Raw genomic sequence first — 144,179 nt, 5'->3', positions numbered from 1 at the left:
CTTTTATATGTCAATAACTTTTTAGATATAGGTACCAAAATATAAATTACTTTAATTTTACTCGTTTTTAATCAACTTAATTTTACAAAATTAAGATCATTTAAAATTAAGTCTGGGAACACTCGCCCAAATACATCCACTAACAAAAATGGAAAAATAGTAAACTTATAAAAATGTTATTACTATGGGTACCTTATTACTTAAAATAAATAACTAAATTCATCTTAAGAAGATATAATGTCCATCAAATTTTAAAAATTATCATGTAAATTTTTTAAAATATATTTTTAATTGGTTAAATTATTTTTTTTATTAGAAAATGCCAAAGACTAATTTACCTGATGAATTACATATTTTTAAAACTTATGTAATAGTTTTAAAATTTTAAATAGTAATATATATTTCCTATTCTAAGATAAAAAAAATTTAAATAAAGAAATTATTTTAATTGTTTTTCTACGATAAATATATATTTAGTGTCAAATTTTATTTTTTATATTTTATTCGTGAAAACTATCATAAGTTAATATCGTTCCTCATAATTCCTGTAATAAATGCAGAAAATATGAGCAAAGGTTACTAACATGCTAATTTCCTTTTCTGTGAAGGGTGATCCAAACCTAATGGAGAGAGGGAGTATCTCGGGTTGGGCCTTTGCTTCCTGCAGCACAAAACTTTTTAGTATCCTTAGCTAAGCTTATCCTTTCCCCCTCTTCCTTATCTCAAACTCCATCGCACCTTTGTGGTCAAGTCAGCGTTGTCGCATTAGCGCAACTAGGGCATCGCACCACATTTCGTCATGGACAAGTAACAAACTTAGTAAGAGGGGTTGAAGCCATGCATGTAATTCGGATTGCCTGATCCATAAGTTACACTTTTTTCTTAGTTTCCAACAATATTTTTTATTTCAAATACTTCGTTTCTAGGCTGAATTTGTATTGTTGGAAAAAAAATTACGACAACTTTTTTAAAAAGTAATTGGCTGGGCGGGTTTTGAAAACAGCCCAGGTAACTTTTGCAGGCTCAGCCCATCATATACATTTGTCGCCTCTCCTGATTACAATGGTTTGCATTTGTCGGATTTTACTGTTGATTTCATGATTGAATTGATTTGCAGAATCTGAATCATACGTAACAAGATTGAAGATTCCATGCCCCCGTGAACAAATATATATATATTTAGCTGTTGTACGGACAGGAAGTCAGGAACATTTTACAGGTACAATCCAAGTTGTATTTTTCTGCTTTTCTGAACTGCTTAGGACAAAAGCACAAGATAGACAGAAGCAGTTCAAAAAGCATATGGCAATGGCATGATACCTCTCTCTCTCTGTAATTTCTACGAGTCCAATCAAATGGCCAGAAGTTTCAATCTTATAAATGCTGGGTTTTTTTTACAGTAACTTCTTAAAAATGTTGTTCAAACTTAAAACATAACATATGGGGCGGAGACCTGGGTGTGACAGTGAAACTCCTTACGTACCGTGCGAAAATTTTCATGATGCGATCACAATCGTTAGATTTTGTTGATTTTAAATCAATGGTTCAAATTTTTATTTTCTTTTTTCTTGCTTTTCCTAATTTACGCCCACCATCTACCCTTTCCCTCCCTCCTCCCTCGACATCTAGCTCCTCCTCTCCTCTGCCTTGGAGAATCAGGTCCGCCACTCCACCCTCCCTCGCTGCCTCAACGGCATGTCGGTGCTTGTCACTGGGTTTTAAAAGTTGGTTCCAAAATCTGATCCAAGGTGGGCCCGGAGATGGGCTTAAAGAACTTCCCCAAGCAGTGGCGCGTGGCGTCTGGGCGATGAAGTTCTTTAGCGACCAAGACTAGATTGACATCATCGATTCCTTCCAGAAGTGTCTCTTCGAGAACATGCACGGGGTCGAGGCCACGGAGGCCAACAAACTCAAAATCTACGGCAAGGATTTCGTGGTGTGGGCAAAACCCAAAACTGCCGATGATTCCATGTGGGAGGACGCAGAGGAAGCCTTCTCCAAAAGCCCCACACTGGTTAGGTCAAACCGAGTATTCCTTCTTCTCCGACAATGAGCAAATAGCTGCATCAGTAAACTTTGCCGCCACGGGAGATGGCGATGAGACCGAATGAGTGTACGGCATCCCATTCGACGAATGCACAGGAGAACCCGGACTGAAAGAATTAACAGACACCGGGACTGGAAGATCTGCTGCCCCTTCAACCATCAAAGGGGAGGAGGAAGGGGGGAGGGGACGTCATAGATGGTGGGGCCGAGGATGGCATAGGCGGAGCACACGAAAGGGGAGGGGAGAAGACAGGAAGGGTAAGGTAGATGGTGGGGGTAAATTAGGAAAAGCAAGAAAAAGAAAATAAATAAAATAAAAAAGAAAGAAATTTTTGAACCATTGATTTAAAATCAACAAAATCTAACGATTGTGATCGCATCGTGAAAACTTTAGCACGGTGCATAAGGAGTTTCGGTTACGCACCTTAGTCTCCGCCAACATGTGGGTGTCTGGGGTTCTGTGAGTGTGTTTATGCATGCTTTCCTCCACAAAATTGTTTAACCATTAAAAAATATTTTATATGAGTGAAAAGATAAAATACGACACACTAAAGATAAATTAAGAACCTAAATTAAATTATATTATTATGGTAAAAACTAGCTACTATTCTTAAATCCTGTGACAATAAAAGATTTATTTAAAAAAAGTTAATTAATACTTACATTAAAGATACATTAACGACGAGAAAAAAGAGGGTTTACGACATTATTATATTATGGCAAATGCTAATTAAAGAACTATGAAGAATTTTTTTTATTAAAATGCGAAAATATGTGTTATCCTATAATTTTAAAATGCACTCTCATATATTTTTAACAGAATTTTTAATCTTTTAACTGATACCCTAATAACACTAATGAGTCATACCCTTACATTATAATTTGTAATTCTTTCAACTTCTAACAAGCCGCAAATTACTTTGAAATGAAACAAAACCAATAATATTAAATTCCAGGCTATTACATCCACAAATTGTTGGGTCGCTTTAACGTAGGATATGAATAGGAAGAGACGTGGCAAATTTTAAATCAAAAGTATGATCAATACTGTCCTAATTTGCTAGGAATTAACTTTCTTATGTTTGATTTGAGACAAATTTTGTCAAGTATTCCATGTGTAATATAGTAAAAAAAATAGTATATATAAATGAGGAAAATTTCTTATCTTATATTAATAAGTCGGCTTTTATAATTGTTGATCTTATTGGGTCGACGTCACATGGCTATTGAACTATCATCATTGTGTTTGTTTTCTATTACTATTAAAATATTTGTATTTCTCTCATTTTTCTTTTTTACTGCATATTTTTTTATTAGTTTTTTTGTTTTTCAAGAAAGGTTGGTATTCAAACAACATATATAGATGAAGAAGAATACTATTTTAGGGTAAGTGAGTGTTTTTAACAGCTATAGGGGATGTATGGTTTTCATTTTTCAATTTAATAGTGACTCAATCAACCTACATGAGACTAGGAAGGAAGGAAAAGTTAAAGGCATTGCCAAAAAAAATGAGTCAACAAGTCCAAATTAGTACCTTAATTTTCGTCATGCATGAAAGAGTTGTGTCGGTTTTCACTTCTCACTGCACCAAACCGATGCTATCTGCCAAATGTCAATCCCAAATCCTACTATGAAAGTTACCTATCTGCGTGGAAAGTGAAAATCAATTTGACACTCTCGGATTTTATATTACAATTTGTAATATTGGTGTGCCTAAGGAATAAAGGAGTTCAAAGTTCGGACATAAACTGAGAAGATGCCATCAAACCCTACTTGAAGGTAGAACATTAATCCTTTTGACAAGATGCATGTATCCCAACTTTCATCTTTAATAGTGACTTATGGAAGAATTGTTCATAAGTGGCGTTAGTTGACTAAAAAAAATCAATTTAATTAAGGAGTCAGGAACACGGCCAAGAAGAATCGTTAATAAGTGGCGTTAGTTGACTAAAAGAAATCAATATAATTAAGGAGTCAGGAACACGGCCAATGTAAGTGCAAAAAAAAAAAAAAAAAATAGTATTATCTAAATGTTTAATTAACAATGCTCTAGAAACTATATCTTTAATTGCACTCGTATATTTAAAATTTAATATGTGAGTCTGTACTTATTTAAAGAATCTTTCAGAGTAAAAAATTTGAAGAAAAAAAACTTTTTAAATATTTTACCATTGGTTTGTACTGATTTTTTACTTTATCAATTTTTAAAATTACCAAATCCCTAACTTCATCATCAGTTGTTTCGGTTGAACTGTTCAATTTCTTTTTCATTTATGGTGGTTAAATATTTAATGTGTTATACAAATATTTTAACAATTTTGATTATTTCATACGACTCTATACATTTATTTTTGAATTTATTAAAATGAAAAATAAAGATTTTTTACCTTTTCATAGTGAGTGAATCATCAAAGTAATCCCTTAAAATATAAGGCATTGATAAGTTCATCTTTGAATGAAGAAATTTCTTTAAAAAAAAAATCCGAAATATATATTTCATCGGTCACATTAGTACAAACATGAATGTACAAAAAAAATCCGAAATATATATTTCATCGGTCAGACTTTAACAATCAAGTGGTCCGAACTGATGAATGGACGCACTTGAAATATGAATATTTCAATTCGAACTGAAAAGACTATGAACTATACGAGCAAAGGTGAAGTATCCATAAAGAGCGCTTAAGTTAGCAATCAACCTCACTTAAAGTATAATATTAATTGTAATAAATGTGCATACATTTCAGCATTTGGGGTACATATAGGGATTAGATCTTTAATAAAATCAATGTCACCCAAGGTCCCTTTTGATAATTTTATTACTTCACCCATTCTAATTTACACTACGTTTTAACAAAAAAAATTATCAATTAATTTTTGTTTTACAAAACTAACAAAACAGTATATTTATTTTTCATGAAATACCCTTAGTGGAAGTAATTGTTATTGTGTAGTAAATAAGAAAAAAAAATAATTAATAAAAGAGATAAATGATAGGTTAAGAAATTATGTAATATATTTTGTGAAATTCAAAATATTAATTATATTTCTTAATATATGTGTTAAAATTTATATAAAATAAAACGAATAAAGTATTAAGTTTTGACTTTGGTCAATCCTTATTAGCAGGGCCGGAACTGTGTATTGTTCGACCGGGACAGCCGCCCCTGATAATTTTTTATTTATTTAATATCTATAAAGCCCCCTTCCTAATATATGTACACAAACATTAAAATATTTGTCTCTTAGTTGTGTAATTGCAGAGGGTATGCAGCTTTTATCTATAAAATAGGAAACAATCCGATTTATTTATTTGTTTTATTACAAGAAACAAAAGTTTTTCTTTTTACCGCAAAAAGCTTTTATCTTGAAACAGATATAGTTTTTATCTTTAAAACAGATATAGCTTTTATTTTATCTTTAAAACAAAAAAATAGCTATTATCTAATAAATATTATCCAAACAATTTCACGGATAATGAGAAGGTTCATTAGAGAATTTCATTACAACATTATGAGCTTGATGTATTAAACCATTCTGAATTTCAAGATATATTAATACTTTATGAGCTATGCAAAGTATTATCATCTTCAAGAAAAACAGTCATTTATCATTTAATTGATAGAGTAATTCGTTTTGTGCTGACTTTTTCAATTTCAATTACTTCCATAGAACATGCTTTTTCAGCTATGATGCTTGTGAACACAAGGTTTCGCAATAAAATAGAAGATGAATTTCTCACAAATACTTTGACAATTTATATTAAAAAAATATCATGATCTATGACTTGAAAGAAATCTTTTTTATTTATGTGTTTTTTTCTTCAAAAGTAGTTACATCTACTTCCATGGATATATAATATTCTATTATTGAACTAAATTTTAAACAATTATTAATGATAAAAAATTTATCATTGTTTAATTGTCTACCAAGTGAAAAAATTCCGTCCTCTTAAAGTTTTTTCTTAATTCCTCCCTGCTAATAAGATTATTATGATGTAAAGCGGATTGTGCTTAAACCTAGACTACAACCTTAGATTTTTAAATCATTATCTCACTGTGTATAAGATTATTGACTTTATAATTATTAACTTTATTGAGATTACTTACTTTCATAATAATTATTTTTGATAATTTATAATTGATTATTGATTGGGTAATAACTAGTTCAAAGTGTTCAAAAATAACTTTTGGTATATGTGTGGTAATGATTTATATCTTCTAATTAAGTAATCAAATGTTCAAATTTTGGTTAGTTATTAGATGAAAAATAAATTATTCTAAAAGAGAATATTCATCTTATGTGAGCTAATTGTCTCTAATGAATTTGTCACTTTCAATTGAAGTTAATTTTGTACCAATATCATGATTAACAAAAAAAATTACTTCAAAATCATGCAATAATAAATGATAATTATAATTGGTCAAAGTTCACAAAAGCAAGAGCATCTACAATAAAAGTTGCTTTATGGATTCTTTATTAAAAAAATATATTTTGGTGTTCCACATAAGATTTTAAAATTAAAGAAAATTGATTGCTTATATAATTTTATATTAAATATAAGAGAGAGAAAGAGAATATTTGTGAGTGTTAAGCAACTTGTTTGTGAGTTGTAAGCAACTAGTTAAGAAAAACTCTCATTAGGCATTCAGCAAGGAAAAAAAACTTTTGTTGGAGAGAAAATTAATCAAGTTACTTAATATTAAGATTACGGTGCATAAATCATATATTTAATTGCATCATTTAAAATACTTTATATAATATGTATATGTAAAAATAAATCCTTAACAGCGGCTGTGCCATAATCCGAAATGCTCAATTGAAGGATTTTATTTCATTAATGACAAAATTGTATATTATGAAAAGGGATAGTTCATTTAAACAATAATTTCCCAGTATACAAATCAAATGATACAACAAAGCAGAATGTTAATCAAAGTTTTGGTTATCAACACTTAATCGATCAGTTACGATGTATTCTTAGATAAATCTTAATGCTTAACCTAAAAAGACAGATTACTGTTTATACTTAATGTTCTTAAACTAATTTTCTTATTCTAAGACATGATCTAGCTAAAAGAATACATTATTTATAGCAACAAACAAAAGAAGAGAAACTGAAAATAAAAGGAGAAAGCAAAAGTAGATTAAGAAAAATAAGCACCGATCGAGTGCTATTAATATGGAATATGGAGTCATCGCTAGAAAAAAAACAAACAAATTAAAAGAGACAAAAGGAGACCAAAGGGATGGAAAGATCACGATCGATCTGAACAAACCAAAGGACGTCAGTTTCTTAAGAATGGTGGTAAATAGATTAAAAGATCATTTCTTAATAATTAAAAAATATTGTTATACTCAATTATAATTTTTAACACATTTTTAATGTGATTTTGAAAAAAAAGACCGTATTAATTCTTTAGTTAATATTCTTAGAAAAACACTGAGTAAAAGTTAAAACACTGATCAATAATACCCTTAGAAAAAATTAAAAGTGTTAGTTTATTGTTCAACTCTGAGTTCAAACTTTAAACCAAATTAATTTTCAATGGAACTCCACCGTGTAATAGAAAGTCCATGCATGACACGAACTATAAAAAGAAGGAAGCGTCAGGCTTTTCCATTGTGCATGCCAGTTAATTAATTAGTTAGGAAGCAATACACGCAACTTTGATTATAACTTTTTATAGCTAAATTTTAAATTTATGATAAATAATTTATATGTGATATAAAATTATATTTAATTAATGATAATTACTTTTAAAATATTAAAATTAATTTTAAAAATAAATTTAAAAAACATAAATTGAAAGAAATAAGAGGTTAAAAAAACAATTTTCCGAAGATAGGATATTTTTAATATCTTTAGTTTTACTTGAATTTTAATGTATTTTTAAAAATTATCAATTAAAAATAAAATTGTATCCCAAGATAAATTATTTATCATAAATATAAAATGTAATCTATATGTTAAAAATATTTATTAATACAAAATTTAATTGTAATGTAATTTATATATTTGAAAATATTTTCTTATAATAAATTTTAGTTATATAAAATAGACATATACTCTTTACAATACATAGTTTAAAAATTAAAATACTTGTTTATAACATAGGAGTAAATTTTCTTCTTTATTAAATTAGTTTTTAAAATATAATTTTGGACATACCATATGAATAAAGATAATAAAGAAATTTCCTACACATCGATAAAAAATAACGTGTCTTGAACCAAAAATAAATTACTTTCACGTTTTTTTCTTAATTTTAAATAACTTAAATCTTTAATTTTTCCAGTCTAATAAATTAAAATATTCACTATTATTAATAAAAATACTTACTATTTCCTTTAATTTATTTTCATTATAAAATTTATTTAAATTTAAGAAAGGTTTTAGATTTTTAATAGAGATGCATTATCAATGTAAAAATTTCTCAATTAGAATTCATTTTAGTAAAACATGATAATTTGTGATGAATCGTTTATTCTTTAAAAATACTTACAAATACTCAAAGGATATTAGTTAATGAAAAAAATACAAGATACATTAAATTAGTTAGTACGAAATTCAAAATGCATATAATCAACAACAAAGCAGCAAAGCCTTTAACAAATATTTTTAATATGAATTTAATTAAAATGCATTGATATTCTAAAAAAGATCACTTAATAATAGATTGTAGCGTATGGTGAGATTATTGATTGTTCTACTGATGATTTTGAAAGTGGTGATTTTTAATTAATAATGTTTATATTGGCACATAAAAATTAAACATTTTAATATTATATATGAAGTTTTTTTTATTAATTACGATATTCGTAAGAAAATGTTTAAACTAATTTCTTAATTTTCCAATAAGCAATTACAACTATTTACTCTCTCTGTCTCTCTTGAAGTGAATCCATCAATTTTAAAAAGCAAATCTATTTCACTTAAACCACAAAAATTAATTGCATTTATGCATTCACCTTTTGTACTGTAATTATATTTCACTTTGTGAATATTAAATAGTAATGCAGAATATATCAATAATAAGTTTATTTATTTTATAATTTTAATATAATAATATAAAATGCCATCTAGTATTTAAGGTGCAATATGATTGACACAAATTCAAAAATGAAAATTGTTTTTTTCCTATGAGCGCGAAGCTCACTTGACAAGCATTCTTGTAAAAGTCCCCAGTATCCAAAAACTAATTGAGCAACTACAATTAAATAAAATTACTTATACTTTAAGTTTGTATAACAATTCTCTGAGTTTCAATGTGCCATTGATCCCCTATTATGTAGGAGTGGAGTGTCATTATCTCCTTATCTTTTTAAGGGGAAAGAAAAAATAAACTTCCCCGTCGTATCGTCAATTCGTCATCAATGTTCTATATTGCTACTTACAGGATTGCATCCCACATTACAACGTCGTTGAGTATCATTATCAACCATAAAATTCGTCACACTAAAAACATATTTGCAAAGTGCAAGTGCAAGTAGTAAAGTGGTGATGAATAATTCCGTATCGTAGAGTTCTTTTAGATAATAGCAATTTGGACGGATTAAATTATTTAATTACACGATATAGATTGTGAATAATTATCTGAATAGATTCTTTACGCGTAATTTTTAAAGCAAAAGAGATAGCATTAGGGGGAGAGAGAAAATAGGTTTATTGAGGAGAATAGGAGCGAGAAGCGTAACAAAAAGGTAGTAGAGGAGAAACGGTAAACAAACATTGAGACGAGGAATGACTTGAGCAGCTGCAATAAAAAGAGGGTAACTTTCTTCTTCTTCTTTCTCTCCCCAGAGAATTCAATTAATCCAAACATGTTCTTTTGAGGTTTTGGTCCCGGATCAGCCATGTTTCTTTTCATATTTCTCTCAACCCTCGTTTTAATCGCGGTTCGAGCGAAGAAGCTATGGATAGCAATCGAAGACTGGTTCCACGTGTACCAGTTCTTCAAAGTCCCAGAACTCAACGAAACCACGCAGCATAACCACCTCTACAGGAAGGTCTCCCTCTACTTACATTCCCTACCTTCCATCGAAGACTCTGTCTTCGCCAACCTCATCACTGGCAAGAAGCAAAACGACATCGTCCTCTGCCTCGGCCCCAACCAAACCATCCAAGACCACTTTCTCGGAGCCACACTCTTCTGGTTCAACCAAACCGGAACCTTTGTTCTCAAGATCAGAAAGGTTGACAAGCGCCGAATCCTCCGTCCTTACCTTCAGCACATTCACGCCGTCGCCGACGAAATCGACCAGCAAGGGAAGCGCGACTTGCGCCTCTTCATTAACAGCGCCCACGACTTCGGACGCTGGAGATCCGTTCCGTTTACGCATCCTTCCACGTTCGACACCATCGCCATGGAACCGGATCTCAAAACCAAGGTCAAGTCCGATCTCGAATCTTTCCTCAGAGCCAAGCAGTACTACCACCGCCTCGGCCGCGTCTGGAAACGGAGCTTCCTCCTCTACGGTCCCTCCGGCACCGGAAAATCGAGCTTCGTCGCCGCCATGGCCAATTTCCTCTCTTACGACGTCTACGAGATCGACCTCTGCAAAATCCCTAACGATTCGGATCTGAAATCGCTCCTCCTCCAATCGACGCCGAAGTCGGTGGTGGTGATCGAGGATCTGGACCGGTTCCTCGCGGACAAAACGGCGAGAATAAGCGCGTCGGGAATACTGAACTTCATGGACGGGCTTTTAACCTCGTGTTGCGCCGAAGAGAGGGTTATGGTGTTCACGATGAACACGAAGGAGCATGTTGACCCGAACCTGCTTCGTCCGGGTCGGGTCGACGTGCATATTCATTTTCCGCTTTGTGATTTTTCGGCGTTTAAAACGCTTGCGAGTAGTTACCTTGGCGTGAAGGAGCATAAGTTGTTTCCTCAGGTGCAGGAGATTTTTCAAAACGGGGCGAGTTTGAGTCCCGCTGAAATCGGTGAGTTGATGATCGCGAACCGGAACTCGCCGAGTCGTGCTATTAAATCGGTCATCACCGCCTTGCAAACGGACGGTGATGGGAGGGGGTGCGGCTTGATCGGACGGCAGACGGATGATGATGAAATGGATGAACCTGATGGGGTTGTGTGCGGTGAGGGTCTCCATACGGTTAAGGATTTGCGGAAACTGTACGATTTTTTCAGGTTCAGGGTTACTAGAAGATCTTCGTCGTCCAATGCTTCCTTGCCCGCAAGCCCATTGCGATAATTAGTTACAGCATTGGAAAAGAATAAGCAATGTTCTCGATTGCACTTCATTCCCTTTCAAAAGAAGGCAATTTGGGGGCAAGCTTCTTTTTTGTTCATAGCCGAATTAGTCACAACATTTATTCATTGGATGCAACATTGGGACTCTTGGAAAGTGTTGGCAATTGTCGTTTTTGCATGGGATTTTGGGTGTACATCTTTAGAAATAGATTCATAAATTGCATATAGGAAAACAATTTGCATTGGCAAAACAAAATTATCTAGAGTTTGTTTCTCTATTTTGGTGAATTGTGAATCCACTTTCATGTATATATTTCTTCAGGTAAAAAAAAAAAAAAAAAAAACTTCATGCGCAGTTAAAATGTTTCTTCCCCTCCACCAACCCAAATAGAGTTTTGTTTTTCGGTTTTAAAAAATGGTTTCTCATTATAATGATTATGTGTTAATCCATCTTGTTTTACCAATTACATGGGTTAACATAAAGTCCTTAAAGGGTGTTTGGTTTAGTTACAAAAAGTTAGAAATAATTACACTTCTTTTTGCTTGCTAACTTTACGAAAAAGCTTTCAAAAATAAAAATATTATATTTCTTGAATAATTCATTTGTAAACAAACACTTAATTTGGAAACATTGGTTTCTTGTTTCATTTACGTATATGACCGTGATGACTAGGTTATAAAGCGATTGGTTACCATTTTAATAAGAAAATAACTCAACGACAATTGTTTTTTGTGTCAACCATATCAATATCAGAACAGTTTTTGTAATCTTTGCTATTGTTGTCAGTGAAGGGTGGTACGCAAATTGAAAGGGAAAAAACAAAATCATCAGCACTTTAGCAGTCAATTTAATGCACATCTATTTCAACGTATATAACAAGTACTGGGTTTCACTATCATGAAGTAAACAGAACCTTTACTCCTTGCAAATGCAAGACAGTGAAAATCTTTTATAAAGTAATAGGCTTATTTCCTCCACGTGAACCTTTGAAATATATCTTGAAATTTCAATATATTTTATGGAATTGGAAAATAAATTAAAAAAACAAAGATACTTTAGTCTGTCGTCTTTATAAACATGAAAAGTGTTGAAAACACAATTTTTAATGTACTTTTTTGTAATTAATTTAAATTTATTAAAATATATAAAATTTACACGTGAAACTTATTATAGATAAAAACTAAAATTCACAAATTGTGACTCTCAATAAATTTTAGTCAGTTAATATTAAAAAGTACGGTTAAAAAAGAACATAAGAGATTCCTACAATATTAGAATTCTTCTAATAAATTATATTATACGGGATTTGCAGGTAGTCTGTTAGAGTTTTGTGATCTTAGTTTTTTTGTCTCACATCGCTTGATTGGTAAAAACTTGTGTCTCATTAGAGTTATATATAGAGATACCTTGTAAGCTTTAAAATGTGCAAGTAATAAAAGTTTTCTTCGTGTAGCTGTGGATGTAGGCACATACATTGTGTGCTGAATCACGTTAAAATTTTGTGTCTTCTCTTTTTTCTCCTTATTCCTTTCTCTTCTTCTTATTACTCTATACTAACAACTGATATCAAGAGCTTTTGGTTACTCCACGGGATTTCCTTAGTTTAGAGGAATTAGTGGGAGTCTTCTCAGTTTAGAGGAGGCAGTGGGAGCAATAACATTAGAAGAGGGGAAGGTGAAGATTGAGAAGTTCGATGACAGAGATTTCAGCTTTTGGAAGATGCAGATAGAGGATTATCTATATTAGAAGAAGTTGTATCAACCCTTATCAGGGGTTAAGCCAGACGACATGAAGCAAGAAGAATGGAACTTACTAGATCGACAGGCTCTTGGCGTGATCAGATTGACATTAGCCAAGAACGTCGCGTTCAACATCGTAAACGAGAAGACTACTACAGGCTTAATGAAGGCATTATCAGATATGTACGAGAAGCCGTCGGCAGCCAACAAAGTATACTTGATGCGTCGGTTGTTCAACCTCAAGATGGGAGAAGGTATCTCTGTAATTGATCATATTAATGAATTTAATACTATTCTTTCCCAGTTGGAGTCAGTGCAGATTAAATTTGAGGATGAGGTGAAGGCATTGATTCTATTGTCATCACTACCGGATAGTTGGGTTGCAACTGTTACTGCAGTTAGTAGTTCTACAAGAGAGAACACATTAAAGCTTAGTGACATCCGTGACTTGATCTTAAGCGAAGATTTTCAAAAGAGAGATTCAGGAGAATCTTCTAGTCATGTTTCCAATTCAACATTGAATACTGAAGGCAGAGGAAGGACTACCCCGAAGGGTCCGAATGGTCGAGGCAGATCAAAGTCAAGAGGGAAAGGTTAGAAAAAATTTCAAAGTGACATTATCTACTGGAATTGTGACAAGAGAGGTCACTTTACCAATCAGTGCAAGGCACCAAAGAAGAACAAGACTCACAAAAATAAGAAGCGCGATGATGATAAATTCGCAAATGCAACAACTGATGAATTTGATGATGCATTAATTTGCAGCTTGGATAGTCCTATTGATTCATGGGTTATGGACTCAGGTGCGTCATTCCACACCATTCCCTCTAAAGATTTATTATCTAACTATATTTTTGGAAGATTTAGGAAAGTTTACCTTGCAGGTGGAAAATCTCTGGACATTGTCGGAAGAGGTGATATTGACATCAAGACCTCCAGTGGATCCCTATGCACATTGCACAATGTCAGACATATTCCTGCCTTAAAGAGAAATTTAATATCTATAGGGCAGTTGGATGATGAGGAGCATTACACCACTTTTGGAGATGAAGCTTGGAAGGTAACAAAAGACAATCTCGTTGTAGCTCGTGGAAAGAAGCAAGGATCTCTTTACATGATTGCAGATGAGGATATGGTAAAAGTTACTGAGGCTGTCAACAATTCAACCCTATGGCATCAAAGACTTGGACACATGAGTGAAAAAGGAATGAAGCTTATGGCGGCAAAAGGTAAGCTATCAAGCTTGAAGCATGTTGATGTTAGTGTTTGTGAACACTATATCTTAGGAAAGCAGAAAAAGGTTAGCTTCTCAAGGACATGGAAAACTCCTAAAGTTGAAAAGCTAGAATTGGTGCACACAGATGTTTAGGGGCCAACCCTAGTGAAATATGTTGAAAACTCACGCTATTATGTGACCTTTATCGACGACTCTACCAGAAAGATATGGATTTATTTTCCTAAAAATAAATATGATGTGTTTTCTATGTTTAAAAGGTGGAAAACAGAAGTTAAAAATCAAACAGGTCTAAAGGTTAAAAGTCTAAAATCTGACAATGGCGGTGAGTATGATAGTCAGGAGTTTAAAGACTTCTGTTTAGAACATGAGATCAGAATGATTAAGACAATACCAGAAACACCTGAGTAAAACGGTGTTACAGAAAGGATGAATAGAGCCTTGAACAAGAGAGTGAGGTGTATGCGAATCCAATTTGGCTTGCCTAAAGCATTCTGGGCAAAAACAATAAACACAACAACATATCTCATCAATAGAGGACCATCAGTTCCTTTGAATTATCAGCTGCCCGAAGAAGTATGGTCTAGAAAAGAGGTAAAATTTTCACATTTGAGAATTTTTTATTGTGTTTCGTATATACTGATAGACTCTAATAGCAAAGATAAATTGGATCTGAAGGCGAGGAAGTATTATTTTATTGGATATGTATGGATTTGACATGTATGGCTACAGGTTTTGGGATGACCAAAACAAGAAAGTTATCAGAATCAGGAATGTCACTTTTAATGAAAACATATTTTATAAGGATAAGTTTTTTACAGAATTTACATGTGCAGGTAAACTGTCAGAAATTTATGAGAAAGCAACATTTGTAGAAATTTTAGAAAGTGATGTAGCCAATAGAAACTAGAGTACATGCGTAGAGGTTGAATCAGAACTAGAACCATCAACTCCTCCAAGAAAATCTAGCAGAATTTCAGTATCAACAGATAAGTATTCCCCTTCATTGCATTATTTGTTGTTAACTGATGCTGGTGAGCTAGAATGTTTCAGTGAGGCTACACAGGGGAATGACTCTATTGAGTGGGAGTTAGCAATGAAAGATGGGATGACATTCCTTCAGAAGAATAAGACGTGGTCTTTAACTAAATTGCTAGAAGGAAAAAAAACGTTACAAAATAAGTGGGTCTATAGGGTAAAGGAGGAATCTGACGGTAGAAGAAAATACAAGGCGAGACTTGTGGTGAAAGGGTTTCAGCAGAAACAAGGAATTGATTTCATAAAGATCTTCTCTCCAGTTGTAAAGATGATTACCATCAGAGTTATTCTGAGTATTGTAGCTGCAGAGAATCTTCACTTGGAGTAGTTAGATGTTAAAACTGCATTCTTGCATGGAGATTTAGAGGAAGACGTCTATATGACCCAACTAGAAGGTTTTGAAGTGCCAGGCAAGGAGAATCTTGTGTGCAAGCTTCATAAAAGTTTATATGGCTTGAAACAAGCACCAAGGCAGTGGTACAAGAAGTTTAATGAGTTTATGAGCAACTTAGGATTCAACAGATGTGACATGGACCATTGTTGCTACATTAAGAAATATACTAATAGCTATGTTATCCTTGTCGTGTATGTTGATGACATGTTGATTGTAAGATCTAGTATGGCAGAAATTAACAGGATGAAGCAGCAGTTGGTAGAAAACTTTGAGATGAAGGATCTTGGTCCAGCTAAACAAATCCTTGGTGTGAGAATTCTTAGAAACAATTTAGAAGGAATTTTGAAGTTATCTCAGGAGAAATATATACACAAGTTGCTTGACAGGTTTTACCTTGAAGATTCTAAGACCAAAAATACCCCTTTGGGATCACATTTGAAGTTTTCAAAGAAGCAATCTTTGCAAACAAATGAAGAAAAATGTTACATGTCAAGAGTACCATATGCATCAGCAGTCGGGAGTTTGATGTATGCTATGGTGTGTACCAGACGTGACATAGCACATGCAGTGGGAGTTGTCAGTAGGTTCCTATCAAATCCAGCAAAGGAGCATTGAGAAGGCGTAAAGTAGATACTCAGATATCTGAAGGGTACTTCAGGGATGTGTTTGTGCTTCAAAAAAAGCAATCTCACCTTACAGGGATTTTTAGATGCAGACTTGGGAGGAGATTTTGATACCAAGAAAAGCACCATAGGCTACATTTTTACTTTAGGAGGTACTGTTGTGAGTTGGAAGTTTAAACTTGAACATAAAGTTGCTCTCTCAACCACGGAAACCGAGTACATAGCTATCTCAGAAACAACTAAGGATATGATTTGGCTAAAGAATTTTCTCAATGAATTAGGGAAAGAACAAGATAATGCTTCAATATTCAGTGATAGTCAAAGTGCTATAAGTCTTGCTAAGAATCCAGTCTTCCATTATAGATACAAGCATATTCAATTAAGATACCATTTTATCAGGGAGTTGATAAATGATGGAGATTTATCTTTGCTGAAGATCTATCTTTGCTGAAGATCTTAGGATCAGAAAATTCAACAGATATATTGACTAAAGCTGTTACAATTGACAAGTTGAGACTTTGCATTGCCTCAGTTGACCTTCAAGGATAATTGAAGATGAAGGCACTACACTAGGTAAAGAGTCGATGAACTCATTGCTTACAAGGAGCTACTAGAGTTTGAAACTTAGACCCCAAGTGAGAGAATTATTAGAGTTTTGTGGTCTTAGTTCCTTTGTCCCACATCGCTTGGTTTGTAAAAATTTGTGTCTCATTAATGTTATATATAGAGACACCTTGTAAGCTTTAAAATGTGCAAGTAATAAAAATTTTCTTAGTATAGTCGTGGACATAGGCACATACATTATGTGCTGAATCATGTTAAAACTTTGTGTCTTCTCTCTTTTTTCTTTATTCTTTTTTCTTCTTCTTATTACTCTATACTAACATAGTCAACACCCATTAATCGATTACCACTCATCCACATGATGTCTTAGTATCATAGGCAATTATCCCCTCGGATGTAGTCTCCCTATAAGAGGATATACGATGTATGTACAAATTATTTTCCATTCACAATACCTAAAAAGACAATGACTTTAATATTGGTGATAAGTACTTATTCGGCTTTTTCAGTTGAAGTCCATCTCTGTTGTCTTTAGGTACAGAAACAACCAACTAATCACAAGAAATATCATTCACCAGACTAAATTAGTGAACTAGGCTCTTACGTTTTCATAAGGGGCAACTTAAATACTTAATTATATGACAAAAACCATCAGAAAATCTCAGTAGTTGTTCTTTCCGGAGCCAATTAGTCACTTAAAGTTAAATAGTGTTCAACTAATTCATGACATATTGACATAAAATCATATTATAAAGAGTCACATATGATTCCTTGTTCCATCTTCCATCTTCCCTTTTTATATTCGAAGCATTGGTCCACTAACAAGCATCTTTGGAGAAGACATCAAATTAATTACTAGCCAAGTATATAGTATATAATTTCCAGTCATTTTTATTTATTTGATTTGGTTGCGTATTCTTTATTCTCCGCCAAACTCAACGATTGTAGTTTTGTGACGGAGTATAGAGAGAGATGAGTGTGTCCGCGAGTATAATTTAGTTTTTCATATATTAAATTAGATTTTGTTTAGCGTGGTTTAACCTTGTAATTTAGTTTCTCTTAAAGAATGATTTTTTTATACTGCAAACAAAGAATCACATGTTAGTCTTAACTTTTCTAAATTTAAATTTCAAATTCTTTTTATGCATGTATTTTATATGATTTCAAACATATATAATAATTGTAATTTATTTGCTTAAGACTTTACTTGACCATAAAAATAATCTCATAATTCACAAAATGTTTGCTAATTTAAATTAATTTAGAGATAATAAACCAAACAACTAGAATTTAATCAACGTACGTAGCTCTAACAAAAAATTTAAATAAGCTGAATTCCCCATTATAGTTTATACATGTCAAAATTTGTAGATGAACAAATAAGCAACGAGGCAAGAAGTGAACGAACACACGAAAGGAGCAATTGGTCACCTAGACAAGAGAAAAAGGGAAAGAAGAGCCTTTCAGTGCCTCACTGCGTCTGGAGTCTGGACGTGGCTAAATGGGAGTAGTAATCAGTAATTTCCTTTTCCGTCTAAATTTATATATTAATGTAACAAGACCTACAATCTAATAATCCAAAATGTCAGTAAGTAATGAAAGCTCTTTAATGAAATGAAGCAATTCTCAACATCAGGCCAGCTGGAGTTGTAAATTTAAAAAAGATCATCTAACATTTTTTTTATCAAAAAATATTAATTATTAATTTGTTAGTAAATATAATTTAAACTCACCAACTTTTTTTTTCTTTTCTTCGGCAGCCTTGAGGGTGTGCATAGCTTATTTTTGAATAAAAACCAAACTAAATTCAATTTAAAACTAGTTTTTAAACCTAAATTTACTTTTAATTAAAATCAGCTTTTAAAATAGTAAAAGATTTAAATCATTTATTACGGATTAAACCAAATTAATGTACATTATTTAAATATCTTAAGTGTGATTTGGTTTGAAACGTGATTTGATTTATTGCACAACCTGCATAGCCTCTTTGGGATTTGTGAAGTGAAATGGACACGAACCGGAATCAAACCAGGTTCTGGCCAGTAATTGAAGACAAGGCATCCATCATCGGTGTTCCCCAATACATGACCTGACAGGTAACATTATGAGCTGTAATTGTTCTAACAGAATGTTAATCAATTAATCTATTAGAGAAAAAGCAAACTTTTTTTGGACGAAGCAAGATAACTATACTTAAATAAATGTAATTAAGTGCAGAATATTAAATAGAGCTCCATTATTTAAATAGTATGACTTCTTAATATGTAAAAATAAAATAAAACAATATGAATATATTTTTTAAATGATCAATGCTATTTTTTTTAGTTTTTCTTAATACAATAAAATCCACCGTTAGTATCAATAAAAAATTGATGTTATAGTATTACATAAGTAAATGCTTGTTAGCCAGACATCAACATTATAGCTAATATTAATATTAAGGACATGTTTAGATTTAAGTTAGAAGAGTTTAAACAAAAGCAATAAATTTTTTCTTGTCATTATATGCGTCTAAATGTACAATTTTGCACTGAAATTCATAAATTAATTTTTCTAACTTTAAATCAAACATGTCTTAATTTGAGAAAAAAATGTATTTTAGTGTTAATAAGTGTTTGGTAGGAAAGAGATTTTTTCATACATAAGAATCATGATTAATAAAAAAATCGATTATTGAAAATTATGATTCTTAAAAATGTGTAAAATATAATTGATTAGTTTTTATACGTTTTATGAGAATTAGAGATTCATATAAAATATAGGATTGCATATTAAACATAAGAATTATAATTTTTTATTTTAAGATTTATGAGAAAGTAAAAAAATTTCTTCTACTAGATGTCTGCTTAGTAAAATACATACTGAAGTAAAAGTGACATCTATTAAAAAAAGGTATAACAATAGGGTCAATAATAGGCCTTGGCCAGGGGGACAATGGTATGGGGCCAAGTAGAGGCCTCTGTTAAAAATCTAAACAACTATGAAAAGGAAAAAAAAAAAACTTCAATGAAATAAATTTTTGCGTCATTCATCTTATTAACCTTCTCGACTTCTTAATTAGAAATTTGCAATGAGTTTCCAAAGCTCAATTGCAGTTTCCAATCAAAATTTGGCCATTCGTCTTCCTAATCATTGAATTGTAGTGGGTTACAATGTTACATAGTTATATTTCGGTTTTCTTAATAGTGGAGTAAAAAAGTTTGATGATTGTTCATGTTATAAAAACTCATTGACTATTCAATCGTATTTGCTTATAAAAACTCATTGACTATTTAATCATATTTGCTTCCTTTTCCTTTGAACTTACATATAAATAAAAATAATTAATTTCATATTAATTAAGAAAGAAAGTTAGTTAATATTTTTTTTTTCTAATCTCAAATAAAAAATAAAATTATTTCTAAAATATTCTTTATTGGAACTTGTTATCATCAATAACCATAAGTCATTGAAAATAAAATTAGAAATGAATAAAGAATATTTTAAAGATAATATTATTAAATAAGATTTATTTATATTTAAGTTTATCATATAAAATCAATTTTTTTTCCTATATATGAATTTTTAGGGAATACTTGTTTATTTCAAGACAAGAAAAAGTTATTAGTGATTAGCAAAATTAATAACTTCTTCAAACTTGTAACATAGTTAAAAAAACGATAAATCTTCATTTAACTTGAAAGAAATAATGCAAGCTATACATGCACTTTTGCTTATAATCTATGCAGGGTTAGACATACTAATGTGATCGTGGCTTTAAACTGCAATGTCAAACACACAAATATAGGAAGAAAATGAACCTTTTAGAGATTTTTTTTATAAGATTTTCTTCAAATTGTTTCTGGTATAAAATATTATTAATTACTTAATTTTTTTATAGATAACAAATAATAAATGTTGTAAATTAATAAAAAATTCTATATCTTGTAAAGATTGGAAAAGATTAGTATTTAGATTTGGGTAGTCATAAACTTAATTTGAAAAGTTATAATCACACTTTTTGACATATTTTTTATTGGTTATTATTTATTAAACATTATAAAATGATGAGTGAGATTTATCAAATAAGAAGTGAGATCTACATAATTTTATGATTTCTAAAAATATTAGCTAATAATAAAAAGTGTATTAAAAGTAGTGTTTTGATAACAAAAGCAAACACATTGATTATTTAAATAGAAAGAATGAATAATTAATGGATTTAAAAATTTGAAGAGTAATACAGAGAAAAAATCCTTGTAGAATATATGAAACACTCAAGTTGAGCAATATTGCATCGTGCTGTCTGTAAATGTGGGAACACAAATTGAACACCAAATTAATGCAGAAATGACAAATTATTATTATTTTTCATTAGAAATGACAAATTGTAAGGTGTAATTGTGATTGAGATTGAAATAAGAGGCCATCGTCAAAACTTCTTTGGGTGTTTCTTCTCTTCGTTTGTTTTTTAGGTCGAAATTTGGGTGTTTTATTGTGGCAAAGAATTCATACTCATTATGTTTCAGCTGTTTTCGATTGATTTATTAACATTTACATTTTCTTAGGTGTCGCCATTGCTTATAGTCTAAAACAGTAATACCTAACCCATATCATTATAGTTGGCACTTTTTTGCTTAATCTTGAAGGATGAAAACAAAAATATACTTAAGGTATGGTCTACGAGGGTTAAATTTTCAACAAACTCTCAGTTCACCAGCAAAAAATTCGCACCAAGCTAACTCGGAGTCAGGTCATAGCAGAGATAATTGTCGGCGACGTTCACAAAATTTTGCTTTTGTTTTGTCAAATTCCATACACACGCACACACAGAATTAGAGGTGCAATAAAGTATTTTAGTTTTTTATACTATGGTTCGATTTTAATTTGTCATTTAAGATTTAAATTTTGTTCTCTTTTGAAAGTTTCCACCAGATGAACTGGGTCACTTATTTTCTTTGTTGTCCTTTCAAAATTGAAAAAGAATAATTGAATAACCATTTGAAGAATTTTTTTGATTAAGTTATTATTTTAAATGACAAGGATAAATTAAAAGAAGTATTTTGATAGAATGTGTGATTATTTATTAAGATTTTATTTATTTTCGAAAATTTCATATTTTTTAATATCGTATGATTGTATTCCTTATTTATTTATGATTATGATTAAATAAATAAGGATTGACACTTTTTTTTTTAATGCATAAGGATTGGTACTGTAAACTCTGTGAATAGTATCATCATAATGTAGCACGTCATAACTCAACAAAATATTTTAAAAAAATAAAATGGGGTTAAAGTTTGACGTATCGTTTGGGAAAGGGATATATGCAAATGGAAGGTCAGAAATAGGGTAAGTTGAAAAGAAAGGGTGTGGAATATATGCAAGATGCATACGAAATCAAGTCAGCAAGATGCATACGAAATCAAGTCAAATTAGAACGGCTTGGATGGGAAGCAAACAACTAGTATTTGTTTACACTTAAAATGAATTGTCGCATTTCCATCAAGGTCGGTTGGCTTGGTAGTCATCAAATTATGGGTGCCACTGGTCACGCATACGCATATTACTTGAATAATTGAAACTTTCTAATGAATGGTTTGCAAAAAAATTATATTCAAACGTAAGTACATGATTCATGCCAGATGGTTAGTTTCACGAAATTACCAGTTAGGATAACCTACTCAAGAAAATGATCTAAACTTATAGATTCTTTTATGAATTTAAATTGTATTCATTTTTTGCTTTTTTTTTTCTCTTACACATAATTTTATTCATTACTATAATGTGACTCTAGCATATATTTTTTTTTATTAAATGTTTATATAAAAAATGTACACTAATTATAAGTATGAACTGTTTTTTTATAAAAAAATTTAATGTTAATCCACTAATAATATAAAATAACTTTGTCATTTAATCACATAAATCACTCTGTTTGAATTATTTTAAAATATTTTAAAAATTAATAAATTTATTATAAATTATGAGTTGTAATAAGATGATTGTGTAATTTTTTTATATTATTAATATATAACCTTTTTTTTCTCTCTTTTTTAAATTCATTTCTTCGTTTTGTTATTTTAATATTGCCTCCTCTTTGCTATTGGCAGTATATAAATAGGTGTGGGCTTATGTTCCTTCAAAAAAATAGTTTGGGCTTATGTTTACTAAAGCCCAACCTAGTAGTGATATATTTTGGGGACATGCTAGGTGCACCCAGCAACATTGCTGGTGCACCCAGCAATTAGGTGAATGGGCAAAATTGCCCTTGCATTAAAAAAGATAATTTCTTCTTTCGGAAGAACAATTTGTGCTCTATCGAAAGAACCTTTTTTCCGAAAACTTTCCAGAAGAACCTTCTTCCGGAAGCTTTCCGGAAGAACCTTCTTCCGGAAGAACAATTTGTATTCTACCGGAAGAACCTTCTTCCGGAAAGCTTCCGGAAGAAGGTTCTTTCGGTAGAACAATTTGTTCATCCGGAAGAAGGTTCTTCCGGATGAACAATTTATTCTACCGGAAGAACCTTCTTCCGGAGAAGCTTCCGGAAGAAGGTTCTTCCGGTAGAACAAATTGTTCATCCGGAAGAATCTTCTTCCAGAGAAGTTACCGGAAGAACTTCTTCCGGTAGCTTCTCCAGGAGAAGGTTCTTCTGGTAGAATAAATTGTTCTACCGGAAGAACCTTCTTCCGGAAGAATAATTATTTTTTTTAACAGGGGCAATTTTGCCCATTCACTTAATTGTTGGGTGCACCAGCAATGTTGCTGGGTGCACCTAGCATGTCCCTATATTTTGGGAATTGATATTTGTCCCTTTAAAATTGCTTTTGGTTCCAATTATGATTTTGTTGTTACATAAACGGTTTCAAAATGGAATCTTGATACAGTTGTGTTGCAAATTCGCCATAATTTTGTTGTGTAACATGATTTGTGACAAAATAAAATCATGATTTTATTGTATTACAAATTCGTCATGATTCTGTAATATAATATGAATTGTGACAAAACTAAATAATGATTTGGATGTGTAACAATTTATATGTCAGAACCATATTTTTATTGTATTTTTTTTAAGAAAAAATAATTTAGAATGAAAGTTTGATTTCATTGTATAGTGTGCAATATAATCAAATTTCTATTGTACTTTTTTAATTGACCCCCACTTATACAATGAAATTGTGACTTCGTTGTGTATTTTTTTCATTCATTCAACTACACAACAAAAATATACTTTTGCTAAACTAGTGGGGTGTGAAAAAGAATACAATGAAATCAGAATTTGATTGTACATTACACAATAAAATTGTGATTCTGGTATATAATATTTTTTGCACCTTCAATGCAATGAAAGTGTGTTTTTATTGTGCATTGTTGGAAAATATATCTTTGAAGTTTGAGAATGTTGGTTGGGGCCAATAGCAATCCCTATATTTTTGGTCAGATTTGCAATCCTACTCAACGAGCCAACTGCGTTTAAAAAATTGTTGAGAAAAAGAAAATACGAAAGACTAAATTTGAAAAAGCCACACCCTAGTAAAAAAAATAATCAAAATTTGAAAAAAAAAGTTTAGTAAAAACAAGCTCTTAACTTATTTTTTTTCCAAAGAAGGTATAAACAATACATAAAATCATTGCTGTTGCTATAATAAGTAATAATCAAATTGAAACAGAATATTAGTGCTCCTTAACTCCGAGCATGCAAGAAACAGATGAAATCTATGATCCTCACCAACCACATTATCCCCATATCATATGTATACAATATATAAAAAAGCAATTACTGCATGTACTTTTCACTCCTCTCTCTTAACAAGAACATGAAGACAACTTCTTCATCTCTGCAATTTCCAATTCAGCACCTGAGATTACATCTATTTTTGACCCTTTAAGAGTGGCAACATTGTTGTCAGCATTGGCCTTCCCATTATCACATTCCAAGGACCTTTTTGAGATAACCCTATGGATCTCTTCCAGCAACTTGAAAAAGGAACTCTCCACATTTTCACCACTGAGAGCTGAAGTCTCAGAGAAAAAGAGGCCCTGATCCTCTGCAAACTCCACTGCATCTTCGGCGTGTACCACTCTTTGGTCCACAAGGTCACCTTTGTTCCCAATGAGCATGATCACAATGGAACTGTCGGCGTGTGCTCGCAATTCGTCAACCCACCTAGCCACATGATCAAAAGACTGTCTTTTAGTAATGTCGTACACTAGCATGGCCCCTAATGCACCTCTGTAGTATGCACTTGTCACTGCCCTGTACCTACATCAGACCAACAACATTTACACATTTTTATTGTTGTTATTTTTTTTTATATCAATTTCTCTTGATCGCTAACTAAAGGCAGAATGAAGATCACATATCATCCCAGCTCACACACACAAGAAAAAAAAAAAAAAGATCACATGTTACAATTTTCTTATTCGTTTTTTGTTTAATTTTTCAATCAAAGAGAAGAAAAATAAATAATTATTTAGTTCAGCTAAACCAACCATTTCTCAAATATATGAATTCATTAGATTAATTGTTAGTAAAGATTTTGCTTTTCCTAGAAAATGAGAGCTGAATACCCACTTACGAAGATTTGTCTAACTCAGCTTAGCCAAGTTTTTATTTGTATAACTTAATGTATTTTTTTCCTATTTTACATTCAAATCTAATTAAACTGATAATATAAAAAATGTTTTACATTCTCATTAAATTACATATTACTATCATATATGATAAATTTATTAATTTTTATAATATATACTTTAAAAATTATATCTATAATACATGAAAATTAAATTCAAATTCACGTGGAAGGTAATGTTTTTCACTAAAAAAATGAGAGTTGATTTTTTAAACCCAAAAGAAGGAGGGGTTAAATTTCTATCAATTAAGTGACTCAACCAGCTCAGTTATATACTTGCATCTAAGTAGATCTCCCTCCATTTAAAGGAAAACCCAGTTTGGGATTTTAATTTCATTACGTTTTTCTAGGTAACCTTTTTAAGGGCTGGATATTGTCAGTATCTCGAATCTGACAAATTTGATGAGCTAACAAACATCACATGCGTGATGCAACAAGTATCAGTCTTCCAGTACTGTTAAGGGTCTCCCTCGTAAAATATTGATGTGGTTTTTGGACCAGATCATCAGGAAAAGGAAAAGAAAAAGCCGTACAACCAAAGTCAACAACTCAACATGTGATGTGCTTGTGTAATATGATAGTATTAGTAGGATTCATAAGTCAAACTGGGATTACATTATTAAATATACTAGTATTCAAGTTAGTATCATAATGGAAACTCAATGCATGCCCTCCCTTACTTTCAAGGGATGGACAAAATCAAACATAGATATGAAGCATGAGAAGGAGGGAGATGGAATGAACCTTTCTTGGCCAGCAGTATCCCAGATCTGGGCTTTGATGACTTTGCCATTAATTGTCACACTTCTAGTCTGGAACTCAACTCCAATGGTAGACTTTGAGTTAAAGCAGAATTCATTCTTTGCAAACCTTGAGAGTATTTGAGTCTTACCCACTGCTGAGTCCCCTATCACCACCACCTTAAACACGTAATCTATTTTGTCATGCACATTCACTTTCACCCTCTCAGCCTCAACCCCATTCATTTCCTGATTCATTTTCTTCCCAAGATCGATCAGCAACACCTTGAAAACAAATTAATTAAGTAAATAAAGCACTTCTTTCTTGCCCAAACTATAGCCTCTAAAACATTGGTTCAATCTTCCCAATTGGTCGTGGAGGTAATTAAGCAGGAAAAAGTTAAAGAATATGAAAAAGGTTGGAAAAGAAAAAAAGATAAAACGAACAAGATCACTGTTGAATCACTGGTAGCAAAAGAAGGAAATAGGCTAAGTAATGGCCCGGTCTTTGTCTCCCTTTAATGCTTTATCAAGTTGAATGCACTTTACATCAAATATAATAATATTTGTATGACAAAATTGTGGGGGCATTATTACCTTCTGCAACTGAGATACCACTGTATCTCTATGTAGATACATCAACGCAATGTTCAATTCTTTATTAGCCTAACAATAAAAGGGAAAAAAAGAATGCAGACAATTAATCAAAATTTTCTAGAAGTTTTGATTCTTGGGAAAGGGATTGAGAATCATATGTGATTAATTGAGTGGTTAAAATGTCAAGTTCATATATATTTAGTTGCTTCCTTTTTCTTAAGTTTTTTTCATAACGACCTTAGCTTTTTGTCGATTTATGTGATTATATCTATCAAATGGCTCTCTAAATTGTAATTATCTAAGGACTTCTAAAACAACTCGTTTGCATCACTGAAGCGAATGCACTAGCTGCTAGCTAACAATGAAATATTTTCTAACTTGGGTATAATGTTATCTGTGTGTCCTTAGCTGTTTTGCTGGTATCATGATGAATCCTCAAGTGGTGAGACACAGAAGAACGAACTAATTTTAAAAAGAACAGTCCAGAAATCAAGGTGTAACAAGGCAAACCATAGTTTTTATTTTTGTGTGGTTACTTCATTGAAGTATATTTAAAATGTGATTTTCTTATATTAGAAAATATGCGATCTTAAATTGGATCATGTTCTTCTGTGGCAAGTATTTCTTAAAAAACTTATAGAAGGACCATAATGTTATGTAGCATGAGCATGGCCCACCATTTGTTCCAGGCTTCCAGCCACACATGATGGGAGGGTGTATTAAACTTCGATCCCTCAAAAAGGCCCATCACAGTGACCATATGCTTATGAAAGAAACATTCTAAAAATCCATCTAGAGGACATAGCAATCAGTACAGTAACACTCAGATTGGGATTTTCCGCACCGACAGAACTGGTATAGTACGATTAACACCCTCCAGAATTATCACTTCTTGCTTGTAAACGGTAAAAGTAGTGAAGTATATATATTGCATGACCCATATATGCTGCAACGACCTACAATCACAATGATTGTTGGTAAGTAGAGTACCAATTGTTGCATTCCTCGCAAAATTTTTATGACGATTTAATAATGAGTGGTTATAAATTTAATTTTGAATTGTTTTGATACCATAAAACGATTTAGTTAAAATTGAATTTGAAAGTTTATTTCAAAATTAATTTTTTTAATTAAATTTAATGTAAATTTCTTGATACAATGAAAAAAAAACATATATGATGTCGCTGTTAATTAGTCAAACTTGTTTTTGGAAACAAGCTTGATTTTTATTATCTTCCATAACTAAAAATGTTTTTTTTATTATTCTATGAGAGAAGGTTTGTGAGAAGGGTCTTGTAGTTTTTTAAAAAGTAGAAGAGTTTTAATAATTTTGCGTTAATAATAAAACCTATTTATTTAGTAAATAATATTTTGTGTAACATGAAATTATATTTATAATCATTATATTTATTTCGAAATATATAAATTGTAGCTGTAGCAATTTATTTTTCATTTGTTTGGACATGAAAAAAAATTAAAGAAGAGTTACAAGATAATAAATATGACAGATAATGATTTAAAAAAATTAAAAAACATTAGGAATATAATTAAAAAGTATATCAATTATCAACAAATAAGAAACTCAAAATCCATATGATAAATAGTTAACGTCCATATAATATTATATATAATTAATATAGATTCTATATTTGTGAAAGCTAAAAAAGGAAGGAGTTTTGAAACGTGGCGCAACAGGTCTTGATTTCATATCCATTTTTGATTCAATAAAATAGGACAATTTTTTACTAAATACGATTATGAAACATTGAAATAGTTACCTAGTTAGGTTACCCCGAAGAAGATGAGATCCGGTGGCCAAAACGTATCCTCTCGTTAGTCGTTACCTTCTCCTACAAAACAAAACAACCTAAAAGCTTGTCCATCTAAGACTCAAACTCTTTCCCATGGATACTCTATCATCCTCTGTTTCAACCCTCAATGTTCCCCCACTCCCATCATCAACCTTCACAAATCGCGATTTCTATCGATTCAAAGCATCCCCCACCCGTTCCCAACAACAACAACAACATCATGTTTTCTCCACTTCCACACCCAATTTTCTCCCCAAAACCAAAACTTTCTCCCACAAATCTTCCCCTTCTCTTCCATTCTCCCCCTCACCCCTCAAACCCAAACCGTCTTCTCCAACTTTCCATCCAAATCCCGCTACTGGGTATGCGGCAGCGCTGGTGGACGTCGCCCACAACAGCAATTCCCTTCACTTTGTTCACAGCGATGTTCAGAGGCTCTTGAAATTGCTGCAGGGTGCCAAGTTTCAGTCACCCGCGGTTGAGCAGGGAAACTTTCACAGGCACGTGGTGGCGTTGCTGAAGATGCTGCTGAAGAAGAACAAGGTGGGGATTGTGAAGGAGGTGCTGCAAGAGTTCGAGAGGATTTACGATCGGCTTTGTGGGACTCAAATGGTTTTGGTTTCGTCCAAGACTAAGATGAGGGAAGATCAACTGTTTGGGATTGCAAAGAGCGTGCATCAATTGAGTGGGGCTGTGAGAGTCAAGGTAAGGAATTTGGTTCAAGAGAGTATGCCCTCTTTTGCTATGTGAAATCAAAGTCACCATTTTCATTTGATTTCATCAATCAATCATAGTTTGTGCTTCTTTTGATTTCATGTACGCACGCATCAATTTAATGGGGACTTTATATTTAGTTGCGAAATTTCACTAGAATTTATTTTGCCCATTTACATGCCAAACGCAAGAGCACTGCTATTGGAAAAATATTGTTCATACTCTGCATTATGCAAAATGCAACACTAATACTTTGCAATTCTATGCAAATTACAATTCGCTATAGCTCTTGCTTTATTTGATTTCATGGATTGGATAAGCAACAATCAAATGGGGACTAATTTTACTGGCAAAATTTCACTAGGTTTCTTGCCGAATGCTAAAGTGGGTGCAGCTAAAAAACTAACAAAATATAGTAAAAATCTTAATTCCGTTGCCGGGACTTGAACCCGGGTCTTTCGGGTGAGAGCCGAATATCCTAACCAACTAGACTACAACGGAATGCTTACAATCTAGCTAATAAATATATAATACATTAATTAAAGAACGACTGTCTCACGGTTATAATACATTAATTAATAATTTGAAAAATTATTGTTAGTATATTCATTTAGAAAGTTTAAAATATATGCTTTTACCTTATACTAACTTAGTGTCTTGTACTACTTTGTAGGTATTAAATTCACATTTTATAATTTATAAGATTATTTTTATTTCATTTTAAAATTTTAATATATTATTAATTATAGTTTAAATTTGAATAAATATATGTTAGTAAATATGTTAATAAATATTTAAATATATTTTTTTATGTATACATGTTTCATAAAATTGTTATTACTGGAGGTGAGGTGTTGTTGTCCTATGTAGGATATCTTTAGTTTGATAATGTTTTATATGTTTTCTTTTTTACTTTCTAATAGAAAACATAGTTTTTAAGAATTAATGGATTGATGGATTGATTTGTTGATGTTTGAAAGTTTATATTATGATTTTTTCCATTTTTTATAGTAATTGAACGAAATAATCCAGAAACATATAATTAGGCTAATGGAATAATTATTGTGTTTATTATGGTAGGAAAAAAAACATTTTTAAGATTTAATGGCTTAATGGATTGATTTGTTAATGTAATCATAATTAAAAGTTTTTTTGGTACATCTAATAAAATTATTTGAATTGATTGCATTTAATATAAAAAATAAAACAAATAAAAATATATTAATTGCATTTAATATCCATTAAAATTTGAATATTCACAAAATCAGAATTAAAAAAAAAATATAAAATCTGAATGTTCTAATTTACATGGTTTATATTAATTATCATAATTATATTTGTTTGAATTAAAAATAAAATAAATTCATTTTATTTTTTTTAAGTCATAAAACAAAACCTTATTGTATATGATTTTAATTCTGGTGTGGCTTAAATTCTTTTTCCTAATTCCTATGACAAATTTGGGAGTGAGGTTGCTTGATAGCTTCTTGACAAGCATACCAAGCAAATTGGTGCCGCTTTGTGGCTGAAAATTTGAGTCAATGAAGCATGGAGTTTAAGCCTCACAATAGTCATACTTGAGCCTGACATGAAATGTCATGCTTAAGCCTCAAAAAGCCATCCTCAAGCTCCAAATGATGTGTAACTCTTCATAATTTCCTTGTTTTTAGCTGTCACTTAAGACCTCTTGCTTCTTTATTCAAAATAAATAAAAATTAAGATGAGAAATGACCAAAATAGCTATTCTAAGGTTACAAAGTTTAGAATCCGTGAAATAAGGTTTACAATGCAAATAAAGTTTAAAATCCTGACTACGGTCGTCGATACAACCTTGCATATGATAGGTACAATGGACCAGCCTATGACAGACGCAAGAGCCCTGATTATGGTAGCCATAGGAATCCTGAATATGGTAGACATCGCAGGTATTTTATTCATTTGCCATTATTATTTTTTTTTTATAAAAAATGTTAATTTTATTAAAATTATCAGTTGAAAAATTGGAATCCGTGACTTCTCCCTCCATTCACCCTTCTTCAACCATTGGCCAACCATTAAGTTTTTTTTTTTTTGTTCTGGACTTGAGTTTTTCAATTGGGCATAGGCCCCTCTTATTCAACGAAAAACTGGACAAAATCCTTGCGTCATTTAGATACGTCCAACCACTAAAATGATCGATCTGACTCTGGCATTTAGAGCTGATAGTAACACAACTACTAGCTCGTGGCACTACTATCATCACTCGAGTAAACTTTAATTTAATTTTTTAAATTATACGGAATTCATTTTAGTTCTTGATATATTAATTCCCTACTTTTACAAAAGTGTTAATTATTCTAGTTTTCTTAATGTAAAACATCCGTGCAAAATAAAATGAAAAATGAGTAAAATAAATAACATTTTACAAAATTAAGAATTACCAAAGTTTTTAACATATATGAATCTCGAGGACTAATTCAGGAGTTCACTTTATCACTTACACTGATGTTCTAATTTGCATAGATCATAGATTTGATTGACTTTTAACTTGGGAGACTCAGCTGTATCTGATAAAAGATGAAACTATCGAATGCTAGAAGAGCAAGAAAAATATATAATCGAACAAACTGAACAGATTCATTTTATTATACTCAAATTCCCTTTAGAAAGCATTCATGGAGTGTCAAATGAGTATATTTAACTTGCATGATACATACAAGACACATGTACACAGCCACACACACTTATTGATGTATATATAACTTACAATTGATTTCTAAAGGGTGGAATTTTAAGTTGAGGATTTGGTGAGCTCTTGTTCAAGTGCCTTGTGAAGCCAGGCCTCAGCATCTTCCATGATCCCAGGGCTAAGCCTCACCATAAGGATGCAAAACTCAGTTTCATTGAGCTTCCCGTCCCCATCAAGATCTCCCTGTCTAACCATGGTCTCTGCTTCCTCTTTGCTCATCCCATCCATACCCAACAGAGTTGAATTCCTCATGAGACTCTCACCAGTGATCAAACCTGTTTCTGGGTCAGCCAGGAGATTGAAACCCCCACACAACTCCGACACAAAGGTCTCCACATCCAACTTCTTTGCCATCACAGGCAGCAAGTCCTCGAACTCTTCTACTTCCACCGTGATCTCTTTAGCCGATTGGTTGCTTTCCATTGTTTTTGGAGCAGAAAGGAATCTTTGTTTCTTTTAATTGTAGAACGTGGAAACAAAGGTGGAAGAAGAAAGTGACATTAGAAGACTTCTTGTATATAGTGATGACCAATTAATGAGAATTAGGTGGGTGGATAGATGGCCTTTCAAAAAATGAAAAATCCCTTGTGGTAGACTTTCAAGAGTGTAAGATTGTTCAGCCTAGAAAAAATTGTATTTTTAGAATATTGTGTACAACACTAGTATTATAATAAGGGAGGTAAAATAATTGATGCGATGAAAAGATAATTTTATTTGAGGGGGAAAAGTCATTAAATACTAAATAATATTTTTTTGGTGAAAAATGCTAAATAATATTTATTGTAGAAAATAATTATATTTTGAAGGGCCTTATATTAGATATTTTTAAGTGTTATTATTTCATTAATGTTCATTCCCATTTTAATTCCAACATGATTGGTACATAGCTGACTTTCTTAATTATGTTTTCAAATTTTAGACAGTGAAATGTATGGAGAAGATTTTGTTGAAACTAGAAGGGGATAAACTCATTTTGGAGATATCTACATGTTGAAAAAAACTAGTATCTAACTTTATAACTACTAATAGAGGTATCCTGGTGGGAAAAAAAATACTATCAATTTAAATTTGAGCAAATTTCAATTTTAATTTTGAATTAATTAATAATTTTTTCTTATATATTTACCACCATCTTAATCAATACCAACATCAATATATGATTATATTATTTGTAAATTTCTATTTTTAAAAATTTCAATAAGGTCTTCTAATTTTTAAAATGTCTCATTCATATTCTTTTCGTCCAATTTTGATATTGTTACTTATGCAAATTAGAAGGTTCAATTTGATTCTCTATTTATTTATTTGGTTTAATTTGATCTCCTATTATTAAAAAGTTTAATTTGATCCCTTATTTTTCAAAATTATCTCAATCTTGCCCTTTCTATCAGTTTGAAATTAATGTCATTACTGTTTCAAATACCAATGATTCATATTTGTAAATACTACCAACAGTTTTGAACCACCAATATCTAAATTTTGAATTATTAAATTTTAACAATTTCTAAAAAAATATAATTCTAATTTTTGACTCTAGTGTGCACCAAGGCAATATGGTGTTTGGGGCACCATTTTTTTTCTTTCTAAAAATCACTTTTTAAAAAAAATAATAAAATAGGACAATGACCTTTAAGTCCTCACAAGTGAACCCTAATTTCCACCTCCACCTAAATCTGAAACTTTAACTCTCGTCACCATGAATATATGTTATGCTTTCTCTCTGATCAAAACCCCTTCAAAAATCCATTTGTGACTCTCCAGTTTATGAATCAAACCCTTGTTACTCATAAAATTGGGGTTGCTTGCAATGACAAACGAAGACAAAAAAGAACATCTTTCGCGCGATGTTGTTGCCGAAAGAGACCTTTGTGTGGACATAAGAAGCCCGCTGGGCACAACTGCCTTTACAGCCCCCACAACAAACAAAGTTGCTCTATTCCAATATCCAAGGATACTTGTTGAATATGATCAATGGTGTCTTTGATGCATTCCTTTTTTAGAATATGTTAATAAATTTAATCTTTGCATATTATTTTATTTTTTATTTGATTAATTACTTAGGAAACCCAAAACTAAAGTGATTTAGGATAGGTTATTAGTGATGGCTTGCATGAGGTTGCGGTAGAAGATGATGACTTGAACAACGATAGTGTAGATGTCAAGGTCATGCTTTGTGACGAAGGCTTTGAGGCATTTTTTTAAAAAAAGGAAAAATATTGTCCAAAGCATGTAACTACTTCATGAAGATACATTTTCTAATATAATGCTAATGAAATTATTCCTCCAAAACATTAAAAATAGGTTCAAAGTAAGGATACTAGCTTTCACTAAAAAAAAGCCAATATCTAGTACACAACTCAAATTTAATATTACAAACATTACAACAATGAAACATCTTAGGCAATAACAAAAAAAGTTACCAGGCAAGGTCAAAGTCATTGAGTAATCATTTTTTTCTTGGCTATCCATTTCTTTTCAACGGCTTCTAGTGCCTTTGACCTCATTCTTAAAAGTTCTTGAGACAAATGTTGATACTGTGACTCAATTTCCTCAACATTAAACTTTAGTTCAAAGTCAATGTTTTTGTGAGTTAGAGATAAAGAAAAGCAGTTGTTTGTGAAACTAATATGATCCGGTGTTTCACAAAAAGTTGAAGTCATATGGTGTGAGTTCTTTGATAATTCATTTATCTCAATGCTTTTGCTTACATTGCAATTTGTAGTATGCAATTTATAGCCTTCAAAATGCATATCTCCAAGCTTTATTTCAGAGGTTGAACAACTTAATCCTTTGAAACTCACAGCAACATCATAATTAAGACAATTATCTTTTTTAATGCATGTATCTTCAATGGCTCTGTTAGATACTGTGGATTCTTTTGAATATTATTCTTTTAAGCTAGATAAAGTAGAAGAAGAATTATGCTTACCCTCAAGAGTATCCTTATCAACAACATTAAATATGTAGCTCTTTGGAGTTGTTGTTAAACTTTCTTTTTTAGTAGTATTAAACCTAAAGCAATTATCTTGATCTAAAACTAATTCAGATGGAACACTAGCAAGAGCACGAACCCATGGAAATGAAATTGAGGTTTGATTATCTATAAGTGTTGGAGAACCATCACATTGACTTAATCCTCCATTCGAGGAATAATCAAATGAGGGTTTCCACCCTAGTACAAGTTCCATTATCAAATAATCAATAAGCTCAACTATGAAAGCTACATCATTATTTTCTAACTCCAAATTTTCAGCCATCTCTGAGGCAACAGAGATTGCAATATCTGTCTCAAGGTAAAAGAGAAAATGTATATTCCTGACTCAACCTATAAGTAACAAAAGTGTGTTACTATCATACAAAAGAACAAGAGCAACATGAAAACATATTAGAACTAGTTTATATGTTCGCCACTTCCCAAGCTCCACCATTTCTCCATAGTAAAGGAAATAGAAGGAAAAATTGAAGGATGAAAAAAAATATATACTCACCACATAAATTTAGCAATACGCAAGATGAATGATACTGACTTATCTCCATTTTTTGTACCTTTTAACCTAAATTAATTATTCTTATACGTCCTTTGAACTTTAAGAATTGAACAATGTGGATTTTCTTGGTTGCTTTCATCAACACATGTACTCAAAGATATGAATTGATAGTCAACATCTAAGTCCATGGATAGCTTATCAGACATGGAAAGGTTTATAACTTTCAAAGATTTATTAGATAAATGTAAATGATCAAGGATTGACTGCTTTGGACTTTCAACTTGCAGAAATGGGTCTTTTAGAAGCTCCTTTGTTGACAATCTTTTAGATGTTGAAACAAGACATTTCTTAATAAACTCCTTAATTTGAGGATCATTCACTTTTTCAAGGGATGCAGGTTCAATGCCCTACAGTAAAATGAATTAAAACACATACTAGATTTAAGAGTAATAGTTTATATAACAAGTATGCAATAAAAAAAAATGTCAATAATTTATATACTTACAGAGGTTACTTTCTTATAAATCTGGGCTGGATTATTGCATTCACTATATGGGTACTGAAAAGTTACCATCTCCAGTAAGCACATCCCAAAAGAATAGACATCAACAAGTTCATTGTATTCCTCTTCATATAGTTTTGGAGCCATAAATTCAAGAGTCCCTATTACAACAGAAAATGACAAAAAAAAAACATAATTTAGTGTTGTAAATAAGGTTTGTGTGATGAAATCGTAATGTTGAAGGAAAATAATGTCACCAATAACACTTCATGCGGTTGGTTGTTGCATGAAAATTGCCAAACCTAGGTCTCCTATCTTAACTTCTCCATGGTTTCCATTCACAAAAATGTTGTCACATTTCAAGTCTTTATGGATAATAGGTGGATTGTGACTATGAAGGTATACCAAGCCTTGAAGTATCTGTTTAGCCCAATCTTTTATGGCTTTCATATCAACATATCTATGTCTTTTACAATATCTGTTAACCAAATAAACATAATAATTCCATATATATTACAATTGAACAACATAAAAGAAGAGGACGATAGGTTCAATAGAACATACTGTCTTAAATTTCCTAATGTGCATAGCTCAATAATAATGTTAATGGTTTTCTTCTTACCATCAATCCAAGAATTAAAGAACTTTATGATATTTTCATGTTTTAGAGACTTTAATAGATTAACTTCAGAATAAAGCTTTGCAAGATCATCTACTGATTGTTGGAGTTCATCAATCCGAACTTGGTTCCAAGCAACTTCATCAAAGCCCTTGTAACTGCCAAATATTGAGAAAAAAGAAATGGGTTAAGAATCTTTGAATGGTTGGAGGCAATGAATCTAAATCCAAAACCCCACCTTCCATATCATAGCAAAAATTTATCTTCAAACAAAACTCGAAACAACCTTTCTCTCAAAATCTATTTTTTCACCAACATACGTACCAAAACTTGAAAATGAAACAAAATTGAACAGAATGGTATTGTGTTAGAACATTTGCTAAGAAAAATCTCTTTAAAAAATATAAAAAAGAAAAAAAAACAAGCAAAAGGTTTTGTGTGGTTGGAGATGTTGGTTGGGAAGGAAAAGAGAGAGAATTTGTGAAAACGATTTTAGTTGCGAAAGAAAATATGGCAACACTTGTGTGGTAACTTGAACATTTTACTTGTAGATAACTCAACAATTGAAAAAGAAAAAAAAAGATTGGTTATTTCAATTCGTACATAACTCAACAATTGATTTGGTTAATTAGGTGGTAAATTAATGCAAGGCAAAAAAAAAAAAATTGAAATGGAACAAAGAGGTTGAACAATCAAAACAATTCCCCAACATTAACTAACTAGTTCATAAACACTAGATGATTAATATTATCCCAAATATTAAAGTCAATTTTCCTACGAATAATACCTAAGTCCATCATTCACACAATATTCTATTTTTTAGGCTCAACTTAGAACAAATATTATAGTTTTGCTATTTTTCCATCCATGATTCATTGTTAATAATGTGTATCAAACATTTTTTATTGAAAAATATTAGTTGTTAATTTTGTTAGAATGTTATTGGGAGAGGTTCAAATGTACACATTTCTCTCCCTTCAACCACCAAACCAACCTTATAAAGGATAAATTTAAATTTGACTATGCTTAAAAAAAGGTTTAAATTTTAAACCAATTCAGTCTTATTTGCAAATGCTTCTAAATATCACACTACCACTTAAAAAAGTTAGGTGCATTTTTCTTTCTATCTTTTGTAAAGAATATGATTCTCATTCAACATGCATTAGAAATTAGGAAAAACAAACACACAATGACTAACTTAATGTAAGAAAAACTTTTTCTTATAGTATTAAACAGAAAAATAAGAATAGAATTATTAGCATTTTAAAGTATGTTTTCTCCTTTGCCAAATAAAGTATAATAAATATAAATAACTTTTTACCAGTATCACTGTCAAAAGGGTGTCGTGGTGTAGTTGGTTATCACGTCAGTCTAACACACTGAAGGTCTCCGGTTCGAGTCCGGGCGACGCCAAGCTTGTCGTTTTTATTTGGCGATATTTTGCTTGAGTCGTTTTGGTTTTGATCCTTATCAGTTTACAATTAACGTTAATTTTTGTTCATTGACCGTTTTTGTCCTTTTCTCATCAGTTTACAATTAACGTTAATTTTTTCTCATCAGTTTACAACTGCCGCTGTTATTTTATCGTGAAAATGTCGGCCAAGAATTAACGTTAATTTTGCTTGATTGGTGGTCTTGGCAGCTGACACTGAGTGTTGTGAGATGGAGAGGGGTAAGAGGTGGTGGAGGGTGAAACAGAAGGAGGACTTGGCGTCCCTTCTGCGGAAATCATGGTACCATCTGAGGTTGTCGGTGCGAGACCCGTGTCGGGTTCCAACGTGGGATGCCATTGTGCTCACCGCCGCTAGCCCCGAACAAGCTCAATTGTACAACTGGCAGCTGGAGCGGGCCAAGCGGATGGGTCGGATCTCTGCCTCCACCGTCACCCTCGCCGTCCCCGACCCTCTCGGCCAAAGGATCGGATCCGGCGCCGCCACTCTCAATGCCATCCATGCCCTCGCTCGCTGCATTAATACAAATGTTTTTCTTTTGGCGAAGAAGCATATACTGTTGCTGCATGCTGGAGGTGATTCAAAACGGGTTCCGTGGGCAAATCCTATGGGGAAAGTGTTCCTGCCGCTTCCTTATTTGGCTTCAGATGACCCTGATGGCCCCGTTCCCCTTCTCTTCGACCATATACTTGCTATTGCTTCTTGTGCAAGACAAGCTTTTGGAAATCAAGGTTCATACACACAAACACACACGCACACACACACACATATATACATTTCAATTTGGAATACTTTACCACTTTTTAAGCTTATTTCCAACAAGTTTTCTGATTAAATTTATGACACGAGCTTTTACGTGGAAGAGCTTATCAATTACTTCTTTGCATGCCATGTCACAAAATATGACCCAAAAGCATTTTAAAATGTTCAAACTGTTAACTTTGGGGGCAAAACTTAGAATCTAATCAAAATTGGAGTTTTACCTTGTTAATGTCTGTTGAACTCTACTGCAAATCTTTATTATACAAATTACTGAAGTGAAACTCCAATTCTGATTGGAGAACAACATCAAAAACACCTAAGGAATTACATGTAAGTTTTGTCCTTAACTTTGCCCTGTATTTTCTTCCTTTTAACTAGACATCCAACTTCTATCAGCACAGAAGTTTTAATTTTCACCACTGCCGTTCTTTGTCTCCATCCTAATATGCTCGCATGTCTAAGGGAATTCTTTATTTATGTATTTTTAAAATTTGCAATGTGAAATTGGTCACAAAATTTATTTAACCATAAATTCAATAATTGCTGGTCTTTTTCTCTGGTGTTAGCTATGGCTGGCATTTGCTTACAGATCTTTTTCAACGTCCACAGGTGGAATGCTAACCATGACTGGTGATGTACTCCCATGTTTTGATGCATCCCTTATGACTCTTCCTGTGGACACTTCTTGCATCATCACTGTTCCAATCACCCTTGATGTTGCTGCAAACCATGGAGTAATTGTTGCGGCTGAAACTGAGCATTCAACTCAAAGTTATGCAGTCAGTTTAGTAGACAATCTCCTGCAGAAACCTTCTGTAGATGAGCTAGTTAAAAGTAAGGCAGTTTTAGCTGATGGTAGAACACTTCTTGATACTGGAATAATAGCAGTTAGAGGTAAGGCATGGTTGGAGCTTGTTACACTCGCATGTTCCTGCCAGCAAATGATTTCAGAGCTCCTGCAGAGCAAAAAAGAGGTATACTACATAGTTTGCTATGGACATATTGTTTAGTTTTACAGATGGAAAAGAAAAGAGAATAAAGTAATGAATAAATTAATTCTTTGTTATGCTTTTGCATACAGGGATAGAAAACAATTTGAGTGATACTAAGTTTATTTGATTTTTATAAAATAACTATGGAGTGTTTTTTTTCTCGTGTTTTACAACTTTTTGCACATTTCCATTCTTCCAAACAAATCATAAATTTTTAAATGTTATGAATACACCAAGGAATATTTCTATACATTCCAGTGTCAATCATATCTTTGTCTAGCTTTGTCTGAGAGCTCCTAGAAGTTAGTAATTTTTAGTCTTCGACCGGGTATCTCTACAAGCATACATGGGAGACCCATTCCTTGGGCCAGGGTCTTGGTTAAATAAAACTTTCCCAGATTGGCAACTCAAGGATCTCAAAATTTTTGTTTAGTAAAATATCATTGTAAATTATACAAATGCATTGTTGTCAAGAGATATCTATTCATGCCTTTAGGTAACAATATTTACTGTTTCTTGGAGATATTGACTCAGGTCGGCAGGTCCTACTGCAGTTATTTGGTTCAGCTCCATACATACAATACTAGATTTTCTTTCCAATTTAACAAATAATACTTGTTGATTATTTATTTATTTATTTTTCCCATTTAGATAGTTTGGTTATCCCACTTCTCCTTTCTAGCATGATTACTACTCATTTTGTTAATATTTCTTCAAATCAGCAGTACATTACAATTGACAAATAATTTTGTGTTATTTAAATAGTTATGAAGTCTGCACATTTGTTCTTACTGAAGCACTTCGGGCTCTTATTCATTTGCAGAACAATGGAAGTATTTTATCTAAGAACAAATTATTTGTTGTGTAGATGAGTTTATATGAAGATCTGGTTGCTGCCTGGGTACCTGCAAAGCATGAGTGGCTGAGAAAGCGTCCTTTGGGTGAAGAACTGGTCAATAAATTGGGAAAGAGGAAGATGTTCAGCTACTGTGCCTGTATGTCAAGCCTAATTGCAATTTATCTGTATCTGCATTTATCCTCACATCTATCTGTACTAAATCTTACTCTTCCGTATATTTTCCCATTACAGATGATCTGTTGTTCTTGCATTTTGGCACCTCGAATGAAGTTTTAGAGCAACTTAGTGGTGTTGGTTCAGAACTGGTTGGTAGAAGACATCTATGTTCTATTCCAGCAACCACTGCATCTGATATTACAGCATCTGCTATTATTCTTTCTAGTAAAATTGCTCCTGGTGTCTCAATTGGGGAAGATTCTCTCATATATGATTCATCCATTTGTGGTGGAATACATATTGGCTCCTTATGTATAGTGGTTGGTGTGAATATCTCTCTAGACAACCTTTTAAGTGTTGAAAATTCAATCAAGTTCATGCTTCCAGATCGCCATTGTCTTTGGGAGGTTCCCTTGATTGGAAATAGGGAGCTGGTCCTAGTATATTGTGGCCTTCATGATAACCCCAAAAGTTCACTTTCTAAAGATGGTACATTTTGTGGGAAACCTTGGAAGAAAATTTTACATGATTTAGGTATTCAAGAAAGTGACTTATGGGGCTCCTCAGGCCCTGAAAAGTATTTATGGAATTCAAAAATTTTCCCCATACTTCCTTATGCCCAAATGGTCGAGGTAGCAATGTGGTTGATGGGCTTAGCCAATGAAAAAAGTGAATCCATGCTTCCTTTATGGAAATATTCCCGGCGCATCAGTTTGGAGGAATTGCATAGATCAATTGATTTTTCAAGAATATGTATAGATTCTAGTAATCATCAAGCTGATCTTGTGGCGGGAATTGCAAAAGCTTGCATCAGCTATGGAATGCTGGGGCGCAATTTGTCGCAGTTATGCGAAGAAATTCTTCAAAAGGAGGGTTCTGGAGTTGAAATATGTAAGGAATTCTTAGCTATGTGTCCAATAGTTCAGGAGCAAAACTCTAATATACTTCCCCAAAGCCGGGCATATCAGGTGCAAGTTGATCTTCTTCGTGCTTGCAATGATGAAGGGATGGCATGCGAGTTGGAGCACAAAGTTTGGGCTGCTGTGGCTGATGAAACTGCGTCAGCAGTAAGATATGGATTCAAAGGTATAGGCTATAATCATACCCCAAGATGTCATACTCATAAAACAAATTTGCAACAATTTAGTGCATCTTGCATTCAATTTTTTGGCAGGAGAACAGAGAGGAATCTTGGAACAAGTTGATGACTTCTTTTGCTCAAGTTATGGAGAAAATAAATATGATTCATTTAATGATTTTTGCTTTAACATAGAATAAGATGTCTACAGAAATACTTATGAGAATGCGATATTAAATTATATTTAGAGTAAGGATCATTTGCTTTCTACAGGTCAGGTTTAACTTTTAACTTTAAGTCATAATGAATTGCACATTAGGATAATTAGTATAAAACTACAAGCTACCAGTTTGTATCAAAATAATGAATGAAAATCTAAAGTGTCGTTACTAGTTTAAAGAAATTAATATAATGATTAAACTATTGATTATTGAATACCCAAATTTTCTATGGAAGATAAATTAGTGAAATGTTAGGAATAGCATCTATGTGCAATTAATGGTGGGTAATATTAATTTCTCAGAGTATTCTCTCTGTTTTTTACCTCTCCAAATACAGGAATGGAGAATAATATATCTATAAGAATAAGAATGATAATTTCAGGATCATTTGACACCAAAAGAGTGGTTACAACTTCTTAAAGTGAGTTTTTTTCATTAGTTGTAATACCATATTCTCTATCCCTGTATATGAAATCATGAATAATGAAACAATTACTTCTTCATTCATGCAATAAATTAGAAAAACAAATTTTCTGAGGCTGAAACCTGTGTTTCTTTTTTCCCCCTGTAGAACATTTATCAGAGTCTCCTGGTAGCATTTCCTGTCAGGAGTTCCAGAATAATCATCATGATAACTGCACTCATCTTCCTTTCCATCCTAGAAGGGTAAAAGTAGAATTACCAGTTCGCGTAGATTTTGTTGGGGGTTGGAGTGATACCCCTCCATGGAGCATTGAACGTGCTGGATGTGTTTTGAATATGGCAATAAGCTTGGAAGGTTCTCCTCCAATTGGCACCATCATAGAGACAACTAAAGCAGAAGGAATATTATTTACTGATGATGCAGAGAACCAGTTATTTGTTGGAGATTATAAGTCTATTTGCGCACCATTTGATGGAGATGACCCATTTCGGCTGGTCAAATCTGCATTACTTGTGACTGGAATTATTCATGACAACATTCTTGTAGATATGGGCATGCACATCAAAACATGGGCCAATGTCCCCCGGGGCAGTGGATTGGGTACTTCTAGTATCTTAGCTGCTGCAGTGGTTAAAGGGCTTCTCCAAATAATTGATGGGGATGACAGCACGGAGAATGTTGCTAGACTTGTTTTAGTGTTAGAACAACTTATGGGTACTGGAGGTGGCTGGCAGGACCAAATAGGGGGTTTGTACCCAGGGATTAAATGTACTTCGAGCTTTCCTGGAATTCCACTGCGGCTTCAAGTTGTCCCTCTTTTGGCTTCACCTCAGTTGATTTCCGAGTTGCAGCAACGGCTTCTTGTGGTATTTACTGGTCAAGTAAGTATCAGTTTCTTATATAAATATACATTTTGTATAGTTACTTTTGCCTCAAAAAGTACTTTTTCACTTGAAAACCAAACATGTACACTAGTGTGTTGATCAGGCAAATAATGATCTTTGGGTAACTGTTTGTTAGAAAGTTTTTGTTGATAGGATACAATAAATTTATCTGTATGTGGATTTTATGAAATTTACTTCATAGATTAGAGTGGTAAGGCTGTTATATCTGTGTTGTGACTGTTGTCACTGTTGTCTATTAGCCCCCCGAGATTTTTAAACCCTTTGTGTACGTTATATCCTATGTATAGAAACATTTTTCTTCTCGATGTATTGAAGCAAAATAGTGAGGACAGGTAACACTAGTTTTCCCAATTAAAATTCAGGAGGGGATATGCTTCTTTTTGTTTCTTATTTATAATGTACAAATTTGATTTGGTTTTGTAATTTTGTAGCCAGTGCTGCACTTCATCCACTTTCACAAATTAACCATTGATTTCGGTTCTACATTGAACTGTGTTGTAGGTTCGACTTGCACATAAGGTGCTGCAGAAGGTGGTTGTTAGATATCTTCGCCGGGATAACCTTCTTGTGTCGAGCATCAAGCGCCTTGCTGAACTGGCGAAGATTGGGAGAGAAGCTTTGATGAACTGTGACGTAGATGAACTTGGTGAGATCATTCTGGAGGCTTGGAGATTGCATCAGGAACTTGACCCTTACTGCAGCAACGAGTTTATTGACAGACTATTTTCTTTTGCCACTCCTTACTGCTGTGGCTACAAGCTGGTTGGAGCTGGTGGTGGGGGCTTTGCCCTGTTACTTGCAAAAGATGCACAGCTTGCCAAGGAACTGAGGCGGAGACTAGAAGATGAGAAACATTTTGAAGTCAAAGTATATGATTGGCAGATATTCCTATAGTGCTAGAATGAGTTGTATTGTTGTTGATCCAATTTATTTTACCATTCTTTGTATATTCTACCCATATATTGAATTGGGGTCCGTTCTCTTGAGAGAGATTATATCTCTTAATGTATTCTTACTGAATAAGATCTGTTATTCTTAAGGACTTAATTATGTTTATCTTATTTGTATTTTAAAATATTTAACATGATTTTTGTTTTTTACCTGAATTCAAAAAATTCTTTTAATAGACTGGATATTTGTTAAATTCATAGAAGGCTTAAACATGATTAAAGTTGTTGATAAATGATCGGATTTTATTTTGTGTTTCTAATAAATTTTTTTGTGTTTTGAGTTTCCAATATATTAAAATTTTTATTTTAATATTAGAAACTCAAAACAACGAAACAATGATTTGGTTTTGTAATTTTGTAGTTAGTGCTGCACTTCATCCACTTTCACAAAAGTCTTGAAATATCATTTCAATAATGTGAAACACAAAAATAAAAAAAAAATAAAATATATATATATATATATATATATATATATATATATATATATATGAATTTATAAAGAAGCAACAAAACGAGAAATGGAATAACACAAACAGGAATTTGGTTCTTTCTTCTAAAGTGAGATGCCTGCCTAAAGAAAATAGATGTACGAATTTAGAAGTTACTTCATACTTCACTTTTGCCTGGATCTTGAGACCAAATCAGGAGTTAACAGAGTGATTAGTATGGTGACTTTCTGAAGGCATATTCTGTCCAGAATTTTCAAATAATAAAAAAATTAAAATGTATACTGTGATTTTTTAATTGCTCTACCATGAGATAGATAGCAAAGCAGACATCCAATATCAACAACAATAAACAAAATTATGGGCCACGTTAATCAAACAATCTTGTTAGAACTGTTTATCATCAATAACCCTCTGATAGTTATTGCAACCTATTTTTACATAAAAAGCTGACAACATTGACAAGCATGCTTGAAAGGATGCAAACTAACAATAAATTTTGTCTCTGGGGGAGGATAAAAATTTTCTTGCCTGGTCTCTGATGAGATGATTGGTCAACTTAATGAAAGGTGAGGTGCATGTGGTCACTCTGCAAGCGTATCTTAAATTATTATGAAATCGTGAAAGTAAGAGTTATGATTTCAGATGATAACAGTTTGAAAATCCATGTAAAATCACTCTTGACATAAATAAATTAACCACTAATAAACGTAAGAATTGAGCCCCATTATTTTCCTACACATGATTCTGCTGCACACTAAGAAAGGAGAGAGAGAACGCGATTTGTGATAATCATTTTTCATCTTTGCCATTTATTAATCTTTTAATTCATTGTTTCTTTACAAAAGCGATAACGTGAAAAAGAAGGGTGCGAAAAAGGATGAAAAGAGAGGTATCACTTGTTCATGTGGCAAAGAATCCAAAGTCTCATGGGTTGCTTTGCGGCAGAAACTTCTTCGGTTCTTCCTCTCCAACATATTATTGCTCCTACATACACGCACGTAAACTTTGATAGTTTATTACAACATACAAATATAAATCATACTGCATAAAATATACTTTATAATAAATTTATAAATGATATTTATAATATAATTTTAATTATTAATATTTGTTATTTATGAATAATATTTATATAAAAAGGATTATAAATTTGGTTAAAATATAAATTTAAAGCATACATTAACTATTAAAACAATACTAATTATTTTTTTTCCAATAACCTCTCTGTGTCTATCTATATGTAAAGTTATGAGTAAAATATATTGATATCGCCTCCAGTGATTTCTTTGAAATTCACATAATGTTCTTACCTTTGTTTTTAATTATTTGAAATACATCTTCTAAAAAAAATATTTGAAATACATCACAATTATACCCCTTGTTAGTCAAGAGATATATTACATTGTATATTTTTTTAAGGAAAGTTACTATAAAATTAAAAAAATACACATGTCGTTTGAATTTTAAAGAAAGTACAAGAATGTTTGGGATAATTTGTTCTAAAATTATTAGTAGTATAATAGTATAAGTTACATACTAACATATAATAGATGATTTCGTTAACATGCTTATTAAGTTATCTATCTTTTTTAATAAGATACATTAGATATTTTTTAGGAAAAAAAATATTAGTTAAATCAAATAAAATTATTATGGTGTATAAAACTTTTACTCCTAATATAATTAAGTTATCTGTCTAGTTACCCCATCCCAAGGATTAAGAGTTAAGACATCATTGTCCGTCCCTCACGGGTCAACTGTTAAGAGAAGAGTGAAAAAAAAAAAACCAAAACAAAAGGGTCATCGTTGTTAATCATCATCCATCAATTCATGATCATGATCATCGTCGCTATCAGTTTGTGCCACATAAATAAAGGTTAGGATGTGGATTGGGTGAAAGTTGTTGACGACTGAGAAGGTTACCATCGATTGCCACACACATTCCAATTCCACACGCTATTACGTTTGGTTTTCAGTTAATTTTCGGGACAATAATAAAATAACATTCTTGCTGCTGTTGAATAATTACAATGAGTGTGGGGCCAAGCCCAATGCAATAAGAAAAGTGGCACTCTTTCTTCTTTCTTTCATTTTTTTTTTCGGTTTCTGGTTTACTATGCTATGTAGCTTGGAGCGGTGTTACGGTGACAGAGTGAGAAATGGGTCTGCTTTCTAACAGAGTGGAGAGACATGAGATCAAGCCTGGCGATCACATCTACACATACAGAGCTGTTTTCACCTATTCTCATCATGGTCTCTCTCTCTCTCTAAACAAAATTATATTTCATTCTTTTTTCTTTTTAATTGTGGATTTAATTTGCTTATTTGCAATTTGGCTTCTCTGATCTAGCATTCAGCAATTGGGTTTTCTGCATCGCCTCCTGCATTTTTTTTTTTCCTTTTTTTTTGAAAAAAAATAATTATGCGACGTGTTTGCAGAATTATTACGAAGTGGGTCGATAGTGATGTTCTTGTTGAAGGACCCCCGTCCCCTGCCACGGGGAATGCATTTGTTTGCTTTGTCAATTCAACTTGGGTTTTCGTGGTTTTTAAGGAAAAAAAAAATGCTTTTTTTGACTTTCGATTGATGGGTGTTGGAGAGAATTTTTTTTTTCTCTTCTTTCAGCGTATGTGTTTGCTGGGTCACGTGAAGCTTTTGTTTCTCCTACTCTTCTTGTTTGTCCCTGTCGTTTGATTTTGGTGTTTCAGTGTGTGGATTCGGACTCTATTTATTTGTACTTGTGTTTTCTTTGGCACTATGAAGAAATCAGCTACGCATCATGTTTAGTAGGCATTGCAGTAATTATGTAATTTTCAACATGGTGTCAATTTGGGATTTTAGAGCAGAATATGTATCGGATTGGGCATATATAATGTTTGCAATTTTATTATGAATTTATCTTTGTTGGACTAGACTAGGAGTTATCTACGATTCAATTGATAAAACCTATTCTCTGTACATATATAGTGGTAATTTTCGACAGAATAATTCATCTGATTATGTGTTTTTATCTGTACATTGTATGCAGAGGTAGAATGTAGGGTAATAGAAGAATTTTGTTCTCATTTTCTTTGTTAAAGTGAGGAAGCAAAGCTCACCAGTAAACTAAGCTTTCATGCCACTCGATTTGAATAAGGATTGATTGTTTGAAAGTCAACATAAATGACCTGTGATTATGCATGAAATGATAAAATGATCATTTGCAGAAGGTTCATATGGACTGATTGATGAGTCTGAAGCAAGTATCATTCAGATTTCAGTTTAATTATTCTAATTTAGTTCCTCTGGGAGAGAACTTCTGTCATGGGACAAATGCTGTGCCTGTCATGAAAGTAACGATGCTAATATACAAATCATCCTTACAATTTCTATAAAATATAAATAGGTATAGTTCATTGAAACCATATAGTGGTTTTTCCTTGGACAATGAATGTTCTGTTTCATGGGTCGTAACTCAGCACCTGGAGGTATGTTGATTGTGGCCTGACAGCGTTAGAAGTACATGCCATTAGTTGTCTTTTTATCCTCAGTTTCTTGGTCTGACTTTACTTATTTTCCAGTCAAACTCCGGATTAGTCAAAGTCTCCTTCCCTGATGAATTGGAGGGTTAAGACAAAAAAAGAAATCCTCAGTTTCTTAATGTTGTCTGTGGGTTAGCCTTGCCCATCATTATGGTCTTTTTCTTTTCTTTTCCTTTTAATGCCTGTAGCTGTTTTTGTTATGTAGCAGTTGCAGTATCATTGTGTTAGCAGGGGTAAAAAGGAAAATCTTCTTTCTCTGGCGGATGCTTCTATTATTTTGTGAAATTCTAAGTATTTGTCTGTTTAAATGCTTCTACCTCTGACTTCGTTAGTTACTCTTTTTAGAGTTATTCCGCCCATTTTAAGTTTTCAAGCTAGATGATGCAGCCAAATAACTAGTGAATTTTTTTCCATGAAAATGAACACAATCATTATTTTTTACTACTTAATATTGTTACTACACAATGAAAGAATGACTCACTGGAAAGGGAGCTGTTCTGTGCTTTCTTACTGAAAACAACTAGTCTCTTTATAGGTAATTCATCATTCTGTTTTTGCATTGCATCATTTATAACATTTCTATTACACTGTTTCAGTTTATACTGCGTGTCAATTATACTGTAGCTTTTTCTTAGCATTAATTCCTAAGACCTCCCTGCTGCTTGCTAGTCCTTACAACATCCATGATGAAGAATATCACTGTCATTGTTTGATTTTGTTAGTTTAAAGACAAATTCCTTCTGTTGGCTCTCCAGTTTTGTCAGAACCTGATGTAAGATGCCATTGCTTTATAGTATCAAATCAACCTTTTCTGCAGTTTGCCACTTATTCAAGTTGATATGGGAAAGATCTATGACATCTAACTAAATTCAGAATGGCTTTAGAAAATCTTGTGTATTGAATCAAGCTTAAATTTAAGTTAGATTGAATCTAAATACCTTGCAGGCATTTTTGTTGGGGGAAGCAAGGTTGTACATTTCAGACCTGAAAGAAACTTAAAGTCAATGACTGAGACATCATCAAACTGGGATGATCCAACATCAAACCCATGTCCAACCTTTCCTGATTGTGGATTCAGACAACCAAACAGTGGAGTAGTCCTTTCTTGCTTAGACTGCTTCCTTCGAAATGGGTCTCTTTACTGTTTTGAGTATGAGGTTTCACCATCTGTTTTCCTCAGCAGAATAAGGGGTGGCACATGCACTACTGCATCAGCTGACCCACCAGAGACTGTTATTCATCGAGCTATGTATCTTCTTCAAAACGGCTTTGGAAATTATAATGTTTTTCAGAACAATTGTGAGGATTTTGCCTTGTACTGCAAAACTGGTCTTTTGATACAAGACAAGCAAGGGGTTGGAAGAAGTGGCCAAGCTTCTTCTGTTATTGGTGCTCCATTGGCTGCAATGATCTCTTCTCCTCTCAAGTTGTTAATGCCAAGTCCTGTTGGTGTTGCTACTGTAACTGCAGGAATGTACTGCATGAGCAGATATGCAACTGATATTGGTGTCAGAAGTGATGTGATCAAGGTGCCAGTGGAAGACTTGGCTGTGAACCTTGGATGGATTTGTCAAGAGGAGGAGGAGGTAGCTGAACATGAAAATCCAGACAGACAGATTACCACCAGATGATCTAGCATTGCTCTTCATCCTTACTATGCACATGAAACTGTTGCATGTGTCACTGTTAGTTATACACTAGTTCATAGCAGATATGTCTTCATTCATGTTATATCTTCTGTGATTGGTGTCTAGTTATTCAAGTTGTGTCTGGGATGAAAATGGAACAATATTATTACTTATAGTAGTAACTATAATGTGATGTATTCCTTTGAGACAAATTTTCTTCTAGTTGCCTATAATAATGCAACATTCTACCCACAATAGTGATTGAACCATCTTGTTGTGCATCATAGAAAATCACATTGAATTACATTTATGCTTTTGACAATTTGTTTGTCTACAGTGAAGATATTGATGTTTTTGGCAACTGTAATAATAAAGAGCGAACCTAAGTGTTGTGTATATATATCCTAACTCTCACTGTATTTATCCCAACTTTCACCACTAGGATGATCTTTAATGAAGATATTAATTAGAAAAATGTCGGCAGGAATGAAATTCACATAACAATTTTAACTGGTAGTATCTAAAAATTTTAAATGACAACGTTTGCAAAATTGTTTGTCTACAATGAAGATATTAATGCTTTTATGTTCAAATCTTACAACTCGCAACATGTGAACACAGTCAATTATTCTCCTAGATAGTGTTTTTGGGTCGTCACTTTAGCCCTCTATAAAAATGAATGTAGTGGAATTTTAATTTTTTTAAAATTAATTTGTTGACAAACTAATTAGGTTATTATCTTTTCTTTGAAGATTTCATATATCGACAATTTAAATGATGTGCTAATACAGTAACACATAACGCTGAGGACTAAATTAATAGGTTTTCTTTCTTCTTAATTTTAAGTGTGAGACTCACAAATATTTTAAAAAAACACACACATATATATAGTTGAAAAGTAATTATACTTCATTATTTAAACAAAATTAATTGTCGCCTTTAAAATGTCGTTTCTAAATACAAAATTGCTTTTGCACTTCGTAGCTAAATATGCAATGCAATAATTCTAATGAGGTGTATTATAAGAATTTATATAACAATTCATACTGTAATTTATATCATAATATTATTTTTTTATTTTTCTCTGTGATATCATTCATCACACCTTATATATATGCTTCTTCTTTTTCTTCTCATTATTGTACGATTTATTTTTTTACAAAATTATTGTACAATTATTATACAAATAATATTTCTCAATTCTAAATATTTTTTATGCAACAATTCTAAATAGTTTGACATTAATTTCAGTGTATTGGGATTAATTAAACGTTTTGAGCTCTTCAAAGGGATATTTACACTTTTCAAGAAAAGAAAAAAAAAAGAATATTAGTATTAATATATACTCTCTCTTATCTCAAATATAAGGGAAAAAAATAACTTATGCTTATTAAGACAGTTAGTTACAATCATTAGTATCAATTTCATTTAATACATAAACATTTTTTTAAACTATTATTTATTGAAACTTAATGTTAAGAATAAAACAATGGTTGAAAACAAAAATTCAATTAAATGGAGGATGTTTTAAAATGATCTCAGTAAAATTAGTTAAATTTTACTATTTGAGATCAAGAAAAAAAAATTCTTATATTTGAGAAAAAAAAGTATACAAAGTGATTGATTTACATTGAATGTGAGAAAACTACATTGAATATGAATAAAATAAAATTTTACTTTCTAGCTAGTTTTGTGTTTTGGAAAGTATAAATTCTTGTTTGCATCAAAGCAAACGAATTTCTAAAGACACTCTCTAAGCCTATATTTGGGTTGCCTTCCCATGTCACAACTTACATTTGTAAAAGGAAGGATACTCTTATGCATTAAAATTGTTTTGGTATTTGTGTTTTAACAATTTGAACAGACAAACAAACATGCTCTATATAAGTTTGTGATTTCAAAAGTAAGTTTAAGGTTCCTAAACAAATGAATATTCATGTTTTATTAGACAACTGATGCATTCCATTTTAAATTTATTTTACTAATATTGTTTTTTCGAGAAAGGGTACCTTTTATTTTATTTTGAAATTTACCCGGCATACATTGTTAACGTAAAGATTGTTTACCTGGCATATATTGTTAGTGTAAAAATTATTTATACCGTCAATCAATTATAAAATATCACATATTTAAAAAGTTTGAATTTTAGTCTCATTACTTTAAAGTCACATACCATGAATTATAATTCACTAAAATCGATTGATACACTAACAATATATAAAATTTAGGTTAAAATATATTTTTCATTCTTATAAATATAAAAATATTTAAAATTTGTTTTGGTAAAAATTTTAGAATATTTTTCATTCTCACAACATTAAAATGTGTCATCTTTATGGTTTAGGATTATAAATCCAAATCTACAAATATAATTTTTTATATTGATTATTAATATGTAAATATAATATTTTTTATATTTATTATGTATATATCTTGATGTAAATATCAATAATTTTTATTAGACATCATAAACACGGGCAAGATGTATATTCTTTTCTAAAATTAGTCTTTCTATTCATACCCAAGTTATGATTCAGACCCAGACTTTTTTTTTTCCCTCTCTAATTGCTCTCTCTTGACGGTTGGGTTAGGTTTTCCGTTTTCCCTCATTGTTTTCTTCTACATTTCTTGTAACAAACCATCAGTTTCAAAAAATATATTAATATTCCTTTTTTGAGTTAGTTTATTTTATTAAATCGTGAAACATAAATTAGTGCGAGGATTTGATCTCCACAGTTCGTTTTGTTCTTTTTTTTCATTTTTGTTTTCCTTCTCTTATAATGTCTATTATAACTTCTCTTTAGGGTAAAAAAACATAATATGTGATCATTGTGGAAAGGACATTTTGTTTTTGCAAAGATATTCGTACACCCCAAAAGGAGAAATCAGCAAGGAGATATGGCACGATAAGAGCGACATACACGTTTACAAAAGTTGCTTGTCTGCCAATAGAACTTGCTGGAAGTGAAAATCATAACTGATGATGGCAATAAACTAATAGTTAATTAATAGTCGACATGTGAAGGCATTGACCTACGTGAGTGAAATGATTTCCACTTGACCCAAGGGAATGTTTGAGGGTCCCAGGCTACGAAATACCGAAAAAGATGGGCCCTTCAAAGTTTTTTTATTCATTGAACATACTATAATTAAATTCAGCTAATGGACGACACGGGACATCATAAGTCATGGAATGGAATGAAGAATATGTCGTTAGTCTTCCAACTAAAATAAGCAAATGGTTGTCCATGGTATTAGGTAATTAATTAGTGTATGGTTGGGGCAGGTAATCAAGTTTTCAAGATTAATTTGCACAATTTGTTAAATACATATTGTCCCTTGCTGTTCAAATGCATGCGTTAATTAACAAATTTAATTTGCAATCCGAGCTTGCATTGAAAGTGTGTATGACGACCAGATCAGCTAAATACTCCTTTTCAGTTTTCTTTTGATGTTATTCTTCCGAATAATTCCACCAAGTGCTTTCATAGTTGGAAAAATCTCGGATGTGCTCATTTAGATTAGATATCAAAGCTGACAAACCCACTAATTTTTGCAGTGACATAGATAGAAATAGTAATAAGAAAGAGCTCACAAAGCACTCACAACCAATCCAATACATGTATAATTATGGTTACAAACTTGAATATCTGACTCTTTCCTTAATCATCAAAAGTCATTTTGGACCAAATCTTTGAAAGCATGCATACATCAATAAAGGTGATAGATAGATATGTATCTACTCCTGACAGAAGAATTCATGAATACATGCCATTGCATGACTTGAACAAAAGCAGACCCTATATTCACCTCTTCTTCTATCTATCTCTCTAAACATTAAAAGCAACCAAGATGAGCTGTAAAACCCTCACATTGCTATTGTTCGAATAGAAATGTAGTAATAATAATAATGTATACAAAACAGAGTAACCCTATTGTTAGTGATCTGAACAACTTCAAGCAGATAGATCATAATGATCCATGTGAGAAAGGATAGATCGAAACAGTGAAGATAAAGAAAACAGTGAAGGTTTATATGTCCTCTCAATATTTCTTCTCATAATTTCCTTGCCATGAAGACCCTTCACCAACCAGTCCAATATCCAGTTGAATTGTTTCCTCGTTCTTTAATGTGTTCCACTTCAACACCCGCAGAAAGGTGCTTGATGTCTCCAAAAGGGAACAAAAGCCTCCCACCACCATTCTCTTGAACCCCATATGATCTATTTCCAAACCCATCATCAACTGAAAAGCTAAGGTTTGGTTTAATTTCCTGCATGGGATAGCCAGTTGTATAAAGGGAATGATCTGAGGTTGACATCAAGGAATTAGGAGCATAAGGATTCAAACCCCTAGAAGCCATGCCAGACCGTAGTAGCTCAACAGCAGAAGGGCTATGGTGGTGACTATGACTAGTACTGTGATCACCACCAATTTCAAGTTTTGGCATCTCAACATATGGAGACATGCCATGATAATTGTCCATAGCTGTAGGAAAAGCTAGATTAAGGTCATGGACTCCTTGCATTTTAGGGTTTTGGGAAGAAATAGCTGAGACTGATGAGAGGCTTGGTGGATTCAAGTCAGGAGGAACCTTTGATGAGGTGACCCTCTTGTTCTTCCTAGAGCCACCTCCAACGGGAACGTTTCTGAGAGACCCTCCTTCTGTCCAATACCTTCTACAAGTCTTGCAGATGTATCTGGGCTGTGTGAGACTATAGTTGTTGTAATAACAGAACTTTGTGTTGGTTGAACTGCACCTTGGACAATTCAATTGCTCTTGAGGTCTTGCTTTCTTCTCTGCCACTTGCCTCGTGCATGAGTTCGGACCGATATCTTCCATGGAGGATCTCACTCGCTAATCCAACCTACTAACGAACCCCAAAAGATGCTATAATTACGTAATGTTCACATGTGATAAGAATTCACACAGACAAAAAATTTCAAGAGCATGACTTGGTAATAATTAACTTCATTACGCGAATAGATTAAGGAGCTAATTTACAAGACATTCAAAACAAGAGAAATGAGTAAACTTAAAGAATCAACAATAATAACAAATTAATAATCCTTTTATTTTTCCTGCTATATATTTGACAATAATCATCACACGAGCAAGAAGATAAAGAGCAAATTAAGGTTAAAACTTTTTTTTTTTAGAAAAGGAGAAGATATAGGAGGCCAATATACGGTGGAGTTTGCAACTATATATGCCATGAAAATCATATCCTTGATATAGCTAGAAAATTAAAACAAAGATACAAACAAATCTTAAATCTAGTGGAACTTCATGTTTGTGTCAGCTTTTAAACAAACCAAACGAAACCTTAGAAGTTGTGCATCAAAGAAAAGACAAGAGAAAAAATCGAACACCATGTTTGCTCAGTGAGCGGTAGTAGCCATGAATATTAATTTCGGAGTAGAAAAGACAGACAAAAGCAACAAAGATGGATATGAGAGAGAGAGAGAGAAAATTCACCTTGTTTGTCTGCAGCTGCTCTTTAGTGCAAGAAAGAATGTCTTAGTTCGTTTGTGGAATGGCTTTATCTGCTGGCTTATTACTTTATGAATGATGCAAAGAGAAAATAAAGTTTTAGAAGAAATGTGTGTCATTGTTGACTATACTTGCAATTCCTCTTCATTAATGATGCTTTAGCCTTTAGGACTCCCTCTATATTCATTAAATTGTCTACAAATGCCTTTTTATTTCCTATTATTAATTCCAATTTGATTTCTTTTTGTCTGCTTTTGTTCTGTGTGGTGGAATAATGAGTGTGCAGCTAGTGTGGACATGTGGTGGATTTTTCCTTTTTTTAACGATGTAGACTCTTCACTAATGTTTCGTTTGCCAAACCTTCTTTTTCTCTAATCAAGGACCTTTCATTAGATGTGATTTTTTAGGCTCATAATAGAGATTAATGTATTTTAATGCTTTGATTCATGTCTTTCTTTAATTATCATAAATGCTTTTGCTGCAATTAATAAACTTTCCCCGTGTTTTCAGAAGTACATACTAGGGCTTGCTTATAAAGCAATCAAACAAATTTAATTCTCTTCTGGCTATAGTGATTCGTCGGCTTCATTTATATATATATATATATATATATATATATATATATATATATATATATATATATATATATATATATATATATATATATATATATATATATATACCTTGTAAACTGTTTGTGCCAGAGAGAACTTTTCAAATGCTTTCATGGTGATTAACTAGACAATAACTTCTCTAGCCTGGCCCGAACAGCTAAAAAATGTGCTGAAACAGCAGTTCCAAACTTAGATTAACCACCAAGCAATATATATAGGATGGTCATAAGTCCATACTCCATAACAACCTTGCTAGAAAGGTGATACACGTGATGTAAGTTATAATTTATTAATTATAGATCTACTTTAATTTTATATTTAATTGCAGTGCCTGAATCCTTGTGTTTTCCTGGAAAAAAATAAACGAGAAATGAAATATTTGTGTCAAAAAAAAAATATAAGCAGCTAACGTAATATATCCTTAATTATTTATATTCTATTTTATATACTCACTTAATGTATTATTTTTTTTAGTTATCGAAAAAAATTGTATTTCATTTTAATCTTTATTCCTTTTTATTACATTTATTATTTTTCTATTTCGTAATTTCTCCTCTTATGAAGGGTCTATGAATAAGACATTATCATTCAACTTAATATATATGTTTAGTCTACTATGCATAAATTAAAGCTATCGTAACATTCGGGCCGTTGGTGGAGTGCTAACATGATGGTACATAAAGCAATTTTAGGAATTTATTTGTGTTTTCTCAAAATACGTATTTCATTTAGTTATCTTATTTTAATATTTGCTAACTTTCAAAAAAAAAATTGAAAAAAGAATATATGTTTTTCCTTAAATGAATTAATTAAAGTAAACATGCTCACAGTGTCACTTACTAAAATATACGCTTTATCAACTCCAGGTTCCCCACATCATGTCTTAGTCTCTTAGATATCTTTTGTAAACAACCATCCCTAGAAAATGAAAAAGCCAATTTATTCGTTGTTAATGTCAAAGTTTTATACTAACAACTAATAAAAAAATAATTATCATAAAAATCAATAAATTTATATCATGATAATGTGTACTACTGATTAAATAGTAATATAAAAATAATTTATACTATTAGGGCATATATTAGTACTAATTTAAATAAAAATACTAAGTTTTAGTATTTATTGGAGAGAAGACATAAGAAAGAGTATTTATTTTTGGACTCAATAAGAACTTTTCCACTAAAATTACATAAATGGGGGGATGACATATTTTTATCTTCTTAATTTATTAAAAAATATTTTATATAACATAAGAATTAAAAAAATAGAGTAAATTTTTTGTTGTTGGTTAAATTTAATTTTTAATTTATATATAAGAAGTGTCAGGTTCTTCATCTAATATAAATCAATCGGCAATATATTTTCATTTATTTTATGTAAAGAATATATTGATATATTATATTTTAAGAGTATTTCCATTAATAAAAATTCTGTAATTTATTAAAATAATTATTCAAAAAAATTAAGTTGAGCATTTCTATTTGTCTTTCAAAAAAGATATTTTAGTAAGTTACACCTTTAAAATTATTTTAATCATTATAAAACTATAATTTATTAATATATTACTTATAAATTAAAACAAGTAAGGTTATATTAACAAATTTATCCCACCACACAAACACATGTATAAGAGACAAAACACAGATCGATGACGCTCACAATATTACTTCGAAATCAAAATAATGGTAAATCTTAAGTTTAAACATTTTATTGAATGTATGCATGTGATGTGAGTTCCTACCAAAAAAGGTGACCACCCATGTTTTAGACACTCATGATACCCCGTACCTAACGAGTAACGACCGCAATTAGATTAAAGTTATATTTGAACGAAAAAAAATATTTAATTATGTTATTCTATACCTAGTGAGAGTAAGAAAAAAGAAAGAAGACTATATGTATATTTTATGATAGAAAGAGTGAAATAAAAATAAAAGATGTCGGTAGGATATTTTTTTTAAAATAAAATATTTAAATATCATGGTTCATATTTGATTTATCAACGTATTTTGAATAATGAACTTTAGTGTATCTTTTGCCCTTAACCTTAAGATACTTTTGCGAGGGTCTAAATGATACCTTAGACATGCACTAAGCATAACACCAAATTACCTCCCATCAAGTAATTGTTTCATATTAATTAAACTACTGTTAGATATATGCCATTATTTATAATTTAGGATATTTTTAATGCTCTCATATATAATAAGAAAAATACGTTTAAGATTAAAATCAAAGCTTATTGCTCGAAAATAATTGGGCAAATTAATGGTCACAGAGTAAAAAAAATAGAACTATTTTACGTAATAAATCATTTATATATTTTTAATATAATAAATTATTTTCAAAATAAAAATTTATATTTTTTCACCTCTTAATTTATATATACTATTAATGCATAAGTTAGAAAAATTGTTACAGTATTATTTTTAAACCATTTGTTGAAATAAATTTCACTAACCAACGCCAAGATTTAAATTCATGCACACAAGACGTTATCATTATGCCCATTCTTCAAATTTGGTTTGACAACTTTTAAGTAGGTACGTTTAGAGGGCATGCATCTGACCACCAAACCGTGTGAATTTTTCTGTGCTGCAGTATTGCCATGTGAATTTGATGAAATTTTATGTGAAAAGCATTAATAGGAAAAACACGTTGTACGGAACTTAAAACGTGAGGAAATGTGTGATTTCTAGTTAGAATATATGTTGTTCAATTACGCAATGTGCTTGTAATAAGAATCTGTCTCATAAGACGAATTACGAATTTGCTCACATTATTCTATAATTATGAAACTGTTCTTCGTATATACGTACTGTTTATGTGAAAACAATAGACCCATACGACGGATGATCTTGAAACACAAGTTCATAGTGTGGTGTTTTGCATAAACACCCTGTACATTAATAATAATTTTGGATTTAATTTTAACCAAACCATCCCGATCTTTTAATTAATTACATAGTGAAATCTATCAAATCGTTCCATAAATATGGTAGAAGAAATTTTTGTGTAATCTTAACTGCAATCCTGCAGATATATAATATATCGGTCTTGTAAGTTAGTAATTCATTAATAATATAAAATCATGATAAATATCTATTACTGGTTAATGATTAATTTCTGTAATAATATATTGCAAAACATTGGATTGGTGATGTAGAACTCTTTCGGTCTTTCTTCATGATGGTCAAGAAAACTAATAATTTTGCATACTAAAATCAGCTACAACGTTGCTTTATATGCCATGATTGTGTTTCTTCCTAATCCACGGCGACGGCATTATTGTGACAGAGAGATTATTCCAATTCCAAAACAAAAGCAGAAGGAAAGATGAGAGAAGTTTTTTATAGCCGACAAAAAGAGGCCTTAGCGGGTTAATGTGCGACTGGATGGAGGAAAAATAAAAACCCCATTAATTTTTAATTAAGGTTCCTGGTTAAATTAATAAATGAATAAAATTTAAAAGTCGATTTATGCTAAACTTAAGATTATTTTTTTTAATAAATTTATATAAATTATGAATTTTAATTTAACCAATAAATTGTAATTATATATTGTTTTACTTATTAGCATCACATTTTGCAAAAATTAATAATAATAAAATATAACTAAATATACATATTTATATATTATAAATGAATTTTTTTATTTTTTATTCACATTAATTTAAAATTTTATAAAAAAATATATATATGGTATAAACTTTAGTTGATAAATAAATTTCAAAATAAATATATCTAATCCAATAAAAGTGACTTGACTTGATGACTTCTAAATATTAGACTAATATAATATCCCAGTTATGATGGGTGGAAGGTGTGTGTCACTTCACTGTCACTTGCTTGCACCACTTTTAGTTGTGATGGCAACAGCAATTGGTTTAAAATGAGAAACAATGACCACAACCACAACCACAGAATCTTAGTCACTATTTTGATTTGGATTAGTGCCTGATGCCTCTCCCTTGACGCTGATAATTTATTTAATTCCTGGTAGTATTTTACATGTTTTGTTGGTAATTTGGCACGGTAGAGGATAAAGTTTTTATAATGTCACAAATTTTATCTCTCTAATTATTATTTTTTTTTTAATTTTGCTTCCCAATTTATAAAGTATCGAGAATTTTATTTCAAGTAAAAAAATTGTCGCAATTAAAATATTTCATGAAATTTTTTCCTTTAAACTATTATAATTAAGACAATTTTGTTTTAAATGTGAGAGTTTTTCCATAATCTAATAGAGGAAAAAGAATAATATATTTTTAGCTCAAATTAACAAATCAACAACAACTTTTGTTATTTGGAATAATGTCAATAACAATATATGAACGTAAGACTATCCGAAACTTATCTAGTCCTTGTTCTCTTTCACGTATACTACATTGGATGCTACGGAAACTAGCTTGTTCCCAAAATCTACAGTTTTTTGGCCTCACTAACCACGCCTAGGTTCTCCAACATGTTTGTATATCACTTCAGAATTTAATTCTCTCATAAAGTCTTGATTTTAATGGGATTTTGCCATTGTCAATTTTTTTGCCATCATCAATTGAGTAAGGACTCAGGTCGTATTGAATTTCCGATGAGAATTTTTTAGTGTTGATATATTATTCGTGGCCCGAGAAAGCTTGGGCTCTTCTGTTCGCTGGGTTTGATAATTAGAATTTCTGGGCCTACCAGTCCATGAACCAAAACAACCAAACCAACATACACCAGGCCCAACCGAAAGGCCACCATACAGAAATAAAAACACGAGGCATGCTTACTAGTTAGTTACTATTTTTCATTTATTTTAATTACTAAAAATATTATATAGTGAAACTTATTATATATTTAAGTTTTATATTAATTGTGTAGGATATAAATATTAATCTAATTTTAAAATAAATTACCATTTCAATATTATATATAATTATTTGCATATTTAGCAACAAAAAATAGCTTTATATTTAATGAAGTTTATTTAAATTAATTATAGAAAATATTTACTCCAGAATATAATGATGAATATAATTTTTTTTATAATTTAAATATTGAGTATAAAAATGTAAACTTAAATATTATAAATAATATAAAATTTTGAGTGAGTTCCTTATTTCTATGTTAAAATGATTAAATGTATATTACATACTGAAATTTAGTTGTTATTTTAATTTTGAAATATTAATTGATAAACTAATTAAACATTTTAAAATGATATTCTAAATAATAAAAAGTGATTTTTTTTTCATAATATTTTGTATAATGTAAATTATAGAAACAATCAAATTTAAAAAATTAAAATAAAATATTAGTTTAAAAAATTGCTTAAAAAATTATTACTTTTATTTTCCAAGTAACTGAGTTAAATAATATGTGGATTTTAAAGTAACTCATACAATAAATAGATTAAAATATTTTATTACATACGTAGTTATATGACAATATAATATATTAAATAAAATAATAGTAGTTGAGTTGAGAATTACAATAACAATTATAATAACAATAGAGTGTGTGTGTGTTAAAACTTGAATCATAAGAAAGATATGTATAATGTGTGTGTAGGTGGGTCGATGACTGTGGTTCAGTGGGTGGGTGTTGATATTTATAACTATACCAAAAACCTTAACATGCCTATTAATTCTTGAATTATAACATAAATATTTTTCCCAGAAAATTTTCAATAATAAGGAATATATGTATAATTAATCACGATGAAATAAAAAATATAAGTTCAAATATAATTGATTTATAATTAAAAACTTTTGTGATTATTTAAAATTAAAAAAGTTTTAAAAAATAACACCTGTGTTAGTCGTCTAGGGAAGAGTAGAATATTAAGATATTAAATTACTATCAAAAGAGTGTAGTTTAATTTTCATATTGAAACACAATAAATAGGATTAAAAAGCGTAAATAACATGGGGCTGCCTTATCTGTAAAAAATAAGAGCAGCCCTCACATAGAATTCTTCCACTGAACTCCCGTGACTTAAGATTCCCTTGATACGTAAAGCAGCTTTTAGCTAGCGAAATGGTTTCCATACGTTTAAATTGTAGGTAGCTATCGGTGATCCCATTGGTAAGTAATAAAAAACGAGGCTGTACATAAGTGTTCAGTCATATACTATCCTTTGAAAAACCCAAGACCATATGCAGCAAAGAAGTAATAGAATAATCAAGCATGTACAAACATCTTATGCATAAAATGATCGTATGGACAGCTCCATCTTATACAAAACGAAGCTTATTTTATTTCATATGCAGTACAAAACTTCTTACTTTATTTTTTCAGATAGTCTAGTTATTTGTGTGAGTGTGTTATTTTCGGAGTTTTATAAACTATTACTGTACGTATAACGAAGTTGATTCCTCATGCATTTGTCTTGTAAATTTTTAAGAAAAAAAACTGAGAAATTGATGGTCCTTTGCCTAGGAAAATTAATGATCACAAAGTAACCCCAGAATGCCTGGTGTAGCACGTATGACAGCCTCATTTTTCACGAGCACACGATGCCTGGTAGTTTAAATGCTTGAGTAAAGAACTCCATGTGTGTTTTGTTGGAAGAGCTTAAACGGTAAGAAGAAAATATATTTACTCTCTTTTTATTTATTTTAAAAGCAGGAAGTTTGTGTGATTGGTGTATCTCTGGAGTTTGGAGTACTCATGGTACGTACTCTTGCTGGTAATAAAATTCTGATTTTACATATAAAAAAAAATAGAGTTTAGCAGATTGATAACCACAGCCACGAAAGGAATTTAATCAATTCTAGCAGAGAGAGAGGACAAGTAACAAAAAAAAGAAGAAAGAAAATCATTTCTAAAGGCAATTCGATTGCACGTCAACCACGAATCAATCATAATGTATGATGTACCATCTATTCTTATTTTGTTATAACACAAAGGCACAGGTTAAGAGGGAGACGTGCAGGTCCCAGCAGCTCTCTTCCCTTATTTATATACATTTAAGTTGGTTAATATAAAATCAATTTTACATTATTATTATAATAATAATTAAAGTTAATTAGTGTAACATTGTATAAAATTATATTTATTGTTATTATTGTAACCAGTGGAGAGGTATTTGGTGTCTTTTTACCTATTTTATTAAAAAGAAAAAAGAAAAAGAAAAATATTAAAAGTAAAAAAAAAAACTAATAACCTAAGAATAGTGGATAGTTATTAGAAAAAAATAATAAAAATTTAAAAACTCACAAAGAATAAAATGATCTAGTGAAAATTATACACCAAATAAAAATATTTCCTTTTTTATTTGTTCAGATGATCAATGTGATAATTAGTGTAAAATTGATGGTATGTTGGTTATTACTATGATAACAATTAAAATTGTAATTATTTAAAATAAAAATAGTTGAAATTTTATTATAAAATAATTGTTATTTAAACAATTTGTAAATATCTTTTAAAATTATTATTTATTAGAAGTAAATATTTAAATAATTATAAAAGGTAAAAAAAATTCAACTCCCCTTTAATAGATTCTTAATTCATTCTTATAGTATGTTAAGAATATATATATATATATATATATATATATATATATATATATATATATATATATTAATCATGTGACATAGTCCTGTTTGATTTGTTCTTGTTGACGTTCTAGTAAAAGTAGGCTATTATTTAATTTTCATTTTATAATATCAACGTAGAGTTTGTTAACTCGTTGGTAAGTATATTAAATTTGTCATAAACAATAAAGTACTCGGAGTTCGAATGTCAAATCTACAAGAACTTTGTTTATATTTAATACAAATCCAATTTAAAAGCAATAGATAAAAAATTTAAATTAAAGATAAGAAAATATAGGAGATAAAATAAAGATTTAAAGATAAAAATAAAAGATTTAAATTAAAAGATGATAAAAATAAAAAATAAAGAAAATAAAAGTAAAAGATAAGAAAAATAAAAGTAAAAGATAAAAATAAGAAAAATAAAATAAAATTAGAATTTGATAAGGTTAGGACCTGACCTGCCTTATTTGCCTAGGATGTATGAGTTTTATGATTTTTCTTTATCAATTTAGGTGATTTTATTATATCCACATCTATTCAATTACTTGACTCCTCGAGATGACAAACCTATTTTATTTATCTATCTTTCAAATTCCTTTGCAAAGACTCAACAAATAAAATGCATGAAGTATGAATTCTAGATGTTTACAAGGATGTATGGGCATGAAATTATCATTCTATTCCTAACAATGATTTTCTTATGAAATCCTTTCTTTTTGTTCTATTAGAAGTTATTCTCTTCCGAGCGTCTAACCCCTAAAACTCATGCATGCATACCTTCTTTAAATCTTATTTAGAAGTTATTGACTTCCTTAGGAGAGAGGGGTTTGTGGTCTTGTATGTTTCTGCTTGCCTTGACTTCCTTTTATAGTTATTGTAGTGGACTTGGACGGTTGAACCTGATGTTAAAAATCTTTCTTTTTTGATATTTTTGATATCTTTTGGATTTGTTTTACTCTTAATTATATCTTCTTGAGACTTCCTGATATTTTAAATATTTTTTCGATCTTTTTCTCTTTTAATCTCTCATTTTCATATCTGCAAGTCATAAATAAGAAAAATATCAAATTTTAATATTTAAGTCAAAGATAACGGCTAAATAAATATTTTTAAAGATACTTTCAATATATTTTTATTATCAAAATAATTCATATTTAATAGAGTTAAATGTTTTTTTTTTAATTCTACCCATAATTAACCAGTAATCAAAGATTTTTTAACACCGTATTGAATACGGTAGTATGAAAATAGAAAAGATATAATAAGAAAAATTTAGCGAAAATTGTACCACTCATTTTCCTTCTCAATCTTTATGTCAAAACTAATAACTACACTTTTTTTTACTAAAGCTAATAACTACACTTAAAAATGACGGACTATATATACTATTTTGTAATCAAATTTAATCCTATATATATATATATACACACACACACACAAAGTACTTGTTAATAAAGTCTTTGCTTATTGAAAAATTAATATGGTATGGCCACATTAATTAGTAAGATTCAATATGAAACTTTCCAAGGAATTAATACTGCGTGGCCGAAAAGATGGAAAGATCTGTTTAACCCTTATTGATAGCTATGTTACTCAAAATAAGAAGCCACTTCATAGTAAATACACTTCAATCCATGGATCTTAATTATGGTCTATATTGTTAATGTCAACTACATATCCATTAATTCAATAACGTATTTCTTTCATTTTCTCAATAAATGGAGGAAGGTTTTCAAAATAGCTATGTGGAAGAGAAGAGGCCGTGCCCAAACGACTACACAAGCATGCAATATCCCTGAACTCCTAATCAAGACTATATGGTAGTCACCAAAGCAGAACATGAACTCGAAAATAGTTTTGTCAACTATGACGTGAACAAGGGTCGTCGTGTTACTTAACAAGATTGAAAAAACTACGTGGCTTCATTTTCATCATACTACATTATTGCGTGTGAAGCTTGTTTTACCCTTGTCTGTGATGTAACTATGTGACACCTAGTCAGAACTCAGCACGTGCCTTACTTGCTCAGTGGGAAAGAGTTGAATAATACTTGTTTGAAACACAGTTCTTGACTTCTTGGTTCTTTCAATTTGAAATTTAACATTGCACGTTTCAACGGTTGGACCACGACTTTATCGCGTATATAGACACTCCCTCACGTAAAATTGCACCTTTCTATTATAAAGGTATGAGTTGAAAAGTGCTTGAAATTTTGTATTTAATTAATTTTATTAAGAAAGTCAAGTAACTATAAAGATCCTGCTGAGATCTAACATTTATTTTCAATTGTATAATATTATTAATGTATGAACATTGAAACTCTTGTAATCGCAACGTAAAGATTTAAGAGTACATCACGCCAATACAAACTGGGTACCTATTATATGGAGTTGCGTGGTGTTAACAAAATTGGCTTGACTATAAACACATCTATTGGATTAAAATTTTAAAAGATAATTTTAATATTTTTCTTTTTAAATTTTTTTATTGTGCGTAACATTGCACACGATAAAATTAATTAATTACTTAATATTATCTAATTTAAATTAATACTTTTAATAATTTTTCTAACATGCGAAACATTACACACCATAAGAAAATACAATGATGATAGTGTACGTTGAATTAATATTGGATTCTCATTGGTTAACACAATATTAGATAATAATTACGTAATGATGACATGAATCAAAATCAGTCACTTTAAAAGAGTAGAGATCTAAATTAAAAAATAAAAATTAAATTAAATTTCAAAATATTCATAACAATTAATAACATATTAAAAGAGTTTAATGAAATTTTATTAAATTAATGAGTGTAGAAACCATCAGCACGTGGTAATAAGTGTCACATGCAGAGTGAATAAGTTAGTTTGTGTGAAAAAGTGTCAATATGGAAATTATTTAATTCTCATTTTATAATATCAATGTGTGAAAAAGTGTAAAAAAATAAATAAAGATAATAACGAGGATCGATAGAACTAATGCTGTCAATATGGAACAACCTCAGTTAGTTTGTCTTTATTTCGGAAAGAAATTCAAAGAGTCATGCATGATAGAAAATGGTAAAATTAAAAATAATTTCATAGCAATATCGGAGCTAAAACAATAAAGCAAGGGCTTAATTCACTTTGTTGAATGAATGTGCGATAGTTGTTATAAATTTTTTCATATTTATCTTAAATTCTTATGAATAAAAAATGCTAAAAAAAAACAAAATGTAACTTATGTTATTTTTATGTTAACTAATTAAGGAAAAGACAGACATTTCATATCTATTTGTATTCTTATTTTTTTGGTGAATCTTGAAAAGAAGAAAAAAAGAGGAAGATTGAATAGATGATACAAATTGCACTTGCTAAACACGAAATTAATCTTTTGTATGATACTTCTGGTACCTTTGTTTCTTTAATATATATCTTTGTTGGCCGATAAAAAAAAATCTTTTTTATGGCTTATATATACTTATTCTTAGTAATTAGTAGTAATATTTTTGTTTATCTATTAGTAAAGGGTAAATATATCAATAATCACACAGGTACCAGAGGTACATTGTCAAATTACAAGAGTTGCAGAAGATACCAAATTACAATGTAGAAAGATTGAAGAAACCTTTCCCTGCATAACTCAGTTCTAGCACATAAAATACTCTGTAGTTGTATACCTACCCAACGCATGACCAAAAGAGTTCATGCTTTCATACAAACAAGTAAGCTCAAAATAAAATAATCATTTTGTCAAACATAATAATGGTTGCATTGCTCAGTTTATTCATTTTGCCAAAAATCCTTTAGCCTTGGAAGATAGTCGCATCCATGATCTTACTTTAATCAACTCCACCACTTTGTCTAGTTCTGGATTTTCTTCTTTAAAAATTACTGCATTTCGATGTATCCAAAGCCATCACACAACTGCAAGCCAAACAGTCTTCCACCAAAGATTGGCCATGAACCCTGAAATGCTGAAGTGTTGGCGCGGATCATTATGGAACGCTCTTTCTACCCCTGACCACTCAGCACACATATTCTAGACTTGAATAGCAAGTTTGCACTCAAAAAAACAAATGCTGCACTGTTTCCACTTGTTGTGAGCAAAGCAAACACATGGAGTTTCCATCCATTCCGCTTCCTTAGATTATCTTTTGAAAGCAGCCACATTTGATTGCACAACAGATTTTCACACACTACTAAAGGACCTCGCATCCTCCTTTGAAATATCTTGATGAGATATGATTTTGTACGCTTTCTTTACAGTGAATTTTCCTTCACCGTTTGACTTCCAAACCCACTCGTCATTTTGATATTGTTTTAGTTATAGCTCTGCCTAATGTCCTCCATAAAATTCTCTCATAGTGATTTTTGGTAGTAATATTTTCGTTAGCCATTTTTTTTCCTCAGCAATATTAGAAAGATATACATTAAGATAGAGGATCAAGGGTACATGGGTACCCACCCTTACAAAAGAGAGTATCCTTATATGTATACATATATGAAAAGCGTATATAAATCAGTAGTCTTACGAACCCATCCCTGAAAATACCTGATCAAATAAGACACTATCCTGTTCAACGGCCAGCAAATAAAACAAATATTGAAAGTCATTGGATGCTTTCATATGGTTGCAGCTATTAGTACTTATCTTAGTTGTATAAACAAATCTTCATATCCTTTGCATCAGCAACAACTCGGGGTTTTATAATTTTTTGTATATCTTAAATTACTTTTTCCAGGCTAGTACTCAGTAAAAAGAAAACAAAAGTACAAAAAGGAATTTTTCCAAGCATGTTATTAAAATATTTATTCGTTAATTTCCTACAATTGAGTCGGCACAAGAATAATGGACTCTCTCCAACTATTTTAAATATTGTAGTTTTGAGCAACTCTTGGAAAAATTCAATTGTAGTACACGTTAAAAATTTATTAATACCACTCAAGTTGAACAATAATAATATTTACACGTTAAAAATTTATTATTTTTACACCACTTTTTAATTAAGTATTAATAAAATAATATCCCAATACATTTCTTTGACCAAAATACAAAGTGTGAAAATAATGTAGAGATTTTGATGTGTAAATATTATTTCCTAATTACAATCTAATATAGCAATTAATTATAATGCTACATACAGAGAAAAAAAATAACTAGAAGTTTGACACATTTTCACTCACAAAGTCTTTGCTCCATATGTTCAATAGGTTCACGTCAAATCCTATCCCACTAATATAAATGCATGTAAAAGCCTTAAAAGAAAGCATGAGGTAGAAAGACAGATAGAAGAAAGGTCGTTGAGTTAATTTCGTGCACGGATCTATATTTACAACAAATAAGAATAACTTTACTCTATTTATACTACATAACAATACCACAACCTTCCAAATAAAGTATATAACCATTTTTATAGTTTCTGGTAAAAGTATTTATTATTCAATTAAATAGACATTTTATAATTTTTAGTGTATAACATTAAATAGCTCTTATGTATTTTAAGAGTTGTATAAGAAACGGTTTTGATAAATTATGCTTAAGAAAATAAAAATTATTTTTATGAAATATAAGTATATATTCTTTAATATTATTAAAATATTAAATATCGTAAACTTCTGATGGAGAATTATCAACAAATATCTGCGGTGAGAAATAGGAACAGAGAATAGCCGAACCTGACTTTCAAGTTTTAATATTAATGAATATAAAATTCAACAACCATATACCAATCAGTTTTGTCGTGATCAATTAGTAAATATTATTTTAAAGAAAGAAGAAAGATGGTATTTAAAAGGAGGGCAAGGGTGTTGGAACCTAACTATGGTGCTCTGCTTCCTTTCAGAGTTCGCTAGAGAAGCTTCTGAAGATGGGAAGAGCTCCTTGTTGCTCTAAAGTAGGGTTGCATAGAGGTCCATGGACTCCTCGAGAAGATGCATTGCTCACTAAGTATATTCAAACTCATGGAGAAGGCCAGTGGAGATCACTACCAAAAAGAGCCGGTAATAATAATATACTATATTAGTTTGCTGCCCATTCATTTCTTACCCTAGCCAGCTACCTCTCTATATATGATTCCTCCTCTTGATCACCTTTTCATGTTTAATCTGGCTTCCTAATCTTCTGATCTCATATTGTGTTCTTGATTTGTTTTTATTTTTGGTGTACATGTTCTTCATTTGTTTGTCCCTTCTTTATCAATCATATCCTATATATTATTCATAAATTAACATCTTCATATTTCTTTCTTTTTTCTCTCTCTTCAATCTTTATTATTTTTTTGTTGTTGTTATTCTTATCGTCAAACTTTCGTTGTATAATATGTTTGTGTAAAGGGTATCTTTCTTTCTCCCTTATATCGTTACATTAGATTGTCTTTATTGTATTATATTTTTAGCTTACCTTTTATTTATTTATTTATCATATCATTTTTCACATTTATTATTGTTCTTCTCCATCTCTTCATATCTCTCTTTCAAAAGATTATTATTTTTATTATATGTACGTGTTCCATTATTTGAACGTATAAAATATATTATTTATGTATAATATTATTATCCAGTTGATAGTATTGTTTTTATATTATCATTCCGTCATTATAATAAAATTATTGCTTTTTATAGTAATTACTTTAAAATTTAAATTAAAAATAATTTCTAACAATATATATAGATAACAGTTAATAAAAATTAAACTCTTTATATATATAATTTATTTATCTCTTTTTTTTTATATAATTGAATTATACATGTGTATCAAAAATGTTCGTGGGGCCAAGGTATCCCATGATAGCTGTCAAAAAAAATATATTTTCTAACATTTTAATTCAAGTTGTTCCCCACCTTCAATCATCTGACTTAATTAACTCTACTTTATTTGACCTTGTATGTAAACATGGTATATTTATAATAAGATTTAATTATTCATTTTGTCTTTATAGTTTTATCATTTATATTTTAGTCTTTTATAGTTTTAAAATAGTTTTTTTAAGTCATATAATTTATATTTTAATTCTCTTTTAATTCCTATAATATGAAAGTGATTTTTTAGTCCTTATAATTTACATTTTAATTTTTTTTAATCTCTATAATTTGAAAGTGCTATTTTTAGTTTCAGTACTTTATATTTTAATTCTCTTTTAATCATTATCATCAAAATATGAATAGTATTATCAATTATAATTAACTACAAAAATATTAACAAATAATTCATAACTAATCTATCGCAAGATAATTTGTAATAAAAAATATTTATAATTTATAATTAGTTTATAACTAATTATTTTTATATATTTTTTAAGGACTCAAAAAGTAATTAAAATATAAGTTATATAGACTAAAAATATCACTTTCAAATTATAGGGACTAAATGAGAATTAAAATACAAATTATAAAAATTAAAAAGATTACTTTTAAATTATAAGAACTAAAAGAGAATTAAAATATAAATTATAAAAATTAAAAAAAATAATTTTAAATTAAAATATATAAATTGTGAAATTATAAGGAGTAAATGAATGATATAAGATTAATAACATAGTACTTTCATTTTCTTTTTTCAGTAAGATAAAATTGATTAATCATGGTTATTGGTTGGTGGTTGGTGCTTGGTGCAGGGCTTCTTAGATGCGGAAAAAGTTGCCGACTGAGATGGATGAACTATCTGAGACCAGATATAAAGAGAGGAAACATAACCCCAGAAGAAGATGATCTTATAGTTAGAATGCATTCGCTTTTAGGAAATAGATGGTCCCTCATCGCGGGGAGATTACCAGGACGAACAGATAATGAGATTAAGAACTACTGGAATACCCATCTCAGCAAGAAGCTGAGAAATCAAGGAACCGATCCAAAGACACACGACAAGTTAACTGAGGCACCAGAGAAGAAGAAGGGTAAAAAGAAGAATAAGCAAAAGAATGAGAATAACAAAGGGTCAGAGAAGACTTTAGTTTATCTACCAAAACCCATAAGGGTTAAGGCTTTATCATCATGTATACCCAGAACGGATAGCACCTTAACCCTTAATTCCAATTCAGCAACTGCATCAACTAGCGAAGAGAAAGTTCAAAGCCCAGAAGCAGAAGTAAAAGAGGTGAACATGGTTTGGGGGGTAGGTGACGATGCAGACAATGGTGGGATTGAAATATTCTTTGGTGAAGACCATGACCTAGTCAACAATACTGCCTCTTACGAGGAATGCTATTCTGATGTTCACACTGATGATCATGGTACGCTAGAAAAACTCTACGAAGAGTACTTGCAGCTCTTGAATGTTGAGGAGAAGCCAGATGAATTAGATTCTTTTGCTCAATCTTTATTGGTGTAAATGTACAAATAATGGTGAAAATATGGTTTGAACAAATAAAATAAAGTTTGCTCTAGCTAGCACGTAAACAATATTGTACGTATTATTTATTCCTTAGATTATTAATTAGTATCAATTATTTAGAATACTTTTTAAATTATTAAATATATCAATTGTAAAGATTATTAATTTAATTATAACATTTGATTTATTGATAAAATTATATTTAGATTTTTTTTACTTTGAATCGGTCGCGATGACTATGAGTCTTGTCACTCTTAAATGTTCCTGAGAGGTTTTTACTCATTAAATGTGACTATAAAACAATTTTATCAAATATTTAGATAATCTTTCTCACATTGTCAATTGTCTTCGTGTTTTCTAACAACTATTGAACAACGATTAGCCCCCGATCTCTGTTTTCAGATGCATAATTTTAGTCTTCATTTTCTTAAATTTATAATCGAGAGCGAATATTATAATATCTATATATATGTTTATATATTGATATACGTATATGAATTTAATTTTTCCATTGAAGATTTGTTTATCTATACGTTTATATCCTTTAAAAAAAATCTGTTCTTTTACTGCAACTATATGTGATATAAGTATATGAATTGAATTTTAATATACTATTAATTGAGATTTTATAGCCAAGTAATATCAAGAATGAAAAAAATGAATGATAGTATTCGAATTCATTCATCAAAGTATTATAAAGGTGATTTATTTATACAAATATAGAGAATAACCAACTTGAGTAACCAACTTCTAATAACTCCTAATAACTAACTACAATAACTTCTAGTAACATAACTAAGTAACTATTCACCTAATTTCTAATAACTCCTAGTAACTAACTTCAACCGCTTAATCGTGATACCCTCAAGTTGACGAATAGATGTTAATCATTCCCAACTTGGCAATGAATTTACCAAAAATCGGGCTTGGAAGTGCTTTTGTAAAAACATATGCAACCTGGTGTTGGCTCTTGACATGGACAAGCTTGACTACTTTGGACTGAACATATTCTCTAATGAAATGATGATCAATGTCAATGTGCTTGGATCGTTCATGATGAGCAGGGTTTGAAGCAAGACTTATAGCAGATTTATTATCACAAAATAACATCACAGAGGGCACATCAACTTCAAAGTGAAGAATTAACTTGCTTAACCAAACAATTTCACTAGTAACAGAAGACAAGACACGATATTTAGCTTCAGTGGATGATTTTGAAACAGTGGATTGTTTCTTAGAACGCCAAGAAAGAAGGTTATTTTCCAAAAAGACACAAAAGTCAGAAGTGGATCTTCTGGTATCAACACAACCGGCCCAATCAGCATCTGCAAAGGCAGTGAGGTTGAGAGAGTTCTGAGCAGGGAAAAACAAACCTTGTCCAAGAGCAGATTTGATATACTGCAAAAAATGATGAACAACATGTAGGTGATATCAGGCCGTGAGATGGTCAAATAAAGCAATCTACCAATTAATCTTTTGTACATTGATGGATCAGGGAGTAAGTCTCTATCATGAAGATTGAGTTTCAGATTGGGATCCATTGGTAAATTGGAAGGTTTGCAGGCCAAGAAACCTGTATCTTCCAAAAGAGATAGAGCATATTTTCGTTGGGATAGTGAGATGCCTCTACTGAATTTGACTATTTCTAAGCCAAGAAAATATTTCAAAGGACCATGGATCTTCAATTGAACAGAGACTGTAATTTGGTCTGAACAGCTTGTACGAAGGCAATATTGGGCCCTGATAGGATGATGTCATCTACATATACTAGTAAAATGACTAAGGAATTTGTATGGGAATTGATAATAGGAAAAGTAAATTTACAATCAAGAGTGTCCTTGAGATCTAAGACATAAAGGCCTTGGATGAGAGCCCCTCTACCAATCCTCTTGCAAGCTTGCTTCTCCTGAATATCAAATGCATTTTGGGAAAAAGAAATGGACAAATTAGGATTGGTTAGAAGAGCACTAACTGAAATTAAATTGAATTTGAATTTAGGAATGTAGGCAACATTATGCAAGAGTAAGGTATTGGTTAAGCAAACCGAACCAATGGCAATGATAGGTATAACATCATTATTAGGCAGAGTGACAGTTTTATCAGAAACAAGTTGGTAAGATCGAAAATGATGAAGGGAACAAGAAATATGAATGTTGGCACCAGAATCTAAAAGCCAACAATCAAGAAAAAAATTAGAAGTGGATGTAGAAAGGATCATACCACTGGCAGAAGAAACACCTTGAGGGATGACAACATTGGTAGCATGACTTTCTTAAAGATTCATCAATTGGCTATATTGATGGGCAGTAAGTTGAAACTGGGAACCCGAGTCACCAAAGGAAGATGGTGAGTGAGACATATCAACAGATACTTGTTGAGCAACCTTGTGTGGTGATTCAGAAGATGAAGAATGTTTCTTGACTTCTGAGGAAAAACTAGTCCTCTTATAATTTGGAGGATAACCATGCAACTTGAAGCAACGATCCTGAGTATGACCCAACATACCACAATGAGCACACAAGGTGCAATTGTTGGAAGATCCTTTGAAGCGATTGGTAGGATGATTGCGTGCAACAGAAGAAGGCTTCAAGGCAAAAGCATGTGAAACTTCACTAGCAGAGGTGGAAGCACCAACTTCCTTTTGCTTTTCTTCTTGAACAACTAAGGAAAAAACCTTAGTTATTGAGGGAAAGGGATCCATGGATAAAATTTGACCTCTGATAGTAGAAAAGGATTCGTTCAACCTCATCAAAAACTGCATAGCATACTCCATTTGTTCAAAATCGCACCAAGGTTTAATTCCTCCACATGTACAACTATGTGAGGGCTTCAGTTCTGATAATGACTCCCACAGAGAACGAAGCTTAAAGTAGAAAGAGGAAACATACATGGAACCTTGTTGTAGAGTGATCAATTCATGCTTAAGTTGAAAAATTAAAGGACCATTTCGTTGCTCAAAACGTTCTTGAAGATCATCCCAGATTGATTTGGCAGAAGAACAATGTAAGATACTGACTTGCATTTCTTTGGATAAAGAATTAAGGAGCCAGGAAGAAACGATACTATTGTTGCGATGCCACAAAGCATGAGTGGAGTGACCCAAAGCAGGTTCAGGAATTGAACCATCGACAAACCCATATTGGTTATTCCCATGAAGAGCCATGCGCATTGCTTTCTTTCAAGAATTGTAGTTGTCACCGGTAAGAGGATGAGAAACTAAGACAATGCCAGGATGGTCGGAAGAATGAAGAATGAAGGGGTTAGAATCATCAATGACAGTCATGACCATGAGAGAAAAAAAGAAATAACTTCAATAGGAAGAAAGAGGTACGGAAGCAAAAAACTTCTGATACCATATCAAGAATGAAAGAAATGAATGATAGTATTCGAATTCATTCATCAAAGTATTACAAATGTGGTTTATTTATACAAATATAGAGAATAACCAACTTGAGTAACTAACTTCTAGTAATTCTTAGTAACTAACTACAATAACTTCTAGTAACATAACTAAGTAACTATTCACCTAACTTCTAATAACTCCTAATAACTAACTTTAACCGTTTAAACGTGATAAGTAATTACAAATTATCCTAATTAATATGATTTTAAATAATTATCACAATAGTAAATAGTTAAGGTTTTCTAACTTACTAAGGTAAAAATAAAATTAAACAACTTAATCAATTTTAATTGGTGACGGATAAAGGATTGATTGAAGGGAGAAGAGAGAGCAAAGAGGAGAGAAAGATCTCAAATGCTAATAAAATTAACATTTATTGATAATAAAAAATATCAAAATCGATTGATGCAATTTTCTATATATTTAAAGTTGATTAATTACATATTTTAATTATAATAATCCACTTTGATGAGATTGTTTAATCTTATTTTTGCTTTTTTTGCTTGAGGCAAGTAAGACAATATCCCATTACATTTAGATGGATAAATGACTTGCTCAAAGATCTTAAATTCGATAAATGTATATCATCCATATAATAAGTATTTATATTTAAGTTGTTTCTAATTACAATGCAAGAGAAAACATTTAAATTATTTTCATATATAAATCATCAGATGTTTTCACGAGCCATCCTATAAAATTCATTAAAATAAACTGGACGACGTGACTTATATGCTGTAAGTTATTTTTTTTTATAATTTTTCTAATATTTATTTTATCAGATAAATCGATTAAGCTGTAATGCACCGTAAGTATAATTTTCAATTGTAAACAAAGATCTCTTAGTATGTTAGAAAGTGAGATAAACTTCCCCGAAATTGAGATGTTTGAAGCTTAGCTTCTGGCGTGCTTACCTTCTAGTCCCCTCATCGTTAGAATTTAGAGACACAACAACGCAATTTACACCATAATTACTCTATACAATTTTGGCACTATACATATATATTTTAAATCACAAGTATTTTTTTTAATAGGAAATAATCCTATTTGAATCTTGTAAGATGATAATGGATGATAAATTTTTTCTTCAAATATTTAATGCAACTGTAAATTAAGATTCGAATAATTCAACAAATCTAATTAAATTGGAACAATATGTGTCAGTCAATCCTAAATGATTCTATATAGTTAGTTACATATATATACCATTTGCATGTAAAATAAATAATGTTAAAAATCCTTATGAAATTCGAAAATACTTAACTTTAAAAATTAAGACGTTTCTATGTTGTTTACATTCAAGTTCTGAAGAAAAAAATAATAAAGACACACACCCTTCGACATATAACTAGATTAGATTTATAATATTTGAGTCTTAATCAGACATGTAGCTTTAAAAATTAAGCTGGAACGCACGTGGTGTTGTTTTGGCCATTATTATTAATAAGATTCAATAATATATATATATTATTTTTTGAATATATATGTATATAATTAAAAAAATGTGTTTAATTTTTTTAAACAGTATGTACTTAAATAATATTCCTTGTAGTAATTGTTTTATCTTAAAATTACAATAAATCATGTATCAAGTCTATATATGTTTTTATAAATTTATAAAATTGTAATAATTTTTTTAAAATGCCAAAATAATTTAAATACTTAATGAAAAGGCTTATTTTTCAAAGTTGTAAGATAAGTTAAACTCTTACAATAAATTATACATCAAGCCTATATATGTTGTTATAAATTTTTCTACTTTATCTCATATGAAAATATCCATCTCATCTCATGTCTATAAAAATAACATATTCATTAAATTAGTGTATATGATTGTTGTGTCTATTTTACAAATTAGATCGAGGGAGAAAAATAAACAAAATATATACTATATTTATTTTATAAAATAATAAATTTTTGATCAAATTTTTTATGAGTGATGTAAAATGTTAACCTTTTGTATAAGTTATAAAAAAATCAATCTAAAAATTTTATCTTTTTTATCAACTATTAAAAAATAATCAATCTAAAAATTAATGATTTAAATCGATTAAAACTGATCTAAAAAGTTGTCTTTTTAGAAAAGTCACTAAAAAACCAATCATAAAATTAAAGTTAATTTTTTAGATCGACTATTAATCAAACTAAAAGTCATGACATTTTATATTGCTTGAATAGATAATAGTCGTACGTACAAGCAATCTAAAAATCATTTTTAACTTATCTAAAAATTATTTTTTGTAGTAGTAAAAATGTATTTTTAAAACAAACATATATTAATTAGTTAACAAAATACTACAAAATATCATTATAGAAAGGCTTTTTATATCAATTGTTTAACAACTGATATAGAAAATGGCACCATGACAATTTTGGACTTGTTCTAAATTTAGGGGCGGCCATGTATGTGTTTGAGAGTGGACAAATGCACCCCTTTATTTCAATAAAATAATTTATATTTTTTTAAAATTTTATATTTTACACCCCTAATTCTATATGTTTGTACCTTTTCATTTATTTTCATGTTTCATTTTTTTTATTTGAATGATTACCCCATTTAGTTATACGTTAAAAAGATATTAGTGCTTGATATGGGAAAAGCTTTTCCAGTGAATGGATTATTTATTTTTGTTATGAGTCCTAACTATATAGCTATTTTTCATTATATTTTTGGGTAGCGATAAATGTGTAAAAGAAAGAGTATATTGATAAAGATATTTTTTCCAAAATCAAAAGGGTGATTAAGTTGAAAAAAAATAAAGGATTACTAACTAGCCTGTTATCCTAGAACAAAAATTAGGTGGAAAAGCGATTAGATAAATAAATGTACCATCTTATTATAATATTTATATTTCTTATTTTTATGTGTTTAAATCTATTATTTTTTTTCTCACTTTCCTTATGTTTATTATTATTTTATTTACATATTGATTTGAAAGTTTATTTTTATCTTTTCTCTAATAAATTCAGTAGTTTTTTTGTTGTTTATCCCATATGTTTCGGTCTGAGTTTTATCTTTTACTCCCTCTATTTTCTTCTCACACATTTCTTTCCTCTACTGTTATAGTTTCCTTTTAGGTCGGTTTTAATCCTATTTTACATTGTATAACTATAGAACTTATTCATGACTTGTGAATTCATTTTCTTCTCGCAGGGACATATCTTGATTAAGTGCTAACAACTCTTAATTTTTAAGGAAGTTTTCTTGAAAAGTAAGATTTTAATATTTGTCTTTATTTTCATATGCAATGATAGATTGAGAATAATTGAAGTTGGGATTGTTTGACGCTACTTTTATCTTGGATCAATTAGATAAACCCTACATGGTAATTTTTGTTAGATTTCTTTTTTTAAAAAAATATTGCTTCCACTGACTTTGGTCTTAAATCCGCTATTAGTTCCATATTTTAAAAAGCATTTCTACATCAATTAAAATTAAAATTAGAACCAAAGTAGAAAAACCTTTTTACATTGATTCAAATTAGAATCGATATAAAAAGGAGTGTTCTTAAATATGATATTAGCTTTATATTTATGGTCTAGGATCGTGACTGTTTAGGATTGTTAAAACCTCGAGTTGCAACCGCAATAGCGTGATTGTGTTCCACTGAGAACAGTTGGATTCTCCACCACTTAATTTGTACTGTTTGTGATGGAAGTTGGAAGCGCTGACTTCTCCTCGCAAAAGGCAAAAAAGGCATATGCATGCCTTCTCCTCCGTGGACACTCTCTTTTGTCGATCGTCGCCTCATCAACAATACTGTGTTCCATTCACATTCTTTTAATTCTTCGTTTTAGAATATCCTGTATATAGTTATAAGACAACACCTTCTTAGAAATAAAATTAGCGTATATTAAAAGTTGTATATAAAAATTAAACTCGATTTTATTATGAATTTCAGTATTCATAAAAATGATTATGTATACTAATAAGCTCACACAACACCTTCAATTCTTAGAAGCTTTAAAGAAGGAATAGCAAAGAGGAGGACTATACAGTACCACTGAATTTATGAAAACAATTACACCTCTTCACGAAAAATATTTACTCAACCAAATAATTATCCCCTTTGTTCTACAATAATTATCATCATATAAAAAAATTTGAAATAATTATCATTTTAGATTTTTTAATGTAATATTAATTAATTTTTTTATTTATATTCTTTATAATACTAATGATAAACAATAAAATTAAAAATTAATAAATAATGATAAAGTTAATTTTATAAAATATTATTGCCTCTCATTAATTTTTTAGTTTTTTTTTTAATTTATGTAAAAGGAAAATCTAAGACTACTAATTATAATAGTACGGAGAAATAGTTTCTTCCTCATGGAATCAACATTGGTTACCATGTTTCCTATTGTACGTGGAGGGTTACCATGCATGTTTCCTTTGTTAGCAAGGATGTAGTTTCTTATAATTTTCTATTTTGATTCCTTCCCTCCTAGTTAAGACAACACTTATAATGGAACTGAGGGAATAATTTCTTTCTCATGGAATCAACAATCGGCTACCATGTTACCTGAAGGGTTTGCACTGATAGACAATTCCAAGAATTAGACGGGGTTTAATTCCATTGTTAGCTACGGTGTAGTTTCTTAATTTTCTATTCTGATCCCCCCACCAATCAATATATATATTATTACAATAAAAATTTATGCTTTTTAATCATATAATTGATCATTTCCTAATATTCGTGTAATGCTAAAAAGTTAACCTAACTCATGGAAAAATTCGAAGTTCGTCCAAGTATGCCATTCCCGGCCAGTAACCTGTAATAGCAAAGACTTGCAGATCTAAGATGAGATGTCTATATACGTAACTGATTGAAGTTGATCTAATTAACATGACTGGCACCTAGCTTGCCAGCACCGACAACAAAGGTTTAATTAATTTAATCCACTTTATTTGGAAGATTTTTTTTTTTTCCATATATATATTTTGCTGTTCCGGTCCACTGCAGTCAAAGCCTGGCTGGGATCGCATATGATAGCCAATGGGATAAACACGTAAGATAGGTACAATAAAACGCAACCGGTCAAGCAAAGCTAGCTAACGTTTTTGTTTGTTCTTTTCAATTTCAAGAAATGAAGCCACTGAAAGGAACATTAAAGAAATTCACATGTTCTATCGCAATATGTTTAGACGTTTTACACTTCCTACTTTGAATTCTCTGATGTTTATTTGACGTACGTATATATGTCCAAAATTGAGCGGATACTGTGCGTTATATTATATAGATATTAAAAAAAAGACCTAAAAAATAAATCACTTGTTTGTAATTAATTAGAGTTAATTACATTAATTGCCCCTGAGGTTTTAACTTAATACACTATACCCCTCTTTTTAATTCCTACAACCCCCTCCGCCCCTCTAGTTATTACGTTTGTTCCCCTTACACTTAAACGTCGTTTAGATCCTTAACTGGAACAAGTCAGGTGTGTGACATATGACTTTCAATGAATTTTTTTTCCCAAAAAGACCTCATCTTCCTCGTAAAAATCTGGGCAACTTCAATGAAGAAAAAAAAAAAAAAAACACTAGCAAGCACGAAATGAGCAGCTTCCTCGTTAATAAAATTCAACCCAGATGTTGTTACGTTACCCAAAACATCCTGAACGTTGCCAAAGTTATACCACCCATGCCATGAAATGGAATAAGCCTACCAAAAACACGAAAGCCCACCCCCTGCTATCATTTTTAATTCCTTATTTTTTTCCAATTTCTAAGCTACCACCACACCTAAGAAATTCAATCAATTTCAATTCGTAACTTTTCTACACATTAATCAAATTGATCCTCATTTTTCTATAGAAACGAAATCCGTACTAGTCATTAAATTCAGAGGAGAAAATAACTGATTGGCAATGCTGGGACAAAAGTTTCTAGTGGTGCCAATGTTAGAAACAAAATTAATTGACTATTGATAGAGCAGGAAACTAAATTGGCTTTCACAGTATCACCAAATTGAAGACTTACTAGTGCATTGCGATTCTGAGAATGCAATGCATCCCCATTCAAATACCAGTGACTGGGTAATCAAGGCGGAGCTCAAGCTCCTCGAAGACGCCGCCACCCTGAAGTAGCTTATTTGCGCCTTCGAAATGGCACTCGCCAGACTCTGCATAGAAATTAGTCCACTCTGACTCTCGAAATGGCGCACTCTCCTCTTCACATCTGAGTCTACGATGATGCCTCATCTAAGTCTCCCGCAGTTCGAGACTCGGCTGGGGAGGCGGAAGATGCCAGCGCCGCCTCCCATCACGACGAACTCCAATGGGGAAGATCAGCCTTTGATACGACGCTGTCATGAAATGGAGGAGGATGCGGCCGGAGAAGGGTTGCGCCAATCCTAATCTGTCAATGTTATTGAGAGGGGTAAATTTGGAATACCATAAAATCATATTTTATTTCTTTCTTTTTTTTTTAATAACTTAACGGAACATAAACAGTGTTTAAGACACGAATTGAAAAGTAACGTTCTAAATACAGCATCCTGAATGTAATAATAAAAAATAAGGATAAATAATTTTTTTTAAAAATGACTATTTGTCTAAATTTAATTTAATTTTTATTTTCTTGTTTTTTTTAATCGGTATAAGCATAATATTAAAATAAAAATTTAAAAATAAAAAAACAAACGTAAATTAAAATAAACATAATAATAAATATAATATTGATTAATAAACATAATTCTTTAAAAAATCAAACTTAACTTAATTTTGTTATTGTCTAATATTGTCATAATAAAAATTAAATTTTTTATAACAATATATAAATTATGTTTATTAATAAATATTATGTTTATTATTATGTTTGTTCTAATTTATGTTTATTTTTTTATTTTTTATTATTTAATATAATGTTATGCTTATAACGATTAAGAAAAAAAAATGAAGATTAAATTATATTTTAGATAAATAATTATTTTTATCGTTAAATGTATAAAATAATGACAAATTCATCCTTAAATATGTTATATTAACTCTTTCTAACAGTAAAAGATTAAAGTTAATATATTAATAAATTTATTATATATATTTTTTTATTTTCAAACTACAATTTGAATTTTTATTTTTGGAAAACAAATTTGTTAATATCCTATTCATAACTAAAATAACTATTTACTGAATAAACCTCAAGAATAAGTGTAATTAACTCAATTAATTATGATGTTAGCTCCTACCAATGTAATTGGATTACCGCGTGTTAGGTCCACTGTCCCAACAGTGAGACTGATACAAAAGTCACAAAATGTTCTTAAGTTCTTGTCTTTTTATGTTTACTTATATATTTTTAAAGATTACCGTCACCCAAAATCTGTCTTTTGTGGCCGCCTCTGCATCTTCCTTGCACTTAACCTTTGAAAAGCTAGCACATTATATGTAACAGCTTTTCCATCTTCTCTATATATACATGTGCTAGCTTGAATATTATTACTGAATCAAGACATTAATAGCATTATATATAGTTTGCATATCTTTGAAGATATGGGTTTCCATTGTGAGGAAAAGGATAGCATACATCTGCAACCTTGCGCAGCTTGCAGGATGTTACGCCGCAGATGTGACAGTAAGTGCGTACTTGCTCCATATTTCCCAACCAATGAGGTTGATAAATTTGCTGGAGTGCATAGAGTGTTCGGTGCTAGCAACGTTATCAAAATGATTCAGGTCGGATATATACAGCTGCCTATACAATTAATTATATATATATACCCTATGCACCCATTTTGGTCGTAACCAAAGATCTATCTATCTAATAAGATAGATATTTTATGAAAATCTTCCACATTAGTTTTATTTGACTTTGACTTGTTTTTTGTCCAAGTAATTACTGTTTAGTATTTCCCCGATTATATTGTGATTGAACAATTGATAAATCTATGCTAGCTAATTGATACTTGTAAAATCGTCGATCTATATATCATAATTAACATTATAATTAAAATCAAGTCCCCTCTCTTTTTGGGCAAAAACATGTATAATTACAAAAAACTTAACACCAATTTTGTGTCGCTTCTTCTCACACATGAAAGTTGAAACATGATGAAATGAAAGGAACAACGTTTAATTCACACGTGTTTTGTTTGTTATTCGATCAAGATGGTCGAGGAAACAAAGAGAGAGGATGCTGTTAAAGCGATGGTGTACGAGGCGACGGCAAGGCTCAGAGACCCAGTTTATGGCAGTGCTGGAGCTATTTATCAGTTACAAAAGATGATTGAGGAACTGAAGGCACAGCTGGAGTCCATAAAAACTCGTGTGTCAGAACAAAAAGACCAGTTGTTGAGTATTCGTAATAACAACGTTAACGCTTGTGGCCACCTTGATCAATATCCATTTCCCGTCAATGTCGACCCCATCTTTGATCATGATCATCTCATGGTCTCAGATCCATTTGATTTTCCTGTAGAAGGTGGTGGCTGGGTATTTAGCAATATGTCAACGCCCTCCTTATAAAACACTAGCTAGATATTAATTATTTCATATATGATATATAAATTAATGCTCACGTGTGTGTAGATTATTCTTTAACAAAATTATTACTCCTTTGTAGACTATGAATATGAATATTCCCAAGTGAGAAATCAAGGCGCGTATGAATTGATGCCAACTGTACTTGAGTTATCTAGCTCATAACGTAAATAGAAAATGGCCAAATCCGCTGCATATAACGTAAAACTTTTGCGTATACTTTTTATTTATTAAATAAATAAACGTTATTGATATTTAAACATTTATGAAAATAATAAATCATAAAAAAAAATCTAATCACAGTTTTGATTACAAAGTGACCTTAATTTATTTGGTTTAAATTATCTATAGTTTCATGTTTATTGGCCACAATTTTAATTGTGATCAAAATCTTTTTAACATTAATTCAAAATTTACGAGGATTAAGTGAATAAACTATAAAGATATAAGTTAAGAAAAATATAAGCATACAAAGGAGTAAAATAAAAGTTATCCTAAAATTTAATTCCTGACTAATAATGTAATTCTTGATTTGATTTTCAAGTTTCAACTGTGTTGTAAAATAAAAGTTATCCTAAAATTTAATTCCTGACTAATAATGTAATTCTTGATTTGATTTTCAAGTTTCAACTGTGTTGGAGGCGTGGATCTCACAAGAAGACAACAATATATGTGAAAATCATGGAAGAAAGAGCCGATGGTATTTTGAGTCCTTTTAACTCGTTGGATCATTAAAATTTAATATATTCAAAGAATTATTTAGTGGAATGATTCTACCAAGAGATATTTTTGGAGAAAGTTAATCTCCAGAATTTCTTTATGAAAGAAATAAAATATACAAATTAGAAGAAATTTTAATATATTCTATATAAAAAAGATAAAATTCCTATAATAAAAATAATTTTTTATGTTCAAATTGGTTTTAATATTGCACTTTTTTTCTTCCATTTTCTATTTTTTACTAAAAGATAGGTATACTCAAACTGTCAAACTAAATAGAAAACTACCTAAAATTATTGTTAAACTCGGAATCATTTTTTTTAATATAAAACTAAATATATAAATATTTATCTAATATTATGTTAATGAATATTTTACGGTGATTTTAGATAATTCAATTACATGTGCACTTGATGCATTGAAAAGTACGTGGATACACCTAGTAAAGTGAGCGTGAATTGCAACCTGAGAGAGAGAGAGAAGCTAGATCTGTCTGTGGATTGGATGCACCTAACAGCTCCTCACACTCAGCAACTAGAACCATCTCATTCTCAGAACGGCAAACTTTACTTGGATTCCATTTCATTCCCACTCTTCCCATTGCCTATTTATGATTGTCAACCATAAAAACTAGGCGCACGCCCCTTGTTTTTCTTATCAACTTTGAATAAACCCACCGAATGGAATGATAAAAAAGTAATACTGATTACATTTTTAATTTATGCGCTACTATTTTCCAAAAGTAAGAATCTATTTTTAACGAGTATTTATCATATTTTTTATTTATTAATTTGAAATCATTATCCTAGAAATAATCATCATTAAAATTATAAAAAAAAAGTAATGGAAGGGGTTGAATAAAAAAGTAGTAGTTCAATAAATTTTATAAGAGTCTACGAAAGTAAGCATTCAGAATTTTGATAATTAATTTCTTAGGATAGGCCGAAATGGTGACTTACAGGATAGGGATTTTCCTATGTGCACCTTTAAAAGAAAAAAGAAAAGTAAAAGCTCTCTCTTTCAAGAAAGATAAGAGTGCTTACTTCTTATCATTTTGATGGCTAGGAGGAGCAGCGATCAGCCGTTGATTACTGCGCCCATTGCCACGTGTTAATACCAAGGGCGTACACAAAATCCTCTTTAGCTTGATTTCCCGTGGACCCCACCATCGCCATGTACTTACCAACCATTTGACAAAGACTGCGTAAATAGGAAGAGATAATGGCAAAAACGGCGTCGTTTAGATCCTCAACATGGATTGTCGTGTCCATAACGGAGCAGAGAAAAAGCCTAAAGGGTGTTTGAGAAAACCGACAGAATTGAGCAGAATGATAGCGAAAACCAAAAAACAAGTGTCATCACCTTCTTCTTCTTCTTTCCCTGATTCTGTTGGTTCCATCTCTTCATTCATACCTTGATCCGTGATCTCCCAATTTCTCACTTGGTTCGTTCACTCCACTCTCCTCTCTTTTCTCTGTTTTGGTCTCAATCTTCTTCACATAGTTGCATCTTTTATGTGATTATTAGTCCCGTTATATGGTCGTTGCTGTATTACATGTATGTCTGCGCTTGTTTGAGTAAATTTCATGTTTTGGGTGGTTCGAATCTGCGGAGTTTATGTTTATTTTCTGTAGTTCTTTCTGATTTCATTTGGGTGTTGACTGATTTATATGCTTGTTATGAATATGAATGGGTTTGACCATTTTGATCTGTTTAAATTAGTCTTTTGACTTGAAGTCTCAGAGAGGCGCCTCCATCTCCATGCAAGAGGATTTTCAGTTTCTGTGTTATTTGTTCACTGCCCTTTTGAACTTTGTGTATGATTTGTTGAGTGAATGTACAAAACCCAAAATATCAAAATTTGTAACAAGTTTTGTGAAAATTGAGCTTGACCCCCTACTCATCTTTTTGTACAGGGAACGTTTACAGTGTCACTTCATATAGCCTTATGCATCATAAGTCGTATGATTTACACTTGAAGCATGTTCTATGGATAATATCTGGCAACTGTTGCATAAGTATTTAAGTTTTGGTTGACCCCCTCCCCATATTTTTGTACAGGGAACGTTTACATTGTCAATTCATAAGATTTTTTTTCTTGCAAAGAAAGTTTTGTCCTGGATGAGATGATTGATTGTTCTTGCCGTTTACTCTGCTTAAACAACATCAATATATTGCAGATTTGTCCTAGGCTGGGATTGCTTGAGTAGGTGGGAAATGGAAATGTATTTGAAAGGTGAAGGTTTATTCCAACAAGATGTATCATATCCAAATGCATTTCCCTCTTCCCCTATCAAAACAAGGATAGCCTTGGTGACAATCAAGCACAAATGCAGAAACCAATTAAGGGAGGGATCAAAAGTGAACAAACTTTAACATACATAATTATAAGATTAACAGGGTGGGGGTTCTGGGCCCTTGCATGCCCCTCCTTGGGTCTGTCTCTGGTGACAATCAGAACTCATTACCTATTAGCATGTTGCTAAAACACCATAGTGTTTGTTTGGACTTCAGGGGTCAGACTTCTAATTTTCCCTGACATGTCTTCCTTCTTTTCTGCTCTGTACTAAAATTTAATATCTTTCTTCTATTTATTTGTTAATAGTGTATGTGGGGAGTAGTAGTACCAATCTTTGCATCTCAATGTTTTGCATTTATTATATTTTCTGTTAGAAGTGTATTAGTAGTCAACTAATTACTGGCTATTTTCTTTGTGCTTTTGTGTTTTCTACTTTGCCATGCATAATGCATAAATCCTGTTAAATAGGTTCAGACCTTTTAAACTACTAATAATTTTATTTTTCTTAGAAAGTATGAAGAAAGAATAGATAAGTAATGGCAGGAGCAGAAGCAAGGGCTCTGTGGCAGAGAACTGCTAATCGTTGCTTTGTCCAAGAAGATGCAAAAAGAGCTCCCAAGTTGGCTTGTTGCCAATCTTCATGTGCAACATCAAAATCAGTTGATACTGGACCTGCCAGTACAGCAGATGAATCTGATCATAATACAGTTAATGTTACCCATTTTAACAGGAAATCGTCAATTTCTAATCTATCATCAGACTGTAGGTGGTGGTTGCATTCACAACCTAATTATGGGTATCAAAAGGGTTTAACATATGAACAGTTAAATGCATTAGAGGATGAGGTAGAAACTTTGTTAGCTAGTGATTTAAGTAAGAATTCTGAAGAATTTCATGAATTAATGGATGTGATGGAAAAACATGAGACAATGGAAATTGATTGTGTTGGCTGCTCTGGATCCTCCAAGAAAGCAGATGATTTTTCCTTGGAATCAGATTATTCTTGGATTGAAAGTGATAAGGCTGAGCCATGGTGGCGGACTACAGATAGAGATGAATTAGCTTCATTTGTTTCACAGAAATCTCTCAATCATATTGAAAATTGTGATCTTCCCCCACCACAGAAGAAGCATCTTAGAGGGCACCCATGTGCTCATGTTAATAATGACAAAATAAAGACAGCATCTTATGACTGGGAAGCCAAATCCAGAAGCTTTTCCAATTTGACAGGTCATACACCAGGAAGTTTAGATTCAAGATTGATGCATAAGAATCATGGTCATTCTACCAATGAAGGACTTCTATATTTTGCTTCTGACAAATGTTCAAGGTATTTTGCTATTAATGTCAGATGATTGCATTAGTGCCTTGTGTGGCTAAAATTTGCACTCAAAATCTTTAGCCAAAACAAGTTGACAAATATATTCAGTGTTACTCTGTACAGGATTCAACTTCTCATGACTTTTTTCTGAGTCTCCTGCATGCTAGTATTTTTCTTTTCTTTTTTTCAAGTAGAACTCATGTAGACTTTGTGCTTTTGATTTGTTTAATATTTGTTTGGGCTTGCAACATTGTTGCAGTCATACCCCCAAGCATGAGGATGTCAAAAAGAGTCAACAAAATTTTGATGGAGACCCCAGTAAAGCTCAACTAATGGAAGCATTGTGTCACTCTCAAACACGTGCAAGGGAAGCAGAGGAAGCAGCAAAAAAAGCCTACGCAGAGAAAGAGGATATTGTTACTCTCATTTTCAAACAGGCTTCACAACTTTTTGCCTATAAGCAATGGTTACAATTTCTGCAGCTGGAAACTCTTTGCATTCAGATTAAGAGCAAGGATCAGCCAATCTCTACTCTCTTTCCAGTGGCTCTTCCATGGATGTCATATGAAGGTAGAAGCTCACGGAAGAGGAAGCAGAAAATATCCAATTCCAAACAAGGAGAAAGGAAAGCCAATTCAAAATGTGATATTACAACATATGCTGTTGCCTTTGCTTTAGGATTGAGTCTAGTTGGTGCTGGCTTGCTTTTGGGATGGACAGTGGGTTGGATGTTGCCCCGTTCATAGTTCTGTAAGATTTGGATCATAGTCCTGCATGTCATAAAGATTGATAAACAAAGGAAATGGATTCAAAAGGGAAAGTGGCCCCAATTGTTTTATCGGGTATCTATGTAATTTTGTAGCTTTGTTAGTGCTTCTTATACTCTAAATACTAAGTTGTGCTTTTGTATTGAATCTGTTTTGTTAATGTGATGATGTACATAAATCTTTGTGTAGATGATTCGAAACAACTATTTTTCTTTAAATACCTCCTTGAAGTAGATTCCAAGCTACAAAGTGCCAAACACTTTATTTCAGTGACTAACTACTCTAATAAAAATGTTTGGGATGACTCTTTGTTGAGGAGCAAGGGCAACATCTTGAAGGACATAACCTGTGGCTGTGGTGAAATGTGAGTATATTTTGTTTTATGCGTATATTCTTATTTATATGTCAATATTTTTTTTTATGCCTATATTCTTATTTATACGGATCGTACCTGTATTAAACTAACATTCTGACCAAGTCTAGTCAATAATGGGCGGCCTCAACAATTTTATTATTTCATATTAACAAATAATTATGACTATAAATATATCTATCACACTTGTCTTACTCTTTAATCATTAATTAAATTGTATATTTTTCTATTGTGTGGAATAATTAGTGTAGGATAGGATTGTTATAGCATAAACTTGACTAGTAGTCTCGAATTTAAGTTTTACATATACAATTGTGATAAAAAAAAACCCAAACAAAAAACTACTTATAGCCTTTTTATATATGAGTTACTTTTTGGAAAGCAATTATCTCCTATTCGTGACTTAAATATTTATTTTCAACTCAATTTTTATAAATTAACTCGAATAAATTATGTGAAGGAATTCTCAATTCAAAATTTATTGAGGAAAACATCAAATTTCATTTAATATAAAAAAAAACTTTCTAGTCTTTACATATTATAAAAAAAAATTAAACTTGATTAAAATTTCACTAATTTTATGGTTGTTGAAGTTCTAAAATTATTTCTTATCAGAAATTTATTGTAAACACTCAAATATAATAGAAAATAACAATTCGAGGATTTAAGTGTAGAACGGGACTAATAAGATTATAGTTACATAAATTAAAAAATATTTAATTTAATTGGCTCAGATAACTCTGGAATCAAAATCTCGTATAATGTTATTTGACAGGATTAAAAATATGATTAAGTCTTTATCTTTTGAATTCATATGCCTTATATATTTTACTTAATATTTCCTAATTCTATTTAATTTATCCAGAGATTATAATTAAAGACGTCCCACACGTCATATGGAGAGCTAAAACTTAAAATAAAAATGGTAAACAACTTCTCCTGCCCAATACAATACTATTTCCTTTGTTTGCGCCCTCGTTGTCCTCCAAATCGTACAGCGGAGAGGAATATGGGCTCAATATGTCAGTTTGGGTCAGAATTGTGGGCTGTTTGTGTGGCCAGCAAGGGATTTTGTTCTTGCAAGCATTTTTCCAATTCACCAAAAGTAAGAGGGAAAAATAAAAATATTCTTACATATAACTACTTAGGACACGTTATATTAAAAATATGTTTCACCAAATAATTTACAATTAATTATTTATGTAAGTTTTGAAGCTATGACTTTTATAGGTATTAATTATGTTAAAAAATAATTAATATAACACTTAAATTTATAATGTATATTTTATATATATATAAATTTATATAATAAAATTTATAATAATTAATTTCAATCTAATTTCTATAGGCTATACGGAAAAGAGAAAACAAAAAAGAATGAAAAAGAAAAAGTAAAAAGAAATAAAGTTAAAAAAAATTAAAATAAATTGGGTGTAGAAAATTTTTAATAGTATTGGAAGAATAAACCAGAAGGCATTTGTCCGGATTGATGGGCCGAACTTGTAGGGCAATTGAGATGGAAAAATAATAAAAAGAAAGAGAAAAACACAGGAGAAGAGAAGAGAGTAGAAGATACGAAGATTTGAGGCATTTATATAATCGAAATTGGAAGCGAGGAAGGAAAATCGAAATCGAAAATGGCAGTAATGGAGAGGTTGAAGATGTTCGTCGTTCAAGAGCCAGTTGTCGCCGCTTCCTGTCTCATCGCTGGCTTCGGTATTCCCAAAACCCTAACATTAGCCCTTTCCCTTTTGCTAATAATTTCGTGTGATGGTGCTGATTGTTTTAGCTTTACAACTGCATTTAGTTATTGGGATTCAGTCTTGTGAGATTGATGGAATGCTCCACTCAATTTTCGGAAATGATAGAAATTTGTAATTTTAGTATTTCAAAGGTTCGGAAGCAGATTTTATCTTAGATTCGATTTTATCTGATAACCTGCACGTTCAGCATGTACATTGTTAACTGCATGAGTGTCACTTACACCTTGCTAATTATGTCCCGAGCTCGTGCAATCTGTTTTCATTTACTTGTTTCTGTTTGTTTGCGTGTGATTTTAGTGTGAATTCTGCTACATTTGCACTTCTTGAAATTGTGAATGTGGATCTTAATTATCCTTTAATCCAGCCACATTGTTATACCATTTTGATCACAATCATGAAAATAATTCTTCTTGTTATAGCCAGAAATTTGCTTGAGCTTTTATTTGCTGATGCTTGGCATGCTCATTTAGAACACAATCATGGAAACAATCTTTCTTGCTCTAACCTGAATTTTTTGTGCACCTAACTGCCTGAACCTTCTATGCCTTTTACCTGATAAGACAACATGACCAATACGACTGAATTGAAATTGCTCTTCAAATATCCTTTTGTAAAATTAAGGCTAAAAGTAAAAACGTAGAATTCTGTTTTCTGTGATCCTAGTTCCTTTCTTGTAGTTTCCCTCTTTATGCGTTAGGAAGAGCAGAATGCTAGTAAGAGAGGTTTGCTTCTGGTTTTAAATTTTCTTTTGATTAATTAATGTTCTCTATAACCAGTGTATGCTGTGTCACGAGCCTACTCAAGTTTAGATTTAGTTTAAAATTGAACGTATTTCTCTTTGGATATAGTCATTTTCTACTGACAAGCTATTCACTTAGTATGCTGTGTAATCCTCCTCAGGTCTTTTTCTTCCTGCTTTTGTGAGGCCCATGTTGGATTCATATCAGGCAACCAAGCAACCTCCTCAACCTGCTTTAAGCGATGTGAGTACTGCTTTTGACAATAACTGTAATAAATATATAAAATATTTTGTTTCATCGCTGGTAATAGTATTCTTCATACTAAAATTCTTTATGGTGTTGCTTATGCCCTCAAATCTAAAGGTTCAGACTCCAGAATAATCTTCCATTGCTTCCAATTTCAGCATAGTCTAGAGAGAGTACTCTGTCCCCTCCTTTTTTGAATAACATATAATTAGAGCCTTAATGAAAGGCTGTATTGAAACAAACGAGTTTCAGCATCAGAGTGTATGCGGCTGGGTTTTGAAAACCATCCGTCACTTTCTTTTCATCCACTCATACAACATGAGACAAACCTTCCTGTTTTTTTAAGTGCCCTCCTCAATTGATGCTAACCAGTCATTAGTAGCAAGAATTGCTCGTTTTGAAGGGTCTTTACTCTTTAGAGCATCTCGTATGGGAGTTGCATATGGGATTCTTAAACTTAAAACAAGTTCTTATGCTGTTTTACCATTGAAGCAACTGACGTGAGAATTCTCATATAAGAACCGTTCCTTATTTAAGCAACCATTCTGAACAATTCTTAAAAATTGAGACAAATGTATGGACCCATTTTAAGTTTTTAAGGATTGCACCAATAGAAAGAAAACTCGTTGAAATTCTACAATCCCATGTGACATTATAGGGCCAACCAAAAAATGAATAAAGCAACTCCGCTGTAGTTGCCCAATGAAGATGCTCGAATGTGTTTTCTGCCTCCTACCACCACATTTATGATTTCCTGATATGGTGTCTTTCTCATTGCAGGTGGTTGCAGGTATGACTGGAAAAAAGTAAAGGTGATTTACTTGACAGATACAAGTGCAAATTTGCTAATTTCCTTGTTTGAACTTATTTTAATTCTCAAATGTGAGAGAAATAAGAGTACTGAATATTGGATCTAGCTTCCGTGTCTGACGATGTCTATTTGTTCCGGAATCATTCAGTGGTTTCACTTCATATTAGTTTTGGCTGAGTTGTGGTTGAAATGTCAGTTTTTCTGCCGCTTGATTAATTCGGCCTGTACTAGCAGATACGATTTCTGAAATTGTTTCTATGGATCAATGTGAAGTATTTTTAGATACGTAAACACATGAATGTTGTTTAGTATTTGAGTTAGTTGGCATTGAAATATTAAAAACACTATTATCATGAGGTTTAGGCGGTCCTCTTGAATACTGAAAACTTAAAGGAGAGACTAGCACCCTAAAAAAGTAAAAATATTCGTGTTAATTAATTAGTTTATATTTTGTTTGGCACAGCCAGGTCCTTGCGTTTTTTTAATTATTAAATTTTTGTTTAAATAACTAATAATTAAAATTCAGTTGAATTTCATAAAAATGCTAATTAATTAAAATCAAAAATGAAGAATTGGGTGTGACGTTATTAGCGAGGTTTGTAATTTTATGTAGTCTATTTTTTAGCCCCAATATAATAATTAAAAAGGTGATGTACAATACACAACTATAGTCCTAAATGTCATTTTGAAAAACAGCACTTATATTTTGTATTTTAACTTATTGGCGTAATTGGATATTTATTGACGTAAACAAGGAAGAGTTTATGTTGGTGATAGATTACACTTTGCAAACACTAGTTAACAATGAAATATATACTATTGATAAATAATTATGCAAGGAAAAAGAGATAAAAGAAGAAGTAAAAATAACAAAAGATAAATAAGCTGAAATAAATGTGCGGCAAAGAAATATGTCAATATACAAAATAATTGTATATAAAAAAATATTGATGTAACATTAATTAAGAAAAAAGTAACAAAAATGATTAAGATAATTTAAACATGTGTAAGGAAGAATCCTAAAAATACCAACAAAAAAAAGTTGATAGCGTGATTTTTAACTTTTGTGGCATTCAGCCCGTCTCCAGTCATAAAAGATAGAGAAAGACCAAGATATAAAAGAAAATTATTAAAAGAAACTTTATAATGAACAATATGTGTAAAAAAATAATACTTAATTAAGCCTAATGAGCTCACTTAATAGCATAAAGTTATCGTTGATATTGTACCGACAATCCATTAAGGAACTTGTGATGTGTGTGTCCATCCATATCATATTCCCGGGGGGCCGGGGCACACCGACAGAGGTGTGAGCAGTGACTAACAAATAATGGCTGCACAAACTGAGATAGATACCAACTTCACTTCAATTAAGAGCAAATATTCTAGCGAGCATGAATTAAATAAGCTGTACAACTTTCACCATCCAGGTTACAAGCATGAATGAACTAGTTAACCCAAAGTTTTGCACTTAGCAGTATAACAAAAGAAACAGGCTTTCTGTCTGACACCCCTTCTATAATTAGGATATCATTGTCATCTAATTAAGTAAAAAAATATGGTACAGATTCAGTGGATAATTGATTTTTGTCCAGACGATGCTGTCCATGAAAATAAAATTAGAACCTAAGTCCACTCCCATTTTTCTTCTTCAGTTTTTTACTCTTCCATGGAACTACCTGCTTCAAACCTTCACAAATACTTGTCTGCAAATAAAAATTTAAAGGAACCCTTCAATTGTGATAACAGATCTGATATAAAATAATTTTGAGACACAAGTCACACAACTTTTGTGATGCAAAACCCTTCAATTTTTAGATTTTTATCCTTCAACTTTTCAATGTATAGTTACTACACTCAAAAGAGCAACTTTCTTTTGGGTAACTAACTAAAAGCAACTTTATTCAAGTGAAATCATCCCTCGTGTGTGTGTATATATATATATATATATATATATATATATATATATATATATATATATATATATATATATGCTTAAAAACAAAGTCCCAAGTGAAGCACTATACATCTATAGTGTGTAACATAACCCAAATAAATACAGGATGAAGGAAGAGTTAGTTAAATCTTACCCAGAGGCGAGAATTGGCAGAACGTTTCATGTTTGGGACGTCGGTGTCTAAAGAGGAAGAAGGAAAGACATGGCTGGCACCAGTGACCTCTCTTTTATTGAGTTTGAAGGCTTTTTTCCTCCAAGAACCAAACCAGCAATAGTCATTGGCTTTGGTGAGAACCATGGCACCAAGCAGCTTTGTATCCGAACCATAGCAATTGTTGGTGGAAACCTTAAAGACAGTGGCGGGAGAAGGTATGAGCAACCTGGGAGGAAGTTCTAAGCACTTGGGCAACAAGTCAGGGGGGTTGGAGAAAGGCACGAGGGCAGTGGATGGCCTTGGTTTTCCGGGCACTTGTTCCCACCGAAATGGGACTGATGCTAAGGTCTCAAGTGGAGGAGTGGCCATTCCTGATCTCTCTGTCTCTGGAGACTGTATGGAGAACAAGGGTAGCCTTGCTATGCTCCTCTGCTCCTCTCCCATTCTCTCTCCCACGCCACAACAGGAGAATCCCTTCTTATCCCTCAAGCCTCAAACTAACTTACTTACACCTACCCATTAGGTACTCTCTATATTTGTCATAATATGTACCCGCCACCCCCAATTATACCCACACACTATCGCTATGTTGATTCCACTGAAACTAATAAATTATACTTGATATGCTGAGTAAGATATTCAATTAAATTTTAATTTTTTGGATTTAAAAACATAGTTAAAAATAGATGCTGCGAAAAAAATTAGTCTGGTTTCATGACAAACATCGACCATCTGACACTTATAGTTTAGTGAAAACAAAATGTTAGTTGTGTATTTTATTAAAATCAGCATAAGACGGAAATTATTGGGATAAAATGTTAATTTTCATTAAATATATTCTTAATATCTAAGTTTTGTTGAATAATATAAGATAATAACATCAAAGAACAATGATATGAAATTTGCAAAAGAGGAAGGAGTAGTCATGATTGAGTATGGTACGTTACTCTTCCTTCTTCATTAAGGAGTGTATTTTATAGTTTTTTTTTTCTTTTATTTTAACTTGAATAGTCTTTTTTTATATAAAAATTAATTATGTTTTTAGTCTATGGAAATTTTATGTTTTTACTATTTAACTGTTTATAATCATTGATGTTTTTGTCTGTTTATGATTTTAATTCTCATTGAATTGAATGTGTTGTTAATCAATAATGTGACAATTATAAAGATGATTGTGTGTTAAATGATTATGACAATTAAAACCACCAAAAAATACTAAATTGACTTGTTTAAAATATGTTAAACAATTTCTAATGGTTTAAGTTGCTTCTCATTTTAAATTCTCAACTCACAACTTCTTCAAATTATGGGATTGAGTGTGATTTTCTCAAACTTAGAAGAGATTGAGTGTTATAATTACCCTTTCTATAATTAAGATTCGAATATATACTTGAACCTGCTAACATCAATCTCAATTAGATATAACTCTTCAACCCCTAATTTCACTAGTTATACTGCAAATGACCCTCTTTATTCCCGGAAAGGTCACTGGGTATACTGATGAAAGAACTAAAGATATCAAGTTGGAAAAGACGCTTAGTCTAGGCTATCTAGCCATCTCTTCTCTATTGACCTTGTTTATTTTGTTTTCTCCGGAATGACACATTACTGATGTATAAGAATTTATAATATATTAGTTGAGGTGACCGTTATTAATTCTTTCAATTCTTAATATTTATTTTCTTGAAATATAATAATTATAATTAGCAATTAATTTTTTAACCATTAGATTTTAAGAAAGTTAATGATTAAAATAAAAAGTACTTTTTTTAAAATTATTCTTAGAGTGTGTTTGGATGAGGCAATTTAAAATTCTAGAATTTTAAATTTTGAGAATTTTAAATACTTTCATTTAAATTTTTTTATTTTTAAAATTTTGTATTTGGATACAACTTCTCCCTTCAACAATCACAGAATTACCACCAAATGATAGTCCCAAATTTCAAACCAAAACCAACAAGTCAAATCCTAGATTTCGACATGGCAGACCCATTCCGCTGGGACCCATTCTCGCACTCCATAGCCTCTCGATGTCCATCATCTTCGCCACCATATTCGCCGGCCTCTTGGTCTCCGCCGCCGTCAAAATCAGAGAGATGTGGTGGCTCTGGCGGCGCTACAAGATCCCGCTCCAGTGGCTGCTATGTTTCCCTCTTGGGACGCATCCCTCTGATTGTGTTTTCTTCTGGTCCTACGTTTTCTACCTCTCACATTTCCTTCACATGTTGAGAACAGTCATCGTCGTCCTACGACGTCGTAAGCTCGTTTTCTTTCAACTCTTCTACCACACGATTTCCGCCTTCATGTCTTTCCTATGGCTCGAGTTCTCGCAATCTTTCCAAGTTCTCGCAATCCTCTTCACCACGCTCACATTCTCCGTTATGTACGGCTATCGCTTTTGGACATCAGCGGCGGCCTCTGATGGATCTTGTAACGATGCTTGACGTTGGCAACAGTATGAGCAGCGCGAAACTTCACATGCTAAAGTGCGCGATGTGGTTGGTTATATCTTCTCTCGGCGCGGCTAACGAGCTCGCCGTCGTGGCTTCCGTGGCTAATTCCAAATGGTTGTTATTGCTGCGAAGAATGACGAACTAGAGAGAGAGAAAATTCAAGAGAGAAGAGAGAAGATGAACTAGAGAGAGAGAAAAGTTCAAAAGAGTCGGTTCAAATTCACTTCCTTGAAGATAGAATTTCAAATTCTATTCTTTCAACTAACTAAAATTCCTTTTAAAATTCTAAAATTTTGAATTTTTTTTACTAAAATATTCAAACAGTTACTTTTAATGAAAAAGAATTTAAAATTTAATTTCTTATAAAAAAATACATTACGTAGTTAAATTATCCTATTCAAACACACTCTTAGAGTAAATTAATCTCTACTTATATTAGTTTGTAAAAATATTTTAAGGGATTTTCATAGAATATCATATTTAAATATCTCTTTAATTAAATACCATAGAAGTTGACATTAACTACAAGAATGATGACATATACAATGCAGCAACAACTTCATTTTTGCACTATAACAAAATGTTATTTTTTGCTTGCCAAATTCGATAAACAACTTCAACAAACCAAATTTGATAAACCACTTGCTTGCCAAATTATGTGGTGACAGTAAAGACCTCTTCGTTTCTTGCTTGCCGAATTTGATAAACAACTTCAGCAAACCAAGTAGGTCATTCTATGCCCTCTCTGAAATCAAATTAATTAATCTTCATCCATATGTTCAAATCCAAGTTGAAAAAATTATTACAAATTTGGTTCACTTGACAAGCTTCCAAAACCAGTATTGTGGAGGAAACCCGTAAAAATACCTCATAGTTTTACATTCATGCTGCCGTCAAGCAAAGCGTGAACATACAATTTCGTGACCGTAGTGGTAAAACTATGTATATACCAAAAAATTTCTGAACAAAATTAAGTGTTGGGTCGTTTCCCAACACGGAAAAAATGATGTGCCAAAAATTATGATAACACAAGAATGAGCATTGTAATTTCATTTAGTGTGAATTCCATGTAATGTGAGTAACAAAAAGCGTTAATCCAGTAACATAACTTCTTTCCATAAAACATTAGTGGCGGTTTGAACATTAGACAAATTAATTCCATCCACCTAATTTTGGTACCAATTCGTGTCATTGTCGTTGGTAATATCATTTCCCAACAAGAACATTCATTCAAGCAGAAAATGCCTAACCGTATGTTCTAAAAATTATTATATATAATAATTTCTAATCGTTGATAGTAAAAATTATTTATGCTATCAGTATATCTATATTATAGAAAGCTTAACTTTAGCATGAGTATATAAAAATGTTAGGAAGAAGAACGACGTATTAATAATTTGAAGTCTAGCCAATCCCAATCAATGATAGGAATAGCTCGGAAGAACACAAAATTCTTATGCGTAGTCTCACATTCATTGCAACTTAATAAACATTAGGCACTCACCACAAAACAATAGCCAATTAAATGCAACAAAATAAGTACTCACTTTACAACATCTACTTGTTTTTGAGATGACAATCATGTTAATTTTCACTATCAAATAGGGCCCCTCCAGAATTCGGCTAGGGCTAGAAATATTAATATTATTATGGAACTTTTCCCTTCATCCTTCCCTAAGACATAAACAAACTAAATAAGCTTACATTATTTTTGGCAAGTCTATATATATTATTTTTTAAAACAAAAATATTCCTTGTCTCTAACTTAAAAATAAATAAAAATAGGGATTTGACTTTTTTTAAGTGAACAAGAGTAAAATAAGTAATTTTAGTCATTAATAAATAAAAAACCGACAATTGATATTTGAATGTATTCATAATTTTGGTAACTCGTTATGCATGTGCACATAATATAAATTTTTTAAAAGGAGTTGAAGCCAAAGGATTCATAGATATCTTTTTATTTTTAACATAAAGAAAAACATTACGATTTTTTATAAGCAAATAAAAGCATTCAAGATAAAAGATAATAAAATAACAAACAAATTAATAATTAAAAAAATACTAAAAATGACCAGAAAAGTAAGAATATGCAAAATCCAAATATTTACTACTTGATTAAGTTGTCATGATTGATGAAGTCTTTGAATAAAAATATAAGAAAAGGAATATAAAATCTTTTATGATTTTAATTTCTTTAGGCCCATAATCATAGAGCCCATATGTATGTTTTGATTTTCTCAACGCGCGATGACGGAAATGAGTAGTCGTTCAATACTCCCTCAAGATCAGATTGTGGAAATTCTCTCATGGCATCCGGTGAAGGTTCTGATGCGATTCAGGTGCGTTTCTAAGACCTGGAATTCTCTTATCTTGAACCCGACCACAAGGGTCATGTCTCAAGATTCCCCACGCATCCTTCTCAATTCAAGCAACTATAAGACTGGTCGGAGTTCTTTCAACTTTGGATTTGGGTACGATGATCGCAGTGGCACTTTCAAGGTGGTCGAAGTTCTATGTGACATTAAATCACAACAAAGGGTGGTCAGAGTCCATTGCTTAGGCGACACTTGTTGGAGAAAGACCTTAACTTTCCCTGCTGTTCCCTTTCTAGGATATCGTGGATGCTTTGTGAGTGACACTATCAACTGGATAGCAATTCCTAGTTTGAGTTCTACTACTCAATAGGTAAATCAATGGAGAACTGTTACTGTCAATCAGTTAGTGATTTTTTCATATGATCTGAAGAACGAGACATACAAATATTTGTCGATGCCTGTTGGTTTAACTGAGAGCCTTCTTACTGATCATCAGCCTGATCTTGTGGTCTTCAAGGGTTGCCTGTGTCTATCACATGAACACATGAGAACCCATGTGCTTGTTTGGCTAATGAGGGAATTTGGAGTTGAAAATTCTCGGGTTCTGTTGCTGAATGTAAGTTATGAGCATCTTCAACTTCGTCAGCATCCTTCATTGACACCTTTGTGCATGTCTGAAAATCAAGATGTCCTGTTGCTAATTAACGATTTGGAACAATTTATTCTCTACAATCGGAGAGATAATAGAAGAGACCGTGCTGAAGATCTTGTTGATGACAAACATATAGGATTCTGCTACGATTTTGATCAAAGCTTTGTTTTGCCATATTCAAATTAAGCTCCGCTTCATTTGCTTATATGACTTTTTTTTATGTTAAATTATGTAAGCTCCCCTGCATTTACTTATATGACTTTATGTTAAATTATGTAAGCAGTTTCAGAACCTTACCATTTAATTTATGAACAGGACCAAAAAGAGCTCAATAGTTTTGGTGGTTTCTTAGTTTGATTAATTTTTGGGTGACTATGTTGGCTAGTATTGCTAATGGTTGAATTTCTTTGGATTGAATGAATTTATTTTACTTTATATCCATAATAATAGTAAGCTAGTACATATACTCCAGAAAGGAAATTCATTCTCTTTCAAATATTTGATTCTTGGGTTGGTCTTCAAACAACTTTTAAAAAAATGCAGAAGAAATACAAAAGGACAGTTTTTTCTACAATAATTTCTAGACTTTGTTCACTCCTTCACTTGAAAAACCATCAGTGCCAGTTTCTGCTGTAGTTTTCAGCTATTCCTTAGAAGCTAATTGAGTGCCTTATAATTTTTTTTTTTGCCTATATATGTACTAGCCAACCAGAAAAATTCACAAGCTCAAACTCAAGTGCAAAAATAAGTCAATCAAATGATCACATTTTTTTCGTGAAAAAGAATGAATAAAACATGACACAAAGCATAGTAATAAACTTAGACATGCCTGTTTTCTTTTCTTGCAACTACCCGTAGATCTTATCTTGCATGTTCTGTTCTCTTACTTTTTGAATATAGAAAAGAACATCCATCATCTAGTGTGTCAATGAAAGGAAGGGAGCTTGTCCACCTATTTTTCCAAGGCCTTATTTTCTCAAGCCATATACAAGGGGTCGGTAAGTTGTCTATGATTTAGTTAGATAGCAGATGGTTGACAACTTGTATATGTGCCTTAGGCTCTAAAAGTTCCTATCAATCCAATGCAGTATTAACTGTTAACTTTTATTTAAGGGTAAATAATACTCACTCGCTTCAGGTTAGGCAAAATGACAGTCCCCTATTCTTAATCCAAAATAACACACCATCCCAATCCCATGAAATCTGTTAACCTTGAAGGTTTATTTTAGCCATATTGCTAACCATAGTTACTCTAATATCTCCTATCACTTAACTAAGGCGGTCCCTCTCACACACGACACAACCAATCTATGCTATTAGGGGATTCCATTCAAAGCACATTCATCTCTCTGTTGTGATTCCATTCGAAGCACATTCTTCAGGAAGCAGAATTCTTTTACCCATTGTGACTTTGTTTAACTTGTTATTAGTTGTAAGTGGTGAGCCCAAATGCTTTATTTGGGTGGGGTTCGAGTGCTTAGATTCTTTCTCTTTAATAAACTTTCAAATTGACTCCTTATAATATTCATTTCGAGACATTTTTCTTTCCTTTAATGGCGGACTCCTTACAACAGTGCACTATCAACCATTTTATTTTTTCATTTTCGTTGTTTAACTTGAGTTGAAATAGCATATTCTGTCAGTATATTTTAACAGGGTTTATGGGATTGGGTAGAGCATTATTTTGTGACATTTTGTTCTGTTTGTTAGTTAAGTGGAATGCATGCTTGTTACCTCAGAATTCAGAATAAGTTTTAGCTGTTCAATTTGGCGTGTCAATTACTGCAAATGACCCCAGGAGGACACTAGGTTTACTGATGAAAGAACTAAAGAAATCAAGTTGGAAAAGACGCTTACAAACCCCCCAGTCTAGCCATCTCTTCTCTGTTGTTTAGTTTGTTTTCTTCGACATCACTGATAAATAAGTCTATTATCATTAGTTATAATCAATTTTATCACGTGTTTGGAGGTCAACAAAAGTTAGCTGCTACTCCTGTTTTATAGCATGCTCACGAGAACCTATACATTAGTTCTGGGTTCTTTATGAAACATTATATCAATTCAAGTTTTACGAGATTTTAAGTAATTAAAGGATTATACATGTGCAAATGCGAGATGAAAATGCAAAACAACTATTTTTATGATCATTTAACTCGTGATTTTTGTATGTTATAGCAAGACACTTCTTTTTGAAAGATAATCTAATAATGCTCCATATAAAACACTAATAAATAATCAAAAGACAATAGTAAAATCAAAAGAAAACTTTCAAACATTCATTTATTAAAAATAAAAGCAAGATTTATATCGTCAAAAACTCAATTGTCAACATATACCATTGAAAAGTTTATACATTTCATCAAATAGGTAGTAAGCGAATACGAATAGTCATTAAATCTCCAAATTAGAACATGATTGCATATTCAACCCAAACATAGATTAACGTCATTAAATCCCTAAATAAAATCATGATTGAACATTCAAGCCAAACGCATAATAGACTCAAAGCAATACCTAAAAACAAAGGATGTGTGAAGTAACACTGACAAATATTGAAAGATAAGTCACGTAAAACATATTCATAAACTATTATTAACTGTTATATTTAAGATAAATGAATGGTCTATATTAAGAGTAACTCTTTACGCTTCGTCTTGGTATGAAACTAAGTGAATTCCTCCTTTACAATAATTTTATGATATATTAGTTGAAGAGGGATCTACTTACTCACAGAATAACTCTTTTAGAACTATTTTGCATTCTTATAATTTATTATTTTAAAATCTAATGATTGTAAGAATTATTAATTTTGTCTGTTAGATTAAAAAAAATGAATAATAAATTAAGAAATGAATGGATCTCTCCTCATATTAGTTTATAGAAACATTTTAAGGGATGATTTCCATAGGGTGACGACCACCTTAAAGTTGTAAATCAACTTCCTCACATGTAACATGTAACTGTTATGGAGTGAATAGGGAAGGGGAGTGTAAGCCTTGTTTCGAGGTCAAGGTCCCTCCTAAGGATCAAGTCTACTCAAAAGGGTAAATTCTGCGCGCCTTTATTCATTCACGGAAGGTTCTCTTTATACACTGTGTTCATGCGTGCATCTGTACGTAACTACTTACAAGTGGTTACAACGAACTTAACGGCCTTGTAACTAACTAACAGCCATGTTCTATTGCTTACACGTAGTCTACTAAGTATCTAGGTTTTGATACTTCTCTTCGTGGTCTTCCTGTAGTAGCTTCCATGGTTACGGTGTCTGCTGCCTCAGCGTCCTCATCATTACCCCGACCTGCAAAGATCACCTTGTCCTCAAGGTGATGAGACCGGCGAATGTCGTCCCATACTTCCCAAGAAGAATCTTCGGGTGTGAGACCCTCCCACTGCACCAAGACGAGACGAGTTGGAGGTTGGGTAGAGGAATCCATGCGTGAGTCAAGAATGGTCAATGGCTTCATGATGGGTTGGTTCTGAACCGCGTCCGGTGGAAGAGTGGAAACTGGAAGGTCTAAGGGACCGTGGTGAGGGCGTAACATGGAACAGTGGAAGACGGGATGGATCTTAGAAGCCTCGGGGAGTTGCAACCGATATGCCACCGTACCAATTCGTTCAAGTATGGGGAACGGGCCGAAATAGCGTTTGGTGAGCTTGCTGGAGGTTTGATCTCGTAAGGAATGCTGACGATGAGGACGAAGGCGAACATAGACCAGTTGGCCCACTTCATACTGAACATCACGGCGGCTTTTATCCGCGAAAAGCTTCATATTCTCTTGAGCCTTTAATAGCTTCCGACGAAGCGTGGCGTGAATGGCGTCTCGCGTGGCTAGCATGGTATCGACAGCATCATTGCGTGATGACCCCTTGATGTAATTGGAGATGGCCGGAGGAGGCTTACCATAAGTGACCTCGTAAGGAGTGAAGTCGGTGCCGGAGTGCTGAGACGTGTTGTAAGACCATTCAGCTAGGGCTAAGAATTTAAACCAGTTTGCCGGGTTGTGGTGAACGAAGGAACGAAGATATTGCTCAATCGTACGGTTCATCACTTCGGTTTGCCCATCGGACTGGGGATGATACGCCGTACTCATGCGTAACGTCGTCCCACTGAGCCGGAAAAGTTCTCTCCAAAAGGAGCTAATAAAAATGGGGTCTCGGTCGGAAATAATGCTCCGGGGAAACCCGTGTAGTTTGCATACGATGTTAAGGAAGAGGTTGGCGACCTTAAAAGCTGTGTAATGGGCGGGTAAGGCTCCCAAGTGTACTCCCTTGGAGAACCTGTCAACGACGACAAGGATAGTCGTGAATCCATTGGAGCTTGGAAGGTGGGTCACGAAATCCATAGAGAGGTCCTCCCAGATAGTTGAAGGGATTGGGATGGGGTGTAATAGACCAGCACTCTTGCGTGTGACGGGTTTCACTTGTTGACAAGTGTGGCAGTTGCGGACGAAGGTTTTGATATCACGGAGCATATTGGTCCACTGAAAATTTGGACGAAGACGATGAAGTGTTTTTTTAACACCGAAATGGCCCGCGAGAGGGGAAGCATGATATTCATGGAGTAACGCCGGAATGAAGGGATTCTGCTCGTTAATCCAAATGGCCCCCTTGAATAAGACGAAGTCACCCGATATAGAGAAGTCGGGGTGATCGGTGGGTGTCGCTTGGATTGCTTCGCGATGGCGCCGGAAATCTGGGTTCGCAAGTAACGACTGTTTGAGTTGTTGTAGAAACTCAGGGTGTGGAACCGAAAGAATGAGACATTGCCCTTGAGCGGAGTTACTTATACGGGAAAGAGAATCAGCTACTACGTTCGAATTTCCAGCTTTGTATTGAATATCATAGTCAAATCCAAGTAGCTTAGTGAGATAAAACTGTTGCTCCGGAGTTTGGATCGTCTGAGATATTAGTTCTCGTATACTACGATGATCGGTGTAAATGATGAACCGATGACCTAGCAAGTACTGTCTCCACTTGCGGACGGCGGCGACGATAGCATGCAACTCTCGGACATATGCGGAGGCGTGTTGAAGTCGTGGCCCCAGAGGTTTGCTGAAGAACGCTATGGGATGTCCTCGTTGATGAAGGACTGCACCCATAGCATAGCTCGATGCATCTGTCTCTAGCGAAAATGGTAGGGAGAAATCCGGAAGGGCAAGCACCGGCGCGGCTGTCAGAGCTAACTTGAGATCGTGAAAGGCCTTTTGAGACTCCTCGTTCCAATAAAAGGCGTCCTTGCAAAGGAGCTGGGTTAACGGTGCCGCAATGGACGCGTAGCCTCGCACAAATTTCCGGTAGAACCCGGTAAGGCCTAGAAATGCACGGAGGTCTCTTGGAGAGGACGGCCGGGGCCAATCAAGGATGACCTGTACTTTTGAGGGATCTGGTTGTACTCCCGTGCCGGAGATCACGTGGCCTAGATAATCAAGCTGACGCTGTCCAAACAAGCACTTGGATCTTTTAAGAAAGTACTTGGCTTAGGAGAGGGAACGAAAGACGCACTCCAAATGCTGAAGGTGGTCCTGGAGGGAGGCACTGTAAATGAGTATGTCGTCAAAAAATACCGCCGTGAACTTTCGTAAAAATGGTCGGAGCAAGGTATTCATGGCAGCCTGAAAGGTTGATGGGGCGTTACACAACCCGAATGGCATGACCCGATATTCATAGTGCCCTTCATGGGTCCGAAAAGCTGTCTTTGGGACGTCGGCTTCTGCCATCAAGATCTGATGAAACCCTTGTCTCAAATCTAGCTTGGAGAACCACGAGGCTTGGCCTAACTCGTCTAAGAGTTCGTCGATGGTAGGTAATGGGAACCTGTCGCGAACCGTGATGGAGTTTAAAGCTCTGTAATCTACACACATGCGCCATGTCCCGTCTTTCTTCTTTACCAGTAACACTGGAGAAGAAAATGGGCTTCTACTGGGTTGGATTAAACCGGAGTCGAGAAGGGCGGAAACTTGTTTTTCTATTTCAGTCTTTTGGGAGTAGGGGTATCGATATGGTCTGACGTTAATGGGGTGAGCTGATGGAAGTAAGTTTATTTGGTGGTCATGTTGTCGTGGTGGGGGAAGGCCTGTGGGTGCTTCGAATAGGGACTGATATTTGTTCAAAAGTTTATCAATGGCGGGGACGGGGTGAGGGGTGGTGTTTAGCATTTCGGATGAAGGGATGGGTTGTAATGATAGGTGAAAGAGGCCCGAAGTGGATTTGGTAGAGATGAGGCGTCTCACCTGATGGGCCGAAACTGGGCTAGTGTTCACTTGTACGTCTGCACGAAGGTGAATGGGCCTGCCAAAAAGGGTGAATTTCATAGTAAAATCGGTGTAATCCGTAATTACCGGGCCCAACGTTCGCAACCACTCGACCCCCAAAACGACATCGGCACCGCTTAATGGCAAAAGACGCAACGTGACCACGAAGCGGTGCTCTTGAATGAGTATTGTGGTGTCCGGAATCATCTGCTGGCAATCCAATACCGAACCATTGCCTACCATAACCCTGAGGGGCTGTGTGTCGTGTAAGGGAAGATTGAGGAACTTCGCAACTCGAGGTTGAACGAAGTTGTGAGTGCTGCCGCTATCTACGAGAATGGTAACACGAGTTTTGTTGATGAGACCGTATAGTCTGAAAGTGTCCGTAGCAGGAACACCGGCCATGGCGTGGAGACTAATGTGCGGTTGTAGAGGAGTAAGATCAAAGGCTTGAGTAGCTTCGAGTAACGTGTGGTCGTGTTCGGACTTTAATGGAGACGAGGGGTCCGAAGGACTGGATTCCGGTGAGGAGGTTTCATCGGAGTTGGCAATGAAGAAAAGAACTCGTCCCTTACACCGGTGTGAGGAGTTCCACTTTTCATCACAATTATAGCAGAGTCCCTTCTCTCGTCTATAAGCCATGTCTTCTTGGGTGCGCTGAACAAACGGGGCTTTTGGCCGTGGCTGTTGTGACGACTGAGGGTTAGAGGGGGTAGTGTTTGTGGGAGAATGGTTGAAGGGGATGCGGGTGTGCTTGCGTCTATCATTGATCTTATCTTCTTGCAAGCGAGCGAGAGCCGTGGCTTTGGGGAGTGAAGAGGGTTGAAATGCTTGTACCTCACGGCGTATCTCCGGGCTAAGGCCGGAGATGAAACAGCTGAGAAGCACTGATGGCGACAAACCGGTGATGCGATTCGCGAGTTTCTCAAATTCTGTGAGGTATTCTGTAACAGTGGAGCGTTGAGTCAACTTGAATAGGGCACCACGGGGGTCGTCGTAGACTGAAGGAGCAAAACGGGATTCGATGGCTTGGAGAAGAGCTGTCCAAGAGGTGATGAACCCATTCCGGAACATCCACTGAAACCAGCTTAATGCTGCGCCATCCAAGTAAAATGAAGCTACCATGATACGATCTTCTTCCGGAGTACCCTGATAATCGAAAAACTGTGAGATTTTGAAGATCCACCCAAGTGGATCGTGACCGTCAAACCTTGGAACGTCAAGTTTGACCGGTGGCCGCGGCATGGAAGGGGGTGTAGGGGCGGAAGAAGACATATGGGAGAGGCGTTCGCAGATGGCTTCGAACTTGTTGGCCAAGTCGGAATGTTTTTCAGTGAGGGTGGCTATGGCCTCCTCGAGGCGATCTGTGGTGGTTCGACGAGTTCCATGCTCTGCCATGGAGGACGGCAGGTCGGACCAGTGTTATGGAGTGAATAGGGAAGGGGAGTGTAAGCCTTGTTTCGAGGTCAAGGTCCCTCCTAAGGATCAAGTCTACTCAAAAGGGTAAATTCTGCGCGCCTTTATTCATTCACGGAAGGTTCTCTTTATACACTGTGTTCATGCGTGCATCTGTACGTAACTACTTACAAGTGGTTACAACGAACTTAACGGCCTTGTAACTAACTAACAGCCATGTTCTATTGCTTACACGTAGTCTACTAAGTATCTAGGTTTTGATACTTCTCTTCGTGGTCTTCCTGTAGTAGCTTCCATGGTTACGGTGTCTGCTGCCTCAGCGTCCTCATCAGTAACAGTGGGTTCAAAATTCAAGGGAAAAGAAAAGATAAACTAAATAAAAAGGCTAGGTTGTATGCTTTTATGGTGATCTGGCTTATCTTTATCTTCAGTCACGATCATCGATGTTGTCAATCCAAAGTCTACCCTACCGTTGTATTGGATCATTTCTCTCTTTCATTTTTTTAGACTTGAGATTTGCTCCACCCAGATTTGAGATTCGCTTTTCTGCTCGAATGGGGTAGTAAAGATGCCGATGAAGGAAATGGTGGCGACGTTAACAAAGAAGAGAGAGATGAATAATGAAGGGGAGATGTCAGTCACCACATACGACGACAGTTATTTCCGATGATTTTAATATTTTTCATTTAATAATTGCAATAATGATAATAAATAATAAAATTTTAAAATATAATATTAGTTTTTAACCACCACTATTATAAAAATCATAATTTAAAATACTAAAATAATAATTAAAATGTCATTATAAATATTATATAAATAAAATTTATCAAATAAAATTATTATAACATTTTTCATTAATGAATTTAATGTCTTAATTATATTTTTTTGTCATTATGTCTTAATTATGTTAAAGATATAAATAAAGAGATGTAATATTATAATTAAACTTTTCAAAGAAATTAAGGTGATGAGGTGGCACTAATACATTACATAAGACTTACATACAAAAGTTTATTTTAAATTAAAAGATATAAAATATTTTACTCTTTTGGAAGGAAAAAAAATTGACTAACAAGGTAAGACGAGATGTAAGATTTAACTACAGAAATCGTACTTTATATGCTAATATTATATTATATGATAATATGTACGGTTAGGTTGTATGCATAGATGTACAAATAAAAAAAAATACACTAATCACTTATTTGCGTTAATTGCTTCCGATGTATGCATTTAACAATTTCAAAATATAATAAAATTTAATTTTTAGAGAAAACGTGAATAGGGCAAAAACACACAACTTTAAATTCCGTGCACTGAAATCCTACTTTATATAATCCCGTGTGTTTAATTTAAACAAATTGAATACAAAAATATAAAAATTAAAATACAATATTTTATTTTCTGAAGAAAAAAATTAAGAAAGTGCCATGTGGTACAAGACAGACTTGTAAAAATCTTGATTTATTTAATATTATTAGATTATTAGATACTATATAAAAAATAAATATTTGATGTGTAAAATACTACACAGATATGACGTGTAAACACATGATTTTTAATATCTGTTTAAATTTCCAATACCATATATAATTATCTATAGTTTTAAGTGAATTAGTAATATCCTCTAAAAAAAAGGTGAATTAGTAATACATTAATTGGGCGGTGACAGATATTTTTCCCAAATGGGTAATTTATAGGCTTGCAATATTGTTTCAGTGGTGATCCACAATTGCCTTTTCTATCTAGCTATCAAGGTCAGAATGATGCTATCGGTAATTTTATAATATGCTATTATGTATACATTCTAGGGGTTTATGTTAAGCACATCATCATTGACGAGGGATTGAAGTAACATGAGCATTCCTCCCATCCACCTTCCATGTTCCAACTGATTAAAGTAAAAGTATAATGTGTTACTGCAAAAGCAAAGATTTCCCGTGCGAACATTGCTATTAATTATCCGTGTACGGACATAGGACACTTTTGAGTTTTGATGCTCCATCAGTGCATTGTGAATACTTAAGTAGTTAAGTGGCTACTTGTTAGATCCATCCAAGTGTGAAGCATGAAGATTCCTCATCATTCCTTCCTATTCGTGTCAAAAAGGCCTATTCCACGGTTCACTAACCTCGAATGAAGGCCAACCCAACTACCTTTTTAACCTCCCTAAAAATAATACCACAAATGTTAGAATATATTTTTATTATTCATTGAAATTTATTTAAAATTATAAAAGTTAGTATGTTTCATTTCTTATTTAATAATTTTTTTTCTGATTTTGTAATTTTTAATACACTTTAAAGTGTGTATGAAGCACTGCATTAAAAACTGTGTTACTACACTTCTCAAATAATAAATATATATAACTTGTCAAAATGATGTAAGCTAATTTAGTTTGTTTCTTTTTTAGGGAGGGATGAAGGAAAGTTCCACAATAATATTAATATTTGTAGTCCTAGCCGAAATTAACATGATTGTTATCTCAGCAACAAGTAGATGTTGTAAAGTGGGAAGATGGTGGTCTTCACATACAAGAAGCATGATTCACCGGAAAAATTATTTGTTTATTACTGCAATTAAATTATTAATCTCCCAAGAAAACGTTAAAGAATGATTTAGTGGAAGCCCGTTAGGCAGTCAAGCACTTTACTAATAATGTAATACTAGTATGTAATTACCCGAGGCAAGTGTTTAACCAAGTAGCTTATGCCATAGACGAGCGTAATAACCGTTTTTACCAAGTCAATCAATTGGAACTTAATAATGGAGTAGGAAAAAGCAGACACTATGTACCTAAATGAAAAGATAATAGAAATTAGTAGATGATTTGTGAAAGTAATTATAGGAATAAAATGAATGTAAAGATATGTACATCAAAACATTATATTTCCTTTGTATATAGTTATAAATATACTAATAGCATAAATAATTTTTACTGTCAACGATTATAAATTATTATATATGATAATTATGTAACTAAAGTTATTTTTACTTGATTTCTAATCACTTGATAGTATAATTTTTTCTACAATGTCATTATATAAATTTTGAAATCAAAATATAAACCATAAAATATTGCTTTATCTTGTTTTTTTTGGTTGTTTTTATTTATTTTTTGTACGTTAGATTCACCTTTTCCATTGAGGCTATCTACAACTCCATAACAAGTCTGTTTTAGATTGGGGATGAATCCTTCCGAAACTATCGAATCCTATCCTCTGCACAAAAACAGGTCCATTCATACCAAAAACACTTTTACTAAGAGCATGTTTGGAAATACATTGAGACAACTAAATCACCTCCCATTGGGGTGAAGAAAAAGTATGTGAAAGCTACATCTGGAACTTCCATAAGTTCCGGATGTGAAAAACCACGTTGATGCAGAATCAAACATGCACTAAATCACATTGTGAGTTGTGACTAATCCACTAGAGAATGCATCATGAATGCATAGTGCTGAAAAGCAACAGAGCGCAGAGTGGTAGAATTGCAAATAACGAACTTGTGATGATTTTGTAAAGGTGAATTTCACTCCATTTCCGGAAGATTGTGTACTAGTATGTTTCTATTTAGAGAGCGAAAGCGAATTTCAAGTTTCCAAGTCCAACACACTCAAAAAAATGCACGTGTTGGTTTGTAATGGTCTAGACGCATTAGTTTCATGTTAAGGCCCAAGCACAATCAATACCTATGGCCCAATTCGACACTTTTGGTTTTGGATTCCCTCGTTGTATAAGTGATGGGCTTCCCTTTTGGTCAAGTTCCAAGGATTGGTGTAACATTAAGACACCAATTAAGTCAATATAATAATATGATTTATATGCAGTAGAATAAATAATGTAAATTTGTATATGTAGCCTTCAACTCTTATTACGTGGACTTATCTAAGATTCATTGCCACAGATGCCAAATGATCTGACCCAAATGCAACACTAATTATCATATAATTCATACTAGACCTGGAAAGCAAGAAAGATTATACACTCTCGTGTTCTGGAAAGACAACTTCAAGACCTTAAGAAATCTATTCTGGAACAATATATATAATAAAAGGATTAAAAAGTATTTGTATTTTAAAAAAATATTCGTAAGAAACGTCAAGTTTCTTTACACACAAAAATAAAAATTGTACGAGAATACACAAAAAAGTTAAAATTCTCGGTGAGTTTTTTAACTAAATCAGCAAAGTATAATATTATTTTCTGAATTTGCAAAAAAAAATCTCAAGAAAATAAAAAAATGCAAAAGCAATCTATAAAAATGCAGGTTCAAATCATATTTTATAAGTTTTCTTATATCAAAACGAAAATATAAACAAATAAGTCTGAAATTGTAAAACAAAGTTTATATTATAAAAATATAATTAATTAATGAAAATAAGAATAGCATATAAAAACTCTTGTTAAATTATCCATAAGAGCTGATGTATAAAAATATTCGAGTTCAAATATTGAACTGCTCAACAAATTGAGGTTATTATTGGTCCAAATGACATCAACGGAAGTCATGAAGTCACGATGAGTCAGTCATGATGTACATAAGGGACCATTTCCCTACAAAATAACGGCTCTCTATCGGGTTAGAGGGACAATCACGTCCATGGTGCATACTTCCTCCCCGGAAGTTTGACTAGGGTTTAGAAGTACGCCGTGATACAATGGGAATGAATGAATTTTTTTAAGATAAATAATATTATACTGATTGCATAAATAGCATATATAAATAGATACTTTGATGATTTTATATTAAGAGTGTGTTTATCCCAAACAAAAAATTAGGTTATTTTCTCCTTTTAAGGAGAAATTGAGCTAAACACTTTTTACAAACAATAAAAAAAGCAAATTACTTTCTTTAAATATTTTTTTGACAATAAAATTTAACTTATCCCAAGTTAATTTTCTTATAGTGTGACTTTTCTTATAATTGTGTCATGTCATTCCTAATGAAATGTGATTCATCTAAAAAAAATGAAATGTGATAATAAAAAAAAAGAAATAAAAAATAGGTTGAGAAAACGTTGTCATAAAAAAAGTAATTAATCTAGTAGAAACCTCTATTAGTCAATTACATCTCAGAGATTCATTTATACTACAAGAAATAGTAATGTGTGATCCTTAACTAAATACTCAAAGATTCAAATCTTAACTTTAAATATAAAATAAATAATGTTGAGAAAAAAATATTCAGATTTAGTGTGCATTTACAATCTTTAAATAAAAATTAATCATAACTTTCAATGATAAATACTTCTTATGGAACCAGCCCGATAAGAAGGAAAGAAAAAAACAGCATATCAACCTTTTTGGTATACCTCACTTTTCCCTTTTTTTTTGGTAATCATGTGCAGGCAATGCTAATAGTTTCGTAAACGGCCCTAACCTGTCCCGACGTTGTGGATTTTGTCATTTTGAGCCCCCCTACCACTGTTCTATAAATGTTAATGCACATTAACTATGATTTGTTCTATTAAATATTAAAAAAGTATTAGAAAATATATTAAATAGATACTAGTACACCTTTGCTATTATGAAAATATTCACTAGATTTGTTTTTATTCCAGATAATAATACCTTTGAAAAATTGAAACTTATTTGTCCATCAATTTCGCATAATTTAAAAAAAAAAAATACAACATTCTTAACGATTATCCGAAACATTTTTTAAGTCACGATGAGTGAATGATGACGTATATAAGGGACCATCGCCCTTCAAAACAGCGTCTATAGGGTAGTGACTCAATCACGTGCATGGTTTAAACCCAATTAATAAGAATGATACATTTGATACCGATACCAATACTAATCCCTTCGTTGCACAGTTTTATACACACCTGGGAAGTTTGACTTTGATTAAGAATTTTGTGGTGCTGAAATGAGCAACGAAAGGGTCCGTTCCTAATAGCAATTCAAACAAAACTAGTATTTACGAGTGCCTGTCTTGTCACCGTCCTGCCTGGTCAAAACTCGGACAATAAGTCTATTGCATTTTTCTTTGAAAAGATTAATAATTATTTTTTATACTAAAATTACGTTAATGATATATCAAAAATCATCATGAAAACCAGCATTACTTTGTTAAAGAAATTGGGTTTAGAATTTTTAAGTAAAATCTCAAATTTGAATCTTATTGATATAAAAAAATGCAGAGTAAATTAATAACATTTTTCACCAATATTTTAATCTAATTATTAATGATTGCCTTTAAAATGTACTGTAGAACGTCCCCATTTCTTTTACGAGAAAGGAGAAATGGTTTTTTTTTGTTCCGTACTTTCTATTGAATTCGGACCGTTCGAGGGGCATATAAAAATCTCAATTTTCTTTCAAAGTACGGATTGAAGAAAATTACATTCTAGCCCACAATTAGCATTCCTGTAATAACTCTGATCCTAAGTTTCCCATAGTTAAAGTTTTATGAGTCTAATTTCACCTTATAAAATTGATTTATAAAATGAAAATTATTTTTTATTTATGTAATTTATTTTGATATTATTTTTATTATGTAAGATTTCAATATGTTTTTCTTTTTGTCCACCAATTACCCTTAATAACAATTGCAAATTTTTTGGCACTTAATCAAGATATTCGGGAAGAAGAGACTAGTAATTTGGTATTCATAGAAAAGAAAAACAGAGGTAAGTAGTAGTTTGCAGAAGACATGAGATGACAAAAATATGATAAACAAGATGGTAGAAAATGAAAAATTATTACTAAATAATTGTAACAACTAACTATAATAATAGTCAATTGATTAGTAATAACTATAATTATTACTAATAAAGTTTCTCTGTTTTTGTTTGAAACACAATATTCACTAAATAATAGTCAATTGTTATTGGAAGTTATCTATCATTTTAAAATTTTGTTTTTTTAAAACTTAATAGTATATTTTTATAAAATACTCGTAACTTAATATCATTAATTTTAACAAATAACTCTTATAAGAAATATGTGTATAATTGTATATACATATATTTTACTACATTCTATTATGCCTTATCACCTGTGACCTGTGTATAAAGCTAGTCTTGTGGGAAAGAAGGTACTATTTTTCATTTAGAAAAACATGCACGCAAGCGTGATTAGAAGTTAACACTGCTTTTTTCTTAATAAATAAAATTAAGAAGCTAGAACCCACAACAGAAAATATCAAAATAATGGAACAAACATCCACAAGCATAGAAATAGCAATAAAATTAAGAACTATAATGAGAATCCTATATTTAGCTAATAAAATTACCACTTGATTTGCTTCTCAAAAGAAATATGGCATCCGGATCCTCCGCAGTAAAACTGATCTGTAGCCTCTCTCTCATAAATATATGTTTTTCATGCATTTTTTACCGGCACCATAAAAATTAAGTTACTTTCTTTGCTATAGAGGCAGCAAATTTTATTTTATTTTTGTCAGAAAGGAATGAGAACACCAAATCATTCTCCCACTACCACATCATCCTTATAGTTGAAGATGAATTAAACTAAAATACATTTTTAATATATTTATATCATTTTTCCTATTATATCTCCATATATAAAATAATTGATTCCAAAGCTTAAACAACACCTTTAGTAAATGTCATGTTAAAAAAACTTTTGTCGAAACTTAACTGGTTATCAAATTTTGCAATGTATCAAATTAATTTTATTAATTGTCACATTAAAAATTATTTTAAAACTATATAAAATAAATCCAAAAGGTTGAAAAATTGATCCAAAATAAACCACGAAATGTTATTTTGGTTAGTTCAAATTCAATATGAAAATAAGTGCTGATACTTGATAGGTAAGAGTTTGTAGAGAAATAATTTTAAAATTGGTAAGACTTATTGTATCATGTTTCACTTGTTTTTACTTAACTCTCTAATTATTTTTCTGATATTTTTTCTATTTATCTTCAACCAAATACTTTTCTTTTTCAATAATTTAATTTTTCTCCTCTCTATCAAATAGGACATGAATGTTAATATACATTAACTCTGATTAATTTGTTTTATTAAATATTAAAAGAGTATTAAGAAAATGTATTAAATAGATACACCTTTACAGCATACTATGAAAATATTTACTAGATGTGTTTTTATTCTAGAGGATGATACCTTGGATAAATTGAAACTTGTTATCGATCCAATTTGCATCATTTTTTCAGGAAAAATAAATAACACCAATTTTTATATTTGAGGTCACGATGAGTGAATGGTGACGTATATAAGGAACCATCGCCCATCAAAACAACAACGTCCATAGGGTAGTGACTCAATCACGTGCCCCAATTAAAAACAATGATATGAATCCCTTGGTTACATAGTTACATTTATACATATTATAGACCTGGGAAGTTTGACTCTGGTTTAGAATTTTGTGGTGCTAAAATGAGCATCCAAAGGGTTTGTTCGTAGTAGTACCAAACAAAACTATTTACTCTGAGCTTGTCTTGTCACCATCCATTTGCTGCTCTTGCGTCCTGCCCTTCGCTTCCAATGAGTCTATCGCATTATTTTTTGGTATTTCTAATAATTAAGTACATGTCTATTTACATTTGTTTCTGTGCAAGACCAAAACTAAAAAGTAACATGTAAAACAAATTTGAGTTGGGTTAGTTTGGATAAGTATATTTAGAAAAACTTTTAGAAAAGGAAAATAAAAATGATAATATTTTTTATAAGTTAAAATTAGCTTATATATAAGATAATAGGTACAAGTTATCTCATATAATTTTTTTAAAAGCTGAAAGATTCTATTTTATTTTATTTTTCTTAAAGTCCTTTTGGATAAATTTACTCAAACAAGCTCTAATATTCTAATAGTGCAATTAAAACGTTAAAAAATTATCATTTTTATTAAAATTACATCAATGATCGATGTATTGAAGCTCATCATGAAAGTAAAGTAATAATACTTTTAATGAAAACATTGTTGAACTAATATTAATTAATCCAATCCAATTATCAACACTTGCTTTTAAAAGATAGTATTAAGTAGACAGTAAGTCTTTGATTTGAATAAAATTGAATTCAGTTTCATTAAGTAAAGTTAATCTTTTGAAAGAAAAAAAAAATTGACTAGAAAAAAAAAAAGTTCATTAAAAATAGTATATAATGCCTAAAAAAATTAAAAGTAGTATCTGACAAAAAATCGTCAATAAATATTTCACAATATTATGTTTAAAAAAAGAAGTTATTATGAAGTAGGAATGTCTCCATTTCATCGCAATGAGAAATACAGTTTTTCTCCGTTCTGCTCGTAATCCGTTTTGTCTTCGCTCTTGAATGGGGGCCGTTCTAGCAGCATAAAAAATTCTCATTTTTTATATTTTTCTTTTGACGTTTGGATTGGAGAAATTATAGCCCAATTAGCATTAAAAATTAAATAGCTAAGCTGAATAAATAGCTGATCTGGTATTTACCGAAAAGAAAAGTAAAGGTGATAGTTTCTGTTTTGATCTGTAGGAAATAAAAAACAGGAGGGCAAATTACAATCAAATAAAGAAGTGATAGTTTGAAACTGAAGACAGGGGAGGTGAGAAAAAGATCATAGAGAAGAATCTTATATTCAGCGTGTTCGAAAATTGAAATGTACAATCTGCGGACTAGTATTTAGGGTGGCAAGAAGTGTCTTATATTTAAGGGAAAAATTACTTTAGAGATTTTTCTGATGATATATTTTTACATTTGAAAATATGACAATTTTACTTAAGTTAATATAGTTTTTTATGTGTTGTTTTTAATTCGCTGCCTTTTCTTTTTGGAATAATATTTTGGGTATGCATATGAATATTGAATAGTAGTCCTCTTGCTGCCAATCTAATTGGAATCTTTGGAGTTATTGTGATGCTTGAGCATTCTGAACCTTTTATTTAAAAAATATATTTTTTATTCTGTTTTTTTTTAAATGATAAACTTATGCCTTTTTAATTTCTGATGAGTTCCTCCGAGAGATTTAAATCACATTATTTTTAAAGGTAAGAATAAAAAATAAATAATTTTTTTACAACACTTAAAACAAAAAAAAATATATATTTAATAGTAAAAAATATATTTAACAATATTAGATTATTTGTCAATTATCGATATAGAAAATTAATTATTGAATTTTAAAAAAATTATGTTGGCTACAAAAAAAATTATTAAATTAATTGAGAACATAGGGGTAGATAACTTGATTATAATTATTAATAATAAATTTACTATGTTTGTTTGAAACACAAGAATATATTCACTAATTAATAGTCAATTATATTGGAAGTTATCTAACATTTTTAATTTGAGTAAATTGCACATGTTTTTTAGAGATGCAAATACTACATTATTCTTATGTTTAAATTTACATTTTTCTCCCTTGACAGATTAGAATGTCATATGATACTTTATTGAATTTTTAATTTTATATTGAAATTCCGTTAAAAAAAAATTACTGAAATATCATTTAACTATTATCTCCTAAGATATGAAAGCGTTATACCTCTTTCCTTTCTTGTGTTGAAAATTCGAAAGGCAAATTTTTCTCATGAGGGTGGGAGTGTCAAAATACTTGTTTTTATTTTTTATTTTTTAAAATGAAGAGTATTATAATACTTGCATCTCTTCAGCGATGGTTATGTAAAATATTTAGTAAAAAAAAATTTTAACGCAAGTTAACATAACTTTAACAGAAAATTAAAAAAAAAATAAAGGGTGTAAAGTGTAATATACTTGAATATGCATAGGAGATAAGAGTGTATATATTTTAACATAAAAGGAGATAGGAGTGCAACATTTGCATCTATCATGAGAAGGAAGTGTAATATTTGCATATATTAAAAGAGAACACTAAATGAAATTCTTTTCATGCCCTGACTACAAAAATTGGTTGAAATTTTAAATATTTATTTTTTCTTTCTTTTTATACATCTCTTTTCTATTTTTATTACATTATTATTATTGTTAATCATGTTTCCTTTTTCTATTTCCTGCCCATTTCACATCAAATAAGGGAGAATGAAAAAGACATTACTTCAAATAATTTCATCAGATAAAGTATTTTATTGAGAAAGGAAAAGAAATTAAGAAAGCGAAAGGATTGTTGATCGCCCTATGGATACAGCCTACGATTAGTGGACAAAAGTGTATTATTTCAGTTGTAAGTGTCCGGGCATTTCATTGACTTCATCTTTATTCTGCACATTGGGCAAAGTTGTTATCTTTTGCCAATTATACTTTACTTTCCCTTTCCATCAATTTATGAACACAGAAATTACATTACTGAATACTGATTAATCGATTTTAGTGCCAAAAAAATCAATCGCCCACGTTCACCTCATTGTTCTAACTTCTAAAATCCGAAACGTCTTGATTGAGTGTTATATTTATCCACTACCATTATGTTGAGTTAAAGACAAATAAACATGGAAACAGCGAGTAAAAGGTCAATTCCTTGTCTTCTTTTTCTTTCTTTTTTCCAAAACAAATACGAGGAAGGGAAAACCCATTGTTGTTGATGATTGATTCTTAGACAACGTCATGCCACCAAAGAGTAATTTAAAGTCTTATAATTATCAGGTTTATCTTGGATAATATATTTCGTGCATTGCTCACGTAATATATATAGCAAAATGACGCGCTCAACTTAAAGGAGTGGCTTTACTATATGGTACGATAACTTTCATTAAATTTTATTGGTTATAATATTAAATTAAATTTATGAAGTAAAAGACAAGTCTTTGACGAAAAAAAAGTACGATTTTTTGTTTTAATTTTTAATTAAATATTATTTATTTATATTTTAAAAATTAAGAAAACACATATTGTTTGCTTTATGCAAAGGTTGAAAATATATATTTTTTTTAACATAAAAGGTAAAAATGAAAAGTATTGTCATAAAAACATATAGGGTTTAAGAGGAAAAATAATATATTTTCAAAAATCAAAAGTATACTAATTATTTTATATTATATTAGTTTAATCAAACGTATATTAGTTTAATTTTAATATACTGATAATGTTAACAAATATTTTCAAGTAATTAAAATCATTATGCACGTATAACTTTCAAAATAATTATTATAAAAATTAATAATTTTTAATTATATAATAATCATGACTAGATGAGAAAAATAAATTATCTTATATCTTGGGTATATTTGTATTATATTAGTTGGATTTCATTTTTTTTATTAAGTAGGATTTCATTCTTTAAAATAAGGAGACGTATTTCAGATTATTATAAAATGTACCCATTAACATAGGTTAAACGCAAGTCAAATATCAAAAAATAAAATTTTATCGCCCATTATTAATTTTACACGATTTAAGTAAGATTATCTTTTATGAAAAATATATATATAATCAAAAGAAGATAATCATACCACTTAAGCATGTGATCACATATTAATCCTTATGTCATGTGCATAAAAAAAAATATCTATTGAAATAGGTCAACTAGAATTTGAATACCTTGAATGATTAGGCTCTTGGTTAAAGGATACACCAAGTTTACCAAAAATAAAATTCTATGTTAACCATTTCATGAGAAGTATTTGATCGATGGCTGAAGATGGACCTTGTCGTACGTAGGTTTACGTTACATTAATTTTTTTAATGAGATTAACTGCAATACGCGTGAGGAAAAAAATGATAGCTTCAATTATTTGAAAAAGAAATACTAGTTTTTCCATTTGAAATAAAGAAAAATTTATATCAATGCAAACTAATAGAAACATTGAATTATAGGAGTGACAAAATGGGCTATTATGTGAATCAGACTTCTTTCATGTTCATTGTTTTGCTCATGTTCTTAATCTTATTGTTAAAGAGGGACCGAAAGTGTGTAGTAAATCCTTGGAAAAAAAATTAGAGACAGTGAAATATGTGAAGGAATCTAAGAGTAGAATGAAAAAAAAAATTAAGGAACGCATTGAGAGAGTTGGTGGTGTTGATACTTCAGCTAGCTTGTGTCTAGATGTTCCTACAAGGTGGAACTTGACTTATTTGATACTTGATTATGCTATTAAATATCGTCCGGTATTTTGTAGTATTGTCCTTCAGCTGAAGAATGGAAAAGAAGAGAAAAAATCTGGATATTCTTGTTGCCTTTCTATGAAACCACCAATCTGATTTCCAGCACATCTTATCCTATCTCCAACTTATAATTTTTGCAGAATTCAATGTGTTCTACTTGCAAGTTTGAATGATGATGATGGAGTTGTAAAAAAAATGGTTGAAATGATGGTTGCTAAGTTTGAAAAATATTGGGAGAAGTATAGTGTTGTACTTGCTCTAGGAGCTATTCTTGACCCACACATAAAGCTTTCTTTATTGGAATATTGTTACTCCAAAGTTGATGCATCTACAAGTGAGAGTAAGCTGGAAAAAGTAAAAAAAAAAAAAAAAAACAAGTTATACAACCTATTTGAGCATTATTCTTCAAGAAGCAAAATACTAAGACCACCCAAGTCACATCTATTTTCCACGTTGTGAATGAACCCAAGTCTTTCTCTCAACTATTGTTTAATGTAAGTTTTTTTTTTATGTCTATTCAATTAACAATTTAGCTTTTTTTTATTGAATTTTATTATCATTTTATTGCTTTAATGATTTCTTTTTCTTTCATTTTATTTTTTTAGGAACTACAGTCAACAACTTACTTGTAAGATTGGAAAGTATCAACTAGAAGTTTATTTGGAAGAACCAAATCTCGATTTCAGTTACCATGAAAACTTGGATGTCTCATATTGGTGGAAGGATAATCACAATAGATATCTAGATTTGTCTTTAATGACTCGTAACTTGTTTAACATTTCAATTACTATTGTTGCATCCAAATCAGCTTTTAGCATTAGTTCTATTGTCCTCAACAAGTATAGGAGTTGTCTCTTGTCAAAAAAATACAAATGTTTTGATTTGTACTTGCAATTGGTTGCTTGGTTTTGTTAATGATGGTAATTTGTTTAATTTAAACTTAGTTATCTACTATTGTGACAATCATTTACATGTGTCATTCATGTGACTTTGTAAATTTATTTATTTTCTATTTTGATTTTGTGATGTGTAGATGATGATGATGACATCAGTGACATCGAAGATAAGAAATGGGAGTCATCTTCCAAGGAAGCACCCAATGTTTTGGATTTGGAAGATGATGAAACTTAATTTAATTGTTTTAGCCTGGCTTTGTGAAAACGTCATGGTTATTGGCATTAAGATTACTATTTTGGATGGTTGCTTTATTTTCATTTAATGGATATTGGATTAGTATGATCTAAATGTTGTGAGACTTATACTTTGAGATTATTGTTGACTTGTTGTCATGGATAATTGAATATTAGACTAGTATTATCTAAATGTTTTTGTTTTATCTTATGTTTCTAATTTTTGTTTGTATAAGAATGACACTATGAGTATGAGTGTATGTGTATGCACATCTAATTTGCTTTAAAAATCATTAATTTATTTTTTTTCTTTAAAAATTAATGACCAACATATCAACTCACACCCTTCTATAAATGTTTTTGGATTTTAATGGGTCAACCCATTAATCCGTCATCCCAATAAAAAAATAAACGAATATTTTTAGTCATTTTTTGAAATACAAGACGGGTCAATCTGACCCGTTTTTAACGGATTGGTAGCATATTATATTAGAGTCGATCACCCATTTTTGTGACACTATTGTAAGTTGTTAATTGGGCTATCCAGCTATCAATTAGTGAAAGCTTGTGTCATTCAATTAACTACGAAGTCTCTTGAACCGTAATATTGAATTGCCTAAGATTGAATCCACTACTGCTTTAAAATATTTCTAAATAAATAATCTAATGGACTAAAGAAAAAGGAGATATGGTTAGTTACATGGATATGAAGGCACACACGCTCCCTCTGGATACTTTTGGAATAATCTTGAACGTACATAAAGATTGTTTTGTCGTACGTGCTTACTCCGACAACAACAACAAAAATGAAAAAAGGCCCGGATCATATATTTCCAAGTTCCAGAGTATTTGTCGTGGTCCTCATTCTTGTCCTGCAGATGATTTATTCTGCAGAAAGTTAAATCCTAAATGCTTCTGCGATGATAGACAAAGTGAAAACGGATAAAACTATGGAGATGTTTCAAAATTCAAAGATAAATGTTAAGGGTGATTTTTTATTTTCTTAACTTGATTAATGCAAATACAATTTTAAGATATATAAATTTAACATACTCCTATTTTTTTTTATAGTTCAGATTGATATAAATTGTGAAAACTCGTGAATTAGCTTGAAATGGCAAACCTTTGATATAACTAATGGCGTATTTGATAACACACTGTGTTTGATCGAGAAACAACTTTTGTAAAACAACTATCTCAAGAACTTTAAAAATAATTAATTTCTCGAAATAAGTTATTGCAATTATATTATGAGAATTGCATATGTTTTTCATTGCTTATGATGTCGACGATTTTAGACAAACGAGTTCCGAAAAAGTACATTACAGTACTTTAATAAATAATTAAAGTATAATCAATTAATAATATCGAAGTAGTTAACTAAAAAGAGCCTAAGGATCGATGGAAGTTCGAGAATGAAGATAAAGCACCCAAGGCTAAGCGCATAGCATACAACCTGTTGTTGTACGGGAAACTGAGCAATGTATAGGGAGTGGTACGTTATCACTTATTAACATGTTCTTGTGAGTACATTTTCAATTTTGATGGAGCTTAAACAAATCCATCTCTGTCATAAATCATTTACTTGTGTTGAAGACATTCTGCTATACGGAAAATTGGAAATTAAAGAAGAACTTCAAAAAAGGAAAAACCAATACGCTTAAGACATACTAGTTTATATATTCACATGATTAGTTAATGCGGGTTGAGTTTTTCTTTCCCCTTAGAGCTTTGATATTTGAAACCCAACTAATTCAAAAAACACAACAGTATTTAGAAGCTACTAACTTATTCAAGAAAAACCCAAAGTTCTATGATATGGAAGTACTAGTTAATTAAAGATGTGTTTTGATGAAAATATGACTACTGATCATAACTATTAATATTATTTATGACAACAGTAACAGTTGGCACATAGGATATATAAGAAACATACCAACAACTGAACATGCAGCATTAATACAGAAATACAGTAGTAGATTATAGACATGCCATAAACAACGGTTGCTGCGGCGAAAGCTCCTCCTCCGGCCACTCGGCGAGGTCGCCGGAGGAAGTCCAGGATGAAGCGCCGGCCGGACAACCCCAGCAGCACTCGCCATCCATAAGCTCCGGCAATTCAATCTCGCCCCAAAAATCGTCCCCGCAGCTATCGCCGTCGTCGGAGGCAATGCCGCTTTTCTCATCGTTGCCGGAGGCTTTCATCATACGCGCCGCCTGGGCTGCGGCGGCCTGAATATCTCGGGCCGAGCGGGACGACGGAAGCGGCAGGGAGTCAACCTCGTCGGGAAAGTTGAGATGCGCCTTCCGGCCTTTGAGGCAGTAGGCTGCGACGTCGTATGCTCGCGCCGCCATCTCCGGCACCGGAAACGACCCCAACCATATGCGGTTCTTCTTCCGTGGCTCCCGGATTTCGGAGACCCATTTGCCCCACCGGCGCTTGCGGACGCCGCGGTACACGGGGTGGCGCGTGCCTCCCCGAGGGTTGTCCGTTGCGGCGGAGGCGGCGGCGGGGTACGGTGGAGGTTGATGGTCCATTCACAGTGTTTAGAGTGGCATGCGTTTTGGGACAGTGAGTGTATGCGATATTTATAAGGCTCGTCAGAGGTTAAAAAGGGGAAGGAGAAGAGAGATTACGGAAATACCCTTGGGGATTCATAAACTCTTTCTACGTCAATGCCCAGCATGCAATTAATTATGGATGGCATGTTTCATACATGACAACGCGCGGGGTAGCTCTTGCTCTTCTGGACTAATTGCATTCAAACTTTTTTGAACCACTCATCATTTCTAGAGTAAGACATGTGTGATTCATACAATTTTTACAATAATGATTTCTATTTATCTTTTTTTTTTATCACATTTTATAATTTTTTTAGTTGTACAATTGTTGTATAAAAAATAGAGAAGAAAGTAGGAAAGATAAAAGAGAGAAAATAATATACATTATAAGTGATATATATGATTAAAAAAAATAGGATGAAAGCAAAAATAATACTTGTGGAGTATTTTTCTTATGTATGCAATTTAGGATTCCAAGGATACAAATTAGTTTAAATAGTTAACTTATTATTGACTGTGTAAATTAGCTGGAGTGTGATAATTTCAACTTAGTAATTTCGGAATTGAAATTTAGATACACAATAAGTTAAATATTTGAGGGGGGGGGGGGGGGGGGGGAAATTCACTTTCTCGAAGAATATACTTATGATTTTAAATTAAGTAATAAAAATTAACTTTTTTTTATATACAATGACAGTATTAAAACTAAAATTTAAGATATCATACGAATTACTCAAAGCTGATCATTAGCTATCCTAGTGGGTAACTAATAATTGTTTTAAATGGACAACTATATATACACGCGCCTTTTTTTATCTTTTATGGATGAGCTGGATAAAAGTATAAAGCAAATATGTTGTCACTCCCCCTTCGCAGGTGAGAGATGTCTTGCATAAAGAGAATAATAAAAATATCTATAATCGTGGTCAAAATACGTTGATCCATTTTTGTTTTTCTTCTTTCATTCATGACTCGCGGCTGACAGTTTTGACCAAGACACACACTAGAACATTGAAATTAACGCGACAACAGCTCCTGTTTAACTTGAGCACCATATAATAACGTGACAGTTTCCAAAATTAAGTAAATTAAGCTCCATCGATCAATTTAACCTAATCAAAACACTGGACTTAAGTTTAAATTACACAACACAATCATCCATGGTGATGTGAAAATTTTAAGTTGCTAGTTCCTACCGGTCAAACTTTGAAATGGAAATGTAGTTGAAGCAACCAGCGAATTACCAATGCTGATGACAGCTAAATAGTAAAAGAACATATGATTTTGACATTTTAACAAGCAGCTTCTACATAATTGATAGAAATGTGAAATTCTAATTAAGAAATTGGATCCGAACCATGGAAAGATCGTGAGAGGCACGGCAGAAAGAAGAGCGTATAAAAATGTGTGTGGATGGGACCTGATAGATGATTTTTGGAGTAAAATGACGAATGTGTCCCTGGTGCCTTATTTGGTTGCCAAATGCTGATGAGCTCACATGGGGGAGTGTTGCACGAGAATTGGGTGACTAGTGTTTGGCCTTTTGGTTTTGGTGGGTGGGAGGATGGTTTGATTGATAATGATATCAAGTTAACAACATACACAAAGCCAATGTGTCACTGGGTTTCATGACAATGATATTAAGCTATGAACACACACACAAAGCCAATGTGTCACTGTTCATGCCAAATGACATTTAATTGACCAATTACCTTTTCAGCTTAACAGGTCGACAACTTAAAATGAGCACAATATGCATCCCACGAACCGTCTTATCTTTCTATATATTTAACATTATTTCCATTTCAATAATCATTATATATACAGTAGTTTGCCACAAATAGCATTAGAATTACAGTTTTGGTCATGGAAGTTTTGTTTATAATTACAAGCAGACTATCAATTTTTTTTCTAGGTGCAATTGGTAATTAGGAGTAAAAAATACTTTTAAGGTGATTAAAGTTGCTTAAGTCACAAATTTGACTGGTTTAGGGTTTAACTCAAAGTTATTTCATTCACAATATGGTAGAAATAATTTTAATTAATTTTGAATTAGTGAATGTGATTGAAATATATATTTATTAAACAATTATATTAAAATGGGTGTTTTTTAATAAAGGGTGTGATAATTAATTTTCTAAATTGAAAATAAATAGAGATTTAATTAAGTCAACTTTAATTAATTAGAATTATTTCGTAAATTAGCAACTTTTTTTTCTATACACATTTTTTTTACTCATTGTGCCAAATAACATTTTTACCATATTTTGCTTTTATTTGTTCGCTGTGAAAATCAGAATTCGTGCTTAGATTTTGGTCCCGTGACAAAGATTTACGTACTTTCTAGTTTTCATGAATTTTTCTCCCTGCTTTATAGTTTATATTGGACCCCATGAAGGCATAAACGGCTAAATCCTATCAATTCAATCTGAGGCGGAGGGATGTGGGTTGACAAGTTATGTCACCATGTTTCTAATTTTACAATCTTTAACATGGGTGCTTGTGGCTCGATTGATTTTTCATCCAAAAATTATCTAAATTAAACTTAAAAACTTAAAAAATATATGTTGTTCAATTTAGTTTCATTTTCATTTAAATTAAATTAAACCAATATTTTGAGGTTTGGTTTGATTTTTGAGGTTTTAATTAAAATATTATTTCACATATACTTTCTTTTCATATTTTAAATAAAATTACATTAAAAAAATTATTAAGAATAATCTATTAAACTTATTAATATGTTAAATCTTCTATAATAAAAATCTGTAAATTTTCATTTATTTTAAACCAAACATATCTTAAAAAAGTTGTATGAACAAAAAAGTAATATACATTATATAAGTTTCATATATATAACACTATAAAATATTGTAAAATTCAAGTGGTATACACATAAAATGCATAACACTAAAGTAAGATAAGTATTAATACAAGTGTTACGATATGATTTGATTTAGATCAGTTTCAAAAACAAAAATAGTAAATTGAACCGAATCAATTAGTTTGAGAAAAAAAAAATAATCTAACCAAATCCAAAAAATCAGTTTGATTTGGTTTTGGGTTTTTTTAGCTGTTTTTTAATTTTTATTTTGGGTCGGTTTAGATTTGAACACCCATAATCTTTAATATATTCTTTCATATGTTTATTTAATATTTTCTATAAATTAAATTCAATTTGTAACATTTATTAATTATTGAAACGTTGCACAAAAATATTTTTCTATGGAAAAAATTTAGGGGAATTGAGTTTTGTAATTTCACAGAATCAGAACAATTTCTAAGATAGAAAGAATGCTTATAAAGATAGATTGTCCATTAACAAAAAATTGTCATTCAAATAATTATAATTGCGAATAATTAACTTATATAAATAAATAAAAAAACTATATATTTTCTCCATTAACAAAGTTCTAAGGCGAATTGATTTGTTATTTATTCTCTCCAAAAACTCTATATATGCTTCTGTTTTATACTTTTATTATATAACATTAATGTAAAACTCGTTCATCACTAATTCATTATCTTATTTAATCTTTCTGCATCATTCTTACATTATTCAAGTATTTACTTTTAAAATGAGTTGAAAACAACCTCGTGGTCCATTAATTAATCTATTCATAGTGTCAACAAATGATTTAGTTTATCAATCCTAAAGTCATAGTTTATAAAAAATAATAACCTAATCCGCCTTGACTCAAAATATACTAATATGGGCAATTTATTACAGTTTACTTTTAAGAGCAATTTATACACAGCTATACGTTGCAGCCATGCAGGGCACATTTGCTGATAGAGTGAGCAGTGGCCGGTTTATTTATTCTCCACCGCTTAAGTAGTACTGATACATATGATTTCCACCCCTTAATTTAAATTATCAACCTAGTTAGTAGAAAGTAGTCCCTCATAAATTATCAGTGAAAACATCCACGACCAAACCTATCGTAGTTATAACACTGATCGACTTAATTTTTATTTATTTCCATCATGACATTACTAGTAATTCTCTTATCTAACAATTTTTTCTATCTTGCAAATACAAGTTTTCTTTTAACGTCTCCAACGTACTCCGACGGCGGCAGGGGGATTGATGCAAGCTATATATAAATTAAGAATGCCTAATAAGTTAAAGTAACGATCGACCGTAGAAGTGTATAAAAAACATGCAAAAGAGTGATGAGGCGGTGGTAAATGGACGTTTGAGGCCTAAATATTTCAGTGCAGAAAAGCAAAGAGGAGTGGATTGAACCATTTCCAACTAAGCAATGGTTCTGTGACTCCTAATTGTAAGGTCTTTAAAGATGAGAAAGATCAATTCGTATGAATTATTGATAACCTGGCCTTAATGTTTACAGGTACGATTGAGATAATGCAAAACCACCAACATCGTACAACCATAATCAATGCGTAAAATAGTCTTCGCTATTTAATGAGGGGCTTGAATTGTTTGGCCAATTGCACAGAGCATGCATGCAAATAGATATCTATGATTGAAATGTAAACAGCTGTACAAAACAGATCAAATCCTTTTTACTATCAAACAACTGCCTGATGGAAACCCTATAAATATAAAGTTTTGTGGTTGTTCGGTAAGAAATGTTGGAGATCGATATACATAAATCCATAAAGGACCACGTTATTAAATATTCATACAATGTCAAAAATTGAAGGGAAATTTAATCAAATTATATTAGATTAAAATATATTTTTCCTTCTTATAAATATAAAATATTTAAAAATTATCATCGTAAAATTTTTAGTATGTTTTCATCTTCATAAAATTAAAATACATTCAAATCTAGTGTATTATTTTTTTATATGTAATTGATGTAAAAAAATATCACATTTAACTGATGTAAAAAATAATTATGATAGGTTTAGATTTATTCGAATTTACGTTCAAATAAAAAAATAATACATTTCAATTGTGTGAAGACAAAAAAATATAGAAAATAATTTTAGATATTTCTATTAGAATCAATAAAAACATATTTTAGTAAAGTATAGTATCATTTCCAAAGTTTGTCGTCTTTTTATCTTTGTATTAATCAGAAAAATTACTTAAAGAATACATAATGCAAAAATTAATAATTTCTCAAACAAAAAATGCCAAATATATAAACAATACTTTAAATAAAGGATATGATATAATGTGAGAACATGATTAATTTTAGACCAAATCTTGAGAAAAAAATTACAGTATTTAAGATAAGAGTTTCCATTGCACGTTATTTAAAAACTGTCCTAAAATTATTGTGATAGAACTTGTGACAAACTTTTTTTTATTATTATTATCAGAATTCTATTCATCACAAACATTTCGAACCAATTATTACTCCACAATTTTAGGATGGATTTGTGCAACAGTTTTACCTTAGAAATAATATTATTTTCCGTCACAATTTTATGATAGAATTAATAAAAAAGAATTATGTCACAGATATAACATATTGGACCAATTTAGCATAAGTAAGTTATCGAGTTGAAAAATAGAATCTAGTAGTATTTTTGTCCGCATGGATAGATACCAATAATCCATAGATATTAATCAAATTCAACTAAATCTATCCATATGAAACTAAATAGTATTTGTCCCAATTCTGAATATAATTTGTTCATCGAAAGCATAATTTAAGTTATTTCTGAATAATATAAAATATACAAATTTTATCAATACAATATAAAAAATAAAAAATTCTAATAACTTAGGGTACACGTTATAAAATTAAGTTCATCTAATTTGATAATCATATTTGCAACATCATTTTCTTAGATAATCATATTTGCAACATCATTTTCAGCAGTAACATCACCTGCAAGAAGATCATCTCATCTCTCTATCATAATATGTCGCAATATTCAAATTAATGTTTACATATATAACAAATAAAGCCATGATTTTATTTCTTTTCAAATAAAAACACTATGTGACTAGGTGTTGGTTGTTGTTCAACAATGTTCTTCCTTAAATCTGAGTTCTTTGTAGAACCATCATGATGTTTAATGTTTTTCTATCAAGAAGAAAATGGATTAAGCTGAAATGCCAAATGGGAGACGCATAGAAGTTTGCAAATATTGAGTGGATATACCTTCACGTATATTTCGTCACCGTCTTTCCAAACTTCATGCAATTCACCACTGTTCTTGGCCCCTGGTTTACAAGTTCAAGAAAAAAACATTACACTAACACAAAAATAAGCCGCAACCATTAATTTGGATTTGTGATAATGATTGCTATTAGAGTTTTGGCGTAAGTCGTATTTTAAACAAAATCCTCTAATTAAGTACATAAATTTAAATCCAACCATATGTAAGACAATCAATTACACAGAAATCAAGAATGGTGAGCATTTTATATCCTGCATGAACTGAAGCATATACATGTTAAATCTTGTACTCCCTGCCACCGGGTAGGTCTTGCAAAGTGATCTTATAACGCTTTTCTAAACGTATGAGGCTCAATGGGTGGGTTGCACTCCAAGCCCATCTCATGGTTGGATCCATTTCAGTGCCCTAAGACCAAGGCTCTTAACTGGGGGCCGTGCATTTACAAGGTCCAGTGTCCCCAATGTACGCCAACCTACTTAAATTCAAGGCCACATAAAATAGGCCTTGTTCAAAATATACTCTGACGACTCTAACTTTCCTAAAGAAAACGAGTTAGTAACCTAATATACTATGATAGTGTAATTACCCTTGATTTAATAGCCACATCAAGTTAACCCCACATATGGAACATTTGGGACTCCAGACAATCACAAAACATGAAAGATTTTGAGCCTCTATGGATCAAATGATCAAAGATAACAAAAAGATAAAAATCTTGTGTGGTCAAATTCTATTTGTACCCTCTAGGTTGAATCTTAATATGATCTAACACATATTTAGTCTCTTTGCGCTTTGTGTGTGCATCATAAGATTGACACATACATAATCACATGCCAAAATCCTCGGACTATGAAGTAACATTTGCATATGTCATAATGTCTCAACCCATGAATATTGGAGAGGGGGGTGCAGATAGTTGATAGGATAAAATGCCCTCACTTTAACCTAGGACAAACACGTTAGACATTATTACACTTCATCTGAATGCGCTGGACTAGGTCATCTCTATGATATAAGAAACCCATAGCAGAACATTACCTAAATAATAAATTAGATAGTTGATGATGAGTTCATCTTAATAATCACAGATGAAGCCATAGAGGGAATTTGAACAAATCTAGCGTAAGGCCTGATGAATTATTCTTTAATTTTTATTCATTTTTCTAATTTCAAGAACTATTATAATAATGTTCTACAATTACTGGGACTAAAATGATAGTGTGTTTCTTTGTAAAAATTATGGCAGGGCCTGAATATGATGGCGTGGGTGATCTGGAATCTATGACACTTTGTAAGTAGTTCCTCGATTTACTTTGTGGCTTAATCCAAACCTTTAGTTTGTTGCGATTCGTTTCATAAACGATCTTGTCAAAGGCCGAGTTTGCTACAAGTTTCAAGTTTCAATGCCCATCTAAAACATATTTTCGTGTTGCATAGGGGGTTTGACCCATTTCAGTTCTCTAAGACCGAGTTTACAACTGGGGGCTATGCATGTACCAGGTCCAATGTCCAGGATAATATATAAACTCTGGGCAGTTATTTCTTGCACCTTAATTTTCCTTTTTGCACCTTTTTAAGTTTTTGGATCACCTCATCCAGAATGTAAAATTACATTTTGAAAAATTATTTCCAAAATGTAAACATTTACATTCTGGAAACACCTTTCCTGAATGTAATCTTACATTTCAAATTAGGTGCAAAAGCAATTAGGGAAGTGCAAGAAGTAATTGTCTATACTCCGGTAACTCTTTTTTTTGTTATTATTCAGATACTCTCATAGCTCTAACTTAAAGCAATTGGTAACCATCAAAAAAAAAAAAAAAAAAAAAAGAGAGAAGGATAATAGTATAATACTACTTTATCCCAAACAACACATAATATCCCAATCAAGACAAGGCAAGAATAACAGTCATACTTCAATTCAATCACCCCCTTATCTAATAGCCGCACCAAGTTAAGCCCACATAATTCGCATCTGGGTTTCTAAACAATCACAAAATAAAATTATTTTTTTATATTGATAAGAATCAAACACATGTATAAAAAATTTATAATTCACACACATTACTTAATCAATAAGTTAAAATCTCTTAGTAACACAAGATAAATTTAGATAAACAAATTATTATGCAGCACGATGACCTCTTCCGTCCAATGCAAACATCTTAAGTGTTGAGTCCGTTGCTAAATTAGATATCACTGTTGACTTCTGGCAAACATTCATTTATGTTTTTTCGTGTTGTGTACAGTACCATAGATTGGGTTATGAGTCTCTTAAAATTTATGTATTTTATTTTTCCAAAAAGAAGAAAAAATTGAATGTAAGATATTTATAAAATGTGCATTAATGACATAATAATATATGAGAACATATTTCCAATATATATTTTATAGCATAATTAAGTCTTTAATAATTTAAAAAGTAGTACTGTAGAAAATAATTCCTGGGCATTGCGAAGGGAAGGAAGTTGAATGCACATTATAGTAATATTTTCTTCCATTGAAAGGAGCCAAATGCTTAAATGCACTTCACGTGCTTCATCCACTTCATAGGGCACGTGGAACGCGTGTGATGGGAGCCAAACGTGTTCGTTTTCAGCTTACTCTGCGTCATCAATGACAATGACTCGTGGATCCTTTTCACGCGCCACCAACGCGTGGGATAATCTTTTTGAAGAAGAAGAGGCACGTTACTCGTGCTCGTCGTGATGCAATCAAAGCCTTTATCCAGTAGCTGCCCAAATCACATGTGAATTTTGTCAATAACTCGCCAGTGCGCCAAGCATGCTCCTTAAAAATATCTTTTTTTCTTCTTTTTAATTGATCTAGTATTCATCATTAGCGAGTGCGTCAAGTATGTTAGATAAAAATATCTTTATTTCTTCGAATCAGTTTTTTTTTTCAGAAATTTTTAGTATGTATTTTTTCAAATTCCATTCTTAGTATTATGCGTGTATTTGGTTTAGAGAATGAAAATAAAAAGAATGAATATGTAAGATTTTTTTTGAATTACAATACATTGTAAAAAGTGAGTTTAAAAAAAGTATAATATTATTTTTCTCCTTTATATCAAACATACTATATGTGTTTTCATTGTTGAAAAATTCACACTAAATAATATAAGTGATGGACGCCGGTAAAATTAAATGTAATTATTTTAATAAAATTAATTTAAAATATTTTATTATAAAATAAATTAAAAGTAAAATTACTTAAATTTTTTTAAGTTAAAATCAATTATAAATTCATAATTAATTCTAATTTTTTAATATAAAATTAAATATGTAAAATATATTTAAAATTGATTCTAAATTTAGATTAATTCTTTAACTTTAAATAAAAGACGAAGTAACTATTCATCTATGTTTGGTTGAGTGTATGCAAAGCACCCACCCATTTGTATAAAAAAAATGGCGTTAAATTTATCAAAACGACACAGAAACGACTAACGATAATTTCAGGAATGACACGCGCCTAAACCTAGCAAATGCCACTCCACATGCAATTAGTTAGTTACTTTGAAGATTCTCGTTCATAACAAATCAACGTGTTACACAATGTATGATTAATGTATTTTAAGAGAAAACATTAAGGAGTGCTATTAATATATTTATATTATAGTAGCAATATTTAATATAACTTTTAATATTATCTTTATTTCTATTTATAATAACTAATTATCTAATTAATAAAGATTAAAAAATATTAATTTAATGATTTATAATAAAATTTACTCTAAATTCATAGGAATATATATTTTTAAAAATATCATTGTTATTAATGTTTGTCTTCTAATGTATATTCATACAACCTTTCTCTTATTTAATTAATGATACTTTAATCAAAATAATTAATAGAAAGGACCTGCTGTCTCCTATACATTATAATTATTGGAGAGAAAAAAAATTATTCCAAAATAATTATAATTTTGCTTTTTAATCTATCATTAATTACTTTTTTACTTATATTCTTTATATGTTAATGATGAACTATAAAATTTAAAAATAATTTAATCATGATAAAAGATTAATTTTGTAAAATTATTGTTCTCTCTTATTTATTACTTATTATTTTTATTTATCTGTATAATATGATAATTATTTGGGATCAACAGAATAATATATTGAGTCTTATAAAAAAAATATTAACTTTAAATTTAGTCATATAAATAAGAAGAGAGAAGTAATATAATTTAATTTTGAGATAAACAAAAGTTTAAATATGGTTTACTTTTGTATAATTAAGACCATCAGAATTTATAAATAAAATTCATAAGCTTATATAAACAAACATTTAATATTTTTTAACTCTTTAAGTTTCAAAAGCAAGAGTCAATTTTATCAAAAAATAAAAAAGCAAGTGTCAATGCGGGTCTCCATCAAGATAAAACTGCTTCAATACTCAACTCCAAGAACAAAAGTGTATTGCAATTAAATATTAAAGACCAACAACTCCTGTTTTGGATCACTTTTAGCTTTCGTTAGCCTTATGTTCCACTCAAATTAGGACCGCCTTGTGAGTTTTGTGTCTATAATATATTTGGCTACAAATGTTAAAAGAAATCAAAACCCCTATAATTTCCTGGGAATCTCTTTTGTATAACTTTCGACATCATGAATCGATAAATTAATGATTTTAAGAGTTTGATTGTGTGTTCTTTTAAGGTTTGCAAATCGCAAACAACACTTAGTAAAATTCTGTTTGGTTTGATCCGTGAAAGTTAGTGATCAAATTAGATCAAGTTTATTATTGAATTAATCACGTAATTGATTTAGAATAAATCTTAATTGGACTATCCGACCCAATTAATTTTAAAAGAAATAAATCATCTCTATAATATTATTTTGATACTCATTATTGTTAATTATTATTTTAAATTTTGAAATATAAATAAATTTTTCTTACTCATATAATATTAATTATATATATAAAAAAAGAAGTATATGTATAATTTTAAATTTTTAATATATAATGAACCAATTATTTACCTACCGATTAAATTAATGATGCACTAATCCGCTAAGTTAACCAAATAAATAAGAGAAAAGTTTCACATGTATGCTTTACAACGTACAATAGTAACAGACCATGAGGAAAAGTGGGAGAACGGATGAAAGATAAGTAGATAATACCCGTTCCTCTTAGGCCGTGTTTGTTTTGGCAGACGGAAATAATAGGCTCTAGACGGAATTAAGGGCCAGCTGTTTGATATTAACGATTTAGAAGATGATTAAGTTTGTAAAATTTGTCTTAACTGACGGTAAAAAATGATTTTTTTATATCAAAAATTTGTTTTTTATTTTTAAAAAACATAATTTCTCACATATTTCTCGTAATCAAACAAAATAACATATCATTTTATTTATTCTATTTCTTTTTTTTTTCAAATTATTTTTCTTTTATTTTTATCTATTCTATTTCTCACATCTAAACCAAATATCGTCTAAAATTTACAACCATATGTTTGGTTTTTTAAAAATGAGAAAAAATATAAAAAATAGCCAAAGTTTATAAAACTTCACAAAGAATATTAGATAATTGCTTATATTTTACCAAAATAGGTTATTTTAAGTTTTACAAAAATATATTAATATGACATGATATTCTATAATTAAATATAATTATGCCTTTTAAACACGAGATTAAAATTCTAAAAGACTATTTTGGTATAAAAAAATCATATGAATTTTAAAAATCTTTGTGTGAATGTAATAATTTTTAAGATATTTTTAAAAAGGCTCTTATGATTAAGATTTTGTAGTTTGGATTTTAATAAATTTATATCACATTAATTCATAAGGTTTGAATTTTCTTTATAAATTTATAAGATTGTAAATGATTTGATGAATTTTTAAAAAAATTAAAATTATAAGACTGAATAAAAAAAAATTATAAGAAAAATAAAACCAATATAATTTTTTTTTATACATCATGCTATATGGTGTTGCTTCACATATCTAATCTTATACTACTAAACTTCCATGCACTAATATTAAGCAAATCACCCACCATAAATGAGTTCTGTATCTAAATTCAGGATCTCTTTTAACTTATAGCATCCCAAATATTACTTTTCTTTTCTCTATTTCTTTTTCTTTTTTTTCCATTAAGTTAGAATTTATTTTTTTCAAAATTGACACAATAGTCTCTTAGTGCCTCTAAAAGGTCTTCTAAAACTTTGGCATGATTGTTCCCAATCGAGCTAGAACTCCTCCACGCTTATATTTACTTTCCTTATGACTGCTTGACTTTTAGTGGAAACCTCCACACCTAAACGTATAGGATTGAAAAAACTAGATGATCAATTATTCTATTAGTGTTACCAGCTTCAAGGAAGAGAGAAAGAAAACTACGTGTGCTGAAAAAAAATAGTTTAGAATGAGAGACTAGAAAAGTCTCAAAAGAGTTTGATTAAGATTATTTAATGTATTTGATGTTTATATATATAATTAAAAAGACACACAAAATCACTTCTACAAAATAACCCATCAAATCTGTTAAATTCTTTTAGAACTTGTTAAACTTTTACAACTGTCGTACAATTTTCAATCAAGATTTGTTAATAACTGGTGAACAATAAGATGTTTATATATATAATTAAGATTTTAATTAATTATTATTAAAAAAATTTATCTTATTTAAAAATCTTCATTGAATATTGATTAGACATAAAAAAAGTTTTAATTTTTTAAAAAATCCAAATTGAGTACACAATGTCATGTCTTATAAGTGTACAAGTTCATATACTATCAAATATTTACAAATTATTTTTACAATGAATTTTATTTACGGTATTATTTTGTTACATATTTACAGTATGTTTAAAATGATGGAAGGAAAAAAAATTAAATTTGGAATTAAAAGAAAATATTTTTATTTTTAAAGGTCAATTTTTATTCTTTTTCCTTTTGCTTTCTTCCATAACCAAATAATATAAATATTTCAATAAAATAAAATAAAAAGCGGAGGAGAGGAAAGGCACGATAATTGTTGCCGACTAACTCTGGTAAAGCCTCAAAGCTAGGTTGAGCTAACCATGGTTTAACGTTAGAAGTTGTAGAGTGTAACCTGCACCTTTCATTTCTCTCTCTCTCCCTCCCTTGCTTCAGTTTTCATTCGCGACACACCTCCTTTTGTTTCCTTCCACTCTCAGTTCTCACTGTTAGGCTGTTATGTTACAATTTTCTCGCTAGATCTGATACTACCTGACTTCATGAGATGGAAGCGGAGAAAAAGTTGCATTTCAGTTACTAGTAGTAGGGGTTGGTTGGTGCTGAAAAAATAAACAGACAGAGATACTTGTTTTTTCTTTGCTTAGGAGATGAAGCTTGACGCGGGCGTGGTGTGGGACGATGAGGACAAGGCCATGCTTGGGGCTGTTCTGGGTGGTCGAGCTTTGGAGTTTCTAATGGCAAACTGGTTGTCGAATGAGAGTGTTTTAATGGCGGTTGGGAGTGAGGAGGGGCTGCAGAACAAGCTCTCGGATCTGGTGGAGCGTCCCAATGTCTCCAATTTCAGTTGGAACTACTCCATTTTCTGGCAGCTCTCGCATTCCAAATCCGGTGACTGGGTTCTGGGTTGGGGAGACGGGTGCTGCAGGGAACCCAGCGAGGAAGAAGAGGGTTCTTTGGGAAGAGGAACACTGAGGCTTCTTCGCGTGGACGAGGAGATGCAGCAGAGGATGCGGAAGAGGGTGCTGCAGAAGCTGCACACCACGTTCGGGGGCGAGGATGAGGACAATTACGCTTTTGGCCTCGACCACGTCACCGACACCGAGATGTTCTTTCTTGCTTCCATGTACTTTTCTTTCCCTCGCGGCCATGGTGGCCCAGGTAAGTGCTTCGCGTCCGGGAAGCATTTGTGGCTCAAATCTGTGTCTGATTACTGCGTGCGTTCTTCCTTGGCTAGCTCTGCGGGAATTCAGACTATTGTTTTGGTCCCTACTGATATGGGAGTGGTGGAGTTGGGTTCTGTCAGAATGTTACCCGAGAGTTTTGAACTCTTGCAGGCTGTTAAATCTGTGTTCTCCACGCAGTCTCCTTCATACCAAGGGGTGAGTGTGAGCACCGGTGGGAATGCTGTTTTCCCTGGTTTGGCAATTGGGGATGCTAATAAGGTAGATGGAGGAGTTTCGATTCCCAAGGTTTTTGTCAACACAATTGGAAATCGGACGCATTTCAGAGAGAAACTTGCAGTTAGAAAAATGGAGGATAATAGGCCTTGGCCAGGCCATGGCCACCCCGACCCCAATGGGAACAATCTCCACAACAACGTTAGTTTTCCGAATGTGCGGGGTAATAGTCTTCATGTTTCGAGTTGGGCAGTGAATTCGGATCTGAGGCAGCCTGGTCCCCTTGAGATTTTTGCTCCTAGGGCCCCCACGAGTAGTGTCCTCGCAGAGCTGGCTAATGTTGGGAAACAGGATTTCAGACCTCAAAGGCAGGTGCAAATGCAAATTGACTTTACCGGAGCCACTTCCAGGCCTTCTTCAGCGAGACCGGTCGTCGGTGAATTGGAGCTTTCTGATGTTGAGGCCTCTTGCAGGGAGGAGCAACAACCCAGTTTTGCCGATGAAAGGAAGCCCAGGAAGCGGGGAAGGAAGCCTGCCAATGGAAGGGAAGCGCCCCTCAATCATGTGGAGGCGGAGAGGCAAAGACGCGAGAAGCTCAACCAACGCTTCTATGCGTTGAGATCTGTGGTGCCTAACATCTCCAAGATGGATAAGGCTTCATTGCTGGGAGATGCCATTGCTTATATCAACGAGCTTCAGGCTAAAGTCAGGATCATGGAAGCTGAAAAAGAGAGATTTGGAAGCACTTCAAATGATGGATCAGTCTTGGAAGCTAAGTTGAGATTGGAAAATCAGGAGAAAAAAGCTCCTGATGTGGATATTCAAGCTTTTCAAGATGAGGTCATTGTAAAGGTGAGCTGCCCTCTTGACAGTCACCCTGTTTCAAAAGTAATCCAAACATTTAACGAAGCACAGATCAGTGTTGTAGAGTCTAAACTTGCTGCTGCAAATGATACCATTTTTCACACATTTGTAATTAAGTCCCAAGGACCTGAACAGCTCACAAAGGACAAGTTGATTGCTGTTTTTTCTCCAACAGAATCCAACTCATTGCAGCCATTGTCACAGTTGGATAGCAAGGGAATTGCAGTCAGCATAGTCCATACGTAGAGAAATACCAATTTCTAAAAGCTTCCTCAGAATTTTTTTGTTACACCACGGAGGATCTTAAAAGAAAAGCATTCGGAACTAGAGTAGTAGAATAAATAGTTTCCATTAACCATGTAGGCAGCAGCCAATTTATGTTTGTCTATAGTGTATACACACCGGAAATATTGTTTCTGCAATGTCAATTGTTTTATTTAGTTTAACCAATCTAGTTGTTATGGTTAAAGAGTTTATGTCTTGATGTCATGTCTTTCAAGTCCTTGTTTTTTCCTATGTCTTGTTCTGTGCATAAGAGGAAAGAGAAAAGAATTCTTAATTTTTGCTACTTTTGTTATTTGAAATTTTTGTGATATAGTTGTGCTCTTCCTTTCAGAGACATAATTGTAAATCTATTTTTTTTTTTTTGTATATTTTAAGAAGTGAGGTGTTTTTCCCCCTTGCAAAGTATGCTTCTTTGGAGTTTTGGTTCTGTTTTTGTCGGTTTGGTGGATAGAGTTTTTCTCGTCCGTGCAGATTGCACGAGGACTAACTTGTGATAATAATATAGAAAATCCTACCGGAGAAATTATATATATATATATATATATATTTTGCAATGGCAATTGAATGAGCTTGGACATAATTTTTCTCATGGACTGCAAAGAGAAAGGTGAGTTTTCGTTACTTGTTTGACTAGTGTAGAGATAAGAAAATGGACACATCTGCAAACTGTGAGTGGATTGCATTTTCTGGTACAAGTACCACTTAATTTCTTTCTGTTAGTATTATGTTTCCTTCCCCTCCGCTTTATCTGCAACAGAATGAGGCCCAATCTTTGGTGCACATGAAAAGGAAGTAAAGTATTGGTACTGCTCTTAAATTCTTGACCGTTTCCTTTGATATTTTACCACCTTTCTATGAGAAATTGAGGTATCTCTAATTCATGCAGAAAAGAACATTAGGCTAAAAGGCTGTTTAGAAATAAAATAGGGAAGCTAAACTTGTCCTATATATTTTTATTAATTGATATTCCCAGGGTCATGCAGGAAATAAAATAAACGAAAACAAAAAGACCGTTCTGCAAAAATAAGAATACTAGCAATGCAATGTATTGAGACTTGAGTGGTCCTGCAATGCATTATACGCGTGATGTCCTATTTTGAAATTTGAAATTGTGGAAAACGTTCACGTGCTAAGGTCCTTTCAACTAATGAGTTCTGCGATGACAACAATTATGTGCTGCATGCGTTTCCTTTTTTAAGTGATTGAAAGTTAGAACTTTGAAAAAAAAAACAGAAATAATTGTTTTTATTTCTGAATATAAATTTATTCTTAAAAAAATAAAAATTTAAATTTTAATATCTAAAATCAAGAAAGATGTCACAAATTTATTCATTCATTAACATATCTGTTAAGTGATAAAAATGATTAATTTACTTAAAAATAAAGATAAAATTGGAAAAAATAATTATGAGGACCATACACAGCCTGAGGCAGAAGGGTAAAACTGTAAAAGTGAAATCCCCAAAAAACCCATGTCGCATCAAAGTTGCGTCTGTTTCTTTCCCGTGGTTGGGTACTCGTGCTACAATGTGCAGTATTTCCTGTGCTACAATGTGCAGTATTTCATGAGATATTTGGATAGTTTTTTTTACTGCCAGTGATTATAGAAAAATTTATTCAAATAAATTCTTTGTATTTCTAAATAAAAAATAAACCCTTTGAATTTAAATATTTTTTCATGAAAATTGTTATGGTAATTAGTATATGATAAATATTTTTAAATAATTAAATTTTTAATAGATAAATATTTTTAAACATATAAATTATATTATAATTAAAATTTATAATAAATAAATATTTTGAATATAAAGATTATATTTTTATTTATACTATAATTTTAAATAGTTGAGTATTTATAAAAGATTAATCTTTTATCTTGAACTTAATTTCCATTAATTAACCTTAACCTAGTGAATTTGATCAAAATGAAATTAAACAAAAGTAAAATATTAATTCAGGTAGTATTTATTTTTACATAACCCGAGATAGTCAGATTAAGCCTCGGGTTGCATGAATTGAAAATTGAATAAGTCAATTTTAACTAGATATATGTATTTTGTATTATATTATTTATTAATTATCAATAAAATATTAACATTTTCTTATTTGAGTGATGATGCGTTATTTCCTTCAAGAGTTCTCTTCCTTAGTGTCTTATTCAGTGTTTGATAAGATGAAGAAAAAAATTACAAATAACAGTATATTTTTTTGTTTGGATTAAGAGAAAATAAAAAGAAAAGAAATTGACTTGTAAAAATAAAAATTTAATTTTCTTTTCTTTTGTTTTTTTTCTAATTCAATTTTTTTTCTCTTTACTCTATTTTCCTCGTTCCAAACATAGGGTTAATCCCTCACTGGCAATGCACTTCACTGTTGTGCTCTCTTTGTTATAACTTGTAGAAAATATTAGAATTTGCACCGTAGCAAATGAAGAAATTGAATTCCCTGCTTATATAAGATTTATGTGCGTATAGCATAGTAGCATACTATGCAACATGAGACTAAACAGAATTAGTGTTATACTTTTCTTCAAGGATATCATGGTAGTGGTGCAGTAATTATGACCTCGGTGACCATACCAGTCATTTAATGATAGTAATTGTAACACTAATTCTTTTAGAAATTTAATTTATGCTTGAATCTGTAGAAATTTGATGATGTAAATGAAATTTTAAATAAATATTTTAATCTAAATTATTTATTTTAATCGAACAATAATATTGAATGTTCTTTTCTTTCACAATAAAACACTCTTTCATCTCCCTTTCCCGTTCTATATATATATATATATATAGTTGTGGAGTGAACTGTCATTCAATTTAAATTTTGGCATGCAAGAAGTTCCTCAATGAATATTGTAATTATAACTTTTCATATTATCAATCTTTTGCATAAAAAATACAATTGGTCCTAGGGATAAGGACACGGGCTCGAACGTGCATATTGATATTATTTATTATGTACATGAAACTGAAAATGGGATGAAAAGCAGAGTCCAAAAGGCACTGACACCGAACTTGGTTCTTTGGGGAATTGGGGGTCTTTAACTGCCGTTGCCCATAACTCGCACCTACATACCCTTTATTCCACTTTGGATTGTCTGGATGAAAATCCTAATCTCCAATGTTTAAAGCATCCTTGTCCTTTCTCTTTGGGGGTGCTAAAGGACTAATTCTGAGGATGGGATGTGGGGATCGTTTTGTCTAATACCAAACATGACATGTGTGGTGGTGGTCACTGCTCAAGCCCAACTTATCAAAATATGTCCTTTTTTTTTTTTGTTGCGTGTGATGGTGCATATGCATATCGACATTAAGGCCGAAAGCAATATTGGGATCCATGTAAAGAGAAAAATATCAACTAAGAACTGCTCAATTCCATATGAGGAAGGAAGTGGGCATGCTTGACCTGATAAGGTACTCAGGAAAACCACACATTTGTTTGTCGCGTCCATTTTGGTTGTATAGTTGGTACAAATTTAATGGTTAATTCAAGCCTACCACTGGTCTAGACTCTAGAGACTCAAAATAATTAGAGTTCAAATTATCCACAACACTATAGTCTATATACCAATTATATCATGAGTTAAACGAGAAATAAACTCGCATGTGCTTCTCATTTTTCGATATTTTTAGACCTAATATAACGCTCAGCACAAGGTTTACGTAGCATCAGAGTTGCCCCTAACCTAAAGTACCTAACCCACCAATTAATTTCTTATTTTCCTTTATGTTATTATCTCTCATTCTCTCTCAAGTTTCATCCATCTTATGTGTAGGAAAAATATCATTGTCAAAATTAATTGCCGAGCACCTCCTCATCAACCATTTATAGGTGAGTTTTGGAAAAATATCCTCTCCGGTTACGGCAATGGAAGGTAACCGGAGAGGTTCATTAATAGATCTCACAAATTTCATGTGTTTATCTCTTTTTTAATGAATTTCTCTATTAAATGAATGGGATTGAACACGTGAGTTTTACTTGTCATATCAAAAAATTATGTTTGTATTCTATGTTGACATGTCTA

At 31.7% G+C, this 144,179-nt stretch overlaps 16 protein-coding genes, 2 non-coding genes and 1 pseudogene across 24 annotated transcripts; 12 read left to right on the top strand and 7 right to left on the bottom strand.

Annotated features, from left to right (window-relative positions):
• The first annotated feature begins 9,674 nt into the window (after positions 1–9,674).
• On the top strand, positions 9,675–11,570 carry LOC114400626 (AAA-ATPase At2g46620-like). The gene has a single exon (XM_028363165.1). The coding sequence runs from the start codon at positions 9,904–9,906 to the stop codon at positions 11,260–11,262; it is 1,359 nt and encodes a 452-aa protein (XP_028218966.1). The 5' UTR covers positions 9,675–9,903; the 3' UTR covers positions 11,263–11,570.
• A 12,875-nt stretch (positions 11,571–24,445) lies between these two features.
• LOC114399538 (ras-related protein RABA3-like) lies at positions 24,446–26,708 on the bottom strand. Of its 2 annotated transcripts, none has more exons than XM_028361739.1 (2): positions 26,211–26,708; positions 24,446–25,000 (listed from the first exon to the last, which is right to left on the bottom strand). In XM_028361739.1, the coding sequence occupies exons 1-2, from the start codon at positions 26,462–26,464 to the stop codon at positions 24,640–24,642; spliced, it is 615 nt and encodes a 204-aa protein (XP_028217540.1). In that variant the 5' UTR covers positions 26,465–26,708; the 3' UTR covers positions 24,446–24,639. The 2 variants fall into 2 exon arrangements, with proteins under 2 accessions (XP_028217540.1, XP_028217539.1); XM_028361738.1 differs by having other exon boundaries at positions 24,446–25,096; positions 26,211–26,699.
• Positions 26,709–28,584: 1,876 nt separating this feature from the next.
• Positions 28,585–29,613, top strand: LOC114397952 (ATP synthase delta chain, chloroplastic). Its single transcript, XM_028360040.1, has one exon. It carries the CDS (start codon positions 28,708–28,710, stop codon positions 29,362–29,364), a length of 657 nt encoding a protein of 218 aa, XP_028215841.1. The 5' UTR covers positions 28,585–28,707; the 3' UTR covers positions 29,365–29,613.
• A 143-nt stretch (positions 29,614–29,756) lies between these two features.
• Positions 29,757–29,829, bottom strand: TRNAE-CUC. Its single transcript has one exon. It is a non-coding gene; the product is annotated as a tRNA-Glu (tRNA).
• A 2,091-nt stretch (positions 29,830–31,920) lies between these two features.
• Positions 31,921–32,610, bottom strand: LOC114398036 (calcium-binding protein KIC-like). The gene has a single exon (XM_028360148.1). The coding sequence runs from the start codon at positions 32,477–32,479 to the stop codon at positions 32,099–32,101; it is 381 nt and encodes a 126-aa protein (XP_028215949.1). The 5' UTR covers positions 32,480–32,610; the 3' UTR covers positions 31,921–32,098.
• A 2,331-nt stretch (positions 32,611–34,941) lies between these two features.
• Positions 34,942–36,831, bottom strand: LOC114398924 (annotated as a pseudogene).
• A 1,173-nt stretch (positions 36,832–38,004) lies between these two features.
• Positions 38,005–38,078, top strand: TRNAV-AAC. Its single transcript has one exon. It is a non-coding gene; the product is annotated as a tRNA-Val (tRNA).
• LOC114398035 (bifunctional fucokinase/fucose pyrophosphorylase-like) lies at positions 38,078–44,600 on the top strand. The gene is made up of 6 exons (XM_028360147.1): positions 38,078–38,847; positions 39,488–39,852; positions 40,739–40,865; positions 40,961–41,971; positions 42,756–43,489; positions 44,015–44,600. Exons 1-6 carry the CDS (start codon positions 38,328–38,330, stop codon positions 44,405–44,407), a joined length of 3,150 nt encoding a protein of 1,049 aa, XP_028215948.1. The 5' UTR covers positions 38,078–38,327; the 3' UTR covers positions 44,408–44,600.
• A 2,177-nt stretch (positions 44,601–46,777) lies between these two features.
• Positions 46,778–50,384, top strand: LOC114400478. The gene is made up of 2 exons (XM_028362947.1): positions 46,778–47,165; positions 49,380–50,384. The coding sequence occupies exons 1-2, from the start codon at positions 47,072–47,074 to the stop codon at positions 50,063–50,065; spliced, it is 780 nt and encodes a 259-aa protein (XP_028218748.1). The 5' UTR covers positions 46,778–47,071; the 3' UTR covers positions 50,066–50,384.
• Positions 50,385–53,639: 3,255 nt separating this feature from the next.
• On the bottom strand, positions 53,640–55,720 carry LOC114398057 (dof zinc finger protein DOF2.5-like). Of its 5 annotated transcripts, none has more exons than XM_028360180.1 (2): positions 55,542–55,720; positions 53,640–54,933 (listed from the first exon to the last, which is right to left on the bottom strand). In XM_028360180.1, exon 2 carries the CDS (start codon positions 54,903–54,905, stop codon positions 54,147–54,149), a length of 759 nt encoding a protein of 252 aa, XP_028215981.1. In that variant the 5' UTR covers positions 54,906–54,933; positions 55,542–55,720; the 3' UTR covers positions 53,640–54,146. The 5 variants fall into 5 exon arrangements, with proteins under 5 accessions (XP_028215981.1, XP_028215982.1, XP_028215984.1 ...); XM_028360181.1 differs by having other exon boundaries at positions 53,640–54,930; XM_028360183.1 differs by lacking the exon at positions 55,542–55,720 and adding an exon at positions 55,389–55,512 and having other exon boundaries at positions 53,640–54,930.
• Positions 55,721–69,458: 13,738 nt separating this feature from the next.
• LOC114399418 (transcription factor MYB8-like) lies at positions 69,459–72,078 on the top strand. The gene is made up of 2 exons (XM_028361603.1): positions 69,459–69,681; positions 71,295–72,078. Exons 1-2 carry the CDS (start codon positions 69,549–69,551, stop codon positions 72,005–72,007), a joined length of 846 nt encoding a protein of 281 aa, XP_028217404.1. The 5' UTR covers positions 69,459–69,548; the 3' UTR covers positions 72,008–72,078.
• A 10,791-nt stretch (positions 72,079–82,869) lies between these two features.
• Positions 82,870–83,934, top strand: LOC114399847 (LOB domain-containing protein 1-like). Its single transcript, XM_028362066.1, has 2 exons — positions 82,870–83,093; positions 83,526–83,934. Exons 1-2 carry the CDS (start codon positions 82,911–82,913, stop codon positions 83,880–83,882), a joined length of 540 nt encoding a protein of 179 aa, XP_028217867.1. The 5' UTR covers positions 82,870–82,910; the 3' UTR covers positions 83,883–83,934.
• Positions 83,935–85,855: 1,921 nt separating this feature from the next.
• LOC114398988 lies at positions 85,856–89,237 on the top strand. Of its 2 annotated transcripts, none has more exons than XM_028361085.1 (3): positions 85,856–86,061; positions 87,430–88,246; positions 88,497–89,237. In XM_028361085.1, the coding sequence occupies exons 2-3, from the start codon at positions 87,453–87,455 to the stop codon at positions 88,981–88,983; spliced, it is 1,281 nt and encodes a 426-aa protein (XP_028216886.1). In that variant the 5' UTR covers positions 85,856–86,061; positions 87,430–87,452; the 3' UTR covers positions 88,984–89,237. The 2 variants fall into 2 exon arrangements, with proteins under 2 accessions (XP_028216886.1, XP_028216885.1); XM_028361084.1 differs by having other exon boundaries at positions 85,857–86,061; positions 87,426–88,246.
• Positions 89,238–90,851: 1,614 nt separating this feature from the next.
• On the top strand, positions 90,852–93,248 carry LOC114398989. Its single transcript, XM_028361086.1, has 3 exons — positions 90,852–91,093; positions 92,041–92,123; positions 92,907–93,248. Exons 1-3 carry the CDS (start codon positions 91,015–91,017, stop codon positions 92,934–92,936), a joined length of 192 nt encoding a protein of 63 aa, XP_028216887.1. The 5' UTR covers positions 90,852–91,014; the 3' UTR covers positions 92,937–93,248.
• A 1,033-nt stretch (positions 93,249–94,281) lies between these two features.
• Positions 94,282–95,598, bottom strand: LOC114399082 (uncharacterized protein At4g00950-like). The gene is made up of 2 exons (XM_028361186.1): positions 95,028–95,598; positions 94,282–94,643 (listed from the first exon to the last, which is right to left on the bottom strand). The coding sequence occupies exons 1-2, from the start codon at positions 95,490–95,492 to the stop codon at positions 94,557–94,559; spliced, it is 552 nt and encodes a 183-aa protein (XP_028216987.1). The 5' UTR covers positions 95,493–95,598; the 3' UTR covers positions 94,282–94,556.
• A 1,480-nt stretch (positions 95,599–97,078) lies between these two features.
• On the top strand, positions 97,079–97,492 carry LOC114398923 (elongation of fatty acids protein 3-like). Its single transcript, XM_028361014.1, has one exon. The coding sequence runs from the start codon at positions 97,079–97,081 to the stop codon at positions 97,490–97,492; it is 414 nt and encodes a 137-aa protein (XP_028216815.1).
• Positions 97,493–99,751: 2,259 nt separating this feature from the next.
• On the top strand, positions 99,752–100,189 carry LOC114398922 (F-box protein At3g49450-like). Its single transcript, XM_028361013.1, has one exon. The coding sequence runs from the start codon at positions 99,752–99,754 to the stop codon at positions 100,187–100,189; it is 438 nt and encodes a 145-aa protein (XP_028216814.1).
• A 23,940-nt stretch (positions 100,190–124,129) lies between these two features.
• LOC114399664 (ethylene-responsive transcription factor ERF023-like) lies at positions 124,130–124,827 on the bottom strand. Its single transcript, XM_028361871.1, has one exon. The coding sequence runs from the start codon at positions 124,801–124,803 to the stop codon at positions 124,246–124,248; it is 558 nt and encodes a 185-aa protein (XP_028217672.1). The 5' UTR covers positions 124,804–124,827; the 3' UTR covers positions 124,130–124,245.
• A 13,129-nt stretch (positions 124,828–137,956) lies between these two features.
• Positions 137,957–140,482, top strand: LOC114400559 (transcription factor bHLH13-like). The gene has a single exon (XM_028363053.1). It carries the CDS (start codon positions 138,254–138,256, stop codon positions 140,111–140,113), a length of 1,860 nt encoding a protein of 619 aa, XP_028218854.1. The 5' UTR covers positions 137,957–138,253; the 3' UTR covers positions 140,114–140,482.
• Positions 140,483–144,179: the final 3,697 nt, after the last annotated feature.

This window comes from Glycine soja, chromosome 19, assembly GCF_004193775.1.
Source record: "Glycine soja cultivar W05 chromosome 19, ASM419377v2, whole genome shotgun sequence".
NCBI classification, from domain to species: Eukaryota; Viridiplantae; Streptophyta; class Magnoliopsida; order Fabales; family Fabaceae; genus Glycine; species Glycine soja.
This window is presented reverse-complemented; position numbering and strand designations above follow the sequence as displayed.

Bases quoted from the DNA above. Each gene is read 5' to 3' on its own strand.
- LOC114400626 (XM_028363165.1), top strand. From the start codon at position 9,904: ATGTTTCTTTTCATATTTCTCTCAACCCTCGTTTTAATCGCGGTTCGA.
- LOC114399538 (XM_028361738.1), bottom strand. From the start codon at position 26,464: ATGAATCAGGAAATGAATGGGGTTGAGGCTGAGAGGGTGAAAGTGAAT. The intron at 25,097-26,210 runs GTTCATTCCATC...GGTCTGATGTAG, and splicing joins GATACTGCTGGCCAAGAAAG to GTACAGGGCAGTGACAAGTG.
- LOC114397952 (XM_028360040.1), top strand. From the start codon at position 28,708: ATGGATACTCTATCATCCTCTGTTTCAACCCTCAATGTTCCCCCACTC.
- LOC114398036 (XM_028360148.1), bottom strand. From the start codon at position 32,479: ATGGAAAGCAACCAATCGGCTAAAGAGATCACGGTGGAAGTAGAAGAG.
- LOC114398035 (XM_028360147.1), top strand. From the start codon at position 38,328: ATGGAGAGGGGTAAGAGGTGGTGGAGGGTGAAACAGAAGGAGGACTTG. The intron at 38,848-39,487 runs GTTCATACACAC...CAACGTCCACAG, and splicing joins ACAAGCTTTTGGAAATCAAG to GTGGAATGCTAACCATGACT. The intron at 43,490-44,014 runs GTAAGTATCAGT...ACTGTGTTGTAG, and splicing joins TTGTGGTATTTACTGGTCAA to GTTCGACTTGCACATAAGGT.
- LOC114400478 (XM_028362947.1), top strand. From the start codon at position 47,072: ATGGGTCTGCTTTCTAACAGAGTGGAGAGACATGAGATCAAGCCTGGC. The intron at 47,166-49,379 runs GTCTCTCTCTCT...AATACCTTGCAG, and splicing joins TTTCACCTATTCTCATCATG to GCATTTTTGTTGGGGGAAGC.
- LOC114398057 (XM_028360180.1), bottom strand. From the start codon at position 54,905: ATGGAAGATATCGGTCCGAACTCATGCACGAGGCAAGTGGCAGAGAAG.
- LOC114399418 (XM_028361603.1), top strand. From the start codon at position 69,549: ATGGGAAGAGCTCCTTGTTGCTCTAAAGTAGGGTTGCATAGAGGTCCA. The intron at 69,682-71,294 runs GTAATAATAATA...TGCTTGGTGCAG, and splicing joins ATCACTACCAAAAAGAGCCG to GGCTTCTTAGATGCGGAAAA.
- LOC114399847 (XM_028362066.1), top strand. From the start codon at position 82,911: ATGGGTTTCCATTGTGAGGAAAAGGATAGCATACATCTGCAACCTTGC. The intron at 83,094-83,525 runs GTCGGATATATA...TATTCGATCAAG, and splicing joins ACGTTATCAAAATGATTCAG to ATGGTCGAGGAAACAAAGAG.
- LOC114398988 (XM_028361085.1), top strand. From the start codon at position 87,453: ATGGCAGGAGCAGAAGCAAGGGCTCTGTGGCAGAGAACTGCTAATCGT. The intron at 88,247-88,496 runs GTATTTTGCTAT...ACATTGTTGCAG, and splicing joins GCTTCTGACAAATGTTCAAG to TCATACCCCCAAGCATGAGG.
- LOC114398989 (XM_028361086.1), top strand. From the start codon at position 91,015: ATGGCAGTAATGGAGAGGTTGAAGATGTTCGTCGTTCAAGAGCCAGTT. The intron at 91,094-92,040 runs GTATTCCCAAAA...AATCCTCCTCAG, and splicing joins CTGTCTCATCGCTGGCTTCG to GTCTTTTTCTTCCTGCTTTT. The intron at 92,124-92,906 runs GTGAGTACTGCT...TTCTCATTGCAG, and splicing joins CTCAACCTGCTTTAAGCGAT to GTGGTTGCAGGTATGACTGG.
- LOC114399082 (XM_028361186.1), bottom strand. From the start codon at position 95,492: ATGGGAGAGGAGCAGAGGAGCATAGCAAGGCTACCCTTGTTCTCCATA. The intron at 94,644-95,027 runs GTAAGATTTAAC...TTTTATTTGCAG, and splicing joins CTGCCAATTCTCGCCTCTGG to ACAAGTATTTGTGAAGGTTT.
- LOC114398923 (XM_028361014.1), top strand. From the start codon at position 97,079: ATGTCCATCATCTTCGCCACCATATTCGCCGGCCTCTTGGTCTCCGCC.
- LOC114398922 (XM_028361013.1), top strand. From the start codon at position 99,752: ATGACGGAAATGAGTAGTCGTTCAATACTCCCTCAAGATCAGATTGTG.
- LOC114399664 (XM_028361871.1), bottom strand. From the start codon at position 124,803: ATGGACCATCAACCTCCACCGTACCCCGCCGCCGCCTCCGCCGCAACG.
- LOC114400559 (XM_028363053.1), top strand. From the start codon at position 138,254: ATGAAGCTTGACGCGGGCGTGGTGTGGGACGATGAGGACAAGGCCATG.